We start from the raw sequence: 144,179 nt of genomic DNA, 5'->3' as shown, positions 1-144,179 counted from the left end.
TTGGCATTTCTCTAATGACCAGTGATGATGAGCATTTTTTCATATGTTTGTTGGCCTGATGTATGTCTTCTTTTGTAAAGTGTCTGTTCATATCCTTTGCCTACTTTTGAATGGGCTTGTTTGGTTTGTTCTTGTAAATCTGTTTTAGTTCTTTGTAAATTCTGGTTATCAGCCCTTTGTCAGATGGGTAGACTGCAAAAATATTTTCCCATTCTGTTGGTTGCCGATTCACTCTAATGACTGTTTCTTTTGCCATGCAGAAGCTGTGGAGTTTGATTAGGTCCCATTTGTCTATTTTGGCTTTTGCTGCCAATGCTTTTGGTGTTTTGGTCATGAAGTCCTTGCCTACTCCTATGTCCTGAATGGTTTTGCCTAGATTTTCTTCTAGGGTGTTTATAGTGTTAGGTCTTATGTTTAAGTCTTTAATCCATCTGGAGTTAATTTTAGTGTAAGGTGTCAGGAAGGGGTCCAGTTTCTGCTTTCTGCACATAGCTACCCGGTTTTCCCAACACCATTTATTAAACAGGGAATCCTTTCCCCATTGCTTGTTTTGTCAGGTTTGTCAAAAATTGTATGGTTGTAGATGTGGATGTGTTGTGTTGCCTCCGAGGCCTCTGTTCTGTTCCATTGGTCTATATCTCTGTTTTGGTACCAATACCATGCTGTTTTGATTACTGTAGCCTTGTAGTATAGTTTGAAGTTTATTAGTATGATGCCTCCTGCTGTGTTCTTTTTGCTTAGAATTGACTTGGCTATGCGGGCTCTCTTTTGGTTCCATATGAAGTTTACGGTGGTTTTTTTCAATTCTGTGAAGAAGGTCATTGGTAGCTTGATGGGGATAGCGTTGAATCTGTAAATATCTTTGGGCAGTATGGCCATTTTCACGATATTGATTCTTACTAACCATGAACATGGGATGTTTCTCCATCTGTTTGTGTCCTCTCTGATTTCGTTGAGCAGTGGTTTGTAGTTCTCCTTGAAGAGGTCCTTTACATTCCTTGTTAGTTGTATTCCTAGGTATTTTATTCTTTTTGTAGCAATTGTGAATGGCAGTTCATTCTTGATTTGGCTCTTTTTAAGTCTGTTACTGGTGTATAGGAATGCTTGTGATTTTTGCACATTGATTTTGTATCCTGAGACTTTGCTGAAGTTGCTTATCAGTTTCAGGAGATTTTGGGCTAAGACAATAGGATCTTCTAGATATACAATCATGTTGTCTGCACATAGAGACAATTTGACTTCCTCCTTTCCTATTTGAATACCCTTTATTTCTTTTTCCTGCCTGATTGCTCTGGCTAGAACTTCCAGTACTATATTGAATAGGAGTAGTGAGAGAGGGCATCCTTGTCTAGAGCCAGATTTCAAAATGCTTCCAGTTTTTGCCCATTCAGTATGATATTGGCTGTTGTTTTGTCGTAAATAGCTTTTATTATTTTGAGATATGTTCCATCAATACCTAGTTTATTGAGGGTTTTTAGCCTAAAGGGCTGTTGAATTTTGTCAAAGGCCTTCTCTGCATCAATTGAGATAATCATGTGGTTTTTGTCTTTAGTTCTGTTTATGTGGTGAATTACATTTATAGACTTGCGTATGTTGAACCAGCCTTGCATCCCTGGGATGAATCCTACTTGATCATGGTGGATAAGCTTTTTGATGTGCTGTTGCAATCGGCTTGCCAGTATTTTAATGAAGATTTTTGCGTCTATGTTCATCATGGATATTGGCCTGAAGTTTTCTTTTCTTGTTGAGTCTCTGCCTGGTTTTGGTATCAGGATGATGTTGGTGTCATAAAATGATTTGGGAAGGATTCCCTCTTTTTGGATTATTTGGAATAGTTTCAGAAGGAATGGTACTGGCTCCTCTTTGTACCACTGGTAGAATTTGGCTGTGAACACATCTGGACCTGGGCTATTTTTGTGTGGTAGGCTCTTAATTGCTGCCTCAACTTCAGACCTTGTTATTGGTCTATTCAGGGTTTCGACTTCTTCCTGGTTTAGGCTTGGGAGGAGGCAAGTGTCCAGGAATTTATCCATTTCTTCCAGGTTTACTAGTTTATGTACAGAGAGTTGTTTGTAATAATCTCTGATGATGGTTTGAATTTCTGTGGCATCTGTGGTGATATCCCTTTTATCATTTTTTATTGCATCTATTTGGTTATTCTCTCTTTTCTTTTTTATTAATCTGGCTAGTGGTCTCTCTATTTTGTTGATCTTTTCAAAAACCAGCTCCTGGATTTACTGATTTTTGAAGGGTTTTTTGTGTCTCTGTCTCCTTCAGTTCTTCTCTGATCCTAGTTATTTCTTGTCTTCTGCTAGGTTTTGAGTTTTTTTGATCTTGCCTCTCTAGCTCTTTCAATTTTGACGATAGGATGTCAATTTTGGGTCTCTCCTTTCTTCTCGTGTGGGCACTTATTGCTATATATTTTTCTCTAGAGACTGCTTTAAATGTGTCCCAGAGATTCTGGTATGTTGTGTCTTTGTTCTCATTGATTTTGAAGAACTTCTTTATTTCTGCCTTTATTTCATTGTTTATCCAGTCAACATTGAAGAGCCAGTTGTTCAGTTTCCATGAAGCTGTGCAGTTCTGAGTTAGTTTCTGAATTCTGAGTTCTAACTTGATTGCACTGTGGTCTGAGAGACTGTTTGCTCTGATTTCCGTTCTTTTGCATTTGCTGAGGAGTGATTTACTTCCAATTATGTGGTCAGTTTTAAAGTAGGTGTGATGTGGTGCTGAGAAGAATGTATTTTCTGTGGATTTGGGGTGGAGAGTTCTGAAAATGTCTATCAGGATTGCTTGTTCCAGGTCTGAGTTCAACTCCTGGATATCCTTGTTAATTTTCTGTCTGGTTGATCTGTCTAGTATTGACAATGGAGTGTTAATGTCTCCCACGATTATTAGGTGGGAGTCTAAGTCTCTTTTTAAGTCATTAGGAACTTGCCTTATGTATCTGGGTGCTCCTATATTGGGTCTGTACATATTTAGGATCGTTAGCTCTTCTTGTTGTATTGATCCTTTTACCACTATGTAATGTCCTTCTTTGTCTCTTTTGATCTTTGTTGCTTTAAAGTCTGTTTTTTCAGAGACGAGAATTGCAACTCCTGCATTTTTTTGCTCTCCATTTGCTTGGTAAATCTTCCTCCATTCCTTTATTTTTAGCCTTTGTATATCCTCACATGTGATGTGGGTTTCCTGGATTCAGCACACTGATGGTTTTTGGCCTTTTATCCAATTTGCCAGTCTGTGTCTTTTGATTGGTACATTTGGCCCATTTACATTTAGGGTTAATATTGTTATGTGTGAATTTGATACTGCCATTTTGATGCTAGCTGGCTGTTTTGCCCGTTAGTTGATGTAGATTCTTCATTTTGTTTATGCTCTTTACCATTTGGTATGTTATAGGAGTGGCTCGTACTGGTTTTTCCTTTCTATGTGTAGTGCCTCTTTCAGGAGCTCTTGTGAAGCAGGCCTGGTGGTGATGAAATCTCTGAATGCTTGCTTGTTCACAAAGGATTTTATTTTTCCTTCACTTATGAAGCTTGGTTTGGCTGGATATGAAATTCTGGGTTCAAAGTTTTTTTCTTTAAGGATGTTGAATATTGGCCCTCACTCTCTTCTGGCTTGTAGGGTTTCTGTTGAGAGATCTGTTGAGTCTGTTGGGCTTCCCTTTATGGGTAACCTGACCTTTTTCTCTGGCTGCCCTTAGCATTTTTTCCTTCATTTCAACTCTGGTAAATCTGATGATTATGTGCCTTGGGATTGCTCTTCTTGAGGAATATCTTTGCGGTGTTCTCTGTATTTCCTGGACTTGAATATTGTCTTGCCTTGCTAGGTTGGGGAAGTTTTTATGGATAATATCCTGAAGAGTATTTTCCAGCTTGGATTCATTCTCTTCATCACATTCAGGTACACCTATCAAACGTAGATTAGGTCTTTTCACATAGTCCCATATTTCTTGGAGACTTTGTTCATTCCTTTTTACCCTTTTTTCTCTAATCTTTCCTTCTTGTTTTATTTTTTTGAGTTGATCCTCCACCTCTGATATCCTTTCTTCTGCTTGGTCAATTTAGCTGTTGAAACTTGTGCATGCTTTGCGAAATTCTCGTGTTGTGTTTTTCAGCTCCATCAATTCACTTGTATTCCTCTCTAAGTTGTCCATTCTCGTTAGCATTCCATCAAATATTTTTTCAAGGTTCTTAGTTTTTTTGAATTGGGTTAGAACATGTTCTTTTAACTCACAGAAATTTCTCATTATTCACCTTCTGAAGTCTGATTCTGTCATTTCATCATAGTCATTTTCCATCCAGCCTTGTTCCCTTGCTGGTGAGGAGTTGTGATCCCTTGTAGGAGGAGAGGCATTCTGGTTTCGGGTGTTTTCATCCTTTTCATGCTTGTTTCTTCCCATCTTTGTGGATTTATCCACCTGTCATCTTTGTAGTTGCCGATTTTCAGATTGGGTCTCTGAGTGGAGGTCCAGTTGATGATGAAGTTATTTCTCTTTCTTATTTTTCCTTCTACCAATCTGACCCATCTGTTGTAGGACTGCTGAGGTCTACTCCAGGCCCTGCTTGCCTGGGGATCACCTGCAATAGCTGCAGAACAGTAAGGGCTGCTACCAGTTTCTTCTTCTGCTATCTTTGTCCCAGAAGGATGCCTGCCAAATGTCAGTCTGATCAGTCCTTTGTGAGGTGACTCTTTGGATATACAGGGGTCAGGGAGCTGCTTGAGGAGACAGTCTGTCCTTCATAGGAGCTCAAGTGCTGAGCTGTGAGCTCCGTTGTTCAGAGCTGCTGGGCAGGTATGTTTATGTCTGATGCAGCAGAACTCATAAACCCGTTTTTTTTCCCGGGTGCTCTGTCCCAGGGAGTTAGGGCTTTATTTATGAGTTTCCATTGTTCTGTTGCCTTTTTTTTTTCAGGGCTGCCCTGCCCAGCAAGGAGGCAGCCTAGTCACTGTCTGCCTGCAGAGGCTTTGCTGAGCTGCTGTGGGCTCTGCCCAGCTGCCGTGTGAAGTTCCCTGCAGTCCTGTTTATATGGTTGTGGTTAGAACTGCCTCAGCAATGGTGGCCCACCTCTGTAATGGCGGCGTCTCTCTGTAGTGGCAGGTTGCCTCGGCAATGGTAGGCTGCCTCAGCAATGGTGGACTACCTCCTTAGGGGTGTGGAGTGCCTCGGTAGTGGTGGACACCCCTCCCCCACAGAGCTGGACCGTCCTGGGTTCAGCTGTGCTTGCCATGAAACTCTCATCCCAGGGCATTTCCAATTGCTGGGTTTTTGTGTGTGTGTGTGTGTGTGTGTGTGTGTGTGTGTGTGTGTGTGTGATGGAACCTGCTGAGCCTGATCACCTGGCTCCCTGCCTCAGAGCCTTTTTTTTTTTTTATGTTGAACAGTTGACTGTCTCCCAGGTGTTCCAGTCGCCTGCTGAAAATGCGCCGGGATCTGTGTGATTTCCTGTGCGGCGACCCAGTGCAGTGGGTCGGGAATCTCCTGGCCTGGCTCTCTGTTTCTGTCCTCTGTTTAATCAGATGAATGGGCGAATCTGCCTTCCCGGAGCTCCAATCACCAGCTTAAAAGGGCAACCAGACCAGTGTAGTTTGTATGGAAAACCGCCGTGCCGGGGCGCTGGCAAAACAGCCATGCCGGCCAAAACAGCCGCGCTGGCAACTCCTGGGGCTCCTCTGCCTGGGAATCTCCTGGTCTATGGGCAATAAAGATTCGTGTGGAAATGTGGCATCCACTCACCCTCTGCACTTTTATTGGGAGCTGCAATCCTGAGCTGTTCCTAAACCACCATCTTGGATCTTCCTCTCGGGTCTTGACTCTATCCAGTTTGCCAGTTTGTGTCTTTTAATTGGGGCATTTAGCCCATTTACATTTAATGTCAATATTATGTGTGAATTTGATATGCCATTTTGATGCTAGCTGGTTGTTTTGTCTGTTCGTTGATGCGGTTTCTTCATAGTGTCAATGGTCTTTACAATTTGATATGTTTTTGCATTGGATGGTACTGGTTGTTCCTTTCCACATTTAGTGCATCTTTCAGGAGCTCCTATAAGTCAGGCCTGGTGGTGACAAAAATCTCTCAGCAGTTGCTTGCCCGTAAAGGATTTTATTTCTCCTTCACTTATGAAGCTTGGTTTGGCTGGATATGAAATTCTGGGTTGAAAATTCTTTTCTTTAAGGATGTTGAGTATCAGCTCCCACTCTCTCTGGCTTGTAGGGTTTCTGCCGAGAGATCTGCTCTGATTCTGATGGGCTTCCCTTTGTGGGTAACCTGACCTTTCTCTCTGGCTGCCCTTAGCATTTTTCCCTTCATTTCAACCCTGGTGAATCTGATGATTATGTATCTTGGGGTTGCTCTTCTTGAAGAATATCTTTGTGGTATATTTCCTGAATTTGAATGTTGGCCTGCCTTGCTAGGTTGGGGAAGTTCTCCTGGATATAATCCTGAAGAGTGTTTTCCACCTTGATTTCATTCTCCCTGTCACTTTCAGGTACACTGATCAAACATAGATTTGGTCTTTTCACATAATCTCATATTTCTTGGAGGCTTTGTTTATTTCTTTTAACTCTTTTTTCTCTCATCTTGCCTTTTCGCTTTATTTCATTGAGTTGATCAATCTCTGATATCCTTTCTTCCACTTGATCAATTCAGCTATTGAAACTTGTGTATGCTTCACGAAGTTCTCTTACTGTGTTTTTCAGCTCCATCAAGTCATTTATGTTCTTCTCTACACGGGCTATTCTAGTTAGCATTTTGTCCAACCTTTTTTCAAGGTTCTTAGGTTCCCTGTATTGGGTTAGAACATGCTTCTTTAGCTTGGAGAAGTTTGTTATTACCCAACTTCTGAAGCCTGCTTCTGTCGGTTCATCAGACTCATTCTCTTCCAGCTTTGTTCTCTTTCTGATGAGGAGTTGTGCTCCCTTGTAAAATAAGAGGCTTTCTGGTTTTTTGCATTTTCAGCTTTTTTGCGCTGATTTCTTCCCATCTTCGTGGATTTATCTACCTTTGGTCATTGAAGTTGGTGACCTTTGGATGTGGTCTCTGAGTGGGAGTCCTTTCTGTTGATGTTGAAACTGTTTCTGTTTGTTAGTTTTCCTTCCAACAGTCAGGACCCTCTGCTGCAGGTCTGCTGGAGTTTGCTGGAGGTCCACTCCAGACCCTGCTTGCCTGGGAATCACTAGTGGGGGCTGTAGAACAGCAAAGATTGCTGCCTATTCCTTCCTCTGGTAGCTTTCTCCCAGATGGTTACTCGCAAGATGCCAACCAGAGCTCTCCTGTGTGAGGTTTCTGTGAGCCCCTGCTGGGACGTGTCTCTCAGTCAGGATACACCAGAGTCGGGGAGGCACTTGAAGAGGCAGTCTGTCCCTTATCAGAACTTGAATGCTGTGCTAGGAGATCTGCTGCTCCCTTCAGAGCTTCCAGGCAGGGATGTTTCAGTCTGCTGAAGCGTACCCAAAACTGCCTTTTTTCCCAGGTGCTCTGTCCCAGGAAGGTGGGGGCTTTATTTATAAGACCCCGACAGGCTGCTGCCTTTTTTTAAGAGATGCCCTGCCCAGCAAGGAGGGAGTCTAGTGACACAGTCTGCCTGCAGAGGCCTTGCTGAGCTACTCTGGGCTCCGCCCAGTTGCTGTGTAAACTTCCCAGCCTACTCTAGCCTCAGCAGTGGCAGATACCCCTCCCCCCAGCAGCTCTAATGTCCCAGGTTGAGCTCAGACTGCTGTGCTGGTTGCAAGAATTTCACACCAGTGGATCTTAGCTTGCTAGTCTTCGTGGAGGTGGGACCTGCCAAGCCAGATCATTTGGCTCTCTGGCTTTAGCCCCCTTTTTCAGGGAATTGAGTGGTTCTGTCTTGGTGGCATTCCAGGCACCACTAGGGTATGAAAAAAAGAAAAAGAAACTGCAGCTAGCTCATCTTCCCAAACAGCCACCCACTTTTGTGCTGGAAACCCAGGGTGCTGGTTTTGAAGGCACTGGAGGGAATCACCTGGTCTGCAGGTTGTGAAGACCGTGGGGAAAATGCAGTATCTGAGCCAGAGTGCCAGGAAAAGTCCCTAATGGCTTCCCCTGGTTAGGAGAGGGAGTTCCCCAGCCCCTTGTGCTTCCCAGGTGAGGCGATGTCCCACCCTGCTTTGGCTTGCCCCAAGCCCTTCTTGGGCTGTACCCATTGTCTAACCAGTCCTAATGAGATGAACCTGGTAACTCAGTTGGAAATGCAGAGATTAGCAGTCTTCTGCATTGCTCTCACTGGGAGCTGTGCACCAGAGCCATTCCTATTCAGCCATTTTTCCAGCAATCCCCCCACAATTTTCATGACTTGAAATATCACATGAAATATTATGGGTAGGGCCAAGATCACCAACTAGAAGTGGCGGTGTTTGGAGGCTTCCATCAAAAAAAAAATTGTAGTAAGCCTGTGAATCCTTCATTAGCAACCAAGGTATCTCTTATCAAAATTGACTAGAAAGTTGGCATATCCCACAGAAAGAAGGAAGGGCAATGTAGTGTGGCAGCTCACCTGAGAACCACACGGGGAAGGGAACCCCCTCCCCCCACCCAAGGAAGGCAGTCAGTGAGCAGCTACCCAGCTGGGGAAACTGCTTTTCCCACAGAACTGTGCAACTCATGGGATTGAAAGATCCTACTCGCAAACCCAGGCCACTGGGGCCTAGCCTTCCAACCCTGGAATGTGCAGATTCTTATAGCCTCTCAGTTGAAATCTGCTTAAGCCTACTGAACTCCTTGGGGGAGGGGTGACCAGCATTGGCTGTGGCTGACTGCTCTCTATTTCAGCTCCTCAGGGGAGGGGCAGCAGCTAGCACTGGGACTGGCAACTGCCTAGCATGCTAAGTTCTCTGGGCAGGGTACGGGCAGCACCTATTTCTATAGCTCCAGGCTGTGCTTTTCCCCTGCTGGAGCCAGGGAGGCTGGACGGCTTGGTCCCAAGACTTGTCCCCACAGCCCAACACACCGGCTGTGGCAGTGTGCAGCCAGAGTTCCTCTTCAGGTCTAATCCTGATCCATCCTTCCACAGTGGGCAGGGCTTCCTTGCAGGATATCCAGTAACTCCAGCCAGAGGTTCAGGGACAGAATTGGGATCTCCCTGGGCCTGAGCCCCTGGGGGCCGGGAAGATGGCCACAGTCTCTGCAGACCAGCAGACTTAGCCTCTCCTGGTAGTTCTGAGGAATCTGGGCAGCCCAGATGAGTGAGTTTCCCCCCAAGCGAAACACACCCTCTCCACCAAGGGACAAAGTATTTTGTTAAACAGGTCCTGCTCCCTGTACCACCCAACTGGTGAGACCCTCCAACCGGGGTTGTCAGATACCCTATACAAGAGTGATCCTGCTAGCATCAGGTTGGTGTTCCTCGAGGTCAGAGGTCCCAGAAGAAGGAGCAGGCACCCATCTTGGCTGCCCTCCAGCCTCCTTGAGTGACATCTCCAGGCACAGGAGTGAATTGGATGAATAGGGCCTGAAGTGAACCCCCAGCAAACTGCAGCAGCCCTACAGAAGAGAGAACTGATTATTGAAAAAAAAAAAAAAAACAAAAACAAGCAGAAAGTGACAACAGCAGCATCAACAACAAGGCCCCACAAAAATTTAATCCAAGGGTCAGCAGCCTCAAAGGCTGATATTAGACAAACTCACAAAGATGAGAAAGAATCAACAAAAAAATGCTGAAAACTCAAAAGGCTAGAGTGCCTCTTCTCCTCCAATTGATCGCAGTGTCTCTCCATCAAAGGCTTAAGAAAAAAAACAACCCCATCAAAAAGTGGGCAATGAACAGATACTTCTCAAAAGAAGACATGTATGTGGACAGCGAACATAAGAAAAAAAGCTGAACATCACTGATCATCAGAGAAATGCAAATCAAAACCACAATGAAATACCATCTCCTGTCAGTCAGAATGGTGATTATTAAAAAGTCAGAAAACAATAAATGCTGGCAAGGCTGTGGAGAAGTAGGAATGCTTTGATAATCTCAATAGATGCAGAAAAGGCCTTTGATAAAATTCAACATCCCTTCATTTTAAAAACTGTTAATAAACTAAGTATTGATGGAACATATCTCAAAATAATAAGAGCTATTTGTGACAAACCCACAGCCAATATCATATTGAATGGGCAAAAGCTGGAAGCATTTTCTTTGAAAACTGATACAAGACAAGGGTGCTCTCTCTCACCACTCCTATTCAACATAGTATTGGAAGTTTTGGCCAGGGCAATCAGGTAAGAGAAAGAAACTGTACTCACATAGAAAGAGAGGAAGTCAAATTGTCTCTGTTTGCAGATGACATGATTTTATATTTTATATTTAGAAAACCTCAAAACTTCTCGAACTGATAAGCAACTTCAGCAAAGTCTGAGGATACAAAATCAATGTGCAAAAATCACAAGCATTTCTATACACCAACAATAGACAAGCAGAGAGCCAAATCACAAATGAACTCCCATTCACAGTTTCTACAAAGAGAATAAAGTACCTAGGAATTCAGCTAACAAGGGATGTGAAGAACCTCTTCAAGGAAAACTACAAACCACTGCTCAAGGAAATAAGAGAGGACACAAACAAATGGAAAAATGTTCCATCCTCATGGACAGGAAGAATCAATATCGTGAAATGGTTATACTGCTGAAAGTAATTTATAGATTCAATGCTAACCCATCAAACTACCGTTGACATTCTTCACAGAATTAGAAAAAACTATCTGAAATTTCATATGGAATCAGAGAAGACCCCAAATCTCACAAGATCTGATGGTTTTATAAAGGGCAGTTCCTGTGCACACCATCTCTGTGTAAGACATAACTTTGCTCCTCGTTTACCTTGCGCCATGATTGTGAAGCCATCCCAGCCACGTGGAATTGTGAGTCTATTAAACCTCTTTCCTTCATAAATTACCCAGTCTCAGGTATGTCTTTATTAGCAGTGTGAGAACAGTCTAATACAGAGAGTAACCCCTTAAATGAAGTAGTCTTTTCAGACTCTACATTTCTTCCTATGATTTGCCATTTAATTTCCTTTTTTATATCCAAGAAAGCAGCATTGCAATTTCTTAGTCTTAAATCTCATGACAACTAACATTGATTGCTGGTGTCTTACGAAGCATTGCCTTGGAAGACCATGTTCCTTTTTTTCCCTCCTTAGAAATTAACTATCTAATTCAAGGGATTTCTTAACCTAGACAAATATGTTCTTAAACAGGTTTGTCCATACCTAACTGATTAGCATATTTGCCAGAAGATGAAATAGGTAACAAGTACTAAATGCCTTGTTGTAGCATGTTAGAAAGCCAGTTAGGAATTCAGCAACTCATGGCCCATAAAAATCTGTAGCTGCTCTTTTAAATTTAAGAGCTGTGACCTGTGTATAGATATCATAACAGTGTCTTAAAGTGACAATAAGAGATTTAACCAACTGGGTTGTGTATGGGGACAACTTGGGCTCTAGGTAGGTATTTGAGGTAACTGGAAAGACAGGAATAATGACAAACTTATGCATGAGCAATCTAGTACATGACTCATGTCAGAGAGTATCAGCATGAGTTGTGGATGGTTTATGCTTCTTCCCCAGGATAATAAAAAAAGAGCAAGAGGTAATAAAAAGTTAACCCTGGTTTTCATGCCAAATAAAATGTTGTTGTCATTTTTACCATTCTGGAATTGCTTAGATACAATGAATTGAATTCTAAATGAAAATATAAACCAAAATATATAACTTGCAGATATGCTTTAATGTTTTTTGAATGCAATAGAGCTGTTTTTAAAAAGAAAATCAGAGTAGCATGACCAGACATTATAACCATTTGACATTTTCTTGGAGGTATTATATGAGTAGTGTGAAAAGGAATGTCATTGAACCAGGTATGTTTACAAAGCACAGAAAGTCTTTGTGCAAATTGTTTGATGTACTGTGTGGCACTGTTACAGCCACGTACCAGTGATGTATTCTAAAATGCTTGGCATTTCCATGTATTGGCCTGAATATGGGAATACAGGGGATATTCATTTGTTTGCTTTGTTTTTTATTTTTGCAGGCTCAAATTCATTAGATAAGAAAACTAACTCAAATTTTCCCACTTATATGTACTATAAACACATATATTTATACTTCTGAAGTCTAGGGACAACCCAGAGAACTTAATAAATGATCTTCATAAAGATCTTGTAGATTTTTGCTTGGTGGCTATAGTTTGTTCTTTCAAACGGTCCCAGTTACCCTGAGTTTCAGGTGGAGGGTGATGAGAATATGTGAAGTTCCACTGAATTTGATGCATTTTCATTTTATTTAAGGAAAGGACAGTGTATACAGTCTGCCACACAGCGTAAACCTTAAAAAGAATCTTTAGCTCTTTTTCTGAACATAATTAAATTTCCATTATTTTTTTCCTTGCCAGAAGTTTAATGATTTATATTTAATAATCAAGCTGTAATTTATTCTCCACATTTGCTCCCACTTGATGAAGGAAGCAAAATCTAATCTAACAAATACTTTCTGACTAAATTTTCCCTCCTCTTCTTTAACTTTTCTTTTAGGACTCAGCCCAAAACCATGTTTGCCCAAGTTGAATCTGATGATGAAGAAGCGAAGAATGAGCCAGAATGGAAAAAACGTAAAATTTGAAGAATCTCATTTGAGAGCTGTTTGCATGAGTGGGAGGGATATGGGACAGGTTTGGAGTTTGTTTTGTTTTTTATGCTCATGAAATTAAAAATTCATTTTTATGAACAGGTTTTGTCCTTTGCATTATTGAGCCAGTCAAAAATTTAGTAACTAGGCTTCACTAAAATTGTGCTTAAATTTTCTTACCTGCAACTATTAAACTGTATTTTAAATAAATAAGAAACAGATTCTTAGCCTATTACCAAGTACTTTAGGTATTTGGAAACTTTATTCAACAATTATGTACATTGAGATATGCACCTGTCTTTAGCAGTTGTAGGAACATAATATAGAAATAGAGATCAAAAAGTTTAATGTTTCTGTATAATTTCACAACAGTTGTTTACATGACTGTAAATAGGCTGAGTTCAAACCAAATGCATTGCCATACTAGGAAAAAACATGTATCTCATTATCCTTCAACTGCAGAATACAATGGTTAGGAGTTAGGAGTGGGCATTGAAGTCAGGCTCATGTGGATTCCTCAAGTCCTGATTTTGCTCTTTACTTCTATGGGAGTTATTCAACTTTTCTTTTCTAGCTGCAGATGATGAAATAGTGCCTACTTTGCAGATCTGCCAGAAGCACTAAATGGGACATACCTCATAAAGCATTTAGTACAGTACTTGCTACACAGGTGAATGCACACCAAATATTTGCTGTTTTTAAATAGGGCTAATAATATTTTCTTTGCTTGATTTTTTTTATCAGTATTAAATTAGAAAGGTACAGAAATGCTTTGTAAATGTTAATACTATATAAATAGAAGACATTAAAAATTCTAAAAAAGACATTAAAAATTCTATTGTGCTTTTGGGTCTAAAAACTAAAACAAAAGTTGGCAGTTTGTTCAAAATAATAATGAGTCAATAGAATAAAATTCTGTGCATCGGTTTCCCACAGACATGGGTAGTTTTTGCATGTTAAATAATCCCCTCTAGATAGGTGTTTTAGGACTTGCCTTCTGCCCTCCTGCTCTCATTTGTGAATTCAATAGTTTTAAAAATACATGATGATCCCAAAAGTATATCAGAAAACTCCTGGTTTTCCAGGCTTTACGTACCTACTCCTGCTTCCCAAAAATATTGTTTAAAAACCACTGGCACTCACATAGCTCCCTTGTCTCTGCAGATTCTGAGGTGGCAATGGGCGTTCTTATATAGATAAATCCCTAAAAACTTCATTATCATACACCTTTTCAGTCTTTTCTTCCTCCCCCATCCTCATCTTATTCTCCCTCCCCCGTCCTCATCTTATTTTCCTTCTCTTGTGATTCAGCCTATAGGTAACATTTGCTGAGTGTCTGCCACATAATGCGTACTATCTCAAGCCCTTGACTTGAGCTGGCTGATTTAATCCTACCCCATAGTAGATAAAATTGCTAAACCCATTTTCCAGACGAGACAAAAGAAATTCGTCATCTGAGGTCTGAGGTCACAGCCAGTGAGGGCCGCATGACAACACCCAAGATCTCTAAACATCAGTAATTAACAAATGGCCCCAAGTTTTCTATTCCTTTTGAAAAACATTCAAAATCAATTACAGACCAATATTTTGTTCCAGCTGCTTAAATTTATAAATTTATTACTTCTTGGATAAAATTTACTGAAAGCATCTCACACTTTCTCACATCTTAATATAAACATTGCACCATATGGAAGTATTCGTCTTGTACAGCCAAAAGCAGTGGAGGGCTGGGAGAGGAATAAAAACTTGATCATAGTGGTCTTGGCAGAATCAGCTATGATGTAAGGGGAGAGAAAGAAAAATTTCGCATGAAGATGATTTTCGCATAGTTACCCACAACACAAGTGGGCCTTTTCATGTTTGAGAGGATCTGTCTCACTCTAGAGAGTTTTATAAAGTTATTTTTTTCTGTGAAAGATTGACAACATACACATACGGATTTCAATTTCAAATTCAGTAAGGGAGGAGCTTAGAATCAGGACTGAAGAAATATTGAGTGTTCATTGACCTGTAAACTCCCTTACAGTGAGTAAATAGCTGTTGAAGCCCATTCTGGTGACAGGACTTACAGGCTCTCATACTCACCATGTCTCTCAGGCCTCATTATCTTCCCCCATACAACCTTGTATTTGGTCACTTTCATTTCTAGTTGCTCTAAGAAGGAACTGGCAGTCATCCTAGTGACTCCTCCCTCACCCCCCACTCCCACCCATTTAATTCTTTGCCAATTTCTTTCCATGCTGTCTTTCTGAATCTCTCACATTTGCCCTTTCTCTCTTTCCCTACCACCCCTCTAGAATTTAGACCCTCTTATAGCCTTCACCAGCACCACTCAGGAGCCTCCCACCCAACTGATATTCCTGTTTTTCATTAGGTCTTCGTCTAACCCATCTCATTCTGTCATCAGAGTTGGCCTTCTAAAATCAAAATCTGTCATTTCATTATTTTGTCTAGAGCCTTCCAGAGGCTCTATGTCAGTAGTTCTCATTCATTTATGTGGCAATTGAGGATATCCTCTTTCGTGCTCTAACTCCTGCTGATCTGGCACATGTTTCTGAGGCCCAGCCACACTGAACCCAGAAGCTACCATGTCCTTTGGCACCTGAATGGCTTTGCACATGTTGTCCTCTCTTCTATCCTTGTCTGCTTGGTTAGGAATCAATTTCACCTTCCCAAGCAGAAAGTCTCTGCTTACATAGTTGCTTACATATCTCTCCATTATAACCTCCTTTTATGTTGCATTATAATTGTATACACACCAATGGCTTGTGGGCCAGTAGTGTGTGCCCATGTGTGCACATGCATGTTTCCTCACTAAGAAGTAGAATGTAGAAACTAAAGAGCATTGGGTTTAGTAAATGTGCAATAACTTTGTTTAATAAATTAGAGAAGCCATGTTCTATTCACATTTGTATTCCTAGACTGTAGCCCCGAGAAAGAGTTTAAAAAGAGGCTTATTCAACCGGGCGTGGTTTCTCATGCCTGTAATCTCAGCACTTTGGGAGGCTGCGGTGGGCGGATCACAAGGTCAAGAGATCAAGACCATCCTGGCCAACATGGTAAAACCCTGTCTCTACTAAAAAATACAAAAATTAGCTGGGTGTAGTGGCACGTGCCTGCAGTCCCAGCTACTCGGGAAGCTGAGGCAGGAGAATCGCTTGAACCTGGGAGGCGGAGGTTGCAGTGAGCCAGGATCATGCCACTGCACTCTAGCCTGGCAACAGAGTGAGCCTCCATCAGAAAAAAAAAAAAAAGGCTTAATCTTTGGCAGAGGGAAGGAATGAAACATGCAAGGATGAAGAAGGGATGGGAAAAGAATGAGGTGTGAGAAGTGTTTCTGCCTCGCAGATGGAAAGGAGGATCCTTAGTACTGAAGGTTGGTCTGCATCCAGGCTGCTTTACCTCTTCTCTGTGGGGCTTTATTCACAGCTAGCTGTGATGGCTCAAGGAAGAAGCAGGATTATCTGTGCTATTCCTGGCAGGGCACAGCAAGTTCTAAGCCACAATGACATACTTAGGTACTCGCCTCCTGTCCCGTTAGACTTGATACTGGGAAAGTCATGGGACCCTGAGTTACCAAAGATCTGAGAGATCTCTAGCATGGGGATTCTTAACCTAGGCAGGGTGTCTGTGAACTTCCTCGAATTTTATGCAGTATCATTTGTTTATACTCATGTACATTTTTCTGGGGAGAGAATCCTTAAATTGAACTGAATTTGGGAATATTTGGCATAGCTAGTATTTCTTTCATCTCCCAGGATAACTGTCTAAAATTGGGCCAATCATACTTGAAAGCCAGGACATAACTCATGCATTCACACACACACAGTACCAAATAAAACCAACTAAACTAAAACCTTTTATACACTGTCCTCCACTTAATCTTAGGCAATCAGTCATATTGCTTTGTATCCAGACTTTAGTATTTATTCTTTGAAAGATTATGGCTTTCTGTCCCATTTTAAAAATAAGAGGTCAGCTTCACAGCCACATGAAGGCAGAAAAAGAAAAAAGAAAACCTCGAAAACAATGCTAATATTTTGATGAATTATCTTCTGATTTTTTCTTTTATATACAGTTTTCACATTTATTTTCTCTTATTAAAATATATTTATGAACAATGTGATATATTTTTTACTTATAAAATAAGCATGTAAAATTTCCATGTTATTACAAACCTCATATACAATTTTAGAAGCTACATAGTAGTTCATTATATAGGCATATATTCTAAACTTAACCATTATCCTATTACTGGAAATACAGATTATTTTTAAATTTGTTATTATAAGGAATGCTGCTTGGGATAGTTTCTTTATGTTGAATTCTTTTCTTAGAATTGGTAACCCAAAATGGAATTATGAGGGGACAATAAGTATGACTCTCATTTGTTAGTTAGGGTCATTGTAATCCCGGTTATCAGTGGATGCCCAATTGGAGAGGACAAAGATGATTCTGTAGTATACTGGGTTGAATAGTGTTCCCTTAAAATTCATGTTCACTGTTAAAAGAAGAAGTTTAGTTGAGTTAAAAGAGCTTAATTGAGCAAAGAATGATTCATGAATCGTGCACCCTCCCAAGCCAGAGTAGGCTTAACCAGTGCAGCCATGTGGTAGAAGATTTATAGATAGAAAAAGGAAAATGATGCACAGAAAATGGAAATGAGGGACAGAAACAGCCAGATTGATTATAGCTTGGCATTTGCCCTATTTGAACACAGTTTGAACAGTTGTCCATCTTTGGCTAAAACCTGGTGATTGGTAGAAGAGCAGGCTATAGTCTGTATACAACTTTATATAGGTTATAGTTCACGATGTACAGAGAAATCATTAGGCTGGACTTGAAATACGTAAGGAAGCAGCTTTAGGCTAAACTGGATTTAACCATTCCTCTCTTTTGGTAACCCTCTCAATTTTGAGACATTGACCAAAACTTTAGTCATTGAAGTCCCTATCACCATTGTAAATGTACTTACTTGGTCTTGAAACCCACTGGGAAATAGCAGAACAGTGGGTTTTGTAATACGAAAGCAAAGATCTGGGGTTATTTTCTTGTAAGGGTTAGATGGTACCTCCTTATGCTGGAACTTTTAAAAACAAAACCCAAAATGGAATTATGGGGGGACAATAAGTATGACTCTCATTTGTTAGATATGGTCATTGTAATCCTGGTTATCAGTGGATGCCCAACTGGAGAGGAAAGAGATGATTCTGGGCAATAGTTCTAGTATACTGGGTTGAATAGTGTTCTAGGATCTATGTATTTCCTGAAGTCTTAGTTTGATTATGTTACATTTAGCATGAGTGACTCCATTTTTGTTTGATCTGGTCTTTTGGGGCCTCATGCATGAGCTCAGTCTAAAAAACTGGCCTCCCATAACTTTGTTTAAAAATTACCCACTTCTGGTCAGGTCCTCATATAAGAATGTGACCAAAATATAAGGCCTTAATGCCACTCTCAGTTATTGTACCATCATTTTGGGTTTCTGGTCTTAGCACATCATTCATAGGTTATGATGCCCTCGTGGTCACACATTTCTTTCAGCTCTTATCATCCAGTTGAAGAGAGACCATTTGACATTCTAAAGATGTCTGCATGCAAACATTTAAAACTGTTGAGAGAATACAGCACACCAGGGAGACTATTAGGACTATCAGGAGGACAATACCAAGAGTTTGGAGTATGCGCCTCAGCCAGGGTCTCCATAAACCAAACCACCTAAAATCAAATAGATCAAAGAAGGAGCTAGGTAAAGAATTTACTCACTTTAAGCTGTCTCTTTTTAATCCCCTACAACTGAACCTCTATAATACTTGATGTGATGTGTTTCTCTGTGGGCAACAAGAAGTGCCAGCAGCTGCACGGGTATTTCTCTGTTTAGCCAGTAAGTAATGTAGAGCAATTATATCATTTAGCATAAGTTTCACAAAATAAAGCCTTCTGTGTAACCATATCCTTTACAGTAGAATCTGCTGTAGAGCCTATCATAAGGGATAAATTTTTAATCATTGCCTCATTTACCCTAAACCATGAAAAATATGACCTAACAAATGATGTACTTCTAGAAAAGTGAAGACCTCCTGGCAATGTTCTCTTTAACCTATGATGTAGGTTAAGAGGAGTGGACCAATGTCCTGTTTCTGACTGATTATGAAGTAATGTATGTACTCTTATTTATATTGGGCCTTCCATCTATCAAGACATGAGGTTATCTATATATAAGGGTGGCTGCAAAATCCTTCACAAGAAAAAGTATGCCCCACGAATGCACACAAGAGACCCCTTTATCACTTCTATTGTTCACAAAGGCCGAAGCAAGAGGGAAAAACAGAAAGATAAGAGTCTCCTGATAGTAGAGAAATATTGATCTGTGATATTGGGGAAAACCTGTCCACATAAAGGATGCCATCTTTCTTCTGGGGAGAAACTTCCCTGGTTAGCTTTACTTTAAGGTTTCCAGTGGGTGTACAATTCCAAGAGTATAGAGGGATTCCTCTGACTTGTGAGATTATGAACCCAAGGTTCAAGGTCCTGAAGTTTTGCTAAAGTGTGGATGGCAGGGGCAGTCTTTCTCTGATGTTTTCAGAAGATCCTATCTTTGGATTCTAGATTGTGAAGGTGTTGATTGTCCTCAGTCAGTGAAGCATGAAAAGGTTTCTCTACCTGGTGAAAATACACTGTGGCATAATGAGCTCATCAGCCCTCTTGCATGGGAAATCTTTTATACAACTGGAAAACATGCATTGAAAGCAACAATTGAATGAAATCCCTCTATAAATGTTTAAATGGCACATCAGAGCAGAATGTACCTGAAGTTTTCAATGTCTTCCAGGAATATGGGTTTGACAGGTAGCAAAATATACCTAAAGTTTTGATTGTCTTCCCACGAATGTGGGTTTGACAAACCAAACACTGGTCATAAACTATTTTAACAATTTAGAAATCATCACATCAATATATATATTTAATATGGATCACTTTACCATTTCCATGGTTAGTCATGGAATGCAGAACTCTTAATGACAAAAGCTTTAAGGACCCAGGAAGAAGAAGGCAGTCATCCTGGTTCTCCATGAGTCGATGCTTAACACTGGACTTAGGTCCTCTTGAATACCAGTTGTTTCTCCAGTTTAGGTGCATAGCACCAACAATCGATGGGTTCTAGTGGGTAATTGACTTAGACCATGGAGTTCATTCAAATTGTATATCTGAACAATTTCAATATTGGCTGATATAGTATGAAAATCTGGCAAAGTATTTTCTTGGTATTTAATTAATTTTTGTTCTGCTTGGGTTAGCAGTTTTATAAACCAGTGAGTCATTTCATTGAAGTACCAGGAATTCTTACCCAGTCCAAAAGATATCATTCTAAATTTATCAAAAGCCTGTTTTCAAGAGTACTTTTCAGGGTCCTTTCCATCCTTTAGTGAACCTCCTTAAAGACGTTATATTCTAGGAATTTGCATGCTTGTGAAGTTTTTAGAATCTGCATCAAAATTAAGCAGTTAACTGTGGAAATGACTTTAGTTAGTGAAAAACACAATTGACAAGGAAATTTAAATTATTTGTTTCCTACAACAACTTAACCATGCATATACGCAGACATATTAGAATTTTAGAAATCCTATACAATTTTGGAGCATATATGAATAACATTCATTAAAATATAACCTGAAGAAGGTTAAACATTATTTCTTATTTGACAATGCTTCCTATGTAACAACATATCAAATAATCCTGTTTACCTCTCTTTTGAATGCATCAGGGGCCTTCTGCAGCATCCCAAAGTTAGAGGGCAAAAAAATACTTAATTTTGAACCTAAAATTTGGTTTTGGGAAGCTTGACAAATATGTCAAAAGTTTAAAATACTTGACCAAAAATAGGATCACAGATCATTGTAAAACAATAGTCATCATTTAACCAAAGTCATAATTAAAAGACATTTAAAAACAAAAACCTGTACTCTTTGATAAAGGAGACTCTTTTCTAAACAGAAGACCTAAGACAGCATGAGACAGAATCCATTTCTTCTTCTTTACTCTCTTTTTTTTTCCTTTTTACAGTTTACTCAGAAGGTGAATGAAAATATATTGCTGTATCTAATTAATACTACACAAAATTTTTGTTTAAAAGAGAACACCAAATTTTACTTTTGTATTAGTGTATTAATACTAAAACTAATTTTAATAAAACTTAATAATTTATCAAATCTGTCATCTTTTAACCACAAGATTTCCATAAACCTTTCCATTTTACATTTCCCCCAACTTTCTATATTTATCTTGTTTTACTTATTTTTTACTCCTTCAATTTGAAAACTTTTAAGTAATTTTAAATCAGACAAAATTTTAAACATATATTTTTATGCCTTTATAACTTTCTTCATTAAATGCATGTTTTGCTTTTGCTTATATACTCTGTATACAGAATTGTTTCTCTCGTGTCTAGTAGTTTTTAACTCTTGGTAGCCGTAATTTCTAGTGAAAACCTAGAAAGTAATTTTGAGCTGTTTTATGTCAGTATTTGTAGATTAAAAAAATTATAATTTTTTAGAAAAATAATTCTTAAGGGTGGGCACAGTGGCTCATGCCTGTAATCCCAGCACTTTGGGAGGCAGAGGTGGGTGGATCACCTGAGGTCAGAAGTTCAGACCAGCCTGACCAACATGGAGAAACCCCATCTCTACTAAAAATACAAAATTAGCTGGGCTTGATGGCACATGCCTATAATCCCAGCTACTCCGGAGGTGGGAGAATTGCTTGAGGCAGGAGGATCACTTAAACTCAGGACGGGGAGGTTGCAGTGAGCCGAGATCGCACCATTGCACTCCAGCCGGGGCAACAAGAACAAAACTCTGTCTCAAAAAAAAACAAAGGAAAATAGTACTTCAAATTATTGTTTATTAACATAGCTAAGTATATTTAGCTTTTCTTTACCTTATAAAAATAACATGTTAAGGTGTATAACTCATGTTTAATAATATTTCAATATCTTCCAGATGATTCAGACATTATATGATTATATATTACTTAATTTAACATAACATGACTCTCAGATTTTAAATTACTGAAAAGAGTTTTGAAACTGTGACACAGGCAGCTTCCCTAATGTCTTCCCCCAGCCATTCTAGGTCCCAATTAGCCACATGGCAACCAGGAGGATTATGAAGGTCAGGGCCTGTCTGAGCCCATCAGGACAGAAGACAGAGCTGTGAAGACTATACCTGGAGGACCTAATCCCTCCCAAAATAGCCAGGAGGCAAAACAGGAAAAGCAGAGGCAGAAAGGGCCATATTGGGCTTGCTTCTGGCTTGTAGCTTCTGGTTTAGGTTCTAAGAACCTCTTTCTAGACCTCCTCATGGCCACCTTTCAAGACCCCTGAATTCAGAGCCTCCAAACCAAAGACATTAAACTCACAGTCAAATCAAGGAGGTATCAAATTATATTTAATTTTGAAACTATTTCTATTTTACCAACAATTTAAAAACTAGTTTTATTTACCGCATATCACATACACATAACACATAGATATACAAACCCATAGAAGCAGATCTTATAGCTCTCATAAAGGATTTTCATTTGCTGGCTTTAAAATAGTTTTGCTTTTCCTTATGTGATCTATCAGTCTTCCAATTACCAGTTTCATTGCCCTAAGGAATTGTTAACTAGGCAACAAATTTGCATTTCTATAGGGACAACTCCTAGGTGGAACAAAAAAAATTTCTTAAGCGCAGACCTAAGATTTTAGGCCTACATATTGTATCATCATTTAAACCAAGGGAAGAAAAAAATCTCCTCAAGTGAAAGTTCACTTAAGACAAGACGTGAAAAGCAGAAAAGCGCTGTAAACAAAGGTAGGGTTTCTTATGTAAATTTAAAAGAATGGTAAGAGTTTTTAAGGATGTGCATAGGTGGACATCCTTAAAATGGAGATTTTTGTTTATAAAGAGTTTCAAGATAGCCAATTAAAGTTCAGAAAGATGTATTTTAGTTTAATAGAGTGTTCTTTTTAACTTAGCTACTGTTTTTTAGCTAAAATGACTACATTCAGGGTAACAGGTGGAGCCCATTAAGGAATATGGCTAACGAGGCATTTTATGCCTGGATTCAGCGTGGATAGATCTGAAAAGGAAGCAAGCAAGCCTATTTTATCTGAGGGTCTACCTTTTACAAACACCTTATCTAGGATAGCTTTCTTTCCACCTTTGGGATGGGATAGTAACTAAGCCAAACGTTAGCAGATTTAATTTTTTAAATCAATTATCGCTTAAGCTTTTTATGAAGTCCTTAAATAAAAATACTGATATCTTTTTAGAGGCTTCTGCATATTAATAGGCATCCCTACCTAAGACTAATTTGGAAGCCCTCATTTTCAAATGCACTTCAATGCAGTGTTGTTCATTTGGAGAGTTCCACAATAACTTATCTCTAGTAAGATTTCACCATTTCTGTAAGACGTTGCTGTGGCTAGGACCTAATACTTACGCATATGTAAGCCAGAAGGAACTCAGTTCTTCCAAAATTAAGGATTCCATTTTTACCTCAAATATTGGCTTTGGCTTTTAGGTTCCCTTGATCAACTTAGCCGTTGATTTTTTCCTTACCTAAGCATGCAAGAAAACTGAAACAAAGGGGTAGAACACAAAAATCGCTGTGAATTTCCAAAAGCTCGATTTTATACCCCTTGCAATATTGCCATTTATTGCCTGTTTATTTTCGACCCAGTCAGAAATAAAAAAACACAGTCAGACGGAAGAGTCCTCTAATTGGATCCAGGCCAGTTAATTACCAGATCCCATCCGAGCCTGGATCCAGCCCAGTTTCTGTTGCTACTTCCAACCCCAGTTTGGATCAGAAATTTGCTCAAACAAATTCAGAGGTCAAAACTCAAATCTTTGGAGCTTTGGAATCCTAGACAGAACTTACCACCATCTCCAGTTGCTGCAAGAGGGCAATGGACACAATGCACCTGGCAGTTACCTTTCCTGGCCACCCAGCACTCCTGGGAGTCACTGGAAGCTGTACTTCATATCCCACTTCTTATGCCATCTGTTAAAAGTAAAACTTCGGCTGAATTAAATTTAAAAGAGGTTAATTGAGCAAAGAACGATTCACAAATCAGGCAGCCTCCCAAGGCGGCTCAGAGACTGAGCCTATTATGATCAGCCACGTGGTAGAAGATTTACGGACAGAAAAAGAAAGTGACACAGAAAACAGAAGTAATGTATGGAAAAAGCCAGATTGGTTACAGGTTGGCATTTGCCTTAATTGTACACAGTTTGAATAGTTTACCACCTTTGATTGGCCAAGACTTGGGATTGGCACAAGAGTAGACTTCAGTCTGTTTACAACTCCCTTTAAGTTATAGTTCACAATGCACAGAGAAACCTTTAGGCTGAACTTAAAACACGTTAAGGAGGCAGCTTTACTCTAAACTTGATTTGACACCACCCAGAGCCTCAGAATGTACCTTATTTGGAAACAAGGTCTTTGCAGATACAATTAGTTAAGATGAGGTCATACTAGATTATGGGGGGTCCTAAATCCAGTGACTGGGGTTCTTAGAAGAAGGCCAGGTGAAGACACTGAGACACAGAAAGAAACACACACACAAGAGAAAATACTATTTAAAGATAGAGACAGAAATTGGAATGATATTGTTGCAAGTCAAAGGCTCAAAGAATTGCCTACAACCACAGTATTAACATAATAAAGACAATCAAGGAAGGATTCTTCTTTCCTAGAGTTTTTGGAGGGAGCTTAGCTTTGCCAACACCTTGATTTCAGGCTTCTAGCCTCCAGAACTCTGAGAGAATAAACTGCTATTGTTTTAAGTCACACAGTTCATCGTCATTAGTTAAAGAATGCCTAGGAAACTAACACATCTAGCAATAAGATGTGAGGAACACTTGAATCCAGATGAAGTTTTTCAAGGTTGCTTATCACCACAGTTTGGGAAGAGCTGAAAAAAAGAGAAAAAAACAAAAAGCTCCGCAAGTTCCAACATCAAAGTCTACAATTCTTCCCTCTCTCCCTTGATAGGGACTTGAGTTATGATTGCTCTGGAGTAATTTGCTACACAGCAATAGGCAACTAATACAGTTTCCAATGCAGCTACTTCATCTTACCTTTTAAGTGTCCAGAGTGTCTTTCTGTTCCATCTTCTGAGGATGAACCCATTAAGAACTTGTTTTAAGGCCATGAGCTCACTTTGTTTTTCTTGATGGATCGGGGGTGAGAGGACAGATTTTATTCTGTAGAATGAGAAGACTGTCATGAACTACTTAGGTCAACCAGAGATTATAGCTACAGGAAACAATTGTAATATTCTTTCATTCAGTTCTGTTGAGTCAGTAGAGTTGTTGCCTACTTCCCTCGGTTGACTCGCCTGGCAGTGATTACCCAGGCTGCTGTGGCTTCCACACTTAGTCTAATCCCCTCACCCCACATCCTCAGGACAGACAGATGTCTAGGATTGTAGCTTTCTAATTCAAAAGCCTGTAAGTCTTCCTCACAGAGTTTTTTTTTTTTTTCTCTGAGATGGCTATGGCTGAATAATTAGTGACAGTTTTGCTTTTATAAAGTAACTTTAAAGCATGGGTGGCTGACCACAACTGGCCTCTCTCCTCGTATCTGCCTGACAGAACTGACGTGACCAGAAACCTGGTGCTGCTCCTCAGATCTCTGAAGTTCATCAGGCAAAAGAGAAACAGATGATGTAGTAATATTTGCTACATTAACCAAGGAGTCTTACTCAGTGTATGGCTGGTATCTTGGAAGTAGCATGAAATATGAAGTCAGAAGTTTTAGGTTCATGTTTCTCTATTGATATTTAGTAATTCTGTGAGTAAAGTCACATAAACTGTGAACCTCAGTTTCTTCATCTGTATAATGAGAACAGTATTAACATACTATCCAGCCTACGTTCAGAAGGGTGTTTTATGTTTCAAATAAGAGAGTGTATATGTGAAAGGGCTTTACAAACCATGAAACAACTATATGCTAATGTAGTTGTTGCCTCCTGAGATTGATTACTATTTCAATGAATGTATGCGAAGGGTATTCTTAGAACACAAGCTCAGGTCGGCATCAGCCCCATAAATGAGAATCATTGTGGAAGCAGAGAGGATGCTCCAATAGAGAGAATTTGATTCAGTGTGTTTGAGAGGTTGCCATCCAATGTGGAAGTAGGTATCCAAGACTTGTCTGAGGTAGTTTTGGGGGGCTCTGGTCCTGGTTGATTCAGCTTCTCATGGAGCCACCTGGGACCCTGCTCTAGCTGCTGTTGGCCTCACTGTTAGCCATGTTCAGTACAATGGCCCTATGGTGCTGACTGACAGCGTCTGAAATCTTTCCAAATTGAGAACAATGGGAAAGTTGTCTTCTGTATTTCTCATCGGCTATTTTGATATTGTTTTTCTTTTCTTTTTTGTCCTTGTTTCTCCTCAGTATTACAAAGTATTGTGTCCGCTTTGTTGAGTACCAAATGGTCTTTTCCTTTGACTCGATTGCCTCTTGTTTATGAAAAACAGCAAGTCAACCATGACAAATGGCCAGCAGTAATCTTGCCTCTCAAGTACAGAGACTTTTTTCTTGCCCTTATTTTGTTTGAAAAATAAGAAAGCTTTTCTTTTTCCTTTAGGGAAACTAGTCTTGTTGTTCAGAGATACATAGAATAGAGAAAAACTCTGGAGTCAGGAGACCTGTGTTCAAATTCCATGTTTGGGCAAGTTACCATAATCTCTTTGGAGGCCAGTGACTGGGGGTGGCGGTGGGGGTGCCATGAGGATCGCAGTGTAAAAGCACCTGGTGAGCAATAAAACAAAAGTTCTTATAACTCTTTCCAGAGGACCCTGAAAAGGCAGGAGTAGGCAAACTGATTTCAGAGATTCTAGTTCAGGATATTTCTTAGAAATGCTACATTGTAGCATAATGTATGCTTGATCTGAAACACCAGAGTCCTGAAGAACATGTTGCAGATCTATTCCTTCACTTTAAAAATGTGCAACCCGGCCGGGCGCGGTGGCTCAAGCCTGTAATCCCAGCACTTTGGGAGACTGAGGCGGGTGGATCACGAGGTCAAGAGATCGAAACCATCCTGGTCAACATGGTGAAACCCCGTCTCTACTAAAAATATTTAAAAAAAAATTAGCTGGGTATGGTGGCGTGTGCCTGTAATCCCAGCTACTCGGGAGGCTGAGGCAGGAGAATTGCTTGAACCCAGGAGGTAGAGCTTGCGGTGAGCCGAGGTCGTGCCATTGCACTCCAGCCTGGGTAACAAGAGCGAAACTCTGTCTCAAAAAAAAAAAGTGCAACCCTACCTGCTCAGTGTATAGCCACCAACAGCTATAGCTCCTCCCGGAAGCCTGTGCCTTGTAGCCTATGCCCTGAGCCTTTCTCCTGCTGGTCTACCCCAGGGGCCATGTTCTTTCTTTTATCAAGCTCCAGGCTGGCTGAACCTCATGAGGATCACACATGTTGACTTTCTCTTTTGCTTGCCAATGTGGCCTGGAGGTGAGACTTGTGAATCTGCTTTAGGGCCAGATGTGAAATCCTAACTAGCTGTGACTGAATTTCCTTGCATCTTCCAAGATGTTTTTCATTGTAAATGATCAACAACAATCAACGTTATTCCTTTAAGTTACGTACAGTCAGCCTTCAGTTCTTCTCCTTTACTGAGGATGACGGAGCTGTAAATAAGGAGAAGACAAACAGCACAAAAAGCAAATGTTATTCCTTTTATTTCTGGAGATGTCTGACAAGCAGTCTCTCACCTTTGTCTCCACATGCCTTTGAAACTGTGTTGTAATGTGTGCTGTGTCATTTGAAGACACTGTCAAGCAGATTCTATTTTACCAATAAGAACAGTGTTTCAAATAGGATGCCAAGGAAGTCAAGAACTAAGTATCCTGTTAGTCATAGCTATGACCTAGCATGTATCATGAAATACAGAGAAAGCAGTGGAATTATGTGAAAGAACGAAGCTGTAATTAGAGACTGTTAGACCTGGAGAGCGCACAGAAGATCATCTGGTCTGAGTCCTGTGTTTTACAGATGAGAAAACGGGGGTCCTGAGGGTAAGCTGCTTGTGCTAGGATGCACTGTTAGTTAATAGTAGAGCCAGGACCATTGACACCAAGGTCACTGACACTGGCCCAATGCTTCTTTAACTCTACTGTACTTGGGACTGAGACAGACCTAGGCTGGGATCCCAGCTCTGCCATGTATTATGTGACCTTGGGCAAGTTATTCCACTGCTCCAAGCCTCAGTGTTCCTCTAAAGGGCTGAATTGTGTCCCCTTCAATTTTAAATGTTGAAGCCCTAATCCCAGTACCTCAGAATGTGACTGTATTTGGAGATCGAGCCTTTAAAGAGGTGATTCAGAAATAAGACTGTTAGTGGGTCCTCATCCAATCGGACAGGTGTCCTTATGAAAAAAGGAAATTTGGACACAAGAAAAGACACCAGGTGTGGGTATGCACATAGAGGAAAGACCATATAAAGACAGTAGGAACATGGCCATCCACAAGCCAAGGAGAGAAGCCTCAGGAGAAACCAGACCTGCCGACACCTTGGTCTTGGATTTCTAGTCTCCAGAACTGTGAGGAAATGCACTTCTGTTGTTTAAGCCCCCAAGTCTGTGGTATTTTGTTATGGCAGCCTGAGCTGACCAATACAGTCCCCACCTAGAAGGCTGAGATACGAATATTTAACTCATGGGGTCTGTTGTTCAGATTAAACGGGATAATTAATCAAAAGAAATGAAAAACAATGGCCAAGACACAGTAAGTGCTCAGCAAGTGACAGTTGTTACAGTTATGCAAAGGGCCAATTAAGTATACATAAACATTCCACTGTAGCATAAATTTGACCTCACTACAATGAATTTGCCAGCAGTTCTAGACTAAGCCCCCAGTCTTCTCAGTTTGGTTTGCCTTCTGCTGGTCTTTGAATGACTCTTGAAGATAGACCTGGACTGTCTACCCATAGGTTTTTCAAAGACAGTCGAGAGACACTGAAACTAGTGTCTTCATTTTATCTTGATAACTTTCCCAGCCATAGTTAGTCATATTGGAGTCTTTCCATTAAGTTGAGACATCTATTTAAGATTCAAATTGTTCCTTTAAAAATAGACGTTTGAGAATGCAAATATTTAGAGGCCTCACTAAAGAGTTCAGATTTTTAAGGATTTTGAGTGGAGAGAGATCACGCTTGAATGTACTCCCTCTGCTCTCTTTTTAAACCTCCAGCAATTACAACACTGCTTTGCAAAGAGTAAACATCAGATGAAAAAATCTCCCAGGACCGCCTGAGAGGGAAGTGCAGAAGGCAGGAGAAGGGGACTTGCCCCTGACACCTTGGTGGCAGCATACAAAATCTGGTGTGTCCCAACAGTGATTGCTGAAGCCACCTCCTTCCCCCTTGCTCTCCTGCTGTATAGTGTCGGCAGTGGCCACACCAGACTAAAGGCACCGACTGGTCAGGGACTGGGGCTGCGCAGAGGCAGTGGAGTATTTCAAGTCCAAGTGCTGAAATGCTGGAAGTCCTTGTGTGGGATTAGAAGGGGCAGCTGGCACCCTGTTGGTTCTATTCTCTGGGTGTGCCTCGGCAGGCAGAATGCATTTTGATTTTCACCTAAATCCCAGATTGCATAATTCCCACAAGGGCATCTGATGTGAACTGAGATTTCTCCTCTGCACTACTCAACTTTCTGCAAATCCTGCCTCTTTATCCTGGCCACTCCCCTCAGACAGGACAGCCAGAGTTTCTGTTTTGCTACTAAAGAAACCAAGGCACTGGGACTTACACTAGACTTAAACTAGCAGGTGCAGCTAAGCTGACCCCGAAGCAAAGAGTTTCTGTACTCGCAAGGCAGATTTTATGGGCATTGTTCATAAGTATCTTGTTAACTCTCAAATACAGGATCAGAGAAAGTGATCTGGTCTTAGAAGAATGCAGACCAGAGACCCTGCAAAAGTCAAAGCCATGACTGGGCATAAGTCATGCACAGGGGCAGCATCTGTCTGGGTGGAACATAGTTGTGGTCATGGCTACATTACTAATCTCTTGCTCAGCCATTTGTTGAAGCAGTCATTCTTTGGGAAATGGGAGTTGGACCCTTCCCATTTCCGAAATCCAAAATGCCATCAGTGATGTCCTTCTCCATTTCAGCCCTTTCTGATGGCTTGTGGTGTCTTACAAGTTGCTGAAAGAATGTTGCCTGGAGGGAAGCTCTCTGGGTAAAGACATGCTGTGGATTCAGTCTTCCAGTGTAGAGTCTCTACATAGAAGGGTGATCCAATATGAGGCAAAACAGACTCTAAACTGTTGGCCTGCATAGGTCATCTGGGGTCAATGATTAGAAATATGGAATCTGGGCCTCATCCCCAGTCTTTCAGATTCAATGCGGTCCTGAAAAGGGCCCAGGGATCTGCATTTGCAACAAGTGTCTGGGTGACTGAAACAGGAGATCACGGACACTGTTCTGTGAAGTACTGCTCGGGGCAATACAGAGTATTCGTGTTTCTTCCGATTCTGAGCTTCAGTGCATCTGGGACCCTTGGTGCCTCAGGTGCCCTTCAGACCTTAATGGCAATGTGGCTGATCTAGGAAGACTGAAACACTCTTGGCCCTACTGCAAACTCTTGATCCTCTGGTTTTCTGCCAATAAGATGAAACACCCCCATACTTTCAGGTTTAAGGGGAAAGAAACTATATGACAGTAGAGGTAATGTCGATTTTAAAAAGTGTGCTACCTTAAACTTAGATATAATTTAACAATAGCTTTCACTTTATCTTTTGATTTTCACAGTAACCTCAATATAATTTCACAATAAGTCAGTTCACTCATGAAGAAACTGAGGCACAGAGATATGTTCTGGAGCAAGCAGTGACAACATTATCCTATTGACTGGGGAGCTGAACTTAGGTTTGGGGTCCTGCTCTTTAAACTGGCCGTTGGAGAAGGGTGCTTGAAGGCCTCACCAAGGAGTTTGGTTGTGGTCTTTAGTTATGAGGGGTCTCTTGAACAGGAGGGGTCTCCTGACATTTTCCTTTTTTTAAATTTTCTCTCTTGTCTGTCCAAACTCTTACAGCACTAGAACTGGGACTGGAGCATCATCCAATCACCAGGTTGGCAGTCTTCCTGGCAGGCTGTCCTGCCTTTCTGTATAAAATCCCTAGAGTACCATGTGGCTGTTGGTGTTGATTAGTGGATATAGGGGTTGTACTATTACCTTAATCCAGAGATGTACCAAAAAGACATTAAAATGACTAGGGAAAACCTTTAAGATTTTTATGTGACCAGAGTCTCCTTCCTGAAATTGGACCAGCTATAGCTGGATAGTCTGCCTTCATTCTCTTAATGAAGGTATCTCATGTGTGGCATAGATTATGGTAGGAGCCAGGAGACCTGAGCTCTGGTTCAGGCTTGGCCAATAATCTGCTATGAGTTTATGAGATTGTGCTAGCCTCTTGGAGTCTGTTTCCTCATCTATAACATGAAGAATCTTACTCTGTACTTTCCGGGTCTAATATCCTTCAATCTAACTCCCACCAAGCTACTGGGAATGCTAAGGATATATATGAATGAATGCCTTCTCTAGGATCCAGTCATCTGGGGATGAGACATTTCAAGAGGTACAGAAACCAGAGGCCTCATAGCTTGTAAAAAAAATCTTGGAAGTGGTTATATTTATTTTCTTACCCACTTGACATATACAGATGCTCACTGCCTCCCCCATTCATTTTGCCTTCAGCCTTGGTTTTGCTACCTGAAGGAAGCTCAGAACCTCTTGCAGTCACAGCAAGGCATGGCAAGGAAGAAGCTAATGTGGTGACACTGGGAGCTTTCATGTCTGTAAGTGAATAGGGAAGGGTGGGTATCTCTAGCTATAAGCAGTCTTGGGGGTCCCATATGGTCTGCTCATGATCTCATCATGAGGCATAGGAATGTTGCTAAGGACTGATGAATTATAGAGATCCTGGGCCTTAGCAGGCACCTACTGTGCTTTGAACTCCAAGCATATTGGAAGTACATTCACTAGAATCTGAATTTAGAGTAAGTCAAGGATAGATATTATGTTTTAAGGATATCTTCAGAGCCTCAGGAGTAGGCATTCAATCAATACCTACTGAATAAATGAACATGTCTGAAGAATAGGATCATAAACTAGAGAGAAATAAATTATACCCAAAGTTGTTCTCAAGACTGTACCATGGAATGCCAGGACTAAGGATATGGGTCTTATCTCAATTTTTCTTTGTTCTACTTTATCTTGTTTTGGTGCCACCTTTCTTCATTACAGGCTACAAGGAACTCTGAAAACGAGGGGTGACTGAGGACCATTTCTCTGTTTTAAATATGTATATATATATATACACACACATATATATATGATTATATGTTAATTTTATATAATATATAAATTAATTTTACATAATGTATAATTTTAATATATATAATATATAACACAATTTTTTATCATGTTAAAAACCACATAACATAAAATTTGCCATCTTAATATTTTTAAAGCATATATAGTTTAGTTTGGCAGTAATAGATATATTATTGTGAAACAAGGGCCATATCTTTTTAATAGTAACTCCTAAGCCCTAAAAAATACACAGATTTTTCAGAAGTAAAATATTATAGGAGATATTGTCTACAGACCTGCTTTCTAAAATTTAAATTCCATTTTCTAAAAAATTATTAAAGAATTAGAGGTATGTTTTTATAATTTTTAAAAAACCCTTCAGTAGTTTGAGTCAAAAAGAAAGCGTTAATATGGTGGCCATGACCATTACAGATGTCTTTGCTACATCTTTCAATGTGGGGCTCTTTCCTATTATATAAAATTTGTAGATATCACATTTTTATTTCCTCTTTGGTTAAGTGAGAATGTTCCAAGTCAAATAAAGCTGGGTTGCAGTACCACAGAGCACCATTAGGTGCCACTGTTTGATATGATAGTAAAGGGACTGAACATAATGGAATAAAGCTTTTCTTTCCTTCTCTTGTGCCTACTAGGTGCCGAGCTCTATGCTAAGCCCTGCAGGTACAGCAATAAACATGACAAGCCTCGGAATGAGGCAGACACGTCATTACAATAGGAGGGGTGGAGCAATTGTTTAAAGTCTATTGTAGCAAATCAGGTGAGGCATGAGATGAGCTGAACCATGACAGGAGCTATGAGAGTGGAGACAAATTTGGGCTTTTGGAACACCTTGATAGGTTCATATTTTTGTGGTGACCATGGATGCAGATGGCCCTGACCCCCTTGATCACCGACCTCGCACTATCCACCAGTTTGTAACATGGCCCTGGGCAAACCTTTGGGTCATATGGTATTATTATTATTTTTTTTTTTTGCCAATCAGTTTGAGCTTATGAGGTTAGCCTTGAACTGATGACCTCGCCTTCGCGAGCGCCATGACCTCCGGCGGGAGCCACTTTGGACCCCGGTATTATTTTTTTAATGCATTATTTGCCAAATAAAATACAGGGTTTTAAACTCCTCATGAAGAATCAGAAGGTCTAGTAACAATTGATTAAAACTAAATCATGGCTGCCCTCATAGTAGACCATCAGTTCTTCTGCCAGCTTGTTTCTCTCATCTTGGTTCTTGTCTGGTCCCTTGAGCAGGGCCAATATTTAGTGGGTGTGTACTGGGGTGAAATATGTCTGTTTTGATTGGTGACTAGCTCCCCTGAACTCCCTGAGTGTCTCCTATGCTCCAGGCCATTCCCCAATAGCATCTTCCCAACCCACTTCCCTATAACCTGGCTATAAAAAGGTTTCGCTTGGCACTGCAGGGCCTCCTGGCTCCCTGCTCTAATGCTAGGTCCAACATCCATTTTCTGATTAGTCCTTGTCCTGGGCCAAAAGGAATGTTCAATATTTTGAACATCATCCCCACTTTTAGGGTATGAAGTCTGCATGTGACCTCTGGGCTAGATTATTTTTGCCTTCAGGGGAAGGAAAATACAGGATAGATTCCCAAGGCAGGGGATGTGTTCAATCACAGATGGCTTTGGGGTTCGGGTTTTTTTCTTTGTTTTTGTTTTTACAAACTTTTAATTATAAAAGCTGTTTTATTTTCAGAAATGTTTACGTTTCCATAGCACGCTGCTGAATGCATCAATGTGGGGAGGATTATGTAAATTTTTATAACTTAAGGGAAACAGGAAATTATTTTTTTATTTTTTGCAGCTCCAACACATTAAAATAATGGGATTTCTTTTTTCATCAGTGGAATGCCATTCCAAGGCATATTTAAGTTCTTTGTGGTCAGCTCCGGTAGCAGGACAGTTAAAATGATAATAGTAATAATTAATAATTATCATAAAATATATTTGTACTTTTGGAAACCAGCCTGTTTGTGATTCCTTCACAGTTTATCTGTGTGAGACCTCAAGGCCAACCTTAGAGGAGCCCGTTGTTTCTCCTCCAAGAGCTCGTTCTGTGTCCAGAGAAACACTTGTTGGGTTTTAATTAGAAACCGGTGGGGGTGTGGGCCAGCTAGCTGGCCGCACCATGCGCTGTGATCTGGGAAGGCTGAGTGGGGGCCAGGGAGTCTGAGCATATCTTCAGGGTGAGATATTTGATTACACAAGGGAGGAGAGATGATTGCCAGTCCTCCCATCTGGAGAAAAGTTTCTGGGCAGCAGGAGCTAAGGATAGGGTGAAAGCAATTGACACACTGAAGAGAGTAGGGGGAGGGGAGGAAAGGGTCGGGCCGGTGCGTGTCAGCTCCAGGAGGCTGGCCCTGCCTCGGCCATGTCCATCTGACGCAGAATGGAATGTGACCCAATCCTTGCAGGGCTCAGTTGGAGCTCTTTCCACCGCTCTGCAGCTCACTCTCCTCATGCTCACCTGGACACATCTAGTTCTGGCCACACTGGCTGGAGCATTAATCACTGGGTTGTCCTCAGATGATGGAGTTGAAGGAAAGACAGGCTCTTCTGAAGTCAAGGCAAGTGCTCCCTCCATCTTTTCCTTCACAGCTGGAATTTTCTGCTTGTACAAATCTTAATACATCGAATCCTAACCCGGGCTTACAGGCCTTTCTCTCCCATTGAAATGTGAACCCTGCTATGGGAATGACCACACCCTCCATTTTTTTGTAGAGCATCCAGTGCAGTGTCTGGCACAAATAAATGTTCTGTGAATGTCAACTGAAGGAAAGCAGAAGCCAGGAGAGGTCTGAAATTGTTGTAAACCAAAAATAAGATTCTAAGTCTCCGTCCTGGCCAAGGAGATTCCAAAGAAACCTGAAAAACCCAGTTCAGGTCATGACAGGAAAGGGGTGGTGAGACATGCCCCTTTATACCCTCTCCCTTAGGGAGTTCAGGCACAACTGACCAGCACCGACATGGAAGCAGGGATCTTAAGGCGAACAAGACAGATTCTTTGTAGCAATAAGATACCAAATTCCATCCTGAATCTCTGACTCTGATATAATATCACACGACAGATAAAAAAGGAAACCAATATTTTACCCCAAAATATGTTTTTTGTTGTTGTATTCTGAAATGTCCCTGCAATTTTGTGGAAGAAAACTGTGTGTGGGGAAATTTTACATCTGTAAAGAATCTCTATTACCGTAACTAGATCTTTATCTTTCCAGGCCCTTTGAATCCAGAAAAGATGAACTGAGAATCTAGCATATTTTAAAGGTCTACGAAGGAAACATTTGCCATCTATATTTTCCAAGGGTGACCACCAAGGAGACTTCATCTACAGAATAAAAGCCTTCGTCTGCACAACCTCTTATCTTAACCCAGACGCTTCTTTCTATTGATTCCAGGTCTTTAGATAATAACTTAACTCTTTCAACCAATTGCCAGTCAGAAAGTCTTTGAAGCCACCTATGACTTCTAAGCTCCCTTCCAGTTGTCCTGCTTTTCTGGACCAAACCAATGTATACCTCACATGTATTGATTGATGTCTTCTGTCTTCCTACAACCCTTAACACCAAGCTGTACCCCAACCACCTTGGACACACATTCTCAGGATCTCCTGGGGCTATGTCATGAGCTGTTGGTCACTCATATTTGGCTCAGAATAAATCTTTTAAAATATTTTACAGAGTTTGCCTTTTTTTCATCAATACAGCCTTGGGATGATTGCTGGCATTCTCCACAATGACACTGCTTTCAAGGACCCAAAGCATAGCAAGACCTTGAAGTACTTGGGGAATCGTGAACAAAGAATCAGTCAAACAGGAAAAGCAGAGCGAAGCAAGTACAACTAGGAAAATTTCAGTCATTGAATTGTTTAAGAGCTTTGGAAATTGGCTGTTGCTTTACATTAACTAATAATTTGAATGTAGGTGTGACCCTCAAATGTGTCTCAACCATTCTGAATAAATTAGAATATACTGTTTATAACATCTTATTATTTTAATTCCAGTTTGAAGTTTTCACAAACTCCACTGCGTCGACCATGCATCGAGCTCTCACCATGAGCCAAACTGCTTGCGAGACACCATCTCGAGACACTGTAATGACCCCCAGAGCAGCACTGTTAGGCAGGCTGTCTTCATCCTGCAGATGAGGAACCTGAGGCTCAGACTGGCTGTTGGGCAGCATGGAGCTTTGGAAGAGCCTGGCCCAGAGCTTGGGAAGACTGAATTTCCAAACTTTGACTCTTATAATTATGGGACTTTGGGGAAATTACTCAACGAAAGACATTGGAACCAGAATATTTGGAAAGAAATCGGTGTTCATTTTGGCCAAACCATGTGGGCTTAGTGCAATCAGAGGAGCACTCGTGCACAAATGTCTTGTTTCCTATCAGATACGCACATATTTATGTGAACTTTGTGACCTCCTTGTTCCCTTTCTTTGGGACATGGGGAGAGAAAGTGCTAAAGCACACTTTTAATTGTGCTAGTTCTGGAGTTTGGAAGAGGCTGTCCAAGGAACAAGCTGGACATGAATAATGTATGACCTGTTCACTCAAAAGCCCCACCACTAAAACCTCATGGAGCTTGCTACACATTATTTTCCAAATATCAACTCTGATTAAAAGGACCGTCTAGCCCACTGACAATTATTCATTGGCTTCTGTACAGTGTATTATTGTATGGCGCTTCCTCAGGAGCTATAATTAGGTGATTGTGTGAGGAGTCCACAGTGTACGTTTGAATAGTGGTTCTGTTTGGTTCATGATGTCACTCATTCACTCTGGTTCCCTCTCATCATTTGGCTGTGGATGTGGTGTGGTTGGAACTCAATACATGTGAAATTAGACCTTCACCGAGTGTTCTGTGAGTGAAGTAATGTTAGCACTGAGGATGAATCACTTGGGGCATACCTGAAGTAATTGCGGCCTAAGTGTCAGAAATTCTGGGAATCCCTCTTTTTAGCTGTTCAACCTGGACAAGTCACGCAGCCTTTCAGAGACTTTGTTCATCTGGAAATTGGGGTTCATGGCATCAGCAACCCAGTGGTTATAATGTACAATGTGTGAATTACCTCCCTCTTCTTCCCCTCCACTCCTAATCAACACCGCATCCCGAGCATGCCCTGTCTTTAACATCGCTCAACCCTCCCCACGTTTCTCTGTCTGCATGGCCACTTCTCTGTTCCCAGCCTTAGACGGGGCTCACTGCACCTGCTCCTGCAGCCGCTAACAGACTGGTTGCTTCTGTGATGGTCTTTCTGGATGATCACATGGGACATGTTCTGTAGCTTAGACCCCTCCAGTGAGATCTCTGGAAGTTTGCAGCTGTACTGCTACCTGATACTGTGCTCTGATGAGTCAAATTCCTTATCTTGACCTGTATGCCCCTGTATGATCTGTCCCCATCTATATGTAGAGCCTCATGTTATGCTATTATTCCCTTCACTATCAGCATTCCAGGAAAAGCAGCTTATTTTTAGCAACCAAAATACATAAAATACTCTCCTCTTTAAAGACTTTTGCACTGGATGTTCCTTCCACCTGGAACCTTTTTCACCCTCCTATTGGCCCCTTTACATCCCTACAAATCCAGATCAGCATTCAAGAACTAGCTTAAAGTGTCCTTTCCCTGGGGAATTCTCACAAGGACCACCCTCTGCCACTGTATAAATGCCCAGTAAACAGTCTTACTCCTTCATAGAACATATCACAACTCCAGTGAAATAATTACCTGGGTAAAGATTTCTTTAAAATCTGTCTCTCCCTCTGAACTGTTTCTTGAATCTGGCCTTATTCCCAGCATACCATGTGGCTTGTAATCTTCATCAATACACATTGTACAGGGAATAAAGTTTGCCATTCCTCTGTGAACTTAAATCTGTCATTTTTTGCATTGGAAGATCCTTGAGAGGCACCTTTACTCTTTGTTCTTCAGCCTCCTCTTGGTTAAGAAGAGACATGGCTTCCTGTGAGGGAGCCCCATCCCTGGGCTTTGTTAGCCACAAAGGCCTGGCTGGAAAGCACGGTAGGAGGCAGGAAGGGTCATTGATCTACTGAATGGCAGAGCAGGAAAGGAGCTAGGGGCCCAGGAGCCCTACCTCATTTTACAGATGGGGAAACCGGGAAGAGAAATCAAACATTATGTCAAAGAGCAGAGCTAAGAAATAACTTCAATGAATAAAATATTGTTTCAGCAGGGATACATAGAAAAATATATACTTATACATGACCTAATTTGTGTACAGTTTTGTAATTTTCTTTTTCTGAGACAGTCTCACTCTGTTGTCCATGCTGGAGTGCAGTGGCACAGTCTTAGCTCACTGCAACCTCTGCCTCCCAGGGTCAAGCAATTCTCCTAACTCAGCTTCCTGAGTAACTGGGATTACAGGTGCCCACCACCACACTGGCTAATTTTTTTTATTTTTAGGGAGATGGGGTTTCACCATGTTGGCCAGGCTGGTCTTGAACTCCTGACCTCAAGTTATCTGCCTGCCTTGGACTCCCAAAGTTATGGGATTACAGGTGTAAGCCACTGCACCTGGCCAAATTTTGTAATTTTAATTGCTATTGCTTCATCAATCTTCATAGCAGCCTTGAGAAGAAGGCATTGTTTATCCTCATTTTACAGATGAGAAACAACAGAGAACCTAGGTGACAAATGGAGTCAACTCAATTGAGAAGTGCCAAAGCCTGACTGAGTCCCTGTGTTTATGGTTGCTAGCTGACGGTTTTCCCCACTGTGCTGCTCTGCACCTCTTACAGATACATACCCAGGCAACTCCACTTCAGGGAAGAAATACTGGGCCAGGGAGCCATAGCTGTGAGCAAAAATATGTTCTGCTTCATTCTCTTCTTCGCTTATGTGGTGGCTGTGACTTCTGTAACCTGCCCTGCCATCTGTTAAATGAAACTGCCTGAGTCACAGGGACATGATGGGAAGTCCCTGACTTTGGAGTCAGACTTCCTGGAGTTTAAATCGTGGCTCTGCCTCTTACAGCTGGGTGACCCCAAACAGGCCATAGGAATGGGAGAAGGAGTGAGACCCCGACTAAAAAAAAGAAGAAGACATAACTGGGACTGGATATGTACCTGACCCTGTTGCCTTGCTGAGCCTTGGGCTCCCCTTTGTAAAACTCAGGGACTAATTGCCTTCCACTAGGTTTGTTGAGGATTAAATGAGGTAGTGCTTATGAGATACAGAGAAAACAGAAGGCACCATAAACATTATCTTGACAAAGGTAGCATGGAGCAACCCAGTTGGGAAGATAAATTTCAGGAAAGGCCATCCATTGGGTGGAAAAAGTACAGGAATTTGTCAGAAGGGCAAAGTGAATGCCAGGGGTACAGTTAAAGGGGAGCAGGCTTGCAGCTGATATGAATTATCCTTTAACTGCAGGTCTTACTGGCTGTCTCCTCATTTCAAATCCGCAACCCCATCTGTTATCCCTTTGCATCCATTTGTGTCCATGTGCGTTTGTGTGTGTGCATATTTGTACTTGTGGGTGTGTGCACACTTACTCATAGAGTGTCTGGGAGCAGAGGCCAGGCAACCTCCTAACAGCTTCCAGACTGCAGGCACCATCAGCACATTTACATATCCCCATTCTGTATTTGAATGGGGAACGTTAAAAAAGTGAGAAAATGTTTATAAACTAATTTTACTGTCCATCTGAACAGTTTCATTCCCAAAGCCATTTGGAAGCTTTTGTTTTTCTAAGCTGTGACTCTGCAAAATTTTTCCAGAAATGGTCCTTTAAGGAACTCACACAACTGGTCTGTATATACTATCATTTTATGAGCACCCTTTCCACAATCTAGAAGTCAAAGTCTGAAAACACCATCCCTAAATGTTAAACTTGAAAATACTAATTTTGAATGGTTTTTCGTTACTGACATTTAAATTACAATTTCATGGCAGACTCTGAAGAAAGGAGGAGGGGTTGCAGAAATAGGTGGCAGGTGATTAAAGTAGAGCAAATCAGTTGAAAAACAGAAGAGCCCAAGTCATTCGTGGGGAAACATAGAGAAAAGCCAGAACCTCCCAGATTTTCAGGCAGACGGAAGTCATGCCCTGGGGGATTTACCAGGTCCCAGTGCTGTGCCTCACCCTGCAGCCTCTGTCATTGCATTTTGTTTACAGATCAAGGGCAGGTCCAGGGGCAGACCCATCATCCTCAACTTCCCAAGACTAAGATGAAAGCAAAAGCTAGATTAGTTCATTTCCAGCGAGAAATCAAAATCACCATAGCTAGGTCTGGAATCTCACGCTGGCATATCAAGCTCTTTTTCTCTGTGCATTGAGCTGGCTCACAGGAATCGAATGTCTAATGGTGGGTGGGGGGAAGGGTTAGAAGAAAGCATCAGAGCAGGCCATGCCCTCGGGGCCCAAAGTTATGAAGTTCCCAAGTCAAGGCTCTGGTTCCTTGATAAGTGATATGGTTTGACTCTATGTCCCCACCCAAACCTCATGTTGAATTGTAATCCCCAATGTTGGGGGGAGGGACCTGGTGAGAGATGATTTGATCATTGGGGTTAATTTCCTGCTTGTTGTTCTTGTTCTAGTGAGTTCTCATGAGATCTGGTTGTTTGAAAGTGTGTAGCACCTCCCCTTTGCTCTCTCTTTCTCTCCTGCTGCTATGTGAAGACGTGCTTACTTCCCTTTCTCCCTTCTGCCATGATTGTAAGTTTCCTGGGGCCTCCCCAGAAGCAAAAGCCTTTGTAGTCCACAGAACCATGAGCCAATTAAACCTTTTATCATTATAAATTAAATTATCCAGTCTCAGGTATTTTCTTTTCTTTTCTTATTTTTTCTTCACAGGGTTTCACTCTGTCACCCAGGCTGGAGTTCAGTGGCATGATCTTGGCTCACTGCAACCTCCGCCTCCTGGGTTCAAGAGATTCTCCCCACTCAGTCTCCCAGGTAGCTGGGATTATGGGCATCTGCCACCAAGCCTGGCTAATTTTTGTATTTTTAGTAGAAATGAGGTTTCACCATGTAGGCCAGGCTGGTCTTGAATTCATGACCTTAGGGGATCCACCTACCTCAGCTTCCCAGGTATGTCTTTATAGCAGCATGAGAGCCAACTAATACAGGAGGCCACTGTCCACACCTGCATCTGTGAGAACTCTCTCGGCTCCCATTGCCAGCCAACCCCATTTGGAGGGGAACCTTCTTCTTTCTAAGGAGAAGACGGCTTTCTCTGTGAGGTCGTAGATCTCCAAAGTTTGAAAATAATTAATTCAAGATAGTAAACCAGATATTTAGGATGGCGAAGAAATGGAGGCATTTGCATATTCCTTAAAATGTCTTCTGTGTGTAAAGGAAAATAAAGCAAATGGTGATGTTACCATGTGTGGGGGTGGAGCGGCGAAAGATGGCCTCTGACTTGGCAAATTAAATTCTGACTAGCTTTGGTGAGGTCAGTTGCTGAGAAAAGGGAACCAAGCAGTAAGGGTCTTAGTGGATTGGGGAAAACACAGTGCTGGTCAAGATTCCACTTTCCCAGGGTCTGTCTCCAGGCCCCTGTTCTCCTTCTCCTGACATCTCTGGAATGTCATTCACTCCTGTGTCTGTGATTACTCGGGTGCTGGTGACCCTGTATACTTTGTCACCTTACCTTCTCTCCTGGGCTTGGGACTGAACTGTCTGCTGTCCATTTTCACCTTCATGTCCCTGGGGCAGCTTGAATGAGTGACATCCAGCATGGAGAATGCATCAGTGAGCAGCAGCACCTACTGTGCCCACCAGTGGCTAGCCACTCCGTTGATGCCATCATCCAAGCATAAACTTGGGGATGAGTCACAACTCCCCCTTCTCTTTCTGCCCTCAAGTCTAACCTGTTACCTAATTTGGTGGATTACTTCTTCTGTACGTTTATTGCACTGGTCTCCTCTCCTTCTCACCCCAACTATTTTGCCTTGATTCCGACCTTGTGATGGTTAATATCGAGTATCAACTTGATTGGATTGAAAGATGCAACATATTGATCCTGTCTGTGAGGGTGTTGCCAAAGGAGATTAACATTTGAGTCCCTGGGCTGGGAAAGGCAGACCCACCCTCAATCTGTGTGGGCACCATCTAATCAGCTGCCAGCACAGCTAGAATATAAAGCAGACAGAAAAGCATGAAAAGGCTTGACTGGCCTAGCCTCCCAGCCTACATCTTTCTCCTGTGCTGGATGCTTCCTGCCCTTGAACATCAGACTCCAGGTTCTTCAGTTTTTGGAACTGGACTGGCTCTCCTTACTCCTCGGTTTGCAGACAGCCTATTGTGGGACCTTATAATCATGAGAGTTAATACTTAATAAGCTCCCCTGTATGCATATCCTATTAATTCTGTCCCTCTTACAGAACCCTGACTAATACAGATTTTGGTCCCAGGAGTGGTTCTAGAGGAACAGAACATTATAGATGGCGTTCTTTTGTTGGTTTTGGGATTTCTGGAGTTGGCTGCTTAATATGATTAGACCCCAAAATGCTAAGGACTGTACTTCTAATAGCATGGAGAACACTGATAGTCCTTGGCACGAATTGTTTAGACAGTTATGCAAAATAAATGCACTTCACGCTCCTGATTCACCACTCAGGAGAGGCAAGGAGTTTAGTGACTCTGTACATAATACCTTTGACCATATGTGGAGAACCAAGGGACATAACGAAGCTGGTTGGTTGCTCCTAAGTTCAGTGGACAAAGTGATGAAAGAAAATGATGAACTCAGGGATTCTGTCTCCCAGCTTCAGAAGCAGATACTGAGCCTCAAATCTGCTAAGACTGCCCTGAGTGAGAGTCTTATTTCCTGCAGAGAGAGAACTGGAATTGTGGAAAAACAGACACAAGCTCTTATCATGTGAGTGGCTGACCTGCAACAAAAGATGCCTGCACAGCCTCAGCAGGTGTCTACTGTTAAAGTGAAGGCATTGATTGGAAAATAATGGGACCCTGTGACTTGGAATGGGGACGTGTGGAAGGACACTGACAAAGCTGGGGACACTGAGTGTGTAAACGCTGATGAATCTTTTTTGCCAGAAGAAACAGCTTCCCCATCCCCAGTAGCGGCAACATCCTCTCCCCCACCCATGCTGCCATCAGCCTTTCCACCTTTATGTGAGGAGACAAACCCTTTGCTGCCAGAGGCAACAGTGATGGCCTCCCCTGAGGCAGTTGCCAGGAAAAATAATGTTGATTCTCCTCAGGAGCCACCCCCAACACCCCTGTTTGCTAGATCTATAACTAGACTAAAGTCCTAGCAAGTCCCTAGAGGTGAGGTTGAGAGTGTGACCAATAAGGAGGTGTGCTATACTTGAAAAGAAATGCTTGAGTTTTCTAATTTATATGAGCAGAAATCTGGAGAACAGGCATGGGAATGAATAAGAGTGTGGGATAATTGTGGAAGGATCATAGAGTTGAATCAGGCTGAATTTATTGATTTGGGCCCTTTAAGTAGGGACTCTGCATCTAATGTTGGAGTTTGAAGAGTTAAAAAAGGTTCTAATGGTTTATTTTCTTGGTTAGCTGAAATATGAATTAAAAGATGGCCCACTCTGAGTGAGCTGGAAATGCCCGATCTCCCTTGGTTTAATGTAGAGGAAGGCATCCAAAGACTTAGGGAGATTGGGATGATGGAGTGGATTAGTGACTTTAGACCTACTCATCCCAGCTGGGAGGGTCCAGAAGATATACCCTTGATGGATGCCTTGTGAAATAGATTTGTGAGAGCAGCACCTGCATCTTTGAAGGGCCCTATAATTGTTCTTCTCTGTATGTCAGATCTAACAGTGGGAACCACAGTCACTCAACTACAAAATTTAAATACAATGGGAATAATTGAATCCCAAGGTGGCAGGGTCGAAGTGTCAGCATTGAACCATCAAAGGCAAAGTGGGCATAGCTACCGTAATGGATAGCAGAAGCAAAGCAGCAATAAGAATAGTCTGACTCATGTAGAGCTCTGGCCATGGCTAATTAATTACAGTATTCTTAGAAGTGAAATTGATAGGAAGCCTACTGCACTTATATTAATTGATATAGGCAGAAAACTTCTAGGTCGAATGGACAGAAGATAATTTGAATGATAAAAGCAGAGAATTATGGCCCCTCAATCAATTTCCAGACTTGAGCCAGTTTACAGACCCAGAACCCCTTGAATGAAGGGGAGGCCAGGGCCCCTTGAGGAAGGACTCCACTACACAACTGACAATTTATGCAGTGAATCTTTCTCCCATCCTTCCCCAAGGAAACCCCTGGCCTTTTATCAGGGTAACTGTGCACTGGGGAAAGGGAAATCATCAGACATTTTGGGGACTACTGGACACTGGCTCTGAGCTGACATTGGTTCCAGGGGACCCAAAACCTCATTATGGTCCTCCTGTTAAAGTAGGGGCATATAGAGATCAGGTAATTAATGGAGTTTTAGCTCAGGTCCAACTTACAGTGGTTCCAGTGGGTCCCTGGACTCATCCTTTGATCATTTCCCCAGTGCCAGATGCATAATTGGCATAGACACACTTAGTAGCTAGCAGAACCCTCCCATTGGCTTCCTGACTGGTAGGGTGAGGGCTACTATGGTGAGAAAGGCCAAATGGAAGACATCAGAGCTGTCTCTACCTAGAAAAATAGTAACTCAAGGACAATATCACGTCCTTGGAGAGATTGTGGAGATTAGTGCCACCATCAAAGACTTAAAAGACCCAGGGGTGGTGATTCCCACCACATCCCTGTTCAACTTTTCTCTTTTGCCTGTGCAAAAGAGAGATGGATCTTGGAGAAAGACAGTGGATTATCGTAAGCTTACCCAAGCGGTGACTCCAATTGCAGCTGCCGTACCAGATGTGGTTTCATTGCTTCAGCAAATTAACACATCTCCTGGTACCTGGTGTGTAGCCATTGACTGGGAAAATGCCTTTTTCTCCATTCCTGTCCATAAGGTCCACCAGCAGCAATTTACCTTAAGCTGGCAAGGCCAGCAATATACCTTTACTGTCCTACCTCAGGGATATATCAACTCTCCAGCTTTGTGTCATAATCTTATTTCGAGAGACTTTGATTGCTGTTCTCTTTGGCAAGATATCACACTGGTCCATTACACTGATGACATTATGCTGATTGATCCAGTGAGCAAGAAGTAGCAAACACACTGGACTTATTGGTGAGATATTTGCATGCCAGAGGATGGGAAATAAATCTTACTGAAATTCAGGGAACTTCTACCTCAGTAAAATTTCTAGGAGACCAGTGGTGTGCAGCCTGTCGACATATTCTTCTGAGGTGAAGAGTAAGTTGCTGCATTTGGCCCCTCCTACAACCAAGAAGAGGCTCAAAACCTAGGGGGCCTATCTGGATTTTGGAGGCAACACACTCCTCATAGGATGACCTGTTCTGGGTGTGTTACTTTGGCCCGTTTATTGAGTGATCTGAAAAGCTGCCAGTTTTGAGTGGGGCTGAGGACAGAAGAAGGCTCTGCAACAGGACCAGGCTGCTGTGCAAGCTGCTTTGCCACTTGGGCCATATGACCCAGCAGATCCAATGGTGCTTGACATGTCAGTGGCAGATAGGGTTGCTATTTGGAGCCTTTGGCAGCCCCCCATAAGTGAATCACAGTGAAGACCTTGGATTTTGGAGCAAGGCCCTGCCATTTTCTGCAGATAACTACTCTCCTTTTGAGAGACAGCTATTGGCCTGTTACTGGGCTTTGGTGGAAACTGAACGTTTGATTATGGGTCATCAAGTCACCATGTGACCTGATCTGCCTAACATGAACTGGGTGCTTTCTGACCTATGTAGCCATAACGTGGGTCATGCACAGAAGCATTCTATCACCAAATGGAAGTAGTATATGAATGATAGGGCTCTAGCAGGACCTGAAGGCACAAGAAAGTTACCTGAAGAAGTGGCTCAAATGTCCATGGTCTCCACTCCTCCCACCCTGCCTTCTCTTCCTCAGCCTTCACCGATGGTCTCATGGGGCATTCCCTGTGATCAGTTAACTGAGGAAGAGAAGATGAGGGCCTGGTTAACAGACAGTTCTGCACCATATGCAGGTACCACCTGAAAGTGGACAGCTGCAGCACAACAGCCCCTTTCTAGAATATCCCTGAAGGACAGCAGTGAAGGAAAATCTTCCCAGGAGGCAGAACTTTGAGCAGTGCACCTGGTTGTGCACTTTGCATGGAAGGAGAAATGGCCAGATGTGTAATTATATACTGATTCATGGGCTATAGCTAATGATTTGGCTGGATGGTCAGGGACTTGGAAGAAGCATGATTGGAGAATTAGTGACAAAGAAATTTGGGGAAGAGGTATGTGGATGGACCTCTCTGAGTGGTCAAAGCTGTGAATATATTTGTGTCCCATGTGAGTGCTCACCAATGGGTGGCTTCAGCAGAGGAGGATTTTAATAATCAAGTGGATAGGATGACCCATTCTGTGGATACCACTCAGCTTCCTTCCCCAGCCATCCCTGCCATTGCCCAATGGGCCCATAAACAAAATGGCCATGGTGGCAGAGATGGAGGTTACGCATGGGCTCACCAACATGGTTGCTTTAAAACACTGTGCCTGGCCTAGTTAATATGAGCTGCTGTAATAATGGTAATGGTGATGGCAATAAGAAAGAGTGAAATGATGCAGTTGCTGGGGAAAACAGCTTGGTAGTTTCTCAAAAAGTTAAAATTACCACATGACTCAGGAATTCTTCTCCAAGGTATTTACCAGGAGAAATAAAAACATATGTCCACACAGAAACTTGTACACAGTTGTTTGCAGTAGTATTATTTGTAATAGTCAAAAAATAGAAACAATCAACATGTCCATCAATAGATGAATGAATAAGCAAATTGCGGTATATCTATACAACAGAATATTACTTGGCCATAAAAAGAAACAAAGTCTTGATACATGCTACAATATGGATGAAACTCAAAAACATCATATAAAGTGAAAGAAGCCAGACACAAAAGGTCATATGTATGATTCCTTTTATATGAAACATCTAGAATAGGCAAATCTGTAGAAACAGAAAGCAGATTTGTTTTTAACAGGAGAGGGAAGGCAGAGAGACTAGGGAATAATTACTTACTGGAGTAGGGGTATTTTTCTGCAATGATGAGAAAGTTTTCTCTTTTGAAACAAGAGAAAAGTGGTGGTTCCACAACATTGTGAATGCACTAAGTGCCATTAAATCATCACACGCTTTAAAATGGGTAATTGTATGTTATGTGAATTTCACCACAATTTAAAAAAACAATAAAAGGAGATGAGAATTTGAGAGAAATATAACAAAGCTCAAATTTTGTCTGTTTAGAATTTGGTTGAATTCCTTTATTATTACATTTCCCCAAAGGTAAGTCATTGAATTGAAAAAAAAGTCTAATGATTCATTGATTTACCCTACAAATATGCATGCAATGAGTATTATAGACACTGCAGAATCAAAGTGTCTGTTCTCGGGGAGTTTATATTGAGGTGGGAAAAGAGCAATAAAGAAATATGTACATTATTTTAACTGGTGCTCAGATAGCTCAGATTAGGAAAGAAAAATAAAGCAGGGTAACAGGTTAGGAAGTGATGGGCTAAGAGGGGTTTTACTTAGCAGGGTCACAGGAAGCCCCTTTAATGAGGTGACATTTAAGCAGAGAAGGAAGTGAGGGGGAGAGCCATGTGGAACACGAGGGACAGAATGCCAGATGGAGGCCATGGTGAATGCCGAGGCCGAAGCAGGAGCACACTCAGCTCAGTCAAGGAACAGATAGTGTGCCCTGGGCCGCTACACTCACAGTGACTCGTACTTGATGCAATATTCTTCTGCTACAGAAATTCTGAATGTGTTTTTGAGCAAGGGGTCCTGAATTTTCATTTTGTACTGGGCTCTGCAAATTATGTAGCTGGTCATGGTGATAGGGATAGAGGCAGAGGAAACCCCTGTTAAATTAATAAAGCAGGAACTTATTGGCTTGAGGCTGTCTCTATACTTTGAGTTCCTGTGTAAGGAACTGCAACATAACTTAGTATGTAAACAAACTGAAAACATAATTGGTAATATAACAAACAGTGGAGCGTCAGCCAGTCACAGCCAGCGAACAGATCGGACCATGTCCACATAAAGCAATTGGAGTACTGTAACCAATAAAGCTGTTTCAGTACCTTACTTCCAGTTTCTGTCTATAAATACTCACTGCCCTCTTTGCAGAGCAGAGCTGTCTGAACCTCTCCTGGTTCTGAGTATTGCCTGATTCATGAATCTTTCTTTGTTTAAATAAACTCTGCTAAATTTAATATGTTGAAAATTTTTCTAACAGCCCTGAATACAGCTCTGATAGCTGATTTGCATTTGTCACCTTAGGATTTTGTCTGTGCCTTGATGCTGGCATCTCTATCAGAGACCTAAGAATTAGTTTGGGCTTGTAGAAAACAGTCTTCTAACAGTTTTTCCTTAAAGCTATGTCAGTGAACCCAGGCCTGAAATACTAGGATTTGGATGGGAAAGGGGAAAACTGTTACCAAGTAATACACAGTATGAGCAGAGGGTCAAGCAAACCAGGAAGATGGAGATGGCAGGTGGGGTGGAAATGGGAGATTTCTTGTCTGCCTTGCTCAGAAAGGGGTAGAGTGGAGAGAAAGGAGGAGGGTTGGAGAGGATTCTGTGGCTGTCAGGGTGTGTGATTATGATAGGGGATGACCCTGAAGCCAGGGTGGGGAGGGAACAGTAAGACTCAGCGCAAAGGGCCTCAGGAGACAAACCATGGGTTTGGGAGGATTTTGTGGCCATGATTTAGAAATAGTCAGTTGTAAGAAAATAGCTCCAACCGTGGAGAACCACAAGACAGTGTGCCATGTGATGCTGAAATGAATTGGTCTGTGGGAGCCAGTACAGAGTGTGCACCTGAAGGTCGGGGAGCTCCACCAGCCATGGTGTTTCTTGCCCATAGTGAGATGGCAGGCTCTAAAGGTGTGTTATACCAGAAGGCTGGGCTGAGAGGGGGGTTGCCAGAATCCCTTATTCAGGGTGAATCTCTCCAACTTCTACTCCAACTCCTACTCCCCAGAAATTCTAACTGAAAATGTTGATGGAGTCCACAGGACATTATCTCCTTGGAGTTCCTTCAGTCTTTGGTATCTGCTTCAGTTTTACCTTGCATTTGAATAATCACCCATGCATTCTTCTTTCCCAGTAGACTGGGAGCATCTCGAGGGCAAAGGCTGTGTCTTGGTCATCACATGGTGCAGGCAGGAAGAATTTACTCTGCTCATTTGGGAGAATGGAATCTGATCATGTAGGGAAGAGGCCTGCCTTCCAGATACCCACAGAAATTGAGAATATCTTCCCAGTGGATTTCTAGAAATGGCATTCCTGACTTGTCTTGTGGAGAGAGAAAGAAGAACTCAAATCCATCCTCTACAGGAGGAGTGACTTAATTGCTAGAAGAGGTCAAAGGGTCTTCTTTTGTTTTTCTTTCCTTTCAGCTCTTGCATTTTTGCACACATTTTGATATGAGCATCTTTTTTTTTCTTTTTGGCATTTTGTTTGAAGCTCGGAATATCTTTTCTTGAGTAACAGAGATGTTTGAGTTAGAAAAAAGGAGATCTGCTACGTGATAACAGGCAAAAAGAACTGGGAAGAGCTCAGCTTGCATAAACTTGCAGTGCCAATGGGCCAGGCCAAAGGCATTTTTGCCATGAGATTGTGATCAGGGAACCCTCACTTAGTGTTACAGACACAAAGCAGTGTCACTTCTGGATTATCTATTCCTGGAGGGCAGCCACCGTCTGCTCTTCCAACCAGTTTTACTTGCTCAATAGGGCTTTGCATACAAAGTATTTAGCCTTCAGTGTTAACTCTGTGCTTGACTATTTAACCTCATGCTCAGGCCAGGAAGGTGTTCAGAACCAGTGCTGCCTTATTAAACATATTCCTGGATGAGGGTTCTTCAATTACTTTCACTGTCTTCCTTCTGTTCAAACATCTCCAATGGACTGCATCCTTACTTCCCAAATCATGGTTTAAGGACCACCAGCACAGGCATCATCTGGGAACCTGTTACAAATGCAGACTCTGAGGCTCCATCCCAGAGCTGAAACAGAATCTGTTGAAACAGAATCTGCATTTTAACAAGATCCCTGGGTGCTTTGTATGCACACTGAAGTTGAAGTAGGTCTGCTTGGCATTACCAACTGAGAAAAGCACAACTTCTTAGCTGACCCTATACTACTCATTACACCTCCAAATTAATATTTACTCCAGGATATTATGGTCTACATCAGTTTGGTGCCCTTAAAAGCTCTCTCTTAATGTGTGTGTTCTGGCTTTTAGTTTCAGACTTCATTCATTTTTTGTGTATGTCTTTCTGAACACAAATATTTATCCAGTACTTATTCTTCCATAACCTATTTCTTCTGAGATGCTGCATTTATTTCCCCATGTTTCATGTCCCACAGCCAAGTCCTTGCCTTTTCCACTTCCACACCAAGCCTGAAGTTACAAAATTCTAGACTAGGTCAGAGCCCAGAGTCCTTCTTAGTGACTAGGAAAGAAGTTTGGACAGCTTTCACAAAAGTTTGGACAGCTTTCAGAGCATGCCATGATCAGTCATTGACATTTTTGTATCTTTGCTCAGTTGGAGTCCCCTATGGACTAGGGGACTAGCTGTAGGTCTAGCTGAAGCCACATCACTTGGGCTGAAGTTCTTCCCAGAGACATCAAAGGTACCAGGACCGCACTGCTCCCTCCTTCTTCTAAATTCCAAAAACAGACGTTGATGATCCAGGCACTAAATCCTATGTACCTTTGATTTGTGGTGTCAATACATAGGTTTATAACTAACTAAGGACCTACACGATGGTTTTATTTTTTAAGTTTTTATTTTGAAATAATTTTAGACTGACAGAAAAGATGTAAAATTAATAAGGGGAGAGTTTCCATATACCTTTCACACAGCTTCCTCTGTTAACATCTTTCATAATGACAATACAATGAATAAAACCAGGAAATTAACTTTGGATCAATGCTGTTAACTAAACTACAGACTTAATTAAGATTTTAGCATTTTTTGGCTGGGCATGGTGACTCATGCCTCTCATCCAAGCACTTTGGGAGCCAAGCTAGGTGGATCACTTGAGTTCAGGAGTTTGAGACCAGCCTGGCCAAAATTGTAAAACGCTGTCTCTGGTAAAAATATAAAAAATTAGCTGAGCATGGTGGTGGGCACTGGTATAACCCAGCTACTTGGGAGGCTGAGGCAGTTAGAATCACTTGAATCTGGGAGGTGGAGGTTGCAGTGAGCTGCGATTGCACCACTACACTCCAGCCTAGGTTACAGAGCAAGACTGTCTCAAATTAAAAAAAAAAGAAAAAGAAAAAGAGGTTTCACTATTTTTCCACTAATGTTTGCTATGGTCTGAATGTTTGTATCCTCCCAAATTCACATGTTAAAATCCTAACCCCCAAATTGGTGATATTAGGAGGGAACACTTTTGGGAGATGAGTAGATCATGAGGGTAGAGTCCTCATGAATGGGATTAGTACCCTTATAAAAGAGACTCCAGAGAGCTGCCTTGTCCCTTCCACCAAGTGAGGACACAGTGAAAAGAGACCATCTATTCTATGAACCAAAAAAGTGAGTTCTCACCTGACACTGAATCTTCCAATGCCTTGATCTTAGATTTCTCAGTCTCCAGAACTGTAAGAAATAAATTTTTGTTGTTTATAAGCCACATAGTGTATTTTGCTAGAGTAGCCCAAGGATTAAGGCATGGTATTTTCCTACTCCGGGATCCAATCCAAGATCTCACATTGATTTAATTGTCATGTTTCTGTAGTTTTCCCCAATCTAGGAATATTTCTTTTGTCTTGTCTCTCATGTACTTCAGTGCTGGTCAGCTATTTTGTAGAATATCTCTCAATTTGAGTTTGTCTGATGTTTTCTCAAGACTAATTTGAGGTTTTGCATTTTGGGTAAAAATAACAGAGGAGTGACGTCGTGCCCATCTCAGTGCATCACTATACCAAGAAACATAATATCAACACAACTTATTATTGGTGATCTTAGCAATGATCACTTGGTTAAGGTGGTGTCTGTTGGGTTTCTCCACATAAAGTTATGATTTTTCCCTTTGTGATTAATAAATATCTTAGGGGAGCTATTTTGAGATTATGCTAATAGCCTCATCTCCTCGAACATTCGTCCACTAATTTTAATACCCAGTGGTAGATCTACCTGCAAAAATTATTTCTGTGACATATACCAGGTATATATTCATAAATGTTTAATTATGTGAGAAATGTAAACTCTCATGAAGCCACTGCAGTAGGATTTCCTATTAATTGAGCCTTCTTTGAACTGTCTTTACAATGGAGTCCATTGTAACAGGATTTTAATCTAATAATGGCACAATTAAATAAATAAAACACTGCTTCATTCATTCATCTCTCCAATCATCCATCCAGACATCCATCCACCCATTCATCTGAGGCTTCTTTTCTTTGTAAAATAAAATTGAAGTATCAATACTCATATTTCTCCCAATTGTGCCTAACTGTGCTACCTACTCCCTACTGCTCTGTTTGAATTGTTATGTGAATTTACTGTTATGGCCAAACACGTCAGCCAAGATGAGAACATTAATTTCTTTGAGCAGATGGTTGTAAAGGTCGACCTGTGAAAAGAGGTGCCAATTTGTTTTTCTGTAGTGTGTCATCACTACAGAAAAGGGACTCTGTTATGGACATCTGTTGTTTTTGCTTGCCTGGCATCACTCATTCCTTCTTTAGGTCACAGCACCCATATTTCCTTTTTAGTAGTTCATCTTTCATGTTCTTGGTCCATGCAGTTTGGGTGAGGTCATTCCACCTGCTGGCACCAGAAGTGGGCATGTGCTTAGGACAGAATTATCCATCCCTACGCCATGTGATTGGTCAAGAAATTGGCATTTAGCTTTAGTTGACCAATCAGAGTTCCCAAAGGTTTTTGCTGGAATGGTCAAATAAGAAACTCGCTTCTTCCTGAGAGTGGGTTTTAAGTCTGTAGCTTCCACTGAACATCTTTGCTGCCATGTGGGGAAAGACAGTCTGAGAAGGAAACCAACAACAGAGGCAAGCAGGGAAGTGGGAGTGAGGAAAAGCTGATTATTCTTCAAAACATCAACTGATCATCTGCGTCCAGCTTTTTCAGAAGCCAGATTCACCCCAGGACTTTTCCATTACATGAACCAATCAATTTCATTTTATTGTCTCAGGCACTTTGAGTTGAGTTTCTGTTACCTGTAAGCCATGGGTTCCCAACCCTTGGGCTACAGAGCAGTACTGGTCTGTGGAAAAATTGTCTTCCATGAAACTAAATCCTGGTGCCAAAATCCTGCTGCTGTAAGCCAAAGTTCTGACAAATACAGATGCTTTTTCAACATCTGCTACCTGACAGGCAGATGTCCAGGGCTCTTCAGGATTTAAAGGCGAGCCAGACACGGCTCCTGCACTCAAGGAGCCCTCAACTTAGCAGAGATCATAAGATCAGTGCATAACTTATCTACATATCTACAAAAAAAAAGTTCTCATGTTATCAGCCTGATCCACACATAAAGCACTTTGGCTAAAGAATCACCGTGAAGTGAGTGATAAATACCACCATGGGAGTATTTGGAGCATTGAAGATGTGAGGGACATCATTTCCAGCAGAGGAAATGGCTGGGGCAAGGGTACAACAGTGAGAAAGTGCCACAAGCTCAACATGTATTTTCAAGTTCTGTAGGACATCCATAGTGACTGAAAGGTTGAATTTAGGTGTAAAGGAAGATTTCAGGGACAAAAACCAAACAAGAGCTAGAGAAAAGTGTTGTTTGATGCAGGTTGTGGAGGTTCTGATTGGCAGTCTGAGTGATTTGATTGGCAGCAAGATCAGGGAACCCTGTGAGGAGGCCAATGCCATGGTCTGGTCAAATCTTAGTACAGGACTGGGAAGGACTGGATGGAAAAAGAAGGCTGGAGGTGGGTGGAATCCCAGCTTCCAAGAACATTCTGCAGAGAAACTTTGGCCATATTTGCTCAAGAATCTTCCTCGTGGTATCATTTGAAAGCCATACTTTTTATTTCGTGCTAAACATTGTCAGAGGGAGCAGTGGCAGATTCATCCCAGAATGTGAGCCAACGCACCGGGCATGCATTTTAATGGCATTCCAGACCTCGGGCTGGCAGCTCCCTCAGATCCTTGCCCTGCACTGGCTCCTGCCCTACCCCGAGTTAGGATGTCAGGAGAGAGCATCTATTTTCTTACCTTCCCAGCAGAGAAGGTGCAGGATGAGACATCAACCCTCCCTACTTCACCTCGTAGAGATGTCACTGCACTGGCGTCAGCCTCATTGCTGTTCTGATGGCACCTTCTCTCCTCTTCTGTCCTCATGCCTGATTTTTGGGCACACAGTGTCAGCACTGACATCGCTACACCCCAGTCTGAGTTACCGTTATCATGCACTTGGATTCTCACTTGGGCCTCCTAGCTGGTCTCCATGCTTCTGCTTTTGCCCCTGTAAGTCTACCCTCAACAAAACAGCTCAAAGAAGCCTTTAAAAACACACCCAGATCCTGTCTCCCTTTTTCTTAAAAACTTCTGATGGCTTCCTGTCCTAAAGAGTGAACTCCTAAATGGCTATCATGGCCCATAAGATTCTATGTGATCTTAGCTGCCTTTTTCAGCTTTATTTCTTCCAGCTCTCCCATCACCTTGGGCCTTTCTGTTTGCTCTTCTCCCCATCTCTACGGGACCACTCTCCTCTTCATGGCCTATAATGCACCTCTTCACAATAGAAGCTTGTGCCTGTCAGGATAGGCTAATATACCCTGCAGTAACAAACACCATCCAAATCTCAGTAGCTCAAAGTAGCAAAGGTTTATTCCTCAGTTACCACACCATGCTGTGCCTGTTGTGGGTTGGCAGAGGGGCTCTGTTTGTCATTAGCACTTGAAGTAGACAGAAATGCCGCCATCTTGAATATTACCAGCTGCTGTCTCAGAGGAAAAGAAAGAGGCCCTGGAGGGTCTCATCATGTCCACTAAACGTGAGGCTCAGAATGTTACATTTCACTGGTCTCTTCTGCTCAGGCTGAGGGAGGAGGATGGGTCATCTCAGCTCAAACTCAGAACATGGAGGAAATGAGAACATGGAGAGGGAGACGTGGGGAGGGTTAATGGGTGTGAAAGGTAGTTAGAAAGAATGAATAAGACCTACTGTTTGGTAGCATAATAGGGTGATTATAGTCAATAATAATTTAATTGTACATTAAAAATAAGTGAAGGAGTATAGTTGGATTATTTATAACACAAAGCATAAATTATTGAGGGGATGGATACCCTATGATGTCATTATCACACATTGTGTGCCTGTGTCAAAATGTCTCATGTGCCTTATCAATATATACACTTACTATAGACCCACAAAAATTAAACATTAAAAAAGTTAAAAAAAAAAAAAGGGAAATGTGAAGATGGCTGTGTTTAACACTCACTGGCCCAGTCTGAGGTGTGATGTGTGAAAGAGAACTTGGTGGCCATTTGTCAGGTCCTTCTGGCCAACTGTGCCTTTCCACAGATGGCAGGCTGGGAAGATCCCCCTGCCCAAAAAGAATTCTGATGTGTGTAATTCTTCCATTAGAGGTTCATTCCTTTGGCTCTAGAATAGCATTTTCCACATTTTGTCCAGCAGAACACTTCTGTTAGATGCCAACAGATGCTCCTTGGTCAAACAAGATTGGGAGATACTGGATTAAACAAGATTAAATGGGCTTCCTTCCACAGGCCTTCTCAGAGCCTCGCTTCATATGCAATGTGTGATGTCACTGCTGTTCTGTGAGTGGGGCCTGAGTATGCAACATGTGACATTTCTCCCATGTTTGAGATCAAGAAATCCCAGCCTCCAGGGATGCCTACTAGGGCTCCCCTGGCAGCTTGGGAAATGAGGGTCTGGAAGACTGGCAGCCCTACTGAGTCTCCTGTGGGAAGCAAGTGTCCCTGGGAGGTGAGTCTGTGGGAGAATGAAATCAGTGCTGACAAGGCCTTGAAAGCGTGGGCTTGAGAGGAGCTGCAGAGGCAGTGGGTCTGAAAGGGAGAGGGCGAGTGTGGATCCAAAGTGATCCTTTTTCCAAGGAGCCTGGAGCCTGGAGCCTGGCAGAGCAGAGCTCCTTGCGCCCCCATCTCACAGCTGCCTTTCCCATGAGAGGACTCTCTCCCCTCTCCTTCTGCCCAGTGAAGCTCAGCCGCCCTGCGATCCAGGGCTCTATCCTCTCTCCATCCCCACCTTCCCAAGGCAACAGCACCCCAGTCTGTGTCTGGGCTTAGTGGCTGAGCTCTTGCTGCCTCTTCAGCCTGGAATGCCCTCCCCTCCCTCAAGCCCTCTCTGGGAAATTCCTACTCATCCTTTAATCGATTAGGCAGCTACTTACAGGAGGTGGTCCCTAATAGCGTCACCCTGCCCCGACTTCCCCACCCTCCTCCCCTACTCCCCAGGCTCAGCAGGATTCCCAGTCACTCATGGGAGCTCCTGTGACACCCTGCACTGCACGTCTTTATCGCTGCCTCTCCCCATGTTCTCGTGCTCCATTTCTGTCCCTCTAATCTGGGAGCTTCTTGAGGCGTTGTCTCTGTGTCTTTACATCGTCCCCTGGCAGGAGATAGCTGTTCAATAATTAATTGAATGAAGGAGACCCAGGCCTGGAGCAGGCCAGCAGGGAGTGGGTTAAAATCCCCTACATGTACCACTTTAAAGAGTTTCTTGAGTTAAAACAATCGATTCTCCAAGTTTCGAAACCTCATCCTTCTTCGCATTGCTCAGCTCCACGGTTCTCTGGTTTCCTGGAGGCTGAAGTCTCTCCATCCCTTGTATGGTCTGCTCATCCTGTCTGCCTTCCATCTGACCTGCTCTTCCCTCTGTTGCCATGCTCTTGACTGCCAGTCTGCTCTGGGCCACCTAATTCATGTTGTTGCTTCTCAGAAATCATGAATGAGCCTTGGAATATCAATGGCTTGGCCTTAAGTTTATGCATCCTTAAGTAGGAAGTAAATGCAAATGTCTTGAGAAGACAATCTAACTTGAAGAGTGGAAAGAAGGGTTGTTTTCCCATTTTGCTCTGTCGCCCAGGCTGGAGTACGGTGGCACGATCTCGTCTCACTGCAACCTCCACCTCCTGGGATCAAGCGATTCTTGTGTCTCAGTCTCCCCAGTAGCTGGGACCACAGGTGTGCGCCCCTATGCCTGGCTAATTTTTGTTTTTTTAGTAGAGACGAGGTTTTACCATGTTGGCAAGGCTGGTCTTGAACTCCTGACCTCAAGTGATCCACCTGTCTCCACCTTCCAAAATGCTGGGATATTTTTTAAGCACAAAGCTGTCTTTAATAATTCATGAGAAAGGGAAAACAAGAAGGAAACTGGAATCAGAGAACACAGAAAATTTGCTGTTAGCAGTGCACCCAGGGCTGCATGATGACTCTTCATGAGCTCCGGGCATTTTTGCCTCTGTGGGCCTTTTCTCCATTAAAATATACAACTGTATTGCTATAGGCAAGTACAATCTAAGCTGGGTTCATTATTATGGATGCAATATTGTTATATTATTTTTATTTTTATTTTAAAAAGATTTAAAACGTGTTTGAGCCCCTGGGCACTGCGTTTGCTGTGTCTAATAGCTTAGTCTACTCTGAGCCCACCACTTGCCCTTTTGACACTTTGGGTCGCACTATTCCTCCTGCCTAGAGTATCTGTTGCCCATCCCAGCCTGAGTTGACCCAGACCACCTGACAGATTACTACTCACATGCAAGGTCCAGCTCCAATGTAACTTTCATTAAATTTAGCAAATTAAAATACAGCATGCCCACTTAGATTTGCACTTCAGGCAAATTAGAAATATATGTTACTTGTTCTAACAAGCATGAGTATGTCCCACATGTCACATGAGACATACTTGTACTAAGAAATTGTGCCTGCTTATCTGAAATTCAGATTTAACTAGGCATCCTGTATTTTCTCTGGCAACCCTAATCTGTAGCTGTCTCTGATTCATTTTCCTTTTGGCTCTTCATCCCACCTGCAGCTCTCTCTGAGGCCTTCTAGAGCTCTCTCCATGCCTCTCCCTCCACATCTCACTTTCAGGGTATCATGCATAGACTCCTCCCTGCATCTGCAGTCCCATCTTCATCCCACTCAGCCACCGTGGGCAGGGACGTGGCAGTGTATTACTTGTCTTATACGAGCTTGCCCTTTGTTTCTTCCCCAACTGCCTATTTTCAGGGATGACTTGGTAGCATTTGGTTTTAATTTCATTCAGGATGTTGTGAGGCTGAGACTACAGATGAGTTAACTATTGTATGAGATTCTAGAAGTGCTTCTGTTAACACATGTAAGCCCCAAGAAGACACTTGGGGCTCAGACACTTCATTATCTGACGGAAAAAATCCAGAGGCCCTGGGCTGAAACCCACGCCCCCTCCCTGGGTGGACTATGAATGGAGGCATCAACCTTCCACCTCCAAAGGATTCTGGTGTCAGATAGTAAATCGGCCGTGGTCCAAGTAGGACCTTGTGTTTGAAGGGAAGGTCTTTGTTTTTGAGACATAGGTTCAGGAAATTCTGATTTTCCACCTCTATCTCAGGATTGGATTGATTCTTTTGAAAGCTCACTTTAACCTACTTCACATCACACTATCGCCCAGAGTGCCTTCTTAACACAGCAGAAAGCTGGCCTGAGATGATCTTGTGGGCACAAGCCACATAAGGCGTTCAGAGCCAGTATCCAGGCTCCTCCCCTGGTGCTCTTCCACCCTTCTCCCCAGAGCAGATTTCAGAGCTGGGGGCCGGCAAACACGGCCTTCCCCCTGGGGCTCACAGTGAGGGGTGGCGTGCCCTCAGGGCTGCAGGTTAGCAAACCACCAGCCCAAGAAGGATGAGGGGAGCACGGTGCAGGCCCCCCTAGGCTGCTGAGGACTTCACAGCTCTCAGCTTATTCTCCTTTTCTTGGTTGAAGGAAGTTTCTAAAGTTGACCACTGGTTAATCATTTTGTTATTCATTCTCAGCAAGAAACCAGCAAATATTGCGCGCGCGTGTGTATGTGTGTGTGTGTGTGGGGGGGAGGCTGTCCTCTGTGTGTGTGTTTGGAGAGGGGTGTCCTCTCAGTGGGGAGCTGCCTGGTGGTTTCTGCTTCTTATTAATCTCTAGTCCAGCTCAGAACTCACCCTGAAGCTCACAGGAACAGGCAAGATGGTCATCAGGTGTGATGAGAAAGAAGACAAAACAATGAGCCGTTTCATGGTCACAGCTACATGGGGAATTCCGTGCTTGGCACTCCTCCTGGACTGCAAAAACATTCATTGGCCTAATAAAGGCTCTGATAAGTTCTACGATTGTATTTTAAACTTTAGAACATAGGTTGATGCTATCTAACTCAGTATTTTCCAAAGTTATTTGATCAGAGAACCATCCTGTCCTCCTCCTCATTTTTTAAATTTGAGGAGCATCCTACCAGGTAAGTAATCCCAGAGACACTTTGGGAAAATGGCTCTAAAAAGGGAGGTAAGCATGAGTTTTACCATCTTGTGTTCCCACTTCAAGTCACTGACTTTGGACGGGAATTTTGGCTTGGAGAAAACACAGCTGGCCTCAGCGCTGCCCTCGAGCCTTTTCCAGCTAGGGCTGGCAGAAGGACTCTGAATGCCTGAGCCTACAAGTTGGTACCTGTGACTCCACCAAGTCTCCACACAGGGACAGCATGCATTGGGAAGAGGGGGCATTTCAGGCAAAGGCTAGTGCCACACAAATGCTGTCCATGGGGCAGCCCAGGCCATGCAGAAGAGCCACAGAGCCCCACGCAAGGCCACCTTTTGATGGTCACAAGGCAGTCTGTGACGTGACTCAGAGTTTCGTAAAAGCTGCTTCCTCTGCCTGGCCGCTCCTGATCTGTTGGCACTGTTTCTTAACTTCAGTCTTAACGTCATTTCTAATTAAAGCAAGCTCCCCGGTTAGTGTCTGTATCATAGGATCCCGTTTGTATTCTTTTAGCATTTCTCAACACATGGATCACTACATATTTTACTTTTTTGACTGTTGTCTATCTCCCTGCAAATAAAATAACTCCAGGAAGGCAGAGCTTTTTGCTTTGGTCACCATTAGAGCCCTGGTGCCAGGAAGAGTGCTGGCACAGTGCAGGCACACCATGAGAGTTTGTTGAATGAATAAATGAAGAACAATTTTGCAAGTTTTTTCCCTCCTGAGTGGTGATTGGTTGCTGGGAGTTGATGGGCAAGGCCACTGACCATCCAGTGGGCTGTGTGGTAAGAAGGGGATGATTCCTAATAAATGCTTGAGGATGGCTGCCTGGCCCAGTGCATGCGAGGAAGTACAGAAGTACAGAAAGCGATAGAAATGGGTTTTTATTTGTAAAAAGTTACAAAATGATATTGTACAAAAATAAAGTCTGTAGAGAACTTTGGTTGTATAACACAAACGACCAAGACAGATCAGAGAAGTCAGAACTTCCAAACAAGTGCACTCCTTACTGTATCAGATGGTGATCACAATGATAAAGAAAAATCACAAACTTTACCCTTTTGTGGATTTGGTGGAGCAATTTGCTTCCAATAAAACCTGCTTGTGGTGTGTAGGTGATGCTGGGAACGAGCTGTCAACACCCATTGGATCCTACAGCTTTTTTGGGCAGGGACTTTCCATGGGGAGCTAGGGTGGGGGTCACTGAGGTTGAAGCCTGGGAACAGTGGCCACTGCACCTGCCAGGGATCTCTGAAAGGGGCAGATGTCCCCGGGGCCACATCCAAATTGCACTCCATGAGTGCCTGGATGGCTGGGGTTTGTCACTGTTTCGAGCAGTCTGACTTTCAGCAAGATCCCAAGGGATAGTGAGAGGGAAGACCTTTCCTCCATGTCCCAGGAGGGCAAGGGGAGCAGAAAGGACAGAAAAGGGCAGAACCATGAAGAATTTGGGTATTTTGGTGGGGAAGGGATGGGATGTCTGGTATCTGCTGCTTCTTGTTACTTTGTAAAATCAATCCGATTACTTGATGGAGGACGGTAGCTCATTTAACTGCTAAATCTGTCATAGTTTTGTGGCTAATAGCCACTATGGTAGTGATAGATCATCTCCTTGATGAAAATCCCTTTTATGAAATGTATAACAAGCTCTAATACAGGGCCTAGTGTGTCGGCTGCAAATTCACAATCTAGGGCACAGAGGAGGTGGCTGTTCCCACCCCATACTTCCTCCCTTTCTAACCTCTTTTTCTTTCTTTCTTTCTTTTTTTTTGTAGACAGGGTACCAGGCTGTCACTCAGGCTGGAGTGCAGTGGCATGATCACAGCTCACTGCATCCTTGACCTCCTAGACTCAAGTGATCTTCCTTCTTCAGAATCCTGAGTGGCTGGGACCATAGGTGTGCACTAGCATGCCTGGCTTTTTAAATTTTTTTGTAGAGACAGGGTCTCCCTATGTTGCTGCCGTACTGGCCCCGACCTCCTTCATTTAAAGGCAGCACACTCTTAAGTATGAGGCTCCATGTGTGTGGCTATGGCTGGCCCAGACGTGGCTTCCTCAGTACCTTTCTGAGCCATCTGCTCCCCAGTGAGCTGTCAGGTGCTCGGGTATATAGGAGCAGCAACTGTTGACCCTCGATGACAGCCCAGGGGTTGTATAGGACCTGGCAGACCCTATCTGTGGAAGGCCCCTGTGTCTCCTGGGCTGCACTGGGCAGCCGGCATATTCTCAGGAGGGTGGTGGGTGGGCAGGGACGGAGGGAGTTTGTAAAATGGTAGCTACCTGACAGCACTGTTGACATTACTTTTAGGTCAGCATTAAATCCAGGACTACCTACTAAAGGGAACTAACCTTTTCTACACATGGTTATGCATAGTAGAGATAGATATACGTGGAGGGGACCAAGAGCTTAAATACAGCAGGAAGTGGAGCCCACGACATTTCTGTTCAGCGATGGAGCAAGGAAGAAATAAAGCCAAGTGCTGTTGGTTTCTGCATGCTGCTCCAGGAATGGGGGCCTGCCCAAGATGCTCCACAAATAAAAATTGGGAAAAATGCTGAAATCTGTGGGGAAATTAATAAGAAATTTTCCTGAAAAGGTAAAGTAAGTGATTTTTAACTAGCAAAAAACTTTTTAATACTTTGAAAAGCATGGACCCTTGTTCCCAATTCAAATTTCTTTTTGTCACCTTTCTTTGCATTTTGTGAGCACATATACTTTGGCACCTTTGAAAAGAAACTTTAATAAATAAGGGAAAAAAGAGAAACTCATTAGTGAACGATAATAAATAACAATAACTTAAATCTCAATAAATATCTTCTCTATGTTTCCGTATCTGAAACAGATGCATTGCATCGAGTAGCTTCTCTGGTCACTGGTGACCACACATCAACGGAGCTGGGTATGTACCGTCTGTCTCTCTGTAAACCAACAGGCCAGGAGGCTCTCCCTGCCAGGGGGCAGCTGGGGGCCTTCCCCGCTTCTCTGCTACAAGAATGCTGCTGAAAACCACAACTTGTTTCCTGTTTCCAAGGACATAAAGGAAATACCTTCAGGTTTGGGTTTAATCATGAGCACAGCCTTTTTGATTCCTAGCCAACTTCTTCCCACCCTGCACACCGTGATGGAAATCAATCATCAACCACTGGCAATAATGCTGGTTGTAGTAAACCTCATGCCTCGACTTTCAAAGGCAAAAGTGATTATCTCTTGTATCTGCTTTTTTTTTCCTCTCCTTTCCAGGGTGTGTCTCCACTGAGTGACAGAAAAATAAACTTCTCTTAATTTCAGCAGTAAAACGTGATGACAAGGAGTGACACCAGGATTCCTGTTACCCTGGTGTCTTCGGACATATGAAAACAAACCACAGGAGATAGACTGGTTTGGTTCTTCAAGTGCATCCGCGACCACACCGGTGATCGGTTGATGGTGGACTGTATCAGCTGGAACGGTGGTAACAGCCAACCAGGAACATCAGCCCTGAGCTTCTAGTGACATCAGCTGCCATCCTGGAGAATCCAGAGGGCTGTTTTCTCTCTCTCCTGTCCAGTTTTCTGTAGTTGGATTTCCCTCTACCAGGCTCCCATGATGGCTGCCTTTCTCTTCCTCCTTCTCTTCCTCTTCTTCTTCCTCTTCCTCTTCCTCCTCCTCCTCTGCCTCCTTGGTCCTCATCTTCCATTCTGGGCAAACATTTCCTGGGAACCTTGGTCCCTTTCTTTGCACTGTAGCAGGAATGCAATACACAGCAGTCTCTGGAGCCGGAGTCAGATACATCCACACCTTTTAGCGGAATGCTTTTTTAGAATATGGTAAACCAGGTTATCATCTAAAAATGACAGGTCATCATCAAAGGCGATGGGTCTGCAACATGCCTTCCCTACTTTGTTACTCACCAGCTTTTTATTTCTGGACAAGTTTTTTAATATTTTGTCATACGTTGTCTCAGCTGCATCGCAGGAGCCACTGCAGTACCTAAAAATCAGTGCCTCCTTGGTTTCATAGCCCAAACCCAAGTCAGTGACATTTAAATGTATTGCAGTTAAGACACAACCCCGGTTTTTGCTCTTGTGGCCTTTCTGACCTTTTCCTTTGGAATTTGCCGGGTTGGCAGCTGCAGCTTCCCGATTTCGCTCTCTTCTAGAAAGCTCTGCCATTTGTTTATCTGGTGACCTTTTCAGTCTTTTAATGGTGGCTTGAATAAAATCCATGACATCATCGAACTGATCAGGATAATCCTCTGGCATATTTGCTGCAACAAGAAAAGAAAAAATGGTATATGAGACAAAATGATCATTTCAAGTCATCTTCAAGATCAAAGTGACCCCCTAAAGTCAGCAAAGATTGGACCCACAGCAAAACTATCAGCTGGTTAACCTATGGGACCACTGTAATCACCAAGAACAGAGGCAAAAATGATTTAGCTGGAAAAGGAGACTAATGTGGTGGTGACATACTTCCTCAAAGAAAACAAATCCTTAGAAGTGTAGTTTTCCTCTGAATAACATCCACTGTTTTTAACAAGTCCACACAGAGCTCGCCCTGAGCTGGCCAATCCTCTAGGGCCATTTTTCTTGCCTAGTCACACAACCTAGAGTCATGGTTCTTAAATGTGAGTGTGCGGGAAAATACCTTGGATATTGACTGCAATGCAGATTCTTGGCCCTACCTTTGGAGATGATGAGTCATTTGGTTTGGGGAGAGGCCAAGGAATCTGCATTTCTAACAAGCTCCCAAGGAATTCTAATGTCAAAAATCCTCACACCAAACCTTGAGGGACACCATCTTAGAGGGTGAAAAAAGTGAAGTCTTCTAATATGGCTACTTTCATCTGGAATACTGAATGCTGTTCCCTGAAACTTGCTTTGATCTTGCGTGGCTGACTGGGACAAGAACCATTCTGACAGAAGAAATGAAGAGCTCAGGAATGCAACTATAGTTTAAAACTTCCTTAAAAATCATTAAGGAACAGGAAAACAGTTTATATTTTACTAACGAAGAGACTAATTTACCCCTTCCTTTGAACGGCATGACTTAAAAAAAAAGCCCCAAAGCCCAGTGATAGCGTACAGTGGCATTTGTACATCAGAGCAATAAACGAAATGAGATGCTATTGTGGACAGAGCAGCCCTGCCCCCAGGGGTGAGGTCCAGCCTCTGCTGCAGGCTGTCACTGGGCTCCCACTGTCTGGCTGCAAGCAGGACAAGAGGCTCATCAGGGAGATCACATGGAGAATGGACGAGGGGACAGTGAGATGTCTGAGACCTTTGGTAAAAGTATGAATCAGCAGTCTTTTGGTGCTTTCTGCCCTATTTCAGCATTTGTTTTGGTAAATCAAGTAAGAAGAGAAAAGTAACTAATGGAACAATGTAATAAATTTCTAAATGGGTGGGGGAAAACAATTCAAACACCTATTTCTTAGGTATTAGGCCTTTTATGCCCCACTCACCTCATTTTTCAGGTCATTTATGTTTAGGATTGTAAGTGGCTTAGAGAAATATACCACAGAAGAGTTGTCAGCAAGAGTAAATGTTTTTTGCCAAGATTGTGTTAAAACATAAAAGGTTACATTATGTCTCACCCATGTCAAATTGTTTTGTCATAAATGTAACTTATTTAATTGTTAAAATATATCAGGTATCCCTTCCTATAAAACAAAACCTAGCAAAGGCAACTTAACCACGTGTGTGTGTGTGTGTGTGTGTGTGTGTGTGTGTAATATAGAAAACATATGATGTATCATAATGAAAAGACTGGTGATTGGAATCCCTAGAAAGCCTTGTTGCTATCTGAAATTTAGCATTGGCTGGATTAGCTGTATGGAATTCACAAAGCTGTTTCCACACCGGCTGAAGCCCTGTCACCTCTTGCCTAGACAAGAGCAGTGGCCCCTGAACTGGGCTTCATTCTACCCTTCCCCACCTTTGATCTGTTTTCCACCCAGCACACAGAGGGATACTTTAAATGCAGATCATAATCCCCTTGCTCAAAACTTTCCAGTGGCTCCCCATTACTCTTGAAGGAAAAACCCAAATCCACACTGGCCTTAAAGGCCCTGCCTGACCTGGCCACCCCTCTCCTCCAGCCTTTATTACCTCAAACCTCCTCTTCTGTTTCTCCTCTTATTCCCTCTCCTCTAGCTACCCTGGCTTCCTTACCATTCCTCAAACACGGGGCTCAGTGTCAGCACCACTGACCTTTTGGGCTGGATCATTCTTCATCGTGGGAGGCTGTCCTGCGCACTGTAGGATGTTTGGCAGCATCTCCACCCAGGAGAGGCCTGATACAGTTCTGCTGTGTCCCCACCCAAATCTCATCTTGAATTGTAGCTCCCATTATCCCTACATGTCATGAGAGGGTAACTGAATCATGGGGTCAGGTTTTTCCTGTGCTGTTTTGTGATAGTGAATAAGTCTCATGAGATCTGATGGTTTTATAAAGGACAGTTCCCCTTCCTGCCCATGCCCTCTTGTCTGCAACTTTGTGACTTTGCTCCTCCTTTGCCTTCTGCATGATTGTGAGGCCTCCCCAGCCATGTGGAACCATAAGTCCATTAAGCCTCTTTCCTTTATAAATTACCCAGGATCAGATATTTATTCATAGCAGCAAGAAAATGAACTAATACAAGGCCCATAGGATCTGTCATGACAGATCAAGGTGTCTCTGGATATTACAAATGTCCCCTAGGAGCAACACCATCCCTCGAGAACTATAGCTCTAACAGTCAGGAACTCAGGGCCTTTGTGCTGGCTTCCCCTCTCCTTCTGAACCCTGGTTCCTCTGGAGAACCCTGTGGCCACTCCCACATCTCCTTCAAGTCTTTGCTCAAATGTCACTGTCCACAAGTCCCATCCTGACCTCCCTGTTTAAAATAATATCCTTTCCTAACCCCTAATCCAGATACTGCTGCCCTGTGCCTCCCCTCCACCATAATTATTGCTACATTCTAACACACCATCTAACTGATTTCTTAGGCTTGTTATTTACAGTCTGTCTTTCCAAAAGAATGTCAACTCCCAGAGGCAGGAACTCTGTCTGTCCCGCTTGTTCACTGATGGATCTCCAAGTGCTTGAGTAGGCCCTCAAGGTAACTGCTGGCTGAATGAGTCAGGCTATTTTACTAGGGGAAAAGAAAGTTCTTAACTTTTCAAGGGGACACTGGGACTTCAGCTGAGAACTGCATCTTTATGAAATAAAATGCTACAAAATAAACAGCCCACATCACTCAGGAAAGCTACTCTGCTCTGAATGGCACAGCCACTGCCCACCAGAGAGCTGAAGAACTGTCTCCAAACTGCCTTTCCTCCTCCGCTTTCTGCAGCTTCGCAGTAGCAGTAACTCCCAGTGCCTACCTCCCCTGGGTCTCCCAAAGAGCTCTGTTTCCTGAGTAATACTTTCTTAAGGGAGTCCAAAAGAGTGCCTTTTCTTTTTTTTAAAGATGGAGTCTCGCTCTGTCACCCAGGCTGGAGTGCAGTGATGAGTACTTTTTTTTTTTTTGAGATGAAGTTTCGCTCTTGTTACCCAGGCTGGAGTGCAATGGCATGATCTCGGCTCACTGCAACCTCTGCCTCCTGGGTTCAGGCAATTCTCCTGCCTCAACCTCCTGAGTAGCTGGGATTACAGGCATGCACCACCATGCCCAGCTAATGTTTTGTATTTTTAGTAGAGACGGGGTTTCACCATGTTGACCAGGATGGTCTCTATCTCTTGACCTAGTGATCCAACTGCCTCGGCCTCCCAAAGTGCTGGGATTACAGACTTGAGCCACCGCGCCAGACCAAGAGTACTTTTAATTTGTCCTTTCCTTTGGACTGCTTTCTCACTGGACTTCCTTTAGGAAGTTTTCTTTCAAAACAAAACAAAACAACAACTTTAAATCACGTTGACAGAAATGAATGACTCTTTTTTAAAACAATGAGCTGCTTTTGCTACTGGTGATTTCTTTCAATGATAAGCTATTGAAGAGGAAATAAATACAGATGTGCCCAGTTTCAAAAAAAATGCTTGTATAGAAATCAAAACTTATAAGATAGATATATTAGGAGTGATCAATACTAGGCATGTGGCTAATGGTTAATATAAGAGTCATTAATCCTAATATATCTATCTATACAGAATGGTCTTCAAATTAAAACAAAAGAGACTCTTGTTTACAAAAAGACTCACATCATGGGCTCTATTCAATAATTTTAAGTAGGCCATTTATTTAGGAACCTGGGCATATAGAAAGTTAAGATCAATTAACAATCAACTGAAGATCAATCAGAATTGAGGGTAAAAAATTACTGAAATTTTAACATAAGCTAATGGGAAAACATTAGAGTCACAGAAGTTCAAATTATACAGGCTTAGAGACTCATTAATCTATATGTTACATAATTTCATATTAATGGAGTAATAATAAGAATTTGAATCAGCACTTATAGTTTGTTTTTAGCCCTCAATACTTGAAAGATCTTGAAAAACATTTTTCCTCCCTTTTTAAGACATTTTGACCGCAGGGCTCTGTCACAGGCTTTGTTTGCCAGGTAAAAGACAGACATCTCAGGTAGATGGTGAATACACATCATAGCAAATTTGTCCAAACCCATGGCACGTATAGCACCAAGAGTGAACCCCAATGTCAACTATGGACTTTCAGTGATAATGATATGTCAGTGTAGGTTCATCAATCATAATAAATGTACCATTCTGGTGGGAGATGTTGACAGTGGAGGAGGTACTACATGTATAGGGGTAGGGAGTATATGGGAACTCTGCCTTCCCCTCAATTTTACTGTCAACCTAAAACTGCTCTAAAAAATAAAGTCTATATTTTGTTCTTTAAAAAAGGCTTTCTGGCATGTGGCTAATGAAAACTCCTTCTTTTGGTGGAAAATCTCCCTCACACCTTGTTGCTAATGTGGAAATATTTAAGCCTCAAGTTCAGGCCATAGGCAACTCTTATTAAGCTCAAGGTTTTTGTTCCCCTTTATATTCATGAAAAATAGAACAAATGACAAATATTTATGCTGAAAAATTTACATGGATATGAATTCTGAAAACCAGGAAAGGGCAGTATATTTTTTAAACCACAGGGCAAATAGGCCTGCCTCTTTTAATTAAATGAGTTCATTCTTAGAGCCAGCCTCAATTTATGGATGTGAGGCACTTGGGGGCATTAGGAGCCATACTCCTCTGCAGAGGGTGCTAGGCAACCTCACTGAGCCTGTCCTTAATTATTCTGCAGAGGCCTCTCACCCAGCCCAGGCAGGAAATTCCTGGTGATGAGCTGAGATGCCCGCAGCTGCCTCCATCTTCCAGGAAATCACTGAACTGAGGGAAAAGCAGAGGGATTTAGGTTTGGATTTGTTCCCTGAATTAAGACTTACTGGCACATCTCTGTCTTTATCCTATAAAAGGCTTGGCAGAATGTCAGATACACAAATGACCCTCATTTATTAACTTTAATAGTGAAATACTTGCAAACCACAAAAGAGAAGCATCATTAAAAAAAAATAGGTCAAATCCTTGCTCATTTCCCAGGCCTGCTTGGAGGATCTATCTTGGAAAACATGTTCATATAAAAGCTAAAGTTTTTGGAAATCCAAAATGCTCAGATGCACTTAAGCTATCCTTCAGAGTGGAACTAAATATTTTTGCGTTATTCTATTTAAAATATTTTAACTTTGATGTGTTCTTTGTATAAACAGTGTTACTTAAACAAACGAAACCTTGTCCTGGGGCACCACTCTGGGAACAAATTGTTCACTGCAAAGACTTTGGTGCCCTCGATTATGGGGAAAAAAATCCAGTAATGTCACCTCAGGAACAAAGAACTGAGATGGTGACTATTTTGTAAAGTCAACTGAGTCTTTTTTATAGGAACAATGGTGAGGGGTCCAAGTCCTTCCTGTAATAGCTGAACTCAAAATTACATAATTCAAAATGTTATATTGGTTAAGCTGGCATTATTGGACAAAGTCTTTTCTTAAAATGCCAGATTTGTCTAAAAATAGTACAGGTTAATTATCTTTTAATCAGAGGTCATTTTTATACTTGTAGCTGTTGCCCCCTCCTCAGCCTGGCCAGGCAGGGAGTCTAAGCTGACTTTCATCTGAAGTTTTCAACCCATGGGCCTGAGAGGGAGGTGGCACAAGGTTGTCTATGACGAACAAAGTGGTAAGGACACAACTCCTTATCTAGAGGGTGGAGGGAAGGTCTCTGAGGCTCAGAGGGACCCAGGAGACAGGGGGCCTGACTCTAGTACCCACAGTGCCCCCTGTCCAGGAGGGGAGGTTCTTCAGGCCAGGCTTAAGACCTGCATGAGCTGAGCTTGCCTGATGAAGAGGCCCTAGAGATAAGGCTCAGGGATTTCTTGCTCTAGGGAGAACAGCCTTGCTATTTCACTGGAAAGTGTCCAGCTTCTGTGACTGGAAGGGTGAGGGCTAATGAGTCTTATAGGGGTGATCTGTTGCCTGAGCCAAGACCACACAGGTGAGAGGTACATCAGGTGAGAGGGCCCCAGATGGTGGGGCCCAGTTCTGGGATGGAGCAGGATGTGGAGGATGAGGCCACAGGATGCTGCATCTGGGGCTGCCAAGGTGCAGTGCCATCCATCCTGACATGTAGAGCTTCCCACGAAAGGCTGTCGTTAGACAGGAGGAAAATGAAAAACCCCCTAATGGTGGGAGACATTCAATCTGGTATTCTTTGCTTACCTATCCTGTGGGTAAAGTGCAAATTGCTCTACAGGCCAAGTATCTTAAAAAATATAGATCACTCTCTGTCTATAAACACATACACACGTGCAAGCATACATATGTGTCTACACACAGAGACACACCATACATACTTACATGAAAAGAAAAGATTAACTTAAAATTGATACAACTTCTCAAGAGTCCCAACGAATGTCATTGTTTTAGAATAAGTTATTTTTATCTTTCTATAAGATACAAACATGATTTTCTTTCACTAATGTTGGGATATCATTACAAGAATATCATTACTACATGGCTGAGTCTAACCTGTAAAACTTCTCATATGACAAAATTTCATCAGGCTATACATTATATAAGAGCTTCCTTGAAGCACTTAAAAACATTACCAACATAAAAGTGGAATACTGCCTACTTTCACACATTGACTTTCAACTGACAGCATCCCTTCAAGGCTGAATTGAATACTATCTCCACTTTACAGCTCAGGAAGCTGAGGCTCAGAGAAGACAAATATTTGGTGAAGGCCACGGGGCTAGTAAATGTGGACTTGGTGGTTCCGTTTCAAAGCTCAAACTTGTCTTTTTGTTTTTAAATAAAAACTCTACTACCGTGGAGCATTTCAAGTCTTGTGGCATATGGGAATTTACTGTGAAATAAGTGCAAGACATGCTGGTTTCATCTATACACATTTACCGGTTCAGCACAGGAAGTGAGAAATATACTTTCTGTTAAAAAATTCAGTATGTACTCAGGTACACTAAATAGATCCTAAAGTTTGGCTGCCATGGGCCACAGAATAGAGTAAATTGTCTCCGAAAAAGGAAAAGCGATGCCATTCAGGGGCATCTCTCCCGTGTCCTGGTTCTTGCATGTCACACTAAGGCAGCTCTGGCAATTTCCCAGTTAAAACAGGAAAAGCTGCAGCCAGCACGGCAGCAGATCCAGACAGAGAGGCCCCATCTCCGGAAGCTCCTCCAACTCATGCTGGCACCAAATGACCAGGCTCCTGCTGTAGAGCTGGAGAGAACAGAGGCCTGGATTCCAGTCCTGGGTCAGTCCCTGATCAGCCCTGCGACCTTGGAAGTAGTCACTTAACCCTTCTGAGGTCAACTCAGTGCTCTCTGGGGCCCCTTCCAGCTCCAAAATGCTAAGATGAGAATAGTCTAAGCTTTGGCTGGAAAGTGTGGCCAGATGTGAGTTTTTTGGTCACCTCTTTCGGGGAGAAGACCACCTCTGGTTGACGCCCCAGCAGCATTCAGCTCAGCCACTATCATCAGGGGCCCCATGAAACCCCACAGGAGGTATTTTAAAACTTTGCAGTACTCAACCCCTTCAGTTTATCTCTTGGCTCAATGTCTCGGCTACATTTGAAATGATTGTCATCAACCCTCTCTAAATCATCAAGTCATTTTCCTGTGCTCTATTTAACAGAGGTAAAAGATATATAGAAAGGACCCTGTATCTGCATCTGAAGACATCCAGATTCTACTGTGAGGCATTCTTAAACATCAGTTTCCATCTGTAAAAATAGAGAAGGGCCCCATGTCCCCTGAGAGGACACACTACAACCACATGCTATGGTTCCTTCAGTCTCCATCACCCACAAGTCAAACACTCCATTTACCACTCTCTTCGCATCTCAGTTGTATTCATTCCTGTTTTTGCTGCTTCAAGTATGCTTACGTCATACCTGGCTTATGACTCCAAGGCTAGAATTGCCCACTGCAAGTGGTACAAAATGGATCAGGAGAGCCAAGCAGTTTGTCCTGGAAGCCGATCTGTGGGCTGTCAACACTTATTCTCATTTGACCTCCAGCGACCTTGAAAATGTGCAGTCCATGAGAATGGACTCTAAATGTGAGTTCATGAGAATGTTCCGGTTCTCTGAAAAACTTCTGTAAAGTTTTGTCATCTGCTTCTATTTCAAAGTGATGACTTTGCCACTTATTTGAACTACTTTTTTAAAAAAGCCCATAGATCACTAAGCACTGAATGCTGATGCATCTTATGTTATGTAATGACCTTCCTTGCTTTCCTATTTTGGACGCAGAATTCATCTAGTGTTTGGTAGACTGTCCTGATCATAGGCTGCTCTTGGGTTAACTTTCAGAAGTGTCCACAGCATCTATTTTCCTAAAACAATCACCGGCTGAGGCAATTTACTAAGTCATTGCGACCATTTCCAGAGCTACCAGGCATTCTCTTCAGGACCAGTGGTTTGTTGAAAGTAAGGCATGACACCGGTTTATTTGAAAAGTATTTGCTTTGTAAAAACACCAGTGTTTTGTCGTTTTAAAAAAGCATTTCTGGATTCTCTCAAGGCAGAAGAAAAAGACCAACCAGAATGCAAAACACTTTACAGAAAAAGGAGCTATGGGTGTACTTTGAAGAGCCAATTTGCCCATCAAAATGCCATCTTATTTGCCATCTGCACCCACTCTGAATGACACTGCACATACCAGTTGTACTGTATCCTAAGTTATCCTACAACTCAACTAAGAAGATTTGTAATAAATGGACTGAAAATTACTCATGAATACAAATAGCCAGAAAACCCCACTCAGGGAGAGACAGACAGTAAATTCCTTTTGTTACTCAGGTTCTGATCGTCTTGCTCTGATTTCTATGCATGGGGTCCATGCTTTTATCATAGTTATGCTAATGATTTTACAGTAATACAGCATGGTCTCCCTGGGTGGAAAGTGTCCACTGTTCGCTTTTAAGTCAGAAAAACACCCGACAGGGTGTTCATTTGTTAGCTAATCCACGAACACCTGGTGTGAGCTAAAAGCACTCCACAGCCAGTAATAAACACCCCAAGCTAACGAGCACACACCAGGAGCTTTGCTACTGCCCTTATAAAAAACTTAACAGAGAAGGGTAAGAAAGTTATCCAGTAAAATTAAGTGCACAAAAAGCCACTAGGGTAAATCTTCCCTGGTGTTATCAGAGGCAGGTGGTTGTGGGGGTGTCTCTCCTTTCTTCTTTCAGTGAAGCCCTGCCCTCAGCCTGAGAGGCTGTAGGACCTCGCTGGATTCTGCACTCAGCGTCTGTCCGGCAGCCCGTCCCAGAGGACCCACTGAGCAGTGGGTAAAAGGCATGTAAGGGTCTCAGTGATTTGAACAAGAAGGAAAGACTAAGAGAAGATGAAAGAAATCTTCTTTAAAATTTGAATTTGTTTGATAGATTCCTGTGGTCAGATATTAGGAGGGAATTTCTACCCCCGGTGAGTGAATTTACGGGAATCTCAAAGACTCTATAGGTAATGAGATATGGTTATCATTATAAAACAACTTTATCTACTAAATGCATTGCCTAATTTTTTTTCCTTAATGATTTTTTTATGGAGTCAGAAGAGTGACATCTGAGTATCCTGGGCTGGCAGGAAGTGATCTTGTGCAGTGGCGACAAGTGTAAGTGCTGGACTCGGGCTGCCCTGTGTCCAGACCCTGGCTAAGTTGCTAACCCTATAAGCCTCAATTTCCTCTTTCAAATGGGGCTAGTCACCCTTTTCCTTCAGGTCAAATTAATATGATAACATAAGAAAAGATTCAAGCTCAGTTCCTGGTCCACAGAATGCATTTCATAAATGGTGCCTAATGTAAGCCAATATGGTTGTCACATCTGGGACCCTCCTTCAGCAATGTTTACACAGAAGGCAGCAGCACAGTCAACTCTACTGTCTCTAGACAAAGCAAGATTGCGTGAAAGGGGATCCAGACACTGGTCCCTACTTAGTCTAGCATGTTCTACAGAGGAGAGACCTCTGTGCAGGGCCTGGAGCCCTTGGCATGGTGGGTTGTGGGCAGAAGCCACAGGCCCATCTTGAGAGGCTGTGTGAGCTCTTCTGTGCTCATCAAAATGCCTGACAACTAAACACGCAAATGTCAGCAGACCCTGAGCCCATGAGTGATATCTTGGTGTGCACTATGGTGTGCACTATGGCTTATATCTTGGTGTGCACTATGAGGCCAGGCGCCTCAGTGATATCTCTTCAAACTGAGGCGCCTGGCCCTCTGGGGGCACATGAAGACTTTCTGCAGCGTCTATGGGTGGTTGAGAGAGAATCCATGTCCATTTCCTAATTTCCACATGTGCCGTGTCCTAAAATGTCTGGTCTGCCTGCAGATGCTCCTGCTGCAGTTCTCTTTGCCCGCATCCACTTTACCAATCCCCCTTCGACCTTACTGAGAAACGGTGAGCTTCTCATCCATCTCGCCATTCTACTGTGGGGCCTGTCCCAGGGATAAACACCTTCAGGTGCCATACAAAGGCATTCATGCATGAAAGGCTCCTTGAGACAAACTGATATTGGGCGCTTCCTGATGTGAGGACACAGCGTCAGGAACATGGCATTCCAAGGATGTTTACCTACATCTAATCATGTGGAAATAATCAGATCCAAACTGAAGGGCAGTGTGGGAAATGGCTGGGGAAAGAGCCCAGACTTTTCACAAATGTCCATGTCATGGGAAAAAAAAAAAAAGGCTTGGGAATCATTTTAGATTTAAGATGTATAAAGATACCAGACAATCAAACGCAATTCATGGTCCTGGTTTTAAAAAAAAAAAAGTAAAGGACATAACGGCTACAATTGGGGACATATGAACATGAACTATTTATTGGATAATAGTATTATATCCATGTTAAATTTCCTGAGACTGATAACTGAACTGTGCCTATATAAGACATTGTCCTTGTTCTTAGAAGATAGACATTGAAGTACTTAACGTTCTGATGTTTGTAACAAATGCTCAAATGGTTCAGAAAAAATGAGGCAAAATGCTGAAAAAGAAGTCAGTCTTAGTGAAGTGTGTATGGGTGTTCACTGTACTACAAACACTTGCAACAGGAGAAAACTTTATGAATAAACCAAGAAATCCTGACTCAAGTTGCTGCGTACTTCCTCCTGGCCAGGCCCCTTGGAAAGCCTCATTGCTTTCTCTGCTTGTCTGACTGTTCACCTGTCCATCTCTTTACCTTACAACTGGGATTCAGAAGTGTGAGAGTTGTCCTGGGGTATATATTAACATGAATATTTGAACTGAAAATAAAGTCAGACCTTTTCTGACCAAAAAGCCAATTGATGTGGGCTGATTAGTTTGATCATTTTTCACGAATTGAATAAGCTACATGTGCAGGTGCAAAAGTTTTGCCAAAAGAATATTTAAAGCATATATACGGTTCCCAAAAGGGTTAGCAGTGACATCTGGTATAACCATTTAAACTTATGATAAAAAATTTTAGAAAGCTTCAAAGTAGGTAATCGTTTTTTTAACATTCTTATTTGCAGGTTTGCAGGCAAAAAAACTGGAAGGCCATATTGTTTTAAAATCATACTTTTCTACTTCGATTATGTTATTAACGTCATGCAAAAGTGGGTTTTGCCTTTACTGAGCTAGTCTGTTGTTTCCCAGGGGTGACCCAAGTCTGCTTATGCATACTCCTATTCCCACTGAGGCCATCACTCTGGCACTAGTGCAGTCATGCCAGGTTTCCATGTGGATGCCATCCCCTCCCCTCGCTGGGCAGAATGGGAGTGATCTGTGAACTGTCTCCCACAAGGCTTCCCGAATGCTGTCTGCCTACCAAACACTTGAGAAGACCTTGCTTTGTTGCAGAGTTAGGGAGCCTTCTTTCATTGCAAAAAGCATCAATATTATAGGACTACTTAGAGAAATTCATGTTTCTCTTCTTCAAATGTCCTGATCTGGACTTTGAAGTAGTCATTAATAATACTTGCTTAAGCCTACCACAGCCCAAATGGAAATTTTAAAAGGGGCTAAAGGAAATTTAATAGTCTCTGCTTCTCCTTTCTCTTCGCTTGCTTGTTTAATTTTCCTGGAAATCCTTGTTTTAGGGTTAGTGAGTGCATTTTTAAGCAAGCCAAATGTCTGTATTTTCTTAATCCATTAATATGCATGCTTGTATGAGTAAAGTCAAGAAATAATTGGCTTTCAGGCCAAAAGGCTGAGGTTTAAATTCTGGCTTTACCACTTACTAGGTTTGTGACCTGGAACAACTCTCTAGGTCTCCTTTCTTCATCTGTAAAATGGGGATAATAGTATCTCCTCTTGTATTGTAGAGCTCAAACTTATTTGATTTCAGGACAAGAACTGTGTTAATCATGTGGATACTTAAAAGGTGCTATGTCGTTAGCTTTAAAATTAAGTGTTTATTTGCAACTATTCACTTACTTGTGGCTAGTAGTTTGATTCCATTGTGCCTGTGTTTAGAAGATTGTTAAAAATAAGAGCACAATACCTCAAAATAAAAGACATGCTTATGCCGGAGGCCCCACTCAAAAGCAGTCTGGGTATTTAGGTAACTTCTGCTTCAAGACAGCTTTGAAGCAAGATCCCCTTGCTGTCACCTGCCTGCTCTATGGGTGCCCCACTGCTATTAAAAGCAGAGCTAACACCTTTTCCTTAATTTTATAGCATCACACAATCTGGTATCACCTACCAAAGCATCGTCAATTTCCCACCACTTCTTAGCACCTCTTTCTAGAATCTGGAGACTGGTCTGTCCTTTCCCCACATCATGGTCACAAATTTTCCCATGCTGTTCCCTAGTATGGAATATCCTCCTTTCCTTTTACCTTTTTTTTCCAACAACCATCTTTCAAGTACCAGGTCAAATCCTCCCTCATCCTTGAAGTCATCACTGCTATGATCCCCAAATCCCAGTGACCTCACTGCTAGGAATTTTCACCATGCATGCATACAGCTCACCTAAACCCTACACAATAAACATATCTATCTGACTGACATTCTATCCACCCATCCAGACATCTGCCCATTCACCTAGCAATAGTTTACAACTATATCACAAGCAACTTTATTTAGAAATTTAGGTTGTTTGAGGTCACACAGCACCCAGTACATGAAAGATATTTAATGTTTGTTTCCTATTTGAGCTCAAGTAATTAAATAAAGAACAAGTATTTTAATCAAATGGAGGTGCTATGGGCCATGAGTGATAAATAAACAAAGATCAAAGAGATGTTAGGAGGGGAAAGTATCAGGGAGCTTTAATTTTTACATCAGTTGAGGTAGAACCTGTTGAATATACTGCTTATGCCCTGGGTCAGCCTAAGGTCCTAAGACTGGCCAAATCAATTTAAGCCTTAAACAGATTTCTATACACAGTAATAGTTTGAAATAGGTTTCCAGAAATAGGGGTCAGAGTGAGAATGTTGGTTTCAGATCTCAAGTAAAAGATCAGTGCCTCCTATAAGAATCTGATGTGCAATTTCTTGATTCCAAGAGACCCTTCCCAAGTGGCAGAGCTCCTTTCCAGCTTAGGTAGTTACTTGGTTATAGTATTGTTAATTCATATAGTCCCTAAGCAATAAGACACAATAGATGGATGGTGTTTGTTTATTCTAAATTCTATATTTCATGACATTAGATTTGAAAGCTTAACATTTACCCAGCTTGTTGTACTAGAAGCTTCCTTAGTTCTATAGAGGTGGTCTCAGAGTTTACTAAAAGTTTTTTATGCTGGGGTTATGAAACAGATTAAATGTTCAGCTGGGATCATTTACAACAGAAACGCTCTATCTCCATATAGGTAGCCTCCAACTCACAATCCTCTTATCACTTACATAGAAAGAGCCTACCCTACTTTAGTTCCCTCCTTCCCGTAAGGGAAGAGGTTTCCCTAACATAACTATGGGAGTCTGGTGAGAAAAATTCCACAGGAAATACGTGAGTTTGGAAAGTGGGGAAGAAATGGAGCTGTGAAACCTTGGAAGAGCCAGGGGCATCTGACCCAGGGGCATGATCCCAGGCAAGCCTGGCCTGCCTACGTGCTGACCAACCAACAGTGAGGCCCAAAATAGCCTGCCCACAAGAGCTGCATTTCTCTCACTCCTCGTATGCTTTTGTGCTGCTGAAATCCCACCATTTAGAGCAGCATCCTGGCAGATGTCACAGCGGAAGAAGGGAATTCACTGGGTGCCCAGGGAGGGCCATTGCAAGTAGGAGGGTGGCAAGTGACAACTATGATCCCTATTTATAGAGCAGAGGGTTTACAAAGCAATATCTAATTTAACCCTCACATCAACCCATGAGACAGGTTTACTGTTATGACTATTTTACAGGGGAGAAAACTGAAGCTTAAGGGACGTTAAGTAACAGCTTAACATCTCAGTTTAGTGGCAAGGCTGGGGTCCAAATCCTAGTCTGGTCTGAATGTGTTACCTTGAGCTCTTGCTTGCTGAACCTTCCTGATTTCTTGTTCCATTCCCTCCTTTTGCAGATTATGGGATGTGGCCCCCAGGGCAGAGACTCTCACTTGATCATATTGTGAATGACAGTTCAGTTATATTATGGTTTACATAGGTTTTTGTGGCTACCCTGAAAACCTGATAGCTTAATTTAAAAACTTGTTTCTATAGGAAATTTTGTGACCTGCTAACAAACTGGTAGACTATAATCCCATATATTACACTAAATTGGAAATTACTTGTAATTACAACTTAACGATGCTCAATGTCATTTCAGTTGGTTTTTAGCTGCACAAAAAGTTAAGCCCACCTTACTGGACTGAGGTTTCTTTATGTTGGATTTTTCATTCCACCATACATGTACATTTACTAGAAGGTATGTTCCGTGAGAGCAGGGACTTTTGTTTACTAGGTGTATCAAGGTATCCCTAGCACCTAGGACAGTGCCTGCCACAGGCAGGCATACATGTAACTATTTGGTGAATGGATGTATGCATTTAGATGCAAATTTTTTAAACTACATGCATTTTATGCTTTTACTTATGAAATACATTTAGAGTTGAGATAGGGAATATGACTATGATGTACTAACTTTCAATAAATTTAGACAAACTTGTGAACCATGGTCTAGGCCGTTAGTTCAAGACCTTCCTCCCATATAAAGTATCCTTCCCTTCCCATATAAAGTGCATTTCAGTTGTTTGGGGGAAGCTCTGATCCCAGCTTCAGACCTGCCTCCTGCGATTATGGAACTGTGGCACACTCTAGACGAACTGCTTTGCCTCTTTCGGTTTCAGGACTAGAGGGGTTTCCTTTCAGCTTGAAAATGCTATGACGGCTGGGCGCGGTGGCTCAAGCCTGTAATCCCAGCACTTTGGGAGGCCAAGGCAGGTAGATCACGAGGTCAAGAGATCGAGACCATTTTGGTCAACATGGTGAAACCCCGTCTCTACAAAAATACAAAAAATTAGCTGGGCATGGTGGCGTGTGCCTGTAATCCCAGCTACTCAGGAGGCTGAGGCAGGAGAATTGCCTGAACCCAGGAGGCGGAGGTTGCAGTGAGCCGAGATCATGCCATTGCACTCCAGCCTGGGTAACAAGAGCAAAACTCCATCTCAAAAAAAAAAAAAAAAAAAGAAAAAAAGAAAATGCTATGACATTTGCAAGTTTCACCTTGCAGATTCCTCATGCCTACTCTAATCGCCCTTTGGACACAATAGTGGCAAAAAGCAAAATAAATGAACAAAGATAGCGAAAGAGAAAAGTCTTAGGTGTCCCAAAAGTCAAATCACAAGTCCTTGAGTTTATGCAGGCTAGAAGTTGCTACAGGAGGCAGCCGTGGGCCATTTACTTTACAGCCAGCCTCTAGGCAAGCCCATTGGCCAATTATGAATTCTATTTGGTTATCTATTCTGAATGTTTCATTTAAACTGGAACCAGCAGGACACCTGCAATCTCAAAGGTGAGTGTGCAAACTGTATATTCCGGTCCTCCTGTGAAAAGCACAGAATGACTGTTACTGTGGCAAGAAAGCTCTTTTGCTCAATCATTAAGTTACAAGCATTTGGAAGGAAGTAGAGGAATCGGAATTTATGATACTTTCTATTTTTTAGTGAAATGTGGTGACTTAATGTTTTTCTACATAAGCCTTAACCAGTTGCACTGTGTACAGTGCAGGATATAAATGTCAGCACTGTGACAGGGGCGTGTTGACACTGGTTGAGAGTTCAAAGTCTGCATACTGTCATTATTTTGCCTTCCTTGCGCTGACAGCTTGCTACTGAATCAAACATACCTGGAAAAGAGTCAATTTGGCTTAGAATGCAGCTCAGTTTCTCTTTGGTAACATTTCTTTTTCTGGTTTCCTCTAGGATCTATTAGGTCTTTCCATTGACAAAACACAATGGGGTGTGTTCTGTCGTTCAAATGTAAATAGTGAGAATCTTGTTCATTGATGACATAGCATCAGTTCTGGAAAAGGGAAGCAATCCCTCTTCCCCACAACATGCCCTCAACCCCACAATCTGTGCTAACTTGCTTGCTTTGTGACTGTACCTTATGTGAGCCACAGATTTTCTTGGATATTATCAGTCTGTAGTGATTCATGTCTGGCTGTACATTAGACTCATCTGGGGAACACCTAAAAACTCAGGTGCCTGGGCCACACCCCAAACCAAGTAAATCAGAATCTCCTGGGGTGAGATGTAGCATCAGTATTCTTTAAAGTTCCCTAGGTGACTCCAGTCTCTTCCCAGGAGACTCTTACCAAAGGACTTTGTGACAGGAGCATAAAGGCCAAGGGGCAAATCATAGCCGCTGGCATTGTGGAGCAGAAAGGCCTCTCTTCATGGTACAGTTACAGAGTATTTATTGAGCTCGAAAGTAACTTGCCCGAAAGTCACACAGAGTTAGTTGAAAACTGAGCCAGGAGCCAGAGCCAGTATTAAATGAGCCTAGTTAAACAGGACACTAATATGGCAATTAAACCTCCATGAATTAATCAGCTTTGTAATCAGGCACAGTCATTTTTCTCTTGGCAATGTCTGGGTTAGAGAACTATTATCTGCCACCGTGTTCCTGTCCCTCTTGTCTAGGCCCTTTGAGTGAATGAATAGCCAGTTTTGGAAGACCTGGCACTAAGGGGCATTTTAAAGTTTCTGCTGGAGAAATATTTATATACATGAAATTTGTGATGGAAATAAAAGTCTTTAAAATAGGTTTACACAGTTAATTGACAGACATTCTTGGAACAGGCACTTTAGTTTCAAAGGATCAACCATGTTCCCTAACTTACTTTTGAAGTCTTAATTTGCCTTATAAAAAAATCCACTTTCTGTCTTTCTTGGGATTTGTGGAAGAAGATGCTTTTGTTGCTATAATTAAGCATAAAATAAGCACATTGCATTTCTGGGTTGTTTTGTAGCCCAAGGCCAATGGGTTTGGGGGACTCAGTACACAGCTGATTGTTCTGGGATTACTACTGTGGTTGTGACCACAGTAAGTTTCAAGCGCAAAAGGGATAATTCTGGGGGTGGGGGTGGGGTGGGGAGGGAACAGTAGCCAGGGTGGTATCCTAGTCACATACAACTCATTCCTTCTTTATTCTGGGGTTGTGAAATTTTCTGTTGCTACCTTTGTTGACATTATGCCTCCGAAACAGCCTCTATCACCTGTAATATAGCATCTCTCACTTCATGTAATACACTTCTAAGGAATGGAGGGAAAATAATATCACATCACAGCCGATATTCCCTAACTGACTTGCTTCTAAAACATGTTAATTTTTGGGAGGTAAATCACAGACTTAATTTCTAATAAGAATAACCTGGCTTTTTTTTTTTTTTTTTAAGAGTTAGCATTGTCACATGTGGAATGAGCTACAGTCTTTGTCCCTAGTCCCAGCCAACACTATTTATGGTTAAGTCTTTCTAGAACCGGAACTTTTCTGAACAGAGGTACTTTTCTGAACAGATCTGACACTACCCAGACGCTTGTTCTGGAAATGTAGGCCCTTCTGTGTTTTCTCTGCCTCTGGTTTGCTTTTGTGAAAAGCCGGCCTCTCGGCTTGCAGGCGCAGTTTAGGATGAAAGTGCAATCGTTTTCAGAATTAAGGATAGCCAGGCACAGTCGCACAGATAAAGGGCTTTGGAAGAAAGAAGAACTGGGAGTGTGTATAGATGAGGAAACAGAAAAGGGGACAGCTGTGTGTGTGTGTATGAGGAGGTGGTGCTGGTGGGGAGGATATTTGTTCATCGGAATGCTAAAGGGGCAGCATAAAACTTCCATCCCCTCTGCGCTGGGCAAACCGGCCCGTGTCGCTTTCAGGCAAGGCCCTGGGGGCTTCAGCACCCGCACCCCTTGCCCATGGGTCGGGAGGCCACACAGCCATCCGGCTGGCTTGGGGTGCGTGCGGGAGACGGGTAGGGATGCGAGGGGGTCCGCCGGCGGCCCCCCACGCGGGGAGGGAATGGTTCTTACAGTCACTGCTCAGCGCGAAGGGCGCGCGGCGGCGGCCGAGGGAGCGGTCTTCGGCGGGCGCCTCGAGAGGCCTCTTACCGGCGGGCAGCGGGAAGGCGGACGCGGTGTGGAGCAGCACCAGGCAGACAGCCACGACATCCCATAACTTCATCTTAGAGTCCCGTCCGGCGGCGGCACCTGCGCGGGGAGGCGGGAGGTGGGGGAGAGAACCGCAGAATGCTAGTTAAGCCTGGGCTCTCCGCGGGTCCCTGCGCCCCCCTCCAACCTCGTCACCGCCCTCCTCCGGCACCGCCGCAGGCCAGCGGCTCCCAGCGCACTCCCGCCCTCCTTGCGAGTCCCCAGTTCGCTTCTCCCTTCTCAGTGCGCCCCAGGAGCAGCTTGCACACCCAATTCAGACTGCAGCTGCCCTTCTTCACTCTGACTCTTGGGGTCAGAGTTTCAAGCAGGGCTGCTGTCCCCTCCAGTTAACTCCCCATCCCCACCGCCACCACGAAGCCTCTCCAGTCCCCTCTACTGGTGCGCAACATCCCCCATTCCTAGGGGGCAATCCGGTAGTTCCCACCCTGCGTCCTCCACCCCAACCAAAGACTTCCCCTTCTTGTCCCCGGAGCTCCTGTGGGCGCGGAACCAGCCCTCCGCCCTAGCAAAGACCGGTCTTTCTCTTTGGGAATAAAATCAAGCGCACCCCCTGCCTCCGGTCCCAACCCGGCGTCCGGCTAGTAGAGGCCAGGCTTGGGGGCACCACTTACCCAGCCTGCCGCCCACGCTTCATTCTTCCCACCTAAGGTATTCTGTTGCCAGAGCAATAAGTTAGGAGGGACTTGGAGACTTTTGGGCTGCATGGGAATAGCTGGGTTAAGTTACTTAACTTCCCGAAGCACTGACTTGATTTAAAATACTCGTCCCACCTCTTAAAGTTATGAACATTAAATCACGCATGAAAGCGGAACATGTAGTAAGAGCTCAATAAATGCTTTACCATTGCTGTTAGGCAAAGACTGAATTTGTCTTTAAAGTTTTTAATCCTCCGTGGTATACCTGAAAACCCTTTCTTGATTGGATTTTTGCACCTTTGAGAGATTCGGGCCCTAATCCGTTCCCCTCCCAGAGGAGTAACGCCAGGACGACTCTGCCCAGTCCGGGACGCTTTGGAGGTGCTCTGGCAGAGGAAGGCCTAGACAGCGGTACGGCGCGGAGTGGGGGTGGGGGATGGGAGGTGGGGTTCAGCTCTTTTCAGCTGTTTGGCTTCTCAATCCTCACGCCCGTATAAAGGGGGGCCACGCAGCTGGGGGTGGGTGAGAAAAAGACGCTGTAAATTCAGGGAGGAGTTCCAGCCAATAAGGAAATGGAGGAGGACCGAGGCATCTTGGGGTGCAGTGTTATCCAGTGCCTTCCTAATGCCAGGGTTCCAGTCTCCAGGGGAATAGTGACTAGAGAGAATCTTCTCCTGCGGAATCTACGAGATTCATGCAGTCCATTATCCCTTCCCCTTGACCTGCCCCATAAAACGGATTCTTAGGAAAACTCGATTTTTTTCTATGCGGGAGGGAAATGCAAAAACCAGACAAATGCAAAAACCTCAGTGTCTTTCCTAGCCATTAATTCTCAGGCCACCCGCCTCCCTTCCAGGGTCCAGTCCTCATCTCTACACGGAACCCCAGCCCCTGTCCCAGTGCAGGCAACCCGAGGAAGCCTTTAATTCAGCCGCCAACCTCCCACCGCTGCAGAGACGAATGCGTTTTTCATCCCCTGGGCGTCTGTTTGTTCGTCCTGCAGCTGTTGGGTTCGGAGGGTGTAGGGACTAGAAACTTTTAGCGACCTGCAGCACCGAGCGCCTATTGTCTCGCGGACTGGTTTGCAAACTCGGGAACAAGCTAGGCTCTGGATCGCGACGCTCAGACACAGGAAAACTGCACAAGGCCGTACAGAAAGGGGCTTTGGCAGCTAGGATCCGAGGGACGAGAGCCGCCGTCCCCAGTACCCCGTCGGTGCCAGCTCTCGGGTGCGCTCGAAATGGCTGGTGGTCCGGAGGAGCAGGGAGGCGCGGGGTTACCACGCCACTCCAAATTGCTGTGCCCGCCAGCAGGAAGCCACAGAGGCACCAGATTCCCCTTCCGTCTTAAGAGGGTTTTCCCTTTTTTCCTGCTTGGCCGACCGAGGGCTTTTTAAATTGGACGTGGAGATCCTCAATTAGAAGTGTGGCGAAGCTGGCAAAAGACGACACAGTGGAAAACTCCCTGCCGCGCCAGAGGAGGCTCCCGGCAGCGGTTCCCGCCCTCGGCGGAGCGCCGCCAGGGCCCCTATCGAGCTCCCCCTCTTCCACCCGGACAAGTAGGGCGCATTCTTCCCCCTGAGCGCCGCGGGGACCAGCTCCAGTCAGAGCCGCTCTTTAGTTCCCGGTATTTGCAGGGCGGGGGAAAAGAGGGGAGGTTCTGGGGACTCGGCACACACACAGAGTCTGCTAGGACGTTTTTCTCAGAGTCCTTGTGGGCTCCACCCCGCGGCTTCTCAGTTTGTCTGTCGCTTTCCCCAAACACATCTGCATCTGCCCGGCGCGTTTCTCCTCAAACAGCGGCCTTTGCCCGCAGTGCTAACTGCTTCATCCCCGCCGCGTGCGAGAACCAGGCTCTGCTCTTAAAGTGACTGGGGCACTACTCCGCCAGGGGACTTCGGACCGTTTCTCGGGCCTGGCAGGCTGGTCCCCCTGTGGGTCCAAGAAAACCACGTCCTGGCACAGCAAAAGCAGCGGGCCGCGGGCGCCGGCACCTGGTGGGTCCCCAGGCCTGGGGAATCAAGGACGCCCGGGAAAGTCACAGGAGTGCTCGCAAAGTAGCCGCTCCTCGTGAGACGCTTCTGAGTTCCCGGCAGCAGGGGGCACTAGAAACCGCCTGAGCTGTGTCGCGCCCACGCGGCCCGGAGGCTGTGTTATCTTTTTAGTTATAAAACTGGAGAACCACCACTCCCTCTACAAGCCTCCCAAAGTCCGATTAGCCCGGGAACCTGTGGAGGTCCTAATGGTCATCTCTGCTTTTCGGGCTCCCACCCCTCCATTCTCGCTGGTTTTCCTCCCTACTTCACCTGAGCGCGTCTCTTGGCAACCTGCTTTCAGACCATCCCCCACCCCTTCCCCTCGTCACTGTGACAGCTTCGCCAGAGGGAGCGCTCCCGCCGTCAGTGCCCCCGCACCTTCTTGTGCCTGGCAGGCTGGGAGGTTTGTTTGGGCTTTGCCTTCAAGATCCAGGTCTCAGAGAGAGAAAAAGGAGGCGGTGAGGCGGGGAGACGGGTTTGCTATAAACTAGAGGTTTTTTTTTTTTTTTTTGGAGCGGGGAGGTTGAGACAGAAATTGCTGGAAGATCTATTGCTTTTCTTAAATATTCTTTGTGTCCTTGACTGACAGAGGACTTATTCTCCCCTTTATCACCCATAGCTGCGGGGCCCAAGATGAGGAAAGGAAAAAGAATTTGGGACACTTCTCGCAGGCCAACTGGGGAGGAGGGGTCTGTCTAAGGGCGGTGATCCAGGTCCGAGAGCACCCGAATTGCTAGCGAGAGTGGACTAGGGACACGGCCGACTTCCGAGACATCGGACACTTGTCACTTGTTGAAAAGTCTCCACCTTTCCTGCCAAAGCGAAGACGCAGCGAAACAGGGTTTGGTGGAGGCCGCTGGGCTCCCATTTTGACTGCTTTGCGGGACCGGGTGCATGAGTTAGGCTGGAAGAAGCATCTCTTCCTTGAAATACTTAAGCGTATATTCCAAATACTGAGAAAGAGTCGAGGGCACTCTTTCTCAGTATTTGGAATATACGCTTAAGTATTTCATCTTACCATTTCCACAGCAGGGGCCGGAGGAGTTGCCTTTGTCCCCGCCTCTGAGCCAAAGCGACCAGAGATCAGGGATGGGTAGCCCCCCGGGACGCGCACACCGGTCCTGCCGGTGAATTCTACCAAAACCGAAACTAGCTGGGCGCCAGGAGGCTTGGGGGAACCTGCGAAAGTCCGTTTCCAGCCCGAAGAGGGTTCGTTTTTCTTCCTTGCTGCCAGAAATAAACCAACAGCGCGGAATTAGCCCCGAGGTGGTGTAAAGTAGTGGCGGTGGTGTCGGGGTGTTATTGGAAGGCGGCACAGAGTGCAGGAGAAAAAGGGATCACTAAAGTAATAACTTCAATGGCCTAGTGGAGTCTCAAGAATCTGTTCGAGACAGAGATTTGAGCCCAGGACTGCCAAGAAAGCCCCTCTCCTAACAACCTCGACCGGGATGGTTAGTTGGAGTGGGGGGCGTTAGGAAAGTGCTGGCAGCAGGGTGAGGAATGTAACTTTGCCAGACCTCGCCCGGAGGTGAGCCCTCCATTTTTAGGTTCTCAGCACCTTTGCAGCAGCTCCTTCCCGGGCCTGCGCTTTTCCTTGGAACAGATCAAAACAAGCTCAATAGTAAGTTGCATTCTTGGCAATGATAATATCTGCCGGTCCCGAGAGGACACTTCGGCGGCGTCGAGTTCGAATTATAATCCAAGCCATGCATCGTTCTGGGACTTGACGGAAGAGCGCCTCACCAAGTCGGGGAAGGAAGCTGCCCCTCTTGGGCATTCTGGGGGTTCAGGGGCATCTGGGGCTTCACAGATCTTTGCCCACGTGGAAAAGACAACCTGCCCCTCCCAAAGGCCAGTCTCTTCGGTTCCACTTTTCTCTCTCCTCGCATAGCTTAGGCTCCCTCTAGTCTTTTCACTTTCTACTCTCACCGCTTGCTCTGGGGTCCAGACGCACCCCTCTGACTAGGACGCCCTTCAGCCAGCCGCACCCGCCCGCGACGCAGGCACCACCCGCTCCCTCCAGCCCATCCCGCTCCCCTACTTACCTCGGATCGGGTCTCCGCAGACCCCAGGTTGGACATTAACTCCAGGTGGCCCAAGTCCCAGCCAGAAGCCCCATCCGGTCCGATGGCTGGAGCGCGGAGCCCTGCCCAGCAGGTCAGGGCCAAGAGTTCGCAATCCTGGGGTCGCGCGGGGCAGCTAGGGCGCGCTGGAGGCAGCGGCTGAGAGTCCCGCCGCCGCCGCGGCGAACAGGGCAAGGGCTGCCGACAACTCTCCCGCCGGCTCCCCCCACCCCCAGAAGCCGAGGTCCGAGCAGCCGCAGCTGCTTTGGGTCGGGGGGTGACAGAGCTGCGCGCGCCGCTCTGTTGGCTGAGGCAGCGCGGGCTCGGGGCGCTGCGGGCGGCTCAGCGGCAGCTGCAGCGCTCTGCGCCTCCTCGGGGCGCACTGCCTGGGAGCACGAGACGGGCTTGTCTGATGCTGCAGCGGGAGCTGAGGTTTTGCCTGGAGATCCGAACGAGACACCACGTCAACCGGCGCGGGGAGTCCAGTGAAGACATGAGGGCGCCAGGAGCGCAGGCTGGTCTTGGAGAGCCGGGGCTGGGGGGCCAGGGGCCGGGGTGGGGGAGGGGAGGCGTGGGCCCCCGGAGGGAGGGGTCGCGAGGCGGCGGCGGGGCCCGGCGATGGGGAAGGAAAGGAGAGCAACGTGGAGGCGCTGGAGTTCCCGAGGCGGGGACCGAGGTGCGAGTGGGCGACGCGAGGCGCCCCTCCCCGGGCGGCAGGGAGAGCGCTGAGAGCGTGGAGACGCCGCTAGGATCGCGCCTTCTCCTCGAGGGGTGGATCGGGAGGAATGTGTGGCGCTCCACGTGGGCCAGTCGAAAGCGGCAATCCGAACTTGACCGCGGCGCCCTCGCCGGGCTTTGCCCTGGCGCCCGGTGCAGGGAGGGAGGCGCTCTGCTGGTGCAGGGCCGCGCCGGGCTTTCCTCGCGCCTTTCGAAGGCCGGCCTTCCAGCTCCGGTGTCTCGCCCTCTCGCTTCTCCGCTGGGCAGGAGGCAGCGGCGAGAAAAGGAGCTTGCCGGCCGGAGTTCTAGCACCGAGAAGAAGAGGTGCAGAGCGGCCCGGTGAGGGAGGCCGAGTGTTTGTCAGGGTACGCTGCGAGTGGGGATGAATTTATAGGGCTCTCACTCAGTGACGTGCCCTCCAGTGGCTTTTCTGATTCGCTTTCTGACCTAAACACACATTAGTTTAGGCCCCATGATAAGGCCAACAAGGTCTCCAAATATCTGCTGGCTGAAGTCAGAGGCTTTGCATATCATGTATTACATGGCAGGCAATGAAGAAGGCTTCTGAGGCTGGCCGGCTCCTCAGTCCTAGGCTCCATTTTCATGCTGTTGTAATCTAATACCAGACATGGGTAGGCACATACATTCAAAATCCCAATTCCAGAGGCGTAAGATTACTTTATCAGGAACAGGTCAGGGGAGGTTGAGCTAAACCTGCTTTTATCCAGATTTTCTAAAATGCAAATGGGAAACTTCAGCAAGCACCCCCTTGGGTGCTGCGTTTCCAGAGATCAGGGGTGCAGCCCCATTCCAGAGCTCTGTGGATGGGAGAGGTGAGACCTTCTGGTCATTCCTTTTGCTGGTTAGCTCACCACCAGAAGCTGCCGGAGCCTTCTTTTGTAGAGGACAGGAGGAGGGCAAGTCCTTACACACCCTGTGCATGGCTATAACCATAAATACGTTTCATTCACATGGGGCATGGAGTTGGCTCTGCCTCTCAAATAATGTACAAAATAGGGCATGTCTTTGCTAAGCAGAAACCTGCTTTCTGGAAGCCATTGACCTGAATTCAGTGGGACATCTTTTATTTTATTAGCTGGGGCCGGGGAAAGTGTAAACAGGCTCAGTTTACATCCATGTACCTCTTATTTTATGACTCATCCGGTTGTTGGGGAGTATGTGTTCTTCAAGTAGCTGATACAGACAATAGGCAGGGGAAATGCGTGTGGCAGTGTGGGGGGAAGATCATGTATTATTAAACTTCTTAAAAGTCAAAGATCAGCTACTTTGCAGGTTTGTCAGTGAAGTGAGTGTGGGAGGAAAATTGTTCTTACTAACGTTGCTGCGATTTAAGATTAAGTGAAGTGAAAATCAAGTCATCCAAACATACCTTAGCTGAAATTAGGATGCTCTCTGCAGTTCTGCAGAAAATGACATTTCCTTTGATAGATTTATGGTAGAAATTAGGAAATTGGAGGGCAGAATAAGCTTAATATATTTATCGCTGTTTAACATCGTTTTTGGAATTTGAAGACGGCCCTCATCAATGTTCTTACTCTGAATAATTTCTTTATTTTCAGCAGGCTTTTTGCTGGGGATGGTCAGGCCATCAAGCACCTGCAAATATTTAGCACTTGCTATGTGCCAGGCAAAGTGCTAGACCCTGGGCATTGTGTTGATTAGGCTTTCTTGTGGGGTTGCAAGGAACAGATACCACTGAGTTTACCCTAAGTATTGGGAGTTGACTGTGGAAGAAAGGCTGACCGGAATCTCCACCACTCAGCCACGTGTCTCTGAAAAGCCTTCCGGAAAGGCCACCCAGCCAGGCCTCACGAAAACTGGATTGAAGTTCAGGAACTGGAAGGTCATTCAGGATACGGCTCTGTGACTGGGTTATCTCACTGCCCCCTCAGCAGCAGGCATCTGCCGATCCCTACTAACAGGCTTAGCCGCCAAGGTGATTCAGCTCCTCTCTCACTGTTTTTCCCTGGGTGTCCTTTGGCTTCTGCTCCTGCTACCAACTGCTCAGCTCTCAGTTGATCTCACATTTAAACTCCTTTAGTGAAAGGATCTAGTTGGCCCTGCTGGGGGTTCACCAGGGGTGAGAGTTGGACTGAGCCTTTGTATCAGGCTCCTTACAGGCTGCAAAATACCTTGTAGATCAGCAGACCTGGGGGCAGGTGCCTATCCTGGTCCAATCATCTGTGTCCAGGTTGTTGGCATCACGGAGTACAGAGCCTGGTCACCTTTGCTTGAGATACTTCCTAGAGTTCCTCCCTACCTTCCCTCCACAGCAGATACTCCCTCAGAAGGAGCTGGGTTAATGGTAGGCACTTTAGGTTTTGACAGCCCTCTCCCAGCCGTTCAGAAACCATCACTAAGGAGAAGGAGATATGCACATGATTACTGGTGGTATAAGGTGATAAATACTCCAATAGAAGTATGTATGAGACTCATGTCCTGGAGTCTGATTTTCACATGACCAGTGTGAAAATACCCAGATCTATAGGCTGGGTGCAGCCTATCTATATGCATAGGCTCATGCCTATAATCTCAGCACTTTGGGAGGCTGTGGTGGGTGGATCACTTGGGGTCAGGAGTTCAAGACCAGCCTGGCCAACATGGTGAAACCCAGTCTCTTAAAAATACAAAAATTAGCTGGTTGTGGTGGCGGGTACCTGTAATCCCAGCTACTCAGGAGGCTAAGGCAAAAGAATCTCTTGAACTCGGGAGGTGGAGATTATAGTGAGCAGAGATTGCACCACTGTACTCCAGCCTGGGTGACAGAATGAGACCCTGTCTCAAAAAAAAAAAAAAAAAAAAAAAAGTCCCAGACCTAGGCCCTGTTCAGGGCAATTGAATCAGAATCTCTTGAGGGGTGGAGCTTGGGAGGTGATTTTTTAGATGCTCTCAAGTTACTGAATTGGGTTTGTCTTTTTCCAGTGGTTGCAATCATCTTATGATTCTTTTTGAAAGCAAAATGAAGAAGCCCTATTTTGATAGGTTCTAGGACTAAGACTCTTGCAAAATATTAAATTCCTTTCAAAATACAAAGTATCTTAAAACAGTAATATAAAGGAAAACATTAATCTAGAATTAAAGCAAATATTTCTAATTTTGAAAGAACATTTATTTACATGGCTACAGCATGCAGATGAATTCAGCAAAAGTTCCTTCCAAAGCGACTGCCTTGAATAGAGTTAAGATGGGAAGCAGGCATTTGGTGTCTTGGGAACAAGGGGATGATATCACAGTCTCACGCCCCCATAAGCTGAAAGTAGGGAGCCCCGCATCTCCGAGGCTCCATCTTCTCTGTTCTCAAGGAAATGAAACAGTTTAATTTGAAGATGTTCCTCAGCAAAGTCCAGAAAGGAAGAATTTGCAGCACCAACTCTTCTCTCAATAGGCAGAACATCTGATAAAGCAGCAATAGAAGCATACTACTAAGGAATCTCACATTGTCCCCAGATCTCAGCTTTTTATCTAGGAAGCCCTTCCTGAGAATCAGAGAGAGCAAACATTGTTCAAGCCTCCCATCTCCTCTTTGAGAAAAAAGGTTCAAAGCCATACTAGTGTCCCATTTCACCACTATCACCCTCTTCGCCAGGATTGCTTGTAGTTTCTAACTGAAAGTTGTCTAGATGATCAGTGCAGTTTGTGCCAAAGGATCTTACAGTCCTTGGGAAGAGAAAACACAACCATAACATGATGAAAAATAAAACAGGGTATTATAAGGCTATGGAACTCAAAGTAGGCCTTGATTGGAGTAGGTAAACAGAGAGGAGGTGGGGGCGAGGGGACGTTCCAGGCTAGCTGAAAGAGTCACTGGAGGAGACTGAATGCTAGGTGCTGCCACATTCTTGCTCAGTCTCTGTGGCCCTGTAGGGCTGCAGCCTGGAGAAGTGGTGGGGTGGGTGGGTCGGCTCTTGGCCTTTTGCAGAGTCCTTGGCGAGCTCCCAGTGGGGCTTTGCAGCTGCTTTGACTGTAAGGGCCAGGACCTGGGTCCCTGGACTGCCTCATAACTTGGGTCGTGAGGACTGAAACAAAATCCATCACTTAAGCAGGGCAATTTCCTTTTCAAAGTCACTGCTTTATTGGACCGCAATCTGTTCCACGCTTGCTTGCTCTTTAACAGCCATTTTCACGAATGATCCTATTACTCAAGAAGGAAAGATAGATTTGCCTTCAGACCACTTAAAAAAAGTGAAAAAAAAAGGAAAGGGGAAAAATTCACTGTAATGGCCTTTTTGCAAAGTAGTGGGAAGTGACAAATTCTTTGGAGTAAATTGTTTCTCACAAGAAATCAATCTTGACATTGGCAAGGGAGATTTATCAGTGATTTCCAGTTTCTTTCCTAAGGATCAGACTAATTGTCCATTAATTTTGCTTTTGGCGTTTGAAATTACTATGTGAGATTCCTCTTTTCCAGAGATAAAACTTCAATCAGGTGAGATTGTTGCGGCAGACTTTCTCACTATACAAATGATCTGATGGCTTAGGTCTGGGGTTAGCAAACATTTTCTATAAAGATAGTAAATATTTTAGGCTTTGCAGGCATACTGTCTCTGTTGCAACTTCTCAGCTCTATTCTTGTGTTGCAAGAGCAGCCATAGATGGTATGTAAATGATAATATAATTTTTCCATGTCATGAAATACTTTTTTGATTTTTCTCTATTTTTGGTTTTTAAATGTAAAAACCGTTCTTAGCTCATGGACCATACAAAGCAGGCAGTGGACATGATTTGACCCAAGGGCTATGATTTGCTGACTCTGGTGTAGGTTAAAGTTTTAACTTTGATGATATTTATCAGCTCCAGAATTGTGAAATTCCAGAACTGGAAAGGGCCTGAAACTTCTAGTCCAAGCTCCTCATCTTAGCAGGGGAGAAAATGGAGGCAGAGAGTGATTAAATGACTTACCTGAGGCCACTCTTTGACAGTCTTACCATCCAAGTAAGGGTGCTATAAAATTATTTCACTGGTTTTACGTGTGTGTGTGCGTGTGTGTGTGTATGCATGGAAGGGGGCACACAACGAGTGTTCTGTCACCTTTCAAATTGTGATTTAGTATATTTTATTGAGGCAAGAAATAAGTCAAAATTCAGATAAGTCAACAGGGATCTCTATTGGGGGCAGAGGTTAATGTCAGGCTGAATGGGGGAGCAGAACTTTGAAAAGAAGTTGATTGCTGCCTTTTGGAACAGCAAAACTCTAAGGCAGAGAGCAGAGCACTAAACAGATTTTCCCCCCTTAAAAGGCTGTGGTATTTCTGTAATTGGCTTTTAGACACCATTAAAAAGGCAGAGATAGGTGGGGGTTGGGTGAAGAGATTTGAGTGGGGAGTCAAGATACCCGTATCCTAATTCTTTCGCAGACCGCCTAGTTCCTGTTGCACGCTTTTGGAAACTTCTTAAAGAATGGGAATTCGTAGTGGTCAGTTGACCCTGATAAGGACTCAGTATTTGGACCTTTATTTATTTATTTATTTAAAGAAAATAGAGATGGAGTCTCCCTATATTGCCTAGGCTGGTCTGGAACTCCTGGGCTCAAGCTCTCTTCCCACCTGGCCTCCCAAAGTGCTGGGATAACAGATATGAGCAACTGCAAATGGCCAGTATTTGGACCTTTAAGCCAAAATATTCCAAGAGACCTCTTTGCCATGTATTAATTACGTAATAAACAGACTTGAATCTAGTCTCTTCTCCTCTTACCTAAAATAGATGAATTGTTTGACTGTTTCCAAGAACGGCAGCAGAGCAACATGGCACCCACTCCTCTCTACACCCCTTCCTCCATTGCCTTCTCCATTTTTCCTCCACATGGGAACACTAATCAATCGATTCATGAATCCTCAACAATTACTTATGGGGTTAATAGAAGCAAGCAGTGAATGTGAGTGTGGATTTTATGGTTCCTTGAGTGTTTCAAGCTAATGTATCCCTCACTGAGGTAGCAGCAGGGCCAGCACTCAGGTGAGGCCACTAAGGCACCTCTCTCACCTCACCCTAGCCCTGGCCCTGATTAGCAGAAACTTCAAGTTGAGAGCCCCAAATCTCACAGCCTCAAATTGGTAGGAAAGCATGCCAGGGACCAGGCAACTCAAGTTGGAGCTCCCCCCCTGACAAACTGTGGGAGCTTGGGAAACATGTAGACTCACCTATTTTTCTACCCATTTTTCTCTTCTTGTTCCTTCTATCCCTCCCTGGGAATCTGTGTGAATAGATGAGATAATAAACCAGATTTTTCTGAGTTCATAAGTTACTCCCTGGGAATAATTTATATTGCACAAATACTTTCCAGTCACTGGGGTATTATTTGGTAAATTACTGCCCTCCTGCAATGCTGTAAGTGGAACCCTAGTGACCTGAAGGAGTTAATGCCTCCCTGCAAGCAATTAACTTGCTCCTAGGGCATAATTTACACTCTAAGAGGATCTGGCGGACCATATGTGAAGCACTTGGAATTCTTTGAGAGAAAGGCAGCTCTAGAAATGTAAAGAATTAATATTATACAAGGTGAATTTGCAGACCTTTCTTTGAGCAGTCTATCCTGTGACCTCCCAGAACAGTCCTGTTAGGTAGGCCATTGTTATCCTTTCCAGAGGCATTCTCTAGTCAATGGAAAGTCAGCCAATAATATACCAGCATGAGGTTAGGGAAAACTTATTTGTAGAATGACTTCACTATTTGAAAAATAATGGGTGAAAGATTGGGAGGTCTATTTTAGAAATCTGAGTAAAAACCAAAAGCTAAAGTTAAGATAAATTTAATAAGTATCTGCTTTACAATGTTGAATAGTAGAAATGTGACCTAAATATAATGGTTCTTTTTAAATACAAACTCAGGGACACCAACATATTAGAAGGTGGCATCTGTTTCAAAGTAGTCATTGCAGAAGACTGTCTGTATGTCCTAATATGCACCTATCGCTTGAAACACTTTCATAACATGCAAACACAATTGTTCATCCATCCAACAAATATCATTTAGGGATCTCCCTTCATAAGGCCCTGTGTTGGCAGTCGCTGAGAGACCAGAAAAAAAAAAAAAGTCATGAGACAGCATCTTTATATTCAGGGACGGCAGTTCTCTGGATTTTGAGGGCCGGTTGAATTTTGAGCAAAGACCAAACCATCTGAAGTCAATCCTAGTGAAAGAGAAGGGCTAAAACCAAGAGAAGATGATTTAGAAACTGCTCATGGCTCAGTGGTAAACTGCAACGATGGCCTCAGTTCTCACCCTTCTCTGTATCTAAGCTCTTTGCTATATGACTCTGCAGTTCCTCTTGCTAAAATGATGGTGTCTATTTCCCCATCCTGTGAATCTGAAGTGGCACTGTGACTTGCTTGTCTTTGCCAGTATGCAATGGTAGTGAGAGTGTGCCAGTTTTGAGCCAGGACCCACAAGGTAAACATGTTTCCACTTACTCTTTCAAAGCTATGCCATTGCCAGGAGAACACGCCTGGGCTAGCCTGCTGGAGTATGAGAGATGTGTGGAACGGAGCAGTACTGCTCCTTTTGTCACAAGCAAGGTCAGTTTAGATGAGCTGAGAGCCAACTGATTTCCCCACCACTCTTCATCCCCAGACATATAAATGAGCCTGTAAAGATCAACAGTTCTGCCTCTCCCACCAGTCTGGAATAAGCAAGGAATGCTTATTATTGTATGCCAGTGGGCTTTTGTGGTTGTTATGCAGCACCGTTATGACAGTGGATCACTCATACAGCTTGTAAACTGATTCCAAAAGAGGAACTCTCAATGCTAAACAATCACAACATTTCTGTACTAAGCGATTGGTGACTCCAGGTGACTACCAGGAGGCTGTAACCTATGTTTGGGAATAAATGTCCCCATGTTTACTGGGCATCCTTCCTCTGTTCTACTGTACTTCATACTTATTGTATGAAATTGCTTGTATGCAGAGCCATGGCTACATTAGACCAAATGTTCTGTAAGGGCAGAAACTACATATTTTATTTTTGCCTCTTTAGTATCTAGCACATAACTACTTGTTAAATGAATGAAAGAATGAAGACTCTCATTAGAAGTCACATCTTGCATTGCATGCTTTTAGTAACTTTGGTCTACTCATGATGTGTGTTGGGTGTGTAATATGTAATCTTAAAAACTTAATGCAATTACTTGGCTAGATTATATATGCACATTGCACCTTTCAAAAGGTGCAAAGGTATTTTCAGTGATAAGTGATTCTTTTTCTCATGCCATCTTCAAGCCATCCACTTTTCTGGTAGCAAAATTACCAGTTTCTTATCTATTCTCCCAGAGAATATATTCATTAAAATAAAACTTTTGTCTAGGAAAGAAATAACATTTCCAGCCATTAATTTTTTTGTAAGTTTGCACATTTTACAATTCCTTATCTTTTGGAGCCTAGGCCAATTGGATGTAGCCTGTATGTTCTTTGCTAGAATGTTTTGAGAGCTGTTCCCCTGGGTTTGTTCCTTAATTTTTTTTTTTTTTTTACTGTTAATTGATAAATGATAATTGTATGTATCTATGGGGTACAATGTGTTTTTCTGATACATATATACATTGTAGAATGATCAAATTAGGCTAAATAACATGCCTGTCACCTCAGATACTTACCATTTCTTTGTGGTGAGAGCATTTAAAATAGTTGTTTTAGCCATCTTGAAATCTACAATGCATCATTATTAACGGTTGTCACGAGGCTGTGTAATAGATCACCAGAACCTACTCCTTAGGTCCAGCTGAAACTTTGAATGCTTTGACCAACATCTACTCTTTCCCGCCCTCCTCCTCCCTCCCCCTGCCACCCCTCCCACCCTGGCTTCTGGTAACCACCATTCTAGAAGTTCAACTTCTATGAGTTTGACTTTTTTAGATTTCATTTTTGATTCAGCAGCTTTCCTCAGGTTGTTTAAGGTTCTAATGCTGCTGGAATTCAAGCAGCTGTTTGTTTCTTTGCCTGTGTACTTCTATCACATGAGCCGTCAGACCAGCACTGGGAACTTGATAATTAGCACTGGGAACCAGGTAGCAGAGAGAGCAGATAAACTGGGAGCCAGGCAGCAGACTGAGCAGATAAACTGGGAGCTGGGCAGCAGATCGAGCAGATAAACTCGAAACGTTGGGCTCTCCAGGTGACAGCGGTCAGGAGTTCTGAACCTCTAGAAAGAACCTTTTATCATGAAGAACCAAGGCCCTCTGTTTAATGGTGATAGTGGGGTGAGTATAATTTGAATTTAAGAGTTGTGAAAGAATCTTTGCAGACTGGCATGTTGCTTCTGTTTTATAACAATGCAAAGATTTATAAACTGTGGTGAAACCATGTTGGCCTGTTCTGGAATAAAGCTGGTATTGTATCTTTTAAGGCATGTTTTGGGGGTTCTATGAAGTGGTTTAAAATAAAGCCGCAAGAACAAGAAAAAATTTATTTTCAGATAAATCTTCGTAGACTGCCAACTCCTAGAATTTATGTGCTAAAGATGTATAACTTATTCTTTTCAACAATTAAGTGGTTTAAAAATATTCTTCCTCATGGTTCATTGAATTTCAGGTTCAACTAATTTTTAACAGGCACAAAATATGTACTAGGTACCCTATTAAATATTCTCATGTATATTTTCTCATCTAGTGAAATGTACTGTTCATTTAATATTATGTTACAAAGATCAAAGCAAGAAAATGATTAAGAAATAAAATGACTTTTTTTAATATATGCTACATGGTTTGCATAATCTTAGTTTGTGTAACATGGTTGCTCATAATCTCCCTAGACGTCTTTTGTGGGCTTGATACCAGATTTAGCATGATTCATTTACATTCAGATGATGGCGAATCTCAGAGAAGAAAAACTGCAGCATAGCATGCATGGGATGTGAGTTTTTTCTTTTTGATTGAGGGATTGTTTCATCAAAACATTGTTTCAAACAGATGTGTTCTAGTGTTTACTGAAGGGAGAATTCAAGCCAGACTGATTAATTAGCAGTTACTCAAGCCTTTTCCTTGCTCCTATCTGGGTAGTCTGGGGATTATGAAGCTGTCAGGTTATAGTCAGAGGATGGAAAAAAATGACAAACAGCAACTAAACCTCAGATCACCATGCTAGGATGTAAAATAAGGTGTTCTAACCACTCTGTATAATTTTTATTGGAGCATAAGTTTTTACAAGCAGGTGTGATAGGACTAAGGCAGAGGTTGGCAAATTTTTTATAAAGGGCCAGATAGTAGATATTTTATGCTTTGTGGGCCATACAGTAGGTCACAACTACTAAGCAACCACTGACTGCATTAGTACTGCAATTACAGAAGCCACAGACAGTATGTGAACAAATGAACATACCTGTATTCCAATATATCTTTACTTACGGACGCTAAAATTTGAATTTCACTTAATCTTTTTGTGTCGTGAAATTGTGTTCTTTTAATTTCTTTTAGGCATTTAAAAAATGTAAAAAGTGTTCTTAGTTTGCCAGCTGCACATTTGGACCATAGTTTGCCAACTCCTAGACTAAAGCAGAGTCCTGAATCAGTGCTGGGTTTGGTTCATTTGATTTTTTTTTTAACGTGAGATTGATTCTTTCTAAATTTGTTTCTATATATGTAAAAATGACGGATGATAATAGTTGCACTATCTTTTCGCAGGATTATTGGCAGGATTAAAAAAGGCAATGGATTTAAAAGTATTTTGAAGAATGTGAAGTGCCATGTTGATATAAGATATTGATTATATCATTATTTGTGTCAGGAATGTGTTTGGTGTAAGCAGCTGAGAGCTTGATTAACAACGGCTTAAGCCATAAAGACGTTTGCAGTTCACTTACCGGGATGTACAAGTTCCCAGCATTGGTGTAATGGCTTGATGTTGTCATTAAAGACCTGATGCTTGCTCTTTACATTCTGCTGATGTCCCTGTGTTGGTGATGCCTCTTTTCATGGTGCAAGATGGATGGCATAACTCTCTAGAGTTATAGGTCAATGTTCCAAACAAGAAGGAAGTGGGGAATAGAGTGAAAAGGGATTCCTTCCAGGACTCTCTTTAATCATAGAGGAAAGTCCTTCCTAGCATCCCCCAGTAGCCCTCCCTTCACATCTCATTGGTAAAAACTGGTTCATGTGCCTGCCCTAGACCAATTGCTGGCGAAAGGAAGGGTGATTGATGTGCCTGGCTTGTAGACTAATCATGAATCTGCTTCTGGGACTAGGCACAATGCTGTGTGGACAGTCAGGGTTCTGTTAGAGAAGAAGAGGGAGAGCAACTAATGATATCATCACATTATTATTTTTTCCCCTATTACAAGTTATATCTCTAGCATCAGGTTGGGGGAAGAGTTGATGAGCAAATTTCCTAGGAATACTCCAGGTGCCATACAAGCTGTCCACATGAGTACGTACAGGCAAAGACTATGTAGTCAGCTGGCAGGGTCAGGCTGCAAGTTGAGACTGCATCAGAATGGAATCAGCACATCAACCAGTGCCCATCTCAGAACGAAGCAGAAGAAGGGAGGAATCTGAAGGTCATCTGCATATGGCTTCTGGCTCATACTAGGGAGAACCAGCTTAATTCTCAAATATTACACATGATGATAACATGCTCCACAGTCATTTTTCTGGGGAATCTCTTCATTGTAAAATCCAGAACTGTAGGTGCCTATATGGGTGGGTCTCATTTCCAGAAAGGTCAGATTAAAAATCTAGATTTGCAAAACACAGATTAGAAGTCCAATAGTCTGAAGTTTAAACTATTCTTCATTTTGTGAATAATATAACATTTGTCTAAATAGTGACATAATTGGTGCACTTTAAATGATTTCATTGAAGATTTGATTTCCACATAATTTAGTTTACATAGTATGTGTGTATACACACACATGCACACACCTATTGCACACACCACGACATCATCAAGCCTCTACATCAACCCTGGGAACTTGTACATTCAGCTAAGTGAACTACAAACATCTTTATGGCTTAATCCAGTTAATAGAGCTCTCAGCTACTTATACCAAACACATTCCTGACACAAATAATAATATAATCAATATCTTATGTCTGTATTGAGTTAGGTAGGCCTATAAATTGATTAATTGAAAAATCATGAATAAAATAATCCTTTAGAATAAAATATGCACTAATATGAACTTAATTAAACATCTCAGAGTTTTAGGGTACCATAGCAAATGACATTTCCCAAGGAATTAAATACCTATTAAAAAAATCAAGTCATACACAGATTATACACTCTGTTCATACGGGTCAAATATTCAGTGCAGATATTCCCACATTGTGTAGGATTTGTGTAGGATATAGAACCAAAGTCCCTCAAAACTCTAAGATTATTTTATTATATAAGTACCATTTGACCTTGAAGTTTTCTACTTAATTACTGCAACTTTATGATTATAGTAGAAATGTCTATATTATTATAGGTTTAGTAGAAATATCTATATTATTATACTATGATTATAACCAAGTTCCAAACTCATAGCTCACTGTTCATTCATTCACCTATTCATTTATGTGTTCATTCTTTTTTTAAGCTCATATGTGGTCCCACTCTCATGGAATTTATGGTCTAGAAGAGAAGAACATTAAACAGGTATATGATCCTACTGATGAATATATAACCCCATATAGCTTAGTGATCTGAAGAAAGGAACACTATACTATGTAAGGACAAAATGAAGGAAGCTGATCTTGACTGGGGATCAGAGAAAGCTTCTCTGAGAAAGCAATGCTTGAGCTGAAAGCCAACATGTGAATAGGAGTTAATTAGGTGAAAGTGGTAGAGTGAATTGGAAAGAGCATTACTAACAGAGGTACAGTGTGTGTGTTAGCTTATCATCTGTCCGTCTGTACATCCATGCATCCATACATCTGTGCATCCATCCATCCATCCATCCAGTTTTATAAAACAGCACAGTACCAAGTGGTCATAGAGATGCAAACAAGTAGAAATCATCTGTGTTTTCTAAGTCTGTAAGTCCATTAGGAAAGACTAGAGAAGTACACTGGTAAAAGAAATTCTTAGAAAATGTTCAGAGGTTATTTTAAGTAACAGTAGGTGTGAGGCAATTTCAGCAGTTGCTCTTGCTCTTATAGGAATGGGATTTGCAGCCCTCCTGGGCATTGACCGCACTCTACTTTTTCCCCATGGGAAAGGTGCAGAGTGTAGAGGATAAGACTCAGGTGCTAGCAGCATAACCATGCTTCCATGGGAACTGCAATTTGCTGTTAAAAAATGAAGAAAAATCTTGCATTAACAAAGGAATTTATTTAATTTCCTTTGTTAAATAAGGAATTTCATTTCTACAATGAATGACTTTTTTCTAGTGCTTTTAGGATTAACCAAAAAGCAAAATTCATTTTTTTAAAATGGGATTTAAATTAGCATCTATTCTACACAGATAATTAATTTAATCATCTCATTGTGACTTCCCTGAATATGGTTGCTTATATTGAAATCAGGGGTAGTTTGGGGCTCATTTGTAGTGATTAGCAAATTATCCATTTGCATTTGTTATCAGGTAAATGTTCCACTGAGTTCACAGAACCTTGGCATTAAATTTATTAGCGGAATTAAGCTTAGAGGTCAATCTAGTATAACTGTCATTTTACACAAGAAGAAATTGAAAGCCAAATAGGTTAAGTGACTTGTTGAAGCCACTTAAAAATTTATGTCCCAATTCACTCCATAGACTTTTGTGAGGGTTGTATGAGTAGAGTAAAAGCTGGATCTAGGATCTTCTAACTCTAGGTTCAGGATAAGGGGCTTTGGAGTGTAATTCTCTGCACTAAAATCCCTGTAATTTACTAGCCTCGTGACTTTGGAAATATTATTTACAGACTTAACATCTATTAAAGAACATAATAATTGTACTCATCTCACTGTATTGTTGTGAAGATTAAAATGCATGAGAAGAGTCACACTTCCAGTAAATGCTCAGTAAGGGCTTTGCCATGTGTCTTGCTTTGGTCAATAGGAAGGACGGAAGTGACTGTGTGTCAGTTCTGAGTGAGACTTCAATAGGCATGGCAAGTTTCTTCTGCCCTTTTGTGCTCCTGGATCCAACCATGTCCTGGGAAGTCACTCATTTCAGAGAAAAGAGATGTGGAATAAATCTGAACTATTATAACCGATGTCATCATGAACATTCTTGAACAAGTCTTTTTTGTGGACATATACATTCATTTTTTTCAAGTTTTAACCTAGGAGTGGAATTACATTAAAAGGGGCCAAACAGTTTTCCAAAGTGATTGCACCATTCTGCACTCTCACCAGCAATGTATGAGGGGCCCAGTTGCTCTACATCCTTACCAGTGCTTAATATTGTCAGTCTTTTTAAGTTTATCCAGTTTGGTGGGTGTTCGATGATATCTCATTGTTGGTAGCCTACTGAGTTGAAAAAAGTTTCTTGTTTATTTGAAGATTTCTAACACTAGCTTCTAGGTCCTCTGTTTCATCCTCAAGGAGGGCTGCACAAAGTTTGACTAAACCCAGAACCAGCCTTATCACTCAGACTTCCTGGTCTATGCTACCAACTGGAATTAGCCAGACCAAGTACTACCTAGCCCAGAAACACCCAGCCAGTTCACTAGGCATTTATTAAACCTCCCAGGTGGCTTAGAGGCCGCTGCTTAGAGGCCAAAGCTCAATTCTCCTAAGTGGTGGATGTATCTGTGAACATGATGTAGAGGTATTGAAGATCTTTCAGTACTTTCCATGTATTTAACGAACAGCAAAAATTCTTACATTTTGGTAGACTAAAATCACATTGTTCTTTGATAGCTGGAGATGTTATGGTAGTTGCTACAATAAATTTTCTAAATCTTTCTTTTTCTGCTCCCTTTTCTGCTTTCTATTCTACTTTTGCCTTCTTCCTTTTTTCTCTCTTCTTTTTCTCCTCCCCTCCCCTTTCGTTTCTTCTTTCATCAGCTGAACAAGAGTTTAACAAAGCATTTGAACAGAAACAAAATCATCAGAAAAACACAAATTTCTGGAACATTAATACATGCCCTAATCTTTTCTGAATTTAATGTAGAACTGATTTGTCATATAGAATTTTAATATGTATATTATTAAGTTCTACTTTGTCTTGCTATTATTACTTCATGTAGTTTTTCCATATTTCTAGATAACCCTCATAATTGTGATTCCTAATGGCAACAGAGTAGTCCATTGTATTATCACACCAGCCTGCTGAGCCATTTCACCAAACTGATATACAATATTCTGTTTTATGAATGTAGCCATGTTTATTTGACCCATTCCATTTCATTAGACATTTATGTTACTTCCAGTTTGGAGTATTAATAATAATGCTATAGAAAACGTCTATAAAATGTAAAAACATTTTAGGCTGGGCATGGTGGCTCACACCTGTAATCCCTGCACTTTCGGAGGCTGAAATGGGAAGACTGCTGGAGCCCAGGAGTTTGAGACTATCCTGGTCAACATGGCAAAACCCCATCTCTACAAAAAATACAAAAATTAGCCAGGTATGGTAGTGGGCACCTGTAGTCCCAGTGACTTGAGAGGCTGAAGTGGGAGGATCGCTTGAGCCTAGAAAGTTGAGCCTGCGAAGTTGAGGCTGCAAAGCTGTGATCGTGCAAATGCACTCCCGCTTGGCCTACCGAGTGAGACCCTGTCTTAACAAAAAGAGGAAGACAATATATTTTTACATAAATCTTTACCTGCCTTTCTGCTTATTTTCTTAGGATTAATTTCTAGATGTAGAATTTCTGAGTCAAAGGGTGATGAACCTTTTAATCGTTCTTTCTCACCTAGCCAATAACATTTCAGAAAAGCCCAACCAACTTTGTTCTTAAAATTATATGAGAATGCCTATTTCATGGCAAATGAAAACACTTTGAAAATATTGTATAATTAACATGAATCTTTATTTTTAAAGATTGTAAAACAACACCTATCACCTGTCTTCTGCCAAAATCTCACTCTTAATAGAAGGGCATGATTACTTTTTTAGATATTGGTATGAAAGCTGGATTATGCTTTGTGACATACCCTCTACTTTGCAGGTTTTACAGGCAGTAGGAGATGCTCTTCAGTCAGGATCTGGGCACAGTCAGTGACAGTAGTAGGATTTCTCAGTGTGTCTTTGTCAGCAGCAGGTCTTCTCCTGTGATCCCTTATTGGTGGTCATTATTGCTGTTCTTCAAATCTTTCTGTATCTTTGAGTTTCAGGCACAGAGTAGGATTTCACTTCCCGACCCCCTTGTCATTGGGTGACTGGTGGCTGGGCCATGTGACCAGTTCTGGAAAAATAAGATATGAGTGGAGATGCTGTGTGTCACCATTAGATCAAGCATTTAATTGCTGGTGCAAGGCTGTGCAGAGCTTTCTTTCCCTCCCTCATATGCCTGGCAATGTAGGAATTGGTGGCCACTTCCCCAGCCTGGGTCTTGGAGTAAAGAGATATGGAGTGGTTCCCACCCTCCACCCCACCCCCACTGACCTGAGATGGATATGTAGTAGAGTGAGAAAGATGTCTCTTTTTTTTTTTTTTGAGATTTTGGGAATGGTTATTTATTACCCCAGCCTGTTCTAACTGTTATTCCTTCTTCTGTCTCCCTTCCTCCCAACATAGATGGCCAACACACCCCTATCTATGCTGTAGTCATAAAGTCTTTGCCATGAGCCTGATGGTTGAGTTAACAGAAATGGACTTGAAGCTCATGTTACATAGCTGACATAAAATGCTTGTTATCTCCACTTACCACTTAATTTTCTAAACTGTATTTGACACTAAACAAAAAGTAAGTACTTTTGTTTATTCAGAAAGTCACAAAAGCAAATAGACTATTGGCTGAAGCATAGGAAGGCAGGGGCAGGGAGCAGGTGATGCTGGCCAGCTCATGGAGAGACTGATGTCTCACCAGGCTGGGCCGTAGTGGCTCTAGTCTGTAGCTTGAAGCTTCCCAAAGTAGTACAAAAAGGCTTAGGCCTTTATAACTTAAAAACCTGTCAAAAGAGTTTTCCTCCATGTGCACAAATAGGGTGTGTGTGTGTGTGTGTGTGTGTGTGTGTGTGTGACAGAGAGAGAGAGAAGAAACTTACTTGCCAGTGGAAAATAATGCCCCCTTTTAAACAAGCTTAAAAGGTCTTGATATAAGGCAGTGTGGTCTTGCTCCTCTGTTTACAGAAGAATCCTTTCATGCAGCCATGATATATGAAGAATTTAAACCACTGAGATCCTTTATACTAACAGACCATTTGTCTTGGATTTTCCAGGTTTCCAGATTGTCTTCAATGTCTCATCATTGACTCTGAAATTAGCTGTTGTGTGAACAGATATATTACAAGTCCCTAAATTATCATGTTGCAGAAACTTGTCATTCTAACAGTTTAATGGAGACTAGCTCTGTGTCAGCCCTCCCTCTGTCCTGAGACTTTGTCACTTGGGTAATTCAGATGTCAGTGACTCTGGCCCACTTCCTTGCTTTTTATTAGCATCAACATTTCCAACTCCTGTTTTCTAGTTGTCTTTCTTTTTGTTTCTGTGATACTTCCAAACCTGGGATTTTTCCGTTAAGGGAAAAGTGGTCTTTTGCTTGGGAAGCATGCTTGTCTTGTCAGTTGCGCTCCAGGGCCCTTTCTTTACTAGTGCGTTTTTAGACTTTTGGGGAACTAAAACCTTTTGGTTGCTAAATTGTGTGTGTTCCCTACTATCACAGAAAAGAAAGAATGTGTGTTCTTTCTCTTTTAAAGTCAGCTAAAGTCTTGTTTAGGGAATGTTTGAGGACTTCCCTGAAGGACGCCTCAGGGCACCGATCCACCAGATGTAGGCACTCTGGGATGAACATCTTTCTCCTTCCAGAAGGCTTTCCTTATAGCCCAGTGGCTCTAGTAGTTTATCATCTGCATCAGAATCTCCAGGGTGGTTGTTACTGTGCAGATTCTTGGGTTATACCCCAACCCACTGAGTGTGATCCTTTAGGGCTGGGACCCAGGAAGCAGCATTGTAACGGGCAGCCCAGGTTTTGAAGCCCTGCCTCCTGGCAGATCGCTCACTGTTTGCAGAGCATCTCCTAAATAAGCATCTCACCTTGCCTTCAACAAAGCCACGGACTCCACTGTCTCAGAAATGAGGCCTGGAGCGAAGGAAGATGGCTCCCTCTCTCTTCTTCCTAAACTCTCCTTTGGAGCTGGGCCTAGTGTCCTTGAATGAGACGGACTGGCAGGAAAGCCAGTGAGCAAGACTTAGGAAATGCACAAGGAGCGAAACATGGAGATGTCAGAGCCTTTTCTGGTCAGGGATGGTGGAATCAAGCACCGTGTAGTGTGCATTAGTCCTCAGATATTTATTATGTGCTTACCCTGTGCCAGGCACCATTCTAGGTGCATTCTGCCCAACCTTGCATTTCCCATCTTTTTGTCAGATACGAAAAACGAAGCTGAAATTTAAGTCCCGAATTATCACCAAATAGGCAGGACCAGCAAAATAATTAGGAGAATCAAGACAAATTTCTGCCTTTTACTGTGTGTGTGTGTGTGTGTGTGTGTGTGTGTATGTGTGTGTGTGGTATGCGTGTCTCTGTGTGCTTTTGTGTTGCACATATTCATGTGGGTTGGATTTTGTTAAATAGCTTGTGTTTTCCAAGCATATGTATATAGTTTCTTCATTTTGTTACTTCATTCATGCATTTGTTTATTCATTCAGTAAATATCTATTCATTAATTCACCTAATATCTATAGTAGGTCTGCTCTGTGCCAGTTAGTTAGTAGGCACTAGAGATACAATTAGTGCCAGTTAGTTAGTAGGTGCTTGAGACCAAGTTCTTGCCCTTGTGGAGCTTTTATTTCAGAGTAGATGATGCTCTTGTATGCCTTAGTGAAAACATAGATGTCGTTTTGTAATTTCCTTTTCCGTAGAGCTCATCGATTCAGCAGATTGCCAAGTAGAGCCCATGAGCCCTGCCCTCTGCTTTCCTGTTTCCTGGTTTCACAATGTCCTTTTCAGCAAAAATGCCTTTCCAGACATTTCATTACATGTTTGAACTATTTATACGCAAAACTGGGGAGGGAAATGAATTAAAATTGTGAAGTCTGCATAGCACTGAAGTCTAAAGAGGAAGTGAAGCTGTTCAGCTGTGGGTTTTGACTGGTTCCCATTGGGAAACCCCTTTCCAGCAAAACCTTCGTGGAGCAACACGCTTCAAAGAGGTTCCCATCATGCCATGTTTAAAACTTGTTAATTGGACCTAATTGCAAACAGCTGCTCAGCTTAGCCGCTGTTTGGGTTGGCATTCACCTGCCATAGATCTAGGTCATCTTTTTGTTACATTATATTTATATTGGTATCATAATATATTTGTTATAATCTCAGAATTTGTCACCTTCCAAAGATTTATGAGATAATAAATAAAAACACGGAGACAACATATTTGTCAAGCCCTGAGGTCACTGCCAAGTACGAAAGCACTTGGGAGTGGATGCCCTGTTTGATGCACTGTGTGTAGTCATGGCACTTCACTCACACACGTGGGAAGATTTCCAACAGCAATGGAAACCCGTGGTGTTTGCTGGAAGCATTGAATGATCTTTTATTGTCAGTTTCTTCTTCGTTTAACTATTGCCTTTTAATGCCATACACCACAGGAACAAGGGGGAGCCTAATAAATAGTAGTTTATTAGGTGAAATCGCTGTTGGATCTAGTTTTGTACAATATTCATGTTTCCTAAAAATCACTTGGGGGAACAACTTATTGGTTCAATGTGAGGGGTGATTTGCAAAATATTTAACAAGTGGTAAGGCATGTGTACTGAGCAATTAGAAGGAATACTGGCCATAGTAACTGGCATGGCCATACTCAGGCATACTTGTTGTGTAGCAACCAAAGTGTCTATTATCAAGCAAGTTATCACTAAGGGTAAGTAGAACATGATCCTGTTGGGATTCAGTGTAGAACATGGACCTCAGAGTTGTCTTACTCTAGGGATAAGAGAGTCAGAGTTTTCTACCAACTCTCGCCCATCATTAGTTGAATGAAGTCCTGTCATGCTAGTGGCTGAGTGAGCTCTGGAGGTCTGAGGGTGCCTTTATGCAAAGCAATGCTGGTTTGGCAACTGGAAGTCAGGCTACTGAGTACTGAAATGATGAGTGCCTAGGGGTATGGGTGGGCACCAGCAGCACCTGCTATGGTGATAGGGGGGCATTTGAGGATGTTGGTGGGGATGAGCATGAAAGATTTCTCTCTCTGCATCTGTCATGTCAGTACAAATAGCCTCCCTGAGGTTATCTGAAACAAATTGATCCTCAGATTATGTCTTATAAATTAAATGGAATTGAGGGAGTGGAGCATTTAATGAAAATGGTGATGGTCTTGAGAACAGTGTAAGCAGTTAATACTAATTTGTTCTTCTATGTGATAAACATGGCTTTTCTTTTTTCCAGATGAGTACATTGAGGATCATAGATGTTGAAAAACTTGCCCAAGCATGCACAAGAGGAATGGTAAAGACAGGATTTGAATTTTGACCTCTCTGACTCCGTACCACAAACTTCTGAAAGTGTGAAAGGTTTAACACAAATTCCTTCCCCACTCTTTCTCTCTCTCCCTCCCGTCCCTCTCCAACTTTTCCCTTTCAACGAATATTTGAATACTTACTATGTGCCGGGCACTATTTTAAGCACCACATAGCAAAGAAACAATTTTGGTCTTTTTTGATCCTGATAATCCCCCACCCTCCCTTAATCGTTTTTCCATCCCTACGCCCTTCCCTAACTTCTGTGGGGCCCCGCAGGTGTAAAAACGGAGGCTCATACACCATGTCTAAATATTTAAAAGTGATAAATCAAGCTGGCAAAGTGTTAAATAAAAGATGCTCTACACTCCTGCCTTGATAAAGACACTTGTGCACAAGGGCTGGTGTGCACTGAGAATCTGTGGGCTCCCGAAGCACCGTGCAGGATTGTGGAGGGGATCAGAGGGTGTGGACATCTAGCCTGTGACCTGTCCCTCATCTCTTCCCACCCTGGCAGTCCCACATAGGGGGGCGGTACACATATGTGTATGGACATTCTAGCCTACACATCCGAGCTGTATCCCCACAAATAGCAGCCTGTGGCTTAGGGGTGTGTGCACTGGTGGTGTGACCTGCCTTGGAGAGAACAGGCCTGGGGAAAGCTCCAAAGTGGACTTGAGACCACTTGGAAAGGGCATTCAGGGTCTCTGGTACCCAAGACATAGTCTGAAAGATGACATGCAAGCTGTAGGCTCCAGGTGGGTACATCTCTGTGCCCCCCAAATCTTCACCCCATAAGAAAAGGCAGAACCAGAGAAGGACTAGGGGCCCCCCTTTCCTGGGCCTAAGAATAACAGTGCTCCTCCTCATTCCATTTTCTCTTCCAAATCCCACTTTCACATGTGGATATTTTTTGAGATTTGGTCGTCTGAGGATTTTTATAAAGGAATGTGGAATTCAAACACTCCACTTGTTGAACAGAGAGCAGGTCCTTTGAGGTGAGCAGATGGTAGATGTTACCAGAAGCTGGGGAGTAGGATTGTGGAGAGACCCACTGGCCTCTATAGGGTTACATGGACTTCCCTGCATTCAGCAGCCCTAGTCTACAGGGGGAGAAGCTGCGCTGTCCTGGCCCTTGTTGAGACCTTGATGCGTTCATCCCAAACCTTGGGAAGTGGATGCCATTCAGCAGGATCAACTCTGCACACCCTGTTCACTTCTCCAGCCTTGATGACCACAGCTCCTAAAGCATACATGAAAGCAGTGCTTCCTTTATGGGACCAGATTCTCCTGGGGGAACAGACAGAAGCTCTCCAACCTGAATAGCAGTTTGCTCATGCCAGTATGCATTGCCTGTCTCCCTTGGGGAAGGTAGATGGTTTAAATTATTTATTTATTAAGCCTGCACAATGTGATAGGACACTATCGCAGATAGTCTTCCATGTTTTATTCTGTTCTTAAGAAAATAGGAAACTATATATACATTTCCCTCCATTTAAATTATTTTCACTTATCTCTTTGTGTTAGGGGAGATACTGAGGAATGCAAATGCTTTTATTTTTAATATGGTGTTACTCAGAACCAGTAGGGAATATCTATTGATATATCTATATCACCTATATCCCTGTCTGTCTATCTGTCTGTCTGCCTATCTATCTATCTTACCTATCTATAGATAGATACATGAGAGGGAATTTTTTAAAGGTTTTTTTTTATTGTTGTTGAGACGGGTCTTGCTCTGTCATCCAGGCTCTAGTACGGTGGCAAAATCGTAGCTCACTGCTAGCCTCAAACTCCTGGGCTCAAGTGATCCTCCAGCCTCAGCCTCCTGAATAGCTGGAACTATACATACATACCTCTGTGCCTGGCTAACTTGTTTAATTTTTATTTCGTAGAGATGGGTGGGGTCTTGCTGCATTGCCCAGGCTGATATTGAACTGCTGACCTCAAGAGATCTTCCTGCATCAGCCACTCAAAGTGCTGCGATGATAGGCATGAGCCACTGCAACTGGCTGGAAGTTGGATTTTGAATGTTTTAAAGTAGAGCGAGTGGGGTCGCCTGTTAGGGAAAACATCCCAACACCTTTTCTCCTCTGAGCAGTTCCCATGTTCACATCCCACAAGGGCCTCTGTGCTTCAGGATGTCTCCGCAGTTGCTCTTCAGCCTCCTCTTGCTGCACAGGCCAAGGGAACTGTTTGATGACTGCAGCTTGTCCGCTTGCCTCCCTTCAACCCTTCAACTTACCTCTTTCCATTAGCATTATCCCTGGCCAGGTGTGTGCTGGGGGTCACTCGTATGGACTCACAAGGGCCAATGTTAAATTTTCAGGAATGTTGTGAGCCACTTATTAAATACAGCCATTATAAAATGAAATGGCCTAAGCTTACATTGAAATAAATTTCATTAAAAACAAAGCTAATAATAATAATACTCAAAACTCATTACTTTCAAATTATTTTACTCTATGTTACTATTATCTATGCTCTTGGGGTTGTTTCTGTCTGTTGTGATGGCACGGTGGAAATGTTACATAACAGTGTGCTCTGCTATGCCCTTTTTCCAACTGTGTGCTTCATGATGTCTTTTTGGAGATTGAAGTCAGCCATGGTTATAGTATTTCCATCATGTAATTGGTAAACATTATGAATCAGGAGTCCCTCTCTTACCCAGAGAGCCTGCTGTTAACATTTACCAGCAAATCACAACCTGTAGCTTTCAGATCCTTAGATCAGTTTCTCAGTTCTAGCACTGTTGACATTTTAGGCCAAATAATTCTTTGTTTTCTGGGGGGCATTGCATGCATTGTAGAATGTTGAGCAGCATCTCTGGCCTCTACCCACTGGATGCCAGTAGCTTCCCCACTCTGGTTGTGACAACCAAAAATGTCTCCAAATGTTGTCAAATGTCCTCTGGGGGATAAAGTTATTCCCACTTAAGAACCACTGGCCTAGACAACATTACCCTTTAATGTAAGTGACTTGCCATTCTTCCCTTTTGAAACTTTAGCATGCATCTGACAAATAGTCAGTACCCATTATGACTATAAATATAATAATGAACAATATAAGCATTGTCCCTGTCTTCATGAAACTCCAGTAAAAAATCATGGACTAAGCTGGGAATATATTGAGTATCTATTAGAACTAGAACATGCTATCCATATGCTAATGTGCTGATCATGATCAGTAGATGATCATGATCCTTATTAATTCTATTAACACTAATTGCAACATTGTATAATGTTTGTGTTTCCCCTTCAGGTGACTGTTGTCTCTTGGGCACAGGTAGCTGTCAACAGGTGAGCCTCTCGGGGGATCACTGGTAGATCTAGGATGGCACTTCTGTAATATGCCAGCCTCAGTGTAGTGGCTGGCAAGGAGCAGAGGTTGGGAGGAACTGGAAGTGAGTGCCAGGAGTAAGTAGCCCCAGCTAATGAGCTTATCGGGGGTTGCCAGTGGGGCACTGTCCAGGATGGAGATTGAATGGGAGACATGGCCAGATCTCAGAAGGTTATGCAGCTCCTGCAAGTACCTAAGTGGAGCTGAGTCAGCACGGCCCTGGTGAGCATACAACAGGCATTGATCAGCTACAGACTTCAGCATCGTGGCCTTCCAGCATGGGAACTAGATGAACTGGAGCACAGGACAGGAACCTGCACATATGACTCATGTGGGCCAAGGACCTTCCTCCCCTTTCCTACCACCATGAAGCAGACCCTTTCCCCGGTCATCTTGGAGAAGAATGGGAAAGTAGAGCAGTGGTGGGGGGCAGGGGATGCTGCAATACTGAAACATCCAGGAGGCATTTAAAATTATTGGACTAGATGACATTTAATTTTCCTTCTCTACTCAGTAAAGTGAAGGGCTCAGGAGAAAGATTGGATCAATTATAGAAAATAATGGGGGTACATTTTCTTTGCATAACTAAATGTAGGGTAAGTGCATTTGGAATTTGCTAAAATTGTCTTTGTTCTGCATCTGCACATGCACGTGCACACACACAAATGGCACTTCTTGGAGTTCTTCTTTGCTACCACCTCCCCTCAAGAATCAATACTCACAAAAGCATTTGTGAAAAATGTAGACTTTACTGAAGATTCAAAGGGAAGACAATGGAGTTTCACTGTAACCCCCACACAAACATATTCATATTCCACTTTGATATTGTGTTCCTCGTTTCCAATATGTACCTTTTTTCTAGTTGAGTATTTGATACCTTGGAAACCAGAATCTGTCTTGCTGTGTTAGTGTGTCATAGTATAATTGGCAGCACCTTTCCTTTAGCAGCAATAAATAAGACAACGGTGTGTCTTATGCTGGTGACTTCTTATATTTGATAAAATCTTTTAAGTCTACTTCTTTGCAGTCCTTCCTCAACTGCAACCAGAGGCTTCCCCACTGAGGCCATTGAGTAAAGTGGTTTAAAGTACAGTTTGGAGTCAGACCATCACTCACTCTCTCCACCATTCATAAGCCAGGTAACCTTGGGCAAGTTACTGAATGGTTGGGGGCTTTGTTTCCCCACCTGTATAACGGGGATGATATTATTAACCACTTCATCAGATTGTAGTAAATGTTAAATGAGTTGATACATATGAAGAGATTGGAATGGTGTCAGGTGGTAGTGACTTCTAGAAAAATAGTTGTTCTTACTCTTATTACCTCTTTAGTCCCCTCCCACACAGGCCCTGCCTCCTGTTACCTGTTGCTTTTCCTTTCCTCCCTTATTTTATAAATAATACTTCAGTGACCACTTTTTGCTATTTGAATCCAAACTTGAGATGTCTCCTCTCCTTCCCAAATGTCTTACCTAAGTATTTACTCCAAACAAATACGTTGTCTTTTAGACATACTCTGATAAGTAAAGACTGGTGTATGCAGTAACATATTTTTATCATTATTTCTGATACTTCTATCGTGGATGCAAGAGATAATAAGGTATGAGCTTGACGGGAGCCAAGCTAGGTTGTTGGGGAACATTAGGAGACAGGATGGAAAAAATAGGCTGGAGACAGATGGCAGTTGAAGAATCTCCCCTTTGAAATCTTTGGTAAAGTCTACCATATGATACCTCTCCATACATCTCTTAGGAGGCTTTGTATTTTGATGACAGCCTTGAATGCTAGGGACACCCAGACACACTGGCTAGCCCACACAGGGCAGAGAGGACTTTCACCCTCTTCAGATCATTGAAGAGGGTGTATGGGTGGCAATGTTTCTTCCCATATATTTGACTGGCTCTAGGAGACAAGTCAAGGGGTGTGAGCTGTGGATGTGAACTGAGAGAACAGTTAGGGCTTAGGTGAAAAGTGGAGATTCAGGAACTCTTCAGATACAGTGACCTTAGGGAAAGATAGATGTATTAGGCCATTCTTACGTTGCTATAACGAAATACCTGAGACTCAGTAATTTATAAAGAAAAGAGGTTTAATTGGCTTATGGTTCTCTCAGGCGATATAGGAAGCATAGTGCTGGCATCTGCTCAGCTTCTAGTGAAACCTCAGGGAGCTTTAAATCATGGTGGAAGGGAAAGGGGGAACACACAAGCCACAAGTCGAAAGCAGGAGCAGAGAGAGATTGGGAATGGGGATGTTACACACTTTTAAACGACCAGTCTTAAACAACTTACTATTGTGAAGACAGCACCAAGCCATGAGGGATTTGTTCCCAGGATCCAAACATCTCCCACCAGGTCCCTCCTCCAGCATTAGGGATTACAATTCAACATGGGATCTGGGTGGGGACAGGTATCCAAACTATATCACTAGACACTAACCAGGAGACACCCGGCCCATCTGGGTTCAAGGTATGTCACAGGCCTGCATTCCTCCTAAGCTTTTCCAGACCCTTGGTGCCAGAGTTCAAATGGCTGCAGTCCTGGCATTTTCCTCAGTGAGGCTGGACAAAATAATCCACTCCTGTAAGTGGAAAATTTCTTCTGTGTAGGGTGAGCACTTCCTGCTCCAGAGATGAAACATCCTAAGGGCAGAGTATGACTTGGGGTGGGGTGACCAGTACCCCAACTGGTCGGTGCTCTACCCTGTCAGTTCATTTTGCTGGCGATCTTGTTCCATAAGGGCAAACAACTTTCTAGCTGGTCACCTTTAGAACAAAGTAAGTTTTTGAAAGATGATTAAAAAAGAATTCTTTTTCAGTTTGTTTTGGGTTTAATGAGTCAATGCTTTATTTTACCATGAGTGTTTATAACCAAACCTAAATATGTGTAGGATCTTGAACCTCCCCCACAACTATTTCCTATTTATTGCCAGAAAAATTCCAATGCCAGATTTTGCCATAGCAACTAGAGGCAAATATCAATACAGCAATAAAGAGCAAGCTGGGAAAGGGTTTCCCTACAATGTGGCTTGAGTTTCTGTAGGGCATTCCATCCTCCATGCAGAGCCTTGAAAGGCAAGAGCATTCCTGTGGGAGTCTGGTAGAGTCCAGCTTTGCCAGCATCCAGCACCCATGAGGAAATGTGTTTCTCAAGAAGCTGGGCCAGGGTGGAAGGATCAGCTTGCCTGCTCCTCGGCCTTGGCACTCATTGTATGTTGATCTCTATTTTTGTGTGTCAAATTCTCTAAATTAAATGTATTGAATCATTATTTTTCAATATATTATGGTTTTCCTCTGAGCAGTTTAGTAAACAAGCCTGTTGTGTAGTTCCTAATTGTCCCCTCAAGTGCTCTTTGGAAGATGGCAGTGCATGTGTATAAATAAGCAAATGAAACCAAAGAGCAGGAGACTCTTCCAACACCTGCCCATCATATTCCTCATTCTGTGTCCTTCCTTTTTGCATTGGTTTTCATGGTGATGTTAGGAAGTCCCACTTCTTGCCCATAGGTAAAGTTGTCTCACTCCTGCATAACCTTCCTGAAAGAACTTTGGGGTTCCGAGTTACTTCAGGTGCTGCTTCGGATTAGTGGTGTGTTGGTAAATGTTTAACAACTGGCTCACAGAGATAAAATTGCCTTGATTTGTAGAGCTGATTTGCTGATTTCTGTGGTCCAAATCCTCCCACCATGGCAGATTTCAACTTACCAGAGGGATCTCCTGAATGTGGAACTGGAAAGAGATGCATGCATTTGACTCTGGCACTCTGGTAAGAGCTGACCACCCCACATCACTGCTTCTGTTGATAGGCCGGGGTTTCTCAACCTCAGCACTATGACGTTTTGGGCAGAATGGCTGTTGGTTATTGGTGGCTGTCCTGTGTATTGTACGATGCTTAGCAGCACCTGTGGTTTCTACTCACTAGATGCCAGGAGCAACCCCTCCCCACTAGGTTATAACAACCAAAAATGTCTCCATATTTTGCCAGATGTCTCCGGAGGGGCAAAATCTCCCTTAGTTCTGGGCTATTCTGCATTGATAGTGCTTAGAAGGTCCATTCAACAGGCAGTAGACTTCCATTGGTAGCTTTCCCATGAACCACTCTGAATACGCACCCAAACAGGTTCTCTCTTGACATTTTGGAGGTGGTGTACTAGTCTGTTCTCATGCTGCTAATAAAGACATACCCAAGACCAAGTAATTTATAAAGGAAAGAGGTTTAATAGACTCACAGTTCCAGGTGGCTTGGGAGGCCTCACAATCATGGCAGAAGATGAAGGAAGACCAAAGGGACGTTTTACATGGCAGCAGGCAAGAGAGCATGGGCAGGGGAACTCCCCTTTATAAAATCATCAGATCTTGTGAGACTTATTTACTATCATGAGAACAACATGGGAAAGTCCAGCCCCCTGATTCAGTTACCTCCCACTAGATCCCTCCCATGACAAGTAGGAATTATGGGAGTTAAAATTCAAGATGAGATTTGGGTGGGGATACAGCCAAACCATATTACTTGGTACTGCAAAACACTGGAAGTGTGCTTCCTTGGGTAGTCTTGAGAAGAGTCGTACTGTAAGGACTTAAGGCAAAAAATTAAGATGGAGCAGGGCCACTTGGGGAGGAACATCAGGGTAATTCCATGGGTTGGAGTCAATTATAGGATAGATTTTGACAGACTGCAGAGGTCCCCTAGGCAAATCTTTTCTTTGTATGGGTGAGAAATGAGACTCAGAGACAAGGTGTGACTTGTCCAAGGGCAAGGTGTGGATGGTGTGGATGTGCTTGGGACAGTCACAGGGGTGTTGTGGTGAGTGCTGTGAGACACCTGTGTGACATACTGGGAATTAGAACTGACTCCAACTTGTAGCCAAATGTGTTTTGTGGGCTTTTCAATGTTGAGTTTAGATGGATATATTTTGACATCTCTGTGTCCCCTACCTCTCTGCCCCTTTGGAAATATCTGCTCATGAAAACTGTATTATAATGAGGGATTTCTGTTTCAGATAGAATTATTTCCATCAGCTTCAGGAGTGAGTTGATTATTCACATACTCTGTTTAGGGGGGTTAAGCCGCTCATCTTTAAAGAATAAATGCTGAATGTTGTCACTGATTCCTCTTTCCTTCCTCCCACAACTGCTCTGGGCCTTCTCATTGATGTGGTATCTCAGGTTACTTCCAAAATAATTTAAGAAAAGGATTTGTAGAAGAAGCTAGCTTTCCAGTAGAAAAGTTAAGATGACAAGATTAGTGTGTTAAGAACTAAGAAAGCCCTTCCTAGTTTTCATTGAAAATGTGTTTTTTAATGCCCAGAGGTGCCCAGTCAAAAAGGAAGTATCATGGAAGGATTCTTTCCATCAGCAGAGTTCTTGGGCATTGGAAGTTCCAGTGCAATTAGGGAAATCGCGTGAGAGTACATCAGTACACTTCAGATGCCAATATATTGGGCTTGATCAGGAGAGCAAGTCTGCCTTTATTAGAGGATTGAATAAAAGTGAAAGCAGTGCTTGAAAAGAATTTGTAATTTTGGATGGGATAATTCATCACTTCACTCCAGATTAGTTCTTCACAGTGAGAAGTGCTGTCTCCAGAAAATTTGGCATAACCAAAGTTTATTGTTACTACCTCCTGCTTCTCACATTGTCCTTTGTCACACCCCCAGCAAGTTCACAGTGATGCTGCAGGCCACCCCATGGGCTCTGCCTGCTCTCTTCCATCAGGGGCTACCTTACATCAATCTTTCAAGGCCTTCTAGGTAATGTAGGCCAGTGGATTTTTGCTTTCTTTACCCAGCATCTTAGTCTAAAAGGATTCATGCAAGAGTGTCAGACATTGTATTAGGCTAAGGGGAAGTATTTTGGGTTGTGGGGAGCACTTAATGCAACACTGTATGATGTTCCCTATTCAGTGATGTTCAGACTACACAGGCCAACATGGAAGGGGCTTAAGGGAGATGACAAAAAAATTCTCTTCTTCCACAAGGATTTTCAATACATCAATGTTGTTACTTCTTTGTGATGAAACTATTTGCACAGCAACTAATGATTATTTTTTCCTCAAGGTGGAAAAGGTAGGAGCAACAGCTTTCAGTTCTAAGGATACATTCTGTTAATCTTCATAAGCCCTAAGAACTAGGCGGGCGAGATTGAGGAGGCAATAAAGTAGAGAATTTGCTCTACAGTATTTTCCCCTGAGCTGCCATCTGAGGCTTTCAGAGCTCAGCAGTGCACTCTTACACTGTTGTACATGCCACAGGAGCAATACAAAGAGATGGCAAACATGAGTGGTGTTGGTCACTGGAAACAGAAGATTCCAAACAGCTGTCTCACCAGACTGTTCTTTCAGAAGATTCATTTGTACCAACTACTTTTTTCGTCATGGATCCTTCCTGGTTCTGCAATACAGATGTGGAAAGTGAAAAGAACATGTCATTGGATTCCATTCCTAAAAGTGGAAAATACGCAATTTACCATGGGATGTTTAAAATATTAAGATATTGTTCACCATGTATATTCAGAGTTTTAGAAAAAGTAGGTTAAAAGAGCAGTGCATACATGCACAATGCTCCTCACTGTCAAATGCTGAAGCCTGCTTCAGGATGGGTTTGGGGGCCGGGGGGACAAGGTCTGACCCTCGGTCTGTAGGCTAAGTGCCTTCTTAGTGCCTTGGGACTCAGGATCTGTTCACCCCATCTATACTCACAAGCCTACTTCATTCATCAGGCTAATTTATTGGGCTGTGAGCTTTTTGAGGACAGGACCTTGTACCTTTATCTTGTACCTCTCCTGCCTAGAATAGCACCAGGCACGTAACAGGTTCTTTTAAAAAAAGTATTTTACAGCTTTATCAAAGTATACGTGCTGTAGGATCAGCTTCATGTGTTTAAAGTTTTCCATTTGATGAGTTTTGATATATGTCTATACCCATGAACCCACCACCACAATCAAGATAATGAATGCATTCATCAGCCCTGAAGTTTCTCATATCCCTTTGCAAGCCTTCCCCCTTCGCTCCATTGTTCCCAGACAACCACTATTCTGCTTTCTGTCACTACAGATCAGTTTGCTTTTTCTGGAATTTTATATAAATGGAATCATACAACATGTACTTTGTTTTTCTTTCTGGCTGTTTTCACTCAGCATAATTTTCTCAAGATTCATTGAAGTTTCATATATTAATAGTTTGCTACTCTTCACTGTTGAATTGCATTCCATTGTAAATCATAATAGGTACCTAACAAGTGTTTGTGGCTTTACAGTGACTTGAAAATTAATTTTTAAGAATTTAATTGGGAGAAAAGTGGATAATAGGATACCACTCTATTCTTGGTGAATGGGTTCACTCAGGAAGTGGAAATAGGAATCAGGAGATAATTTGGCATGGTGGAGTCTTTTGTTGTCATCCCACATCTGTTTTTCCTTCTTTCTTAGTACTAGAATACCTGAGTTTTGGCTGGGCACAGAACTGTCTGGAATAAAGACTATAATTCCCAGCCTTCTATGCAGTTCTGTGTGGCCATGTGACTGAGTTGTGGTCAATATGAGGTAAGCAGAAGGGGTGTGTGAAACTTCTTAAAAAGTCTCCTTGAAGGAAGAGGGATTTCCTCTTCTCTTTTTTTTTTTTTTGAGACGGAGTTTCGCTCTTGTGACCCAGGCTGGAGTGCAATGGCGTGATCTCGGCTCATCGCAACCTCCGCCTCCTGGGTTCAGGCAATTCTCCTGCCTCAGCCTCCCGAGTAGCTGGGATTACAGGCACATGCCACCGTGCCCAGCTAATTTTTTAAATATTTTTAGAAGAAACGGGGTTTCACCAAGTTGACCAGGATGGTCGCGATCTCTTGACCTTGTGATCCACTCGCCTCGGCCTCCCAAAGTGCTGGGATCCCTCTTGTCGGAAAATGGCTGTCATGTCTGGAGCTCTGGCAGCCATTTTGGACCAGAAGAGACCTTGAGAATGGCGGCCGCTCATGACAGAGCAATAAAGTAGAACGGGTCTGGGCCCCTGATACCATAGAGTGCCGTGCAAGACCTGGACTATCTCCCTCCAGGCTTTTCAACTGAGAAATATATGTAAAACTTCATCTTGGCAGGGCATGGGGGCTCACGCCTATAATCCCAGCACTTTGCGAGGCTGAGGCAGGCAGATCACCTGAGGTCAGGAGTTCGAGACCAGCCTGGCTGTTATGGTGAAACTCCGTCTCTACTAAAAATACAAAACTTAGCTGCGTGTGGTTACGCACACCTGTAATCCCAGCTACTCCGGAGGCGGAGGTAGGATAATTGCTTGGGGGAGGTGGAGGTTGCAGTGAGCCAAGATCATGGCATTGCACTCCAGCCTAGGATACGGAGTGAGACTCCATCTCAATCAATCAATCAATATTGATCTTGTTTAAACCACTGTTTTTCTTTTTTCGTTTGTTTCTTGCAGAGAAAAAAATTCTACCTGATATAGTTAGTTAGAGTTAGTTAGAACAAGAGGGAGCTTAGTGTTGCCAGAAGATCATTTCTATCATGCTAATATGCCCATTTCCACTGTATGGATGTTTCTGACTAGAAACCTAGTATCAACTATCAGAATCTCTTTCATGGGTTCTGGAAAAACCCTGACAAACCATTTTTAACAATTACCCTTTTCCCGATCATGTAACTCAACCCCTATCTATTTGTAAGCCATCACTAATGTTTTAGGTGTCTTATAATTATAACTAATTTTACTTTTATTGACTTTTAAGTTGGTGGCTCTGTGGTGGGGTGTGGGGTTAACCTAACATCATTACAAAATTTACAAATCATAGTTATGGTTGTTTATTTGGAAATGTTATCTGTAGATGCCCAGTCTCATTTATTGTTTATGAATTCTTGTTATGTTTAATCCCCAGTGGTGGTTTGGCTTGTAAATCTCATTTTTTATTTGAAATATTTCAAACATACATAAAAGAGTGTATTTCCAGATGTCATATATCTAGCAAACTTGACTCTGTAGAATAGTAGTTGCCAACTTTATTTATTATGTAGCAGCGGAATCCTTTTTTTCAAATGGCATCCTATACAGAAGCCCATTATATAAAACATCTCAGAGCTTCTTTGGTTGAGGCAGAAATGGAGGGCGTGGAGCCTTCCTAGATTAAACCCCACCTTGGCCACTCCATTTCACACCACAGTAGCCCCAGAAATCTGCTCACATAGCTGAAAAGCACAGATTAAGAACAGGTTCAAGAACCAGAAAGCAAGCTAAACACTGTGATCAGATCAGCCATAGCAGGTGATATAGTGTCCAAATGGTAAAGCCCATCCATTCTCTTCATAGAGGAGCCTCTGAGATTCTCATTCAGAACTCTGTGCTCTTAAGTTAGCCACAGTTCTAACAAGCTTTGTAATCTAGTTTCTCTGTCACTGAAGGATAGAAGAAAAACTCAGAGAGGGAAGAAGTCAGACACAGCCAGACAGGGCTGCCAGCCATTCCACCAATGAAAGAGGAGACCAGGATGTTTCAAACAGGCAAATACAAGGTATGAAAAACAAGAAGTTAAAAATTCTGAGGTCATTTAAGGTAAATGTAGTTCCCTAATGTATTCCATGGGTCATGAGGACATGATTTTATATATTTATATCTAGAGAATATATATATATATGCATGTATACATACATATATGTGCATATTTATATATTTAGTGGCTTTATGTTGTATAAAGTGTGTGTATATATTCATAAATACATAAAATATTTGTATACTTATATATTATATGTGTAAACAATATGTATATATACACATACAATAATTTGCTTAGTGGTTATAATTATGACCCTGAGAAGAAAAGAATCATGTTTTCTCTTAGTCATTCTATTTATAGTAATAACAGTAATACTTATTGAAACAATTTTTATATGCTAGGTACTGTTCTGTTTTATAAAGTTTATTTACTCTTTCTCTTTACGAAGCAGGAACTATCATTATCCCTGGAGGCAGAGAGAAGTTCAATCCCTTGTCCAACCTCATACCACAAGCGTGTGTTGGAACTGAGATTCAAACCCTAGCATCCTGGGTCCAGGGCCCATGCTCTTAATGCATTCCATATCTTAGGAGAATTTCCCCTAGTTAAACAATAAAAGTGCAAACATCTTGTGGCTAGCCAAAATTTTCAGTTGTTTGGAAAACTTATTTATCCGATAAGTGGAAAAGTCACTTGTCCTCCAACAATCCTGGATAAATGAAAGAACAAAATTGAACTGAGACTGGAATCTGGGTCTCCCAGTACTTTGTAGCTCCTATGCATACGGCTTGTCAGGAAGGCCACAGGGAGGTAAACTAACTTGAGCAGTTTCTGAGTAACCAGAAACAATCCCACATCAGACTATTGGCCGTGGGAGCGGAACACTCATACCTGAGCCACGTGCAAGATGTTTGCATTTTCATTTGCAATGTCGTCATCTTCCTAATGGCTCAAGAGGTATTGGAGTTGACATGAAGGCTACTGTAATTTTCAGAGTCATTTTCTTTCTGGCCTGTGTTTACATATTGTGGTGGAAGAGTCAAAAAGATCTCAAGCTTCAAAGGTGAATCTTGTTGTGAGTTGTGAAAGCACCACCCTGTGGAGTGCAGCTCAGCATGTGTCACCCCAGGCGCTGGGATGTCCCTGGCTTCATCCAACTTTGGTTGCTGTCTTCATGCTCAGGAATTCTGCAACTGCCGTGGCTTTTGCTGTTGTTATGTCTGTAGGTATGAACTCATTTCTACCATTCTGGAATGAAACATTATTTCAAGGGAAGCTTCTCATTGTAAAAAGTCCACACATTCAGAAGGAAACCAGGAGCACATTTTCTCATAGGGCCAGAGCATTAATTTACTCTGTGTCTTTTCTTTCAGTGTTGTCATCATGTTGTAAGTGGATGAGTCATGGACAACATTTTCACACACGTACATGGGTTCCATCGACCAGGCTTGAGGACAACTGGATTTCTTTTCTTTCTTTGTTTTAAAAAAGAAGACAAGTCAAGATAAAGCAAATAAAAATGCTCGGCACATTTGCTGAAATCTTAGCAAAATCAAATTACTAGTAATTTGTTAATCACACTATACTATTTTGAGCTAATCCTACTTAACCCACCCTCCATCTTCCTTATGCTTGCCTCCCTGGTGAACTCCTATTTATGTTACAAAGCTCAGTGTTTATGTTACTACTTTGGTGCTATTTCTGAACATTAAACGTACCTCTATTATAGAACATATCTCATGGAATAGTTATTATTGCATATCCTCTGCCCTTGTTAGTCTGTGAATTTCCATCTTCTCTTTTCCTTCCTTCCTTCCTTCCTTCCTTCCTTCCTTCCTTCCTTCCTTCCTTCCTTCCTTCCTTCCTTCCTTCTTTCCTTCCTTCCTCTCTCTCTCTCCTCCCTCCCTCCCTTCTTTCCTTCCTTTTCTTTGAAATTTGAGAGAGGGTGTCACTCTGGCACTCAGGCTAGAGTGTAATAGTACAATCGTAGCTCACTGCAGCCTCAATTTCTCAGGCTCAAGCAATCCTCCTGCCTCAGTCTCTGGCGTAGTGGGACTACAGGCACACACTACCACTCCTGACTTAAAGCCTGTGAGTTTCTTGTAGGTAGGATTCATAACTAATGTGTTGCCATGTCTTGGCACATAGAAGGTATGGTATGCAGAATTCTTTTTTTTTCTTCCGAGATCGAGTTTCACTCTTGTTGCCCTGGCTAGAGTGCAATGGCATAATCTCAGTTTACTGCAACCTCTGCCTCCTTGGTTCAAGCGATTCTCCTGTCTTAGCCTCCGGAGTGTCTGGGATTACAGGCATGTACCACCACACCTGGCTAATTTTGTATTTTTAGTAAAGATGGGGTTTCTCCATGTTGATCGGGCTGGTTTTGAACTCCCAATCTCAGGTGATCTGCCCACCTTGGCCTCCCAGAGTGTTGGGATTACAGGCATGAGCCACTGTGCCTGACTGAGAAGGTGTGGTATGCAGAATTCTAAGATCACTCCCAAAATCCCCAACCCCTCTGGTGTCCATATCCTAGAAAATCTCTTCTGCTTAAATATGAATGGGGCCTGTGAATATGATGGCCGTCACTCTCTGATTAGATTACATTACATGGCTGAGGTGAAGGAATTCTGCAGATATATCTAAGGTCCCAGATCAGTTGATCTTGAGTTACTCACAGAAGAGAGAATACTGTGTGGGCCTGCCTTAATCAGGGAAAAGCCCTTAAAAGAGGACTGGATTCTTCCTGAAGGGAGTCCACTGTTGGCTTTGAAGCAGTAAGCAGCTGTGTTTTAAGGGGGACTACGGAGGGTCCCATGCACCAAGGACATAAAGGGTGGCCTCCAGGAATTGACAGCAGTTCCCAGCTATCGGCGAGCAAGAAAACAGGTGGCTCAGCCACATAGCCACAAGGAAATAAATTCTTCCAACAATCTAAATGACCTTGGAAGTGGATTTTTTTTCCATGGTCAAGCCTCCAGATGAACACCTTAACTGTAACATGAACAGCTGAGCAGAGGACCCACTTCAGCTACTCTTGGTCTCCTGACTTGTGGAAACTGAGATAATAAATGTGTATTATTTTAAGTCAGTAAGGTTGCCATAATTTGTTATATAACAATGCCTAATACAGTAGGCATCTTAAATGTTTGTTGAACTTAATTTAATCAGGGAAATAGAATATTTAAAATGAATCTTTTCTAAAGTTTTAGCCAATTTAGTGAACACAGCTATCTTAAAGAATTGCCATCTTCCCTTGGATCTTCTAGCCATGCAATCGACTTCACACACTTCCAAGTTTTCATAAATACCAGCTTCTGATTGTCTAGAAACAGGAAGTGAGATTCTCTCCAGCTGTCATTTGGCATTCTTGGGAGACAGAATGGATAAAAATTGATGTTGAAATGAGACCACCATCATTTTTCAGGCTGCTCACCATGTACAGAGCTCAGGATGATTAGAAAATGTAAAACACATGTGAGTGGCTCAAACCCCTTTAGTTAAATCACAGTTACATAGATCAGTTTTCCCAAGGGACATAAGATAGCTGAACTTAAGCAATTAAAAAAAATAAAACTAAACTAAAACCTTTTGCTAAAGCCAAAAACCATGGGTGAGTTAAACCATATCAGATGGAATGGTTTGTTTTGAGAAGTGTTTGGTTTGTTGTCTGTATATGTGCATGCTTTTTAAAAAGGCAGATAGAAAAGCAGAACTTGCAAGATCTTTAGCTGCGGAGGTGGAAAGCCAGCAGTACTTCCACCACAGCAGTTGATATCATCGGTCTCACCAGCAGGTCAGGGATTTGTTGTTTGCTCTCTGCGACATCCTTGAACCATCGTAGGGACCATGGCAGAGAGAGGGACGGTGAACAGGGCTGAAAACAAAATTGGACCCAATCTTGGGCTTGGTGTTCCACCAAGAGCAGGTTTTCTGGGCCTTGAAATACCATCTCAGAGGGACCTGCCTTGATATTCTGCTATGTTGAGAACAAGAACAAACTTTCTGGCCTTGGAGCATCTTCCCTCCCAGTGCCACCATGTTCGTTTTCATTTGCCCTTGGCTAAATGCCGCTTCCTGTTTCTAAGAAAAGAGGCAGAAAGAGCCTTTTGAAGGCCTCACAGACAGTCTCAGAAGGCTTCACGGGCAGCAAATAACTCTCAGCAAATAAAAATTTGATGAGTTAAGTGTAAACGGCTCAGAGACATATGGATTACATTTTTTGGGAAATACACATGGGCTTACAATGTAAAACTGGGCAGTGTGGGGGTGGGGTGGAGAAGGGAATGCTTGGAAAAATGTGGTTTGGGTCTTGCCAATTGCAAAATATTTGAAACAAATACTTTGAGATGTTTTGCCCAACCTACAGCGTGGTTAGATTCGCCCTTTCCATCTATTTACGTGTCATTTTCAGACTCGGCTCACATACCAATACTGGTTTGGGTCTTGAGTCGATTTTTTAAAATGCAGCTACTTTGAAAGGTCATACCATGTGATTTCTGTGTAGCCTCTGAGCATGAAGGATGGGGTGGTGTAGGAGAAGAACTAGGCATTTAGAAACCTCTCTGCCTGTGGGCCAAACTGCTGCTCAGCTCTTCTGGTATATTCTAGTTGTGGAGGTTCCAAATCCAGCCTGTGCTAGTGAGATGTAGCAGCCTCAGTCTCCCCACCTGTAAAATGGGGACAGTAATACTTATCCCAGAACCCACGGTGATTGGGATGCTGTGTGGTGTGGAGTTGCGGGTGTGGACCCTGGAGGCATCTCTGTGCATATCCCAGCTCTGCTGCTGGTGCGAGCTTGGGAAAGTTCTTCAGCCTCCCCAGGCTTTTGTTTCTTCATCTGTGTAATGAGGAATGTGTTAGCATCCACCACTAGGGTTACCTTGAGAATTAAAAGATTTAACCCAGTGCCCGGCACACAATAAGTGTCCAGCAAATGCTAACAGAGGCTCTTATTGTTTATAATTTCTCTTGTTCTATTAAGCATATGAACATAGCAGGAAATAAGGCAAGTTCACTTGTAGTCTGGGGAGAGGAATAGTCCCTTACTCAAACTGTGAGGATCTCCTTCAGCTTACCTTCTTTTTCTTATTGTTTTAACTTACGGATTAATTATCTATTTTTGTGACCCCAAAATAAAATGTAGATTCTTTGGTCTAAAATTAGGCTCATCTTGTCCCCATCTTAGGAAGGATTCATTTCTCTCTTCTACTTTACCACCATCTAGCACCTGGAGACACTTGGTTTAAGAGCCCAGATAGCTTGTGCTAGAGTGCCAGGGAATTCTGAGGGCTCAAGTGGAAGGAAAGCATGATCCCAGAGTTTTGTTGGGTTAACACATTGCTTCTCAACACTTCCTGCACATTAGAATGAACTGGAAGCATTAAAAAAGTGATAGAGGTTTTGAGTGTGGGGCTTGGCTATTAGTACAGTTTTCAACCTCCAAGTGCTTCTATATTGCAGCCAGGACTGAGAACCACCCTGACTAAGGCATTCAGTGGCATTGCAGGTGCATCCCTTGGTTGTTTCTGACTCACCCCTTTTAACTCACTGGTCCCTTGGACTCTGATTTCTGCCCTCCATGCAGTGGGTGAACTTTCCTCTGGGGCTCTGCCCTGAGGTCTGCAGGAGCAAGGCCATTTCCTCTCTCAACCCTAGACACAAGCTTTGGGTCAGAACTGCCACCTATGTGGAACCCCGCCCTTCCCCTCTGCTCTGTCCTGGGGGATCTTGTCTGAATCCATCCCTTCTTTGCCTGCCTTATGCCTTCTAGCTGCTGTTTCTCTGCTCCTCCTCTCTTGACCAGCACTGTTCTGCTGTTTCCAGTCCTTTTTTCCACTAACCATTGACTGCCCTTTGCTCTGTCAAGCATAGTTTTAGAGGCTGTGTAGTGTAGTGAAAGAACAGGGAATTTGAAGTTGGACCTGAGTTTAACTGCTGACAAGTTATTTAACCTCTCCTCATTTGTAAACTAGCAATAATCTGACCTGGATGAGGCTGCTGTGAAGATGAAAGGACATAAAGTAGGGATGATGGTGTGGCAGCAGTGGCCTGGTGAGAATGATGGTGGTGGAGTGATGGTGATAATGAGAATGATGATAATGGCAATGGCGGCGTTGGGGTGAGGGTGTCGATGTGGTGGTAGTGGTGATTTTGGTGGCAGATGATGGCTGTAGTGATGGGAATGGTGGTGATGATGGTGGTGGTGGTGGTAGTAATGGTGACTGTGATGGTGGTGCTGATGATCCTGGTAATACTATAGTGGTAGTGATGATGGTAATGATGGTGGTTTGATGGTAGTGGCCATGGCAGTGGTTGTAGTAATGATGATCATGAGTTGGTGGTGGCGGCAGTTGAGGTGGTGGTGGCGATGGTGGCAGTGGTTTAGTAGTAAAAGTTCAGTCAAGAAAGCAGAAGGCTGGAGGAAGCATCAGTGTTCTGGTCAAAGGAACCACATGGGAAGCACAGACAGAGGGTCTTTGCATTTGCAAAGGCCATGGGAATAGCTGCTCGTATCAGTTAGTGTTTGATCAGGAAATCAGAGCTACTCTGTATGACGTGGAATAAGGGATTTATCATAGGGATTAGACTTACTCATTATGAAAACTAGTTCAAAAGTCTAGGCAAGGCTGTTGCCTCTGTATCTGGTGTCGGGCTTGACGTTTCTACATGTCAGCAGGGCCTGCAGATGGGACAGAAAGCTGGATGGAAGGGGAGAACAAGAGGCTGTACATGCACCTAGGCCAGGACCCTGGGCTGGAGCAGACCCAGGGAGGTGGAGATACTGGGGTCCTGCTCCACCAAGGTGAGGCAGCAGGTTTGAGACATGTGTAAGCTGCCTCTGCGCCGGGTCCCTAATTAAACCTCCTGGGTGGAATGTCTACTGCTTCCCCTTTGCCTTCCAGTCCTCTCACAGATTTCTCTTGTTGCCAGCTTTAATCTGGAACATAGAGGATGGAACTCTGGGAAATGTGGTTCCTGCTTAGTTCTGGTGGCAAAGCACAAGTCACTGCTGAGGGGTCCCCACGTGGATTGGATGGGTTAAAAGCTTCAGCACCAGGAGTGGCCTGTGCCCTCTACTCACTCTGACATTTCAAGCCTGGAGAGGCAAGGGAGATGAGAGCTGAGTGGAGGGCCACACCAGGGAACTGGACAAGGAAGGCCTTGGCACTCTTAGGTCAGGGAATAGCCTCATCATTTCATCTCACTCCCAGACGCTGGAGTGCGTTGGTCTCCCCCTCTAACCTCTAGCCACTGAAAGGGACCATCTCTTCTACCAATCCTTGACTTTGGAATCGCGGGCTGAGTAAGGCTGAAACATTTTGCCCTCTTTGGGATTGGGTTACTGCTTCCTTTCTTCCTTCTAACCCTCTTTGGGATCCAGCAAGCGATCCCGGTATGCCCCTAGCCTCACTCTGGTGTCTCCTCACATGGCTGTCTTTCTTGCTGGAAACCCTATACTGTTTCCAGCATCTGCTAGCAACATTACCCAGCTGGACTTCACAGGTGTGCCTGGTGGATGACATCCTTAGACCAAGGGGCTCCCCCAGTGCCTCTAATGCCAACGAAGTGCCACCTTGCAACAGTTTCTGCCCTTTTCCCCAGTTTTCTGGCTTCTAAAGCCTTCATTTATCCACAAATAGAAATGTGATCCTATGCTTATTCTTTCATTTCACAATTTTCCTCATCAGATATGCATTTAGAATTTAGCTCAACCTTGTTTTCTCTTATTTTGTCAGTCACTGCTGTAACTTACATTGAATCACGGTCGGTGGGAGGGAATTAAGTAGTTAGTTCTCACTTATTTACTGTGAAATGAATGGTGTGAGATTCAATCGGTAGTCAGAATGATATTCTTCACTTCCTCATTTTCTTTATTTACTATGCTACCTGGTTTGCGAACATTTTCTCCAGCTGCAAGCAATTTACGCAAACAGCAAACTCTTTAACCATTATAATCCCTGTAACTATGACTAGAGACTGGAAAATGACCAGTTGTCATTACATTCAGAAAAGCATAGACAGGATCTCCTTACTTGTGGCCTCAGGCCTGGTACTTTTCAGATGGTAGATGAGTTATTAGGAGGGTTTGCACCTCAGTTTTCTTATCTGTAAAATGAGAAGGTTCCCTTGCATTTCATGCTGTGTTCTTTGACACCCTAGGGGATTGCCAGAGGACTCTTTGGGAATTTGGGGGTGGGGACGAGCATGTGTCTAGGGGGACTTCATCACTCACTCAACTAGCAAAAAGCCACTTATTCTGTGTTATGTTTTTGGTTTCTATGATGGATGGGATTATTGGTTAGCAAAAAATTACTCTTTTTCTTCTTCCTCTTGGAGCAGACCATAACTTCCCCTGTTCTACTGACTCTGAGCTTGGCTATGTGACTGCGGGAGGACATGATGTCAATAGAGGCTTTAAATGTACTTGCATGTTTGGCTTACCTCTTGCACTTTTCTATTGACTATGAGAATATGCCTCAGAGAGCCACTGGTCTAACGAGAAGGAGAGGGGTATAGAACGGACCTACACCCAACCTGTATCCTGAAACAGAGCCGAGTCCAGCCTAGATCCGCTTATAGTCAACCTGTTGATCTGTTAGCATGAGAACACATGCTGCCATGAGCTGTTGTGTTTTGTTACACAGCTATAGCTGTCTAATACAGCTTACATGTAAGTTTTGTCCATAATCAGATTTTTTGGTTTAAAATTTGAAAAGCACTGTGTTTGCTGAGTTTTCAGCTCTCCCATCCTGTTCTGTCATGTTTCTTTCTCTTTGTGTATTAAAGAAAGAGAGAGAGAAAGAAAGGGTTTTGGAAACAGTACAGTCTTGTAGAAAAAAAGAGAAGAGAATAGCATTTTTTTTGGGGGGGGGGAAGAGGGACTTAGGGAACTGGGAGCAGAGATAGGTACATTCATAGTTAAAGTATGTTTTGTTTCTTTTTTGAATCCTCAAGTAAACATTTATCCACTGATATTGTTTTGCACTGTTACATTATTTTGTTCACTTTTGTGTTCCATTTGTACAGCCTCTGAGGTTCCTGGAAGAAGGTGAAAGAATAACATTGCACATAGCCCTGAGTTGTGCTGTGTTTACTTCATGATGGACCATTCACTTGGGCTTAACCTTAAACTGACCTTTCTGATTCCAGACAAGACAGCAGAGCTTTGCTCACAGATTCAAAATCAGGGAACAGAAAGAGCTGACTTCCTGGGCCAAGGGTGTTTTCCATTCTCATTATTTGTGTCCGTGGTCACAAATGAGGTGCTAGGGAGGTAATTTTTAGGAATTCCTGGAGTACTTTACTGCTGATGTGCATGCATAGATACCCTGGGGTCTTACACAATTGGCACCCCACCCCAAAGTCTGGATATATTCGTTGTAGGATGAAGAGAGGAAGGAAGGAAGGAGGGCTGAGGAAGGTCTTAGGCTATTTTCAAGCCCCCTTTTTGTTCCAGCCATTTGAAACATGGTTTTATTTTATTCTTATAAGTTTTGAGATTGTCTCAAATATAAATATAAAACCATTGATCAAAGCCAAGAATGGGAGATATTTAGGTGCCCTCCATTCCGATGAATAATTAAAGGGTTGCTATATCATGTGTAAAGGTAGTCTCTTCAAGGATAAACATTTTAGGTCAGATCATGGAAGGCTGGTTTTATTTATCAGAAAGAGTGTCTTTCTGGGTCTTGGGAGGCCAATACGAGGCAGACTGAGCTTTGCATATGGGAGAAGCTGAGTTTGAGGCTATCTCTGCCATCAGCCTGTGCTCAGGTTGTGTCCCTACACTGATGGCCATCAGAATTTTGGTATCAAGTGATTCGCTTGCTTGTACTGGATTGAGCTCCTTTGAGGACAACAGGAGCCATTAATATTTTAGAGACAGAACTTGGCACTGGTTATGATGGGAATTCTGCTGTCATGCCACAGGGGGACCTGAGTCCATGACTCACAGTGCTGTGTTAGGAGAAGAGGGCTCTAGGAAACAATCTATTTTAGGCTGATCAATGCATACCTAGCAAACATGGGCCAACAGTTGTATTTATTGAGGGCCAGGAGATTTTGTAATAGAAGTCCTTTTCTGGTAACTTCTAAAAAGAATAAAAGAATATATACCTATCTAGGTAACAGAAAGGGAAGATGAAATTTTAAAAGGCAGAGTCTATCAAGGTAAAGTCAAGAAAAAAGAAAAGAAACACAAAACAGTCTGGACAAATAGTAAGGTGGGATATTTAAACCTAAGTGAGTCAGTTATTATATTAAACATTAATGAATTAACTACATGTAACAATTGAAAGGTAAGATTTTTCAGATCGAATATAAAAAAACCCAAATATACGCATCTTATAAGTAACACACCTTAAAATAAGAATACACAAACCCTTCATCTGTGTCTGTACATGGGTGCAACCCTTTCTGAAAGGCACCGTGGTGGTATGTACCAAGCATTATAAACTTGTTTGTACCCTTGGTTCTCATACATCACTTTAATAGTTAAGAACTGGGTCAGGCGTGGTTTCTTATGCCTATAATTCCAGCACTTTGGGAGGCCGAGGCAGGCAGATCACCTGAGGTTCAGAGTTGGAGAACAGCCTGACCAATATGGTAAAACCCTGTTTCAAAAAAAAAAAATAGTTAAGAACTTAGAATCTGGACTGGGATAGACCTTAATTCACATGCCGTCTCTGCCCTGTACAAACAGTGGGACCTTGGGCAAATAACCAGTTCTTAGTTTTTTCATCTGTAAAATGGGGATAATTAGTACTTCTCTTATAGGGATGCTATGAAGAGTCAAAGATATAATGGGTGTAGAGTGCTCAACACAGAGCCTGGCATGTCGTAACTGCTCATATATGTTAGCTGTCATCATCATTGCTGCTGCTGCTGTTTTTATTAATTTAGTCCTGGAAATTTATGTCAGGGAAATAAGCCAAAAAAGTTATATGCATACAAATGTGTATTGAATCCTATTAGGAATGAGAAATTAGAAACAATCTAAATGTCTTATCTATTCAGTCAATTCAACAAATATTTTTCGAAGTCCTATTATGTGCCAGACACTGCCTCCCACTGTTTGGGGCACATCACTGAATAAGAGAGACAAAGATTCCTGCTTTTGTGATGGAGAATGGGTAGCTACACTATGCGGCAATAATTCAATAGAATGTTATGCAGCTATTAAAGCAACAGCAATGAAGACATGGAAAGTTGTTTGTAGTGTCATGTAAAATCAAAAAGCAGAAGAGGAAAGCATAGATGCCTTAAAATATATATGTGGGTGGACAGAGACTAGAATGGACCATTTGAAAATGCAAGTGGTTGTCAGAATGATGGGATCATGTTTTTTGTTTTTCAGTAATGTTTGAAATGGTTTTATAATATTATGAAACACACACACATATACATATACATATATGCACAAATAATTGAGAAAAATGAACTAAGAGAATTTTCTTATGGTTTAGGAATCAAAGTAAGGCTTGTAGGCAGAAGAGGAAATTGCCCAGGTAGCGAGGAAGGAAAAATTGCTATTTCAAACTAAAAATTTGGTTTGAATAGACTGTTGCAGTTCTGCTGTGCGCTGAAAGCATGGAATTCATGCCAAGGAAGTTAGTTCTTTGTTAAGAAAAACCTATTAAGCAGATGAGTAAAAGAGGCCCTGAAGCCTCTGGAAAGAGGAGATTTCAGACTTAAATGTCTTTGTATAATAAAGTAACAGAAGAGTTCCATTTTCCCTCAGCAGTTTGGCAATAGAACTGGAGGCTGGAGAACTGGGAGAAGATGAGAAACGAAAGAAACAGCTAAAGAGTTGGAAGCGGTGAGGCCACAATAGCAACTTGAAGAACACTGATAACTAGTACTCAATTTTAAGAGATTTCCTGTTCCAGGAGACATATATGTCTCCCCACTCTTGCCTCAGGAGTCTCCTGGAGGGCACTGTACTTCCATGGGATGGGGGCTGATATGGTTTGCGTGTCCCCACCCTAATCTCATGTTGAATGTAATCCCTAATGTTGGAGGTGGGGCCTGGGTGGAAGGTGTTGGGATCATGGGGGTGGATCTCTCAAGAATGGCTTGAGCCATCCTCTTGGTGATAAGTGAGCTCTGGCTCTGAGTTCACAGATCTGGTCATTTAATAGCATGTGGCACCTCCCTCCACCCCTCTCTTTTTTGCTCCTGCTTTTGCTGTGTGATGTGCAAGCTCCCACTTCACCTTCTGCCATGAGCAAAAGCTCCTGAGGCCTCTCTAGAAGCTAAGCAGATGCCAGTGCCATGCTTCCTATACAGCTTGCAGAAGTGTGAGCCAATGAAACTTCCTTTCTTTATAAATTACTGACTCTCAGGTATTTATAGCCATGCAAGAATAACCTAAAACAGGGGCGTGGGCCATTTTATTTGGTTATTAAAAGAAGTCTGGTATCACAGAATATTCAGGGTTCACCTACACAGGAGGACCTGAGGGGTCAGAAGCTACCTGTTTCAAATGGACTCTTTTGGGGGCCTGAAATGGCTTCATTGCCACCATTAGCAACATGCTCTTTTGCAAATAGACACCACCCTATCTAGGAGCCCTGCTTTTTTAGGTGCAGTAAGGTCTGGGAGAAGTCTTGCTCTTCCATGAAGACCTGAAGGAGAATGACTTTGACAGATCATTGATTCACTGAGGCAGGAGGCTGGGCAGGTTTTGATTGATGGGTGGAGACAGGAACAGTGAGCGCATGGCAGAGTGATGCTGGGGTGTGGAGGTCGGGAGGTGGTGGGCAGGTGGTGGGAGGAAGCCTTCTGCAGCCCAGAGTCTCTTAGAACAACTGAAAGGTAGTCTCTAGACTCTGAATCCTCCTCCCAGGAGACCTTGTGGCCTTGTTGAGAATCGTACTTAAAGGCCTGTAGAATAGCAACCTTGTGTGGCCTTGGAGAACCAAGGCAGGGGTGGGGAAGAGCTGTCTGCCCCAGGTGCAGGCTGCATTTAAAAACACTAATAAAATAAAGTAAAACAAACTGTTTTTTATTATTGTCATGTGCCAACAGTCAGTGATAAACTACCCCTCCCTGCTGGGGTAGATGGTTTGGACCGTCCCCATTCCCTGGTCTGGCCTGACTAGGATGGCGAATAGCCAAAGTGGGGGATCCAGAAGGAGCACATGCAGGAAGAAAACTCAGATTCCTCACACTGGTAAGTAAGAGGCTTCTCAGGACTGAACTTGAAAAAATGAGCCCCACCAAGGGCGGGACAACAAATCCTCAGAAGAAAGCTGAGCAGAGGTTAAGCAAACATTGGTGCCAAGCCGGTGGCAGCTCGGTAAGCAGACGGCTCCCATCCTTGGCGAATGCTCAGGATTAGTGTGTTTTCAGAGAAAATAAAAGACCTAATCTCAGCTGTGGTGGGGAGAAAGAGCTAACGCCTCGCCTCTTTTGTGAAAGATCACAGCCCCAGCAAGATCTTGAGACAATGTTCTAAAAACACGTGGCTGTCCTGCAGACCCTGGGGGCCTTCACAGGCTATGGGAAGGGAGGAAACCCAGATCCCTTCTGAATCTTAGTGTTTAGATGGGATTGAAACCACTAAAATTTAGACCAGCAGCATCAGCATCACATAGGAACTTGTTAGAAATGCAAATTCTCAGATCCTACCCCAGACCTACTGAATCAGAAACTTGGGCTGGGGCCAGCAACCTGTTTTCATCAGCCTTCCTGATGACTCTGATGCCCATAGAAGTTAGAGAACCAAATCCCAGAGTGAAGGAGAACCAGAGTGACAGCTGCCAACTCCCTCTGCTCTCCTCCATTCTCGGCACCTGGGGCTTGTAGATCTGCAAAGTGCTATAACAGTATCATTGCAAAAGACATAGGCTGGCTGGGTGCAGTGTCTCATGCTTGTAATCCTAGTACTTTGGAAGGTCAAGGTGTGAGGATTGCCTGAGCCCAGGAGCTTGAGACCATCCTGGGCAACATGGCAAGACCCTGTCTCTACAAAAAATAAAAATAAATAAAAAATTACCAGGTGTGGTGGTACACACCTGTACTCCCAGCTACTTGAGAGGCTGAGATGAGAGGATTGCTTGAGTCCAGGAGGTGGAGGCTGCAGTAAGTTGTGATGGCACCACTGCAGTCCAGATGGGCAACAGAGTAAGACCCTGTCAAAAAAAAAAAAAAAAACACACACACACACAAAACAAAACAAAACAAAACCAAACCACACAGGCCATTTTTTTTTTTAAATTCTAGAGAAGCCTGTGAATCGTATTAGTTAATTTACTGAGTCTGTAGCCTGTATTATGAAATATTCTAAGGAAACACAATTCAATCACCCTGCTCCAGTGTCTCATTCTTCTTATGTTTGGGAAATGTAATCCAATTGTCTAAGCCCATCCTTAATGTGGGGGCAAGTTCTCCAACTGTCTGACCTAAATCCCTTCTACTGTACATGCAGACCTGGAGGGAAATCTGTCCTAGAAATGGCAACTTTCTTCACAGAATTTTTGATCCCAAAGTTCAGAGAAAGAATAGGAAATAGTACGGAAAGGGCTGCGCAGAATTAATGTCCCCACTTGACTGTGTCCAAGCAGCCCTGTGTTTAGTAGACACTTCTCGTCATCTGGTAAGGGTGGTAAGATCCTGGGATTGTGTCATTGCACTCTTTGGGAGGCTGTGTAGTGAGGCAGAAAGTACTTGATTTTTAAGAGGCTGAGTTAAAACCTGGTCTCCCATGTATACTCTCTGTGACATCGGGCAAATTCTTTACCTACTCTGAATCTCAGTTTGCTCATCTCAGAATTGGGGTAAACTCCCCAGAGGGCTGTACCAAGTGTTGAAGGTGAGAGTGTGATGTCTGTTCTTTAAAACTAGAAGGCAGGGGCATGTGCTGGAGGGTACGCTAGACAGGTGGGCAGGAGCCAGATGTTGAAGGTCATCAATACCTCCCTTTGGTATTGGCCAGAGTTATTTTGTATTTTGAACAGTTTGGATTTTACCCTGAGAGCATCCACATGTAGAGTCACTCAAATGCTTCACAAGTAGGGAGGTATTAGGTTGGTGCAAGAGTAATTGCAGTTGTTGCAAAGATTGCAAACACCTCAATTACTCTTGCACCAACTGAATACTTCTGTAGATTTCAGCTCCTGATGTGAGGGGGTTAGTTAGCACAGTCACATCCCCAGGGCTTTTCCAGAGTCTTCCATGGCAATAGCTCCGTATTTACAAACACGTCACCACCTACTGAAGGCCGAAGAACTCTGGTGGGTGAAGGCAGCTCGCACTCTATGCTGAGGGTGGGTATGAAGAGTGGGAACTCACAACCAGGAGGGTTACATTTGAGGGTAAACCGTCAGGTGGAAGGCAAATGTGAGTAATCTCAGGCTGCTGAGTTCAAGGCAGTTGGGAGAGGCCCATTTCTTGGCTATGTATTCATTCGTCACATCCCACTGACTTCCTGCCACGTGTCAGACACTTGTTAATAAAACAGGGGCGGTCTTGTCCTCAGCTTGCTCAGGCTAGAGCTGGAAAATGACTATGCTTCTGTGTGCGAGAATGATCTAGGAAAGTTTTTGGCCTTATGAGGTGTGCCCCCCAGGCCCCTCCAAAGATGTTCACGTTTTAATTCCTAGAACCTCTGATTATGTTACTTTGCATGGCAAAGGAGCTTTGCAGATGGGGTTAAGGACCTTGAGGTGGGTGTTCACTCTGGATTATCTGGGAGGACCCCAGTCAATCACAAGGGTTCTGAAGACTGCAAAGGGAGACAGAAGAGAGTCGGAGGAAGATGGGACTACGGACAAAGAGTGATGCCATGCGCGGTTCAACCACTGGCTGCCTCTGGAGATGGAGGGAGGGGGCAAAGAGGGAAGGAATTCAGGTGGCCTCTAGGAGCTGGAAAGGCAAGGAGACGGATTCTCCACTAGAGCCTCCAGCAAGGAACATGCCCCCTGCTGACTTGATGCTAGCCCAACAGATACCTTGTCAAACTTCTAACCTACAGAATTGTGAGAGAATACATTTGTGTTCGTTTAAGCCACTAAATTCGTGAATTTGTTATAATTGCCCCAGAAAACTAATAAATGACACTCTGGACCTGTAGTCAGACCAAGACTATCCATTTGTCTCCAACTCCAAGAAGTGTCCTGCTGTCTCTGTACCTGAGGTCTTGGGTTAGGATGTGGGGCTGACTTCTTCAAGACATTGACTGCACTGAATCTCTGCAGGTCCTAGGTTGGGCGTAGCAGGAAGTTCAGGTTCGGGGGCAGGAATGCTCATAGGCACTTGCAGTGATGCTCTCAGGATGCTGCAGAATCCCAAGTGTCAATATGGCAGGTGGCTGAAGAGATACGCCCATGGCAACGCTTGCCAGGTCTGACCCAGTAACAACTCAGGCAGGAGAGGAGCCTCTTGCTTGGACTTGGCCTAAATATTGTATCTTTCTTGGGTTTTGGATATCCCTAGCTGTCATGGAGAGAACACAGGATTCTTCAGCCAGATCACTTACAGATTGTGCAACACTGGGCAAATTACTTCTCCAAACCCTAGTTTCTTCATTTGTAAATATGCACTTTGCTATGTTATTACAACAAGAGTTGTTACAAAGTATAAATAAAGCTGTGTAAAGCACCTGGCACATATGGGACAATGACTCTTTCTGAAGATGGATGGTTGTAGCATTCTCTCAAGCTTAGTGGATGGCTGTAGAACCTAGTATAAGTACCTTCCTGCTGGCTAGTCATGGTTAGTCAGAGATTCGGGGCTGCTGGGAGTGCAACCAAGCGGGCAATCCACCCCGCCCCAGCCCCTTTGAAATTAAATATACAGCTGGTCTTTTCAGCCTGGTTTTAGGGAAGGGCCATGTGACAGGAAATTGCATAGCTCAAGGCATTACTGGGTCTGGGTTCTCTGGGCACTGGTGGTGGCTCTATTGGGGAAGACAGGGGGACCAGCTTGGTGAGTCCTGGAAAACATACCCATTCCCCCAGCCAGTGACTCTGCAGGAAAACAGGCATCTTTCAGCCTCCTACAGTCCCCTGGAAGGGCACTGCCTGGGCCTCCCCAGGCCTGATCTGTTTTCCTGACATTTTAGCATCCTTCTATAGCCAGTGTGCTCTGACAGGTCTGAGAGGCCAAGGACCTGAGTTTCAACCCTGACTGTAGGCTGCTCTTATACCTACCACCCCAGAGTGAGCTCAATGAGGCAGGAGTCCTCCTGGAAGTTAAACAAGAGCCACCTGGGAAGGCAGCCCTGAAACCTCCCTGGCTTCTACCTACTCCCGCTTTCCTCCCCAAGCCTGTAGCCTCAGGCTGCTCAAAATTCCCTTGCTCTAGACCCTCACTCAGCAGACTCCTTCTTTTTATATTTCTGAATAAGCAAGAGTTTATAATAGAACTTTGACATCCCAGAAAACTATACTTCAGATCTTTCTAGTGCCCCCAAGACTTGAGAATAAAGAATAAGAGAACCTATGCATGAGTTCTCGGTTTCCTCCTAATTCACATACCCACTGAGTTGAATGTTGCTGTGCTTATCCTCACTTTGCTCATTAACTACAATTAACTACCTTTCCATCTTCCCCTGAAGTTTTATCCCTCATTTGATGGCTATATTTTACACAGAAACAAAATTTTAAAAATCATTTGTCAGGCCAGGTGCAGTGGCTCACGCCTGTAATCCCAGCACTCTGGGAGGCCAAGGTGGGCGGATTACTTGAGGCTAGGAGTTCTTGACCAGCCTGACAATCATGGGAAACCCTGTCTCTACTAAAAATACAAAACTTAGCTGGGCATTGTGGTGCGTACCTGTAATCCCAGCTACTTGGGAGGCTTGAGGCACGAGAATCTCTTGGACCTGGGAGGCAGAGGTTGCAGTGAGCTGTGATCGCACCACTGCGCTCCAGCCTGAGCAAGACTCTGTCTCAAAAACAACAACAACAACAACAACAAATTATTCATCAGAGCTACTTTGTACACATCTTCAGCGGGTAGAGAACAACGGGACCTGGCACCTTAACAAAATTACAAATTGCTACATTCCCTAGACCTTTGGAATTGCTTCAGAATGAGAGTTTGCCATGAAATGAAACTGGGACTGCCGACTGCCAAGGGCCTCTGGCTCCTGTCTACCCCATTGAGACACTTTCTTCTTCACTAGCCACTGCCGGGTGCTGGGAAAGCAATCTGATTGTGCCAATCCAGGCAAATCCACCTCAGGATGATTGTGCATTCATCAGGATGAATTTAAATTTGGTAAAGCATCACATGTGAATGAGGTTTTTTTTAATTAACTTTTTTATTTGGGAAAATTGTTTTTATTCTACATTTGTGTCTCGTGTACTCTTCAGTCTGTGAATTTTTAAAAGAAGAAGTACAATGATCATTAGGCAAAGAATACCTACTAGACACTGCAATAAACATGAAAGTTATCTGAATGTAAACCCAAAGCATTCAAATCTTTATGAATTGATAAATGAACACTTATTAATAAATGAGGTTTAATTATATTAATTTCTAAGAAGATGGAAGGTAACTTTTTTGTACTAGTGAATGTGCCAGGTGCTAGAGAATACAGTGATGAATTAAACGAATATTAATTATTTCTCTTTAAATCTCTAGGTCTTCCATCTTTCCCACCATTATAACAAATATTCATGCAGCTCAATGATGCTTATGTAGAGTCTTGAGTGGGTATCAGATGAACTTTGCTTTAAATCAGTGGTTCTTAAACTCAGGTGATTTTGCAACCTACGGGACATTTGGAGAACGAACTAGATGCTACTGGCACCTAGTGGGTAGGGACCAAGAATTTTGTGAAACAAGAATCCCCCAACAAAGAACTTCCTGCACCAAAATGTCAATGATTCTGAGGTGGAGAAACCTTTCTTTAAACAATAGATTCTCCACTTTTGACAGCTAATATATGATGGGAAATGTTACTGATGTGAGTGTCCTGAGCTTGGGCCTGGAGTGGAGGCAGGAAGACCTGAGACCCTTCCCTCTGATGTATGTGCAGCTATAGCACTAAGCTGTTTATACTGCCCTGTCATAACAGATAGCATTCATGGATGTTTCCTGTAACTTTAAAAAGAGGGAAAAGGGAAATAAATTCTGATTCTGCTATTGACTAGCTGTGCGATCTTGGGTAAGTCACTTTAACACTCTCTGTATCTCAGTTTCCTTACATAAAATGCAAAGTTTGCAATACATGATCTCTAAGATAACGTCTAGTGTTCTCATTCTGTACCCATAGAAGCATTTGCAACTCCCAAAGGCTGTCCTTCCTGTCCACTAGGTGCTGATTATCCAAGTCCCCTGGTCTGCCAATCCTTTTCAAATCAGAGTGGCCTTCCCTCTTCCTCTTACCATTACTTGATCAGTTTCTGGGCTCATTTTATAAAAAAAACATCAAATTCCTAAGGCTCCAGAGTTTCAAATAACTCTTGGTAAATTAGAGCCCAATAAATATTTCATAGTTAAACCCAAAATAGCAACCTGGCTCCTCCCTAGTATTAAACAGATTGAAAAAGTCTCCACGGTGGGAAGAGAATATCCCAGCAATTGAAGACATCTGTGGATATGGCAGTTTTAGCCTCCTGGCTATATCAAAGAAACAGACTCCTAAAGTGTATTCAAGGGTACCCTGCCAATATCAGCACTTTGTCCAGATAAATTGCAAGGCCCGGAGTCAGAAGTAAAGTTTGCATTTTGGGAAGGAAAGACTGTACCTTCCCGGTCCTATGTGTAAATAACCCCTTGAATAAATCAGGACTCAGTAATAAGCACTGTCTAAATAAGTTTAACAACTGTTTCTGACTTGAATCCAAGTGTCAGGACTGGAAAAAAGTTGGTTGAAACTGGTATCTTCTGTGAAAGATAAAATGGGTGAAATAGAAATGTCCTTCTGAGAAGTTAAAAGGCTTCTTGACTACAACTGGCCAGTGGAGGTGTTAATAAAGGCAGAGCTCCAAAACACCAACACATTACTAATCTTGCTCATAGAAATTTGTTCTTCTACTGCAGATTTGTTAATGGTCGGTAGCTTTGGCACTTGAATAGTGATCAAAGGTGGGCAGAGAAGTACTAAGCCATGCAGCTAAAAGGAGAGGAGGCTTTGAAAGGTACTGGATTGGGCCTATTCCCACTGGCTCTTGCCCATCCAGAGCCCATTCTCCTGCCTATCAGATTGTTTTGGGCGGGCTTCTCCCAGTCTGACCCATTCTGGAGAACTCTGAGGCAAAGCTGGCACTTGGAAACCCCAGTTTTATGAATGTCTCAGTTACAGATTTCTGGTCTTAATTACCGGGTTGGAGAAATGATGTATGTTTTCTAAGATTAGCTTTTACACCAGCTACTGTAACTGGCTAGGCTTGAGCTCTTGCAGGAGTAGCCTGGCAGCCGCAGAGAAATGGCTTTCTGTGAGGGGGCAAAGAGCGATCTGATTGTTTGGGGAAGCCATTTACAGAAATATTTTTTTCTTGTGTGGTTTATGTGTACTGGCTAAGGATCTTGATTTGGAAAAGAAGAAAGGTAAGAAAGTGATAGCAGTCAGTCAGTTATGTCTGTAAAATTTGGAAGTTAGTGATTTCATGACCCATTTTCAGGACTGTCATAGCCCAGGATCTGTCATGTCCACATGTTTCCTTCATCTGGCAGTGTGTTATTGAGCACCTGTGCCTGACCCTGTGCTGTGCAAATGGGACACAGTTGGGAATCACCCAGCATAGTTTCTGCCCTACTACTAGACCTTGTAGTCTAGTCTTTGTCCAATTGTTTTTACCTCATCTAAATTATTGCTATACAGTTATTTTAGCACTTGTATCATTTATCTATTACCACAATAATGCTGTGTAACAAACCACCCAGAAACACAGTGGCTGAAAGCAATGAGTATTTACTCAGCCCATGGTCTCAGGAGGGTAGTTTAGGGTGGCCTGTCTAGGAAGTTCTGCTGGTCTTGATTGGGCCCATTAGTATGCCCGAGAGTCACCAGGGTTGGCTGAATTAGGATGGACTCAGCTGGGAGGTTCTTCTGGCTTCAACTGAGTCTGGCAGTTGATTGGCTATTGACTGGGGCAGAGTCACTGGGCCATGTGTTTCTCATCCTCCAGTGGGCTAGCTTGGGCATGTTTATGCAGCAAAAGTAGAAACACTTGAGTGCTTCCTTTTAAGCTTTGGCTTGTGTTGAAGCTGCCCACTGGTCAAAGCAAGTTGCAAACTGAGAGTGAAAGAGTGAGGATAGATATTCTACCTTTTGCTAGGTAAAGCTGCCAAGTCACAGCATAAAGCCTGAGGATCCAGAGAGGGATAAAAGATTGGAACTATTGGTGTCACTGGTCTATCACAGTACTTGATGATATGGTTGTCATTTTCTTTTTATTTGTAGAAAAGGCAATTATACGTATCTGTGTTTATTAAATATACTCTTGTTTTAATTGATGACTAAATACTAATTATCATCCTAACTAGCACAAATAATTAGCCAATAAATACTTTTTGAATGAATACTTTTTAATGAAGAAAAAAGATACAGAAGAAAAAAAGGTGGCTTTAGAAAGTTTTGGAATAGTGAGTGGACTTCCTAGCTTAATAAAGATAATTTGTTCTGGAGAGGGATGGAAAGAGGGAAATAAGGGTAGAAAGTTAGGATGGAAATAGACTGTGAAGGACCTTGACTTCCAAGCAGAGGGATCAGATCTTTTTCTTCTCATGTGAGTAATGGGAAAATATTAAAAATAATCTGAAAATGGGATGAAAATTGAAAGTGACATCAGAGTTACATAATGTAAAAGTCTTGTAAACGGAAGAATCCTTGTCTGCTTGCTTGTTTTCTGTGTTTATTGAAACAGTGTCAGCGAGTGGATAGAAATGCCATAGTATGGGGATTTATTTGGCTCAAGAACAGTTTACATGAAATAACCCCTCTTCCTCCCCCACTCCCACCCCCCACTCCAACCCCTGCTGTTTCTATCTTTTGGTAAGTTGAATGGCTTTGCTCTTTTCTGTGACTTCTTAAATACCTAATGTGTTTCTTTGCAAGGAGGACCAGGTAAGTGTGGATAAGGTGGACTGGTGATCATCTCTACTGTAAGAAAAACTCTTTTAAATACATATCTTACCACTAGCACAAGGTATATGGATGTATTTCTATCTCTGTATCTATCTCTATCTGTATAGCTCTACTTATATCTAGCAAATGAGGCTATGCTTGAATATTCATTAGTGTGTTTAAATTTCATACTAGTTACTTTTCAGGGTTGAGGCTCATGCTCAGCCAAACCTATTCTGAAGTTGATATTTGTAATTGAAACAGAACATTTTTCTTTTATTTTTTGTCTCCAAACTGGTAGGGAACAAAGTTCCTTGAATGAAGCTATGGTCCTCTACCTGGGCTACACTTTAGAGTCATCTAGGGAACTTGAAAAAAAAAAAAACAACAATACTGAGGTTGGGGCCCACACAGCAGGATTTTTAAAAAATCCCAGGTGTATGCAGCTAAGGTTAAGGACCACTGCAATGGGTGCATGAACAGAATCTGGTTTTGAACATCGTGGTGTGAGCATTTTCTTTGTTGGCCTTTTTAACTTTCCCAATGTGTTCTCTGCCGATGCCTGGAAGAACCACCCACCCCTGATTGCTAATCCTCCCTGTAGCTGTGGTTTTCCCCTAAAGCCACGACAAGCAAAACAAATTCCCTGCAACTGTGCTTTGGATTATCCTCTGTTGGTTTCTGCTGCCCACCTAGTGGCTTTCCTGTGGCCTTCACTTGCTTACCACCCAAGTGAAGCTGGGGGAGGAGCAATGCCTTGTTCTGGAAGGCCAGTACCCTGGGTGCTGTGACTGGGGACTGACAGCCTTGCACTGGGG

General features: G+C 43.0%; 3 protein-coding genes and 1 long non-coding RNA gene across 9 annotated transcripts in view; 3 read left to right on the top strand and 1 right to left on the bottom strand.

Annotated features, from left to right (window-relative positions):
- WDR70 (WD repeat domain 70) overlaps nucleotides 1-12,726 on the top strand; it is a 379,012-nt gene extending 366,286 nt beyond the window's left edge. For 4 of the 5 annotated variants that reach the window (XM_054252289.2, XM_035291652.3, XM_035291653.3 and 1 more), the window contains one exon: nucleotides 12,534-12,726. In XM_054252289.2, coding sequence (XP_054108264.1) covers nucleotides 12,534-12,621 — 88 coding nt within the window. In that variant the 3' untranslated portion in view covers nucleotides 12,622-12,726. The remainder of the gene's footprint in view (nucleotides 1-12,533) is intronic. The other variant, XR_013532332.1, reaches the window with a different exon arrangement.
- A 14,501-nt stretch (nucleotides 12,727-27,227) lies between these two features.
- On the top strand, nucleotides 27,228-35,713 carry LOC108590680 (uncharacterized). Its single transcript, XR_013532333.1, has 2 exons — nucleotides 27,228-31,487; nucleotides 35,257-35,713. It is a non-coding gene; the product is annotated as an uncharacterized LOC108590680 (long non-coding RNA).
- A 24,701-nt stretch (nucleotides 35,714-60,414) lies between these two features.
- On the bottom strand, nucleotides 60,415-88,407 carry GDNF (glial cell derived neurotrophic factor). Of its 2 annotated transcripts, none has more exons than XM_002745035.6 (3): nucleotides 87,311-88,407; nucleotides 82,458-82,634; nucleotides 60,415-63,795 (listed from the first exon to the last, which is right to left on the bottom strand). In XM_002745035.6, the coding sequence occupies exons 2-3, from the start codon at nucleotides 82,606-82,608 to the stop codon at nucleotides 63,311-63,313; spliced, it is 636 nt and encodes a 211-aa protein (XP_002745081.1). In that variant the 5' UTR covers nucleotides 82,609-82,634; nucleotides 87,311-88,407; the 3' UTR covers nucleotides 60,415-63,310. The 2 variants fall into 2 exon arrangements, with proteins under 2 accessions (XP_002745081.1, XP_017825439.1); XM_017969950.4 differs by having other exon boundaries at nucleotides 82,536-82,634.
- Nucleotides 87,393-123,072, top strand: LOC103791629 (uncharacterized). The gene is made up of 7 exons (XM_078365991.1): nucleotides 87,393-87,435; nucleotides 87,565-111,815; nucleotides 115,500-115,618; nucleotides 119,278-119,391; nucleotides 121,246-121,355; nucleotides 122,332-122,563; nucleotides 122,711-123,072. The coding sequence occupies exons 1-2, from the start codon at nucleotides 87,393-87,395 to the stop codon at nucleotides 88,386-88,388; spliced, it is 867 nt and encodes a 288-aa protein (XP_078222117.1). The 3' UTR covers nucleotides 88,389-111,815; nucleotides 115,500-115,618; nucleotides 119,278-119,391; nucleotides 121,246-121,355; nucleotides 122,332-122,563; nucleotides 122,711-123,072.
- The last annotated feature ends 21,107 nt before the right edge of the window (nucleotides 123,073-144,179 follow it).

Source organism: Callithrix jacchus, chromosome 2, assembly GCF_049354715.1.
Source record: "Callithrix jacchus isolate 240 chromosome 2, calJac240_pri, whole genome shotgun sequence".
Lineage (NCBI taxonomy): Eukaryota > Metazoa > Chordata > Mammalia > Primates > Cebidae > Callithrix > Callithrix jacchus.
This window is presented reverse-complemented; position numbering and strand designations above follow the sequence as displayed.

What these genes read in the sequence shown, in the direction of transcription:
- LOC103791629 (XM_078365991.1), top strand. Translation starts at nt 87,393, where the DNA reads ATGGCTGGAGCGCGGAGCCCTGCCCAGCAGGTCAGGGCCAAGA. An exon ending in CCAGCAGGTCAGGGCCAAGA is followed by an intron (nt 87,436 to 87,564) that starts GTTCGCAATCCT and finishes CCCCACCCCCAG; the next exon opens with AAGCCGAGGTCCGAGCAGCC.
- GDNF (XM_002745035.6), bottom strand. Translation starts at nt 82,608, where the DNA reads ATGAAGTTATGGGATGTCGTGGCTGTCTGCCTGGTGCTGCTCCACACC. An exon ending in CTTCGCGCTGAGCAGTGACT is followed by an intron (nt 63,796 to 82,457) that starts GTAAGAACCATT and finishes TTCTTGTTGCAG; the next exon opens with CAAATATGCCAGAGGATTAT.